This window comes from Brassica napus, chromosome C3, assembly GCF_020379485.1.
Source record: "Brassica napus cultivar Da-Ae chromosome C3, Da-Ae, whole genome shotgun sequence".
In the NCBI taxonomy this organism is placed as follows: Eukaryota; Viridiplantae; Streptophyta; class Magnoliopsida; order Brassicales; family Brassicaceae; genus Brassica; species Brassica napus.
This window is the reverse complement of record NC_063446.1, coordinates 37,456,208-37,579,394: the sequence shown is the minus strand read 5'-3', so window position 1 is coordinate 37,579,394 and position 123,187 is coordinate 37,456,208. Positions and strand designations below refer to the sequence as shown.

The 123,187-nt window shown below is 37.1% G+C and overlaps 25 protein-coding genes across 28 annotated transcripts; 15 read left to right on the top strand and 10 right to left on the bottom strand.

The window, feature by feature from the left end:
- Positions 1-8,585: 8,585 nt before the first annotated feature.
- Positions 8,586-10,890, bottom strand: LOC125583059. The gene is made up of 4 exons (XM_048749604.1): positions 10,162-10,890; positions 9,888-10,020; positions 9,540-9,665; positions 8,586-8,593 (listed from the first exon to the last, which is right to left on the bottom strand). The coding sequence occupies exons 1-4, from the start codon at positions 10,888-10,890 to the stop codon at positions 8,586-8,588; spliced, it is 996 nt and encodes a 331-aa protein (XP_048605561.1).
- A 5,541-nt stretch (positions 10,891-16,431) lies between these two features.
- LOC111203246 (protein FAR1-RELATED SEQUENCE 5-like) lies at positions 16,432-19,093 on the top strand. The gene is made up of 3 exons (XM_022696782.2): positions 16,432-18,807; positions 18,874-18,963; positions 19,043-19,093. Exons 1-3 carry the CDS (start codon positions 16,432-16,434, stop codon positions 19,091-19,093), a joined length of 2,517 nt encoding a protein of 838 aa, XP_022552503.2.
- Positions 19,094-21,822: 2,729 nt separating this feature from the next.
- LOC106360180 lies at positions 21,823-22,353 on the top strand. Its single transcript, XM_013799773.1, has 2 exons — positions 21,823-22,223; positions 22,347-22,353. The coding sequence occupies exons 1-2, from the start codon at positions 21,823-21,825 to the stop codon at positions 22,351-22,353; spliced, it is 408 nt and encodes a 135-aa protein (XP_013655227.1).
- Positions 22,354-22,724: 371 nt separating this feature from the next.
- LOC106444008 lies at positions 22,725-24,280 on the top strand. The gene is made up of 4 exons (XM_013885551.3): positions 22,725-22,936; positions 23,008-23,056; positions 23,138-23,389; positions 23,975-24,280. Exons 1-4 carry the CDS (start codon positions 22,844-22,846, stop codon positions 24,097-24,099), a joined length of 519 nt encoding a protein of 172 aa, XP_013741005.1. The 5' UTR covers positions 22,725-22,843; the 3' UTR covers positions 24,100-24,280.
- A 3,166-nt stretch (positions 24,281-27,446) lies between these two features.
- On the top strand, positions 27,447-29,308 carry LOC106443999 (ruvB-like 2). Its single transcript, XM_013885544.3, has 2 exons — positions 27,447-28,294; positions 28,476-29,308. Exons 1-2 carry the CDS (start codon positions 27,546-27,548, stop codon positions 29,125-29,127), a joined length of 1,401 nt encoding a protein of 466 aa, XP_013740998.1. The 5' UTR covers positions 27,447-27,545; the 3' UTR covers positions 29,128-29,308.
- A 669-nt stretch (positions 29,309-29,977) lies between these two features.
- Positions 29,978-31,297, top strand: LOC106375455. The gene is made up of 3 exons (XM_013815370.3): positions 29,978-30,477; positions 30,580-30,764; positions 31,025-31,297. The coding sequence occupies exons 1-3, from the start codon at positions 30,225-30,227 to the stop codon at positions 31,136-31,138; spliced, it is 552 nt and encodes a 183-aa protein (XP_013670824.1). The 5' UTR covers positions 29,978-30,224; the 3' UTR covers positions 31,139-31,297.
- A 1,271-nt stretch (positions 31,298-32,568) lies between these two features.
- BNAC03G48660D lies at positions 32,569-35,295 on the top strand. Its single transcript, XM_013885535.3, has 10 exons — positions 32,569-32,753; positions 32,925-33,138; positions 33,231-33,388; positions 33,468-33,613; positions 33,703-33,762; positions 33,859-33,951; positions 34,056-34,217; positions 34,306-34,412; positions 34,542-34,690; positions 34,779-35,295. Exons 1-10 carry the CDS (start codon positions 32,648-32,650, stop codon positions 35,039-35,041), a joined length of 1,458 nt encoding a protein of 485 aa, XP_013740989.1. The 5' UTR covers positions 32,569-32,647; the 3' UTR covers positions 35,042-35,295.
- A 435-nt stretch (positions 35,296-35,730) lies between these two features.
- LOC106443980 (protein CYSTEINE-RICH TRANSMEMBRANE MODULE 13) lies at positions 35,731-36,487 on the top strand. Its single transcript, XM_013885525.3, has 3 exons — positions 35,731-35,932; positions 36,028-36,184; positions 36,295-36,487. The coding sequence occupies exons 1-3, from the start codon at positions 35,890-35,892 to the stop codon at positions 36,338-36,340; spliced, it is 246 nt and encodes an 81-aa protein (XP_013740979.1). The 5' UTR covers positions 35,731-35,889; the 3' UTR covers positions 36,341-36,487.
- Positions 36,488-36,520: 33 nt separating this feature from the next.
- Positions 36,521-38,023, bottom strand: LOC106443971 (NADH dehydrogenase [ubiquinone] iron-sulfur protein 4, mitochondrial). Its single transcript, XM_013885515.2, has 5 exons — positions 37,788-38,023; positions 37,610-37,698; positions 37,313-37,442; positions 37,164-37,193; positions 36,521-36,826 (listed from the first exon to the last, which is right to left on the bottom strand). Exons 1-5 carry the CDS (start codon positions 37,932-37,934, stop codon positions 36,770-36,772), a joined length of 453 nt encoding a protein of 150 aa, XP_013740969.1. The 5' UTR covers positions 37,935-38,023; the 3' UTR covers positions 36,521-36,769.
- A 305-nt stretch (positions 38,024-38,328) lies between these two features.
- LOC106443954 (telomere repeat-binding factor 2) lies at positions 38,329-40,852 on the top strand. 2 transcript variants are annotated; one of them, XM_013885497.3, is made up of 6 exons: positions 38,329-38,546; positions 39,098-39,310; positions 39,406-39,632; positions 39,716-39,800; positions 39,875-39,958; positions 40,235-40,852. In XM_013885497.3, exons 2-6 carry the CDS (start codon positions 39,161-39,163, stop codon positions 40,559-40,561), a joined length of 873 nt encoding a protein of 290 aa, XP_013740951.1. In that variant the 5' UTR covers positions 38,329-38,546; positions 39,098-39,160; the 3' UTR covers positions 40,562-40,852. The 2 variants fall into 2 exon arrangements, with proteins under 2 accessions (XP_013740951.1, XP_013740958.1); XM_013885504.3 differs by having other exon boundaries at positions 38,343-38,546; positions 39,101-39,310.
- Positions 40,755-44,036, bottom strand: LOC106443943 (pentatricopeptide repeat-containing protein At5g67570, chloroplastic-like). The gene is made up of 9 exons (XM_013885490.3): positions 43,400-44,036; positions 43,068-43,259; positions 42,902-42,983; positions 42,634-42,825; positions 42,434-42,547; positions 42,265-42,358; positions 42,032-42,189; positions 41,533-41,940; positions 40,755-41,446 (listed from the first exon to the last, which is right to left on the bottom strand). Exons 1-9 carry the CDS (start codon positions 44,002-44,004, stop codon positions 40,865-40,867), a joined length of 2,427 nt encoding a protein of 808 aa, XP_013740944.1. The 5' UTR covers positions 44,005-44,036; the 3' UTR covers positions 40,755-40,864.
- Positions 44,037-44,158: 122 nt separating this feature from the next.
- On the bottom strand, positions 44,159-46,157 carry LOC106443921 (ADP-ribosylation factor-like protein 8b). Its single transcript, XM_013885470.3, has 6 exons — positions 45,727-46,157; positions 45,127-45,208; positions 45,004-45,036; positions 44,794-44,915; positions 44,548-44,709; positions 44,159-44,458 (listed from the first exon to the last, which is right to left on the bottom strand). Exons 1-6 carry the CDS (start codon positions 45,762-45,764, stop codon positions 44,341-44,343), a joined length of 555 nt encoding a protein of 184 aa, XP_013740924.1. The 5' UTR covers positions 45,765-46,157; the 3' UTR covers positions 44,159-44,340.
- An 870-nt stretch (positions 46,158-47,027) lies between these two features.
- On the top strand, positions 47,028-49,083 carry LOC106443815. Of its 2 annotated transcripts, none has more exons than XM_013885383.3 (4): positions 47,028-47,214; positions 47,293-47,338; positions 47,527-48,056; positions 48,119-49,083. In XM_013885383.3, exons 2-4 carry the CDS (start codon positions 47,293-47,295, stop codon positions 48,947-48,949), a joined length of 1,407 nt encoding a protein of 468 aa, XP_013740837.1. In that variant the 5' UTR covers positions 47,028-47,214; the 3' UTR covers positions 48,950-49,083. The 2 variants fall into 2 exon arrangements, with proteins under 2 accessions (XP_013740837.1, XP_013740829.1); XM_013885375.3 differs by having other exon boundaries at positions 47,040-47,214; positions 47,289-47,338.
- A 521-nt stretch (positions 49,084-49,604) lies between these two features.
- On the top strand, positions 49,605-51,631 carry LOC106443858 (polyubiquitin). Its single transcript, XM_013885414.3, has 2 exons — positions 49,605-49,863; positions 50,251-51,631. The coding sequence occupies exon 2, from the start codon at positions 50,251-50,253 to the stop codon at positions 51,394-51,396; it is 1,146 nt and encodes a 381-aa protein (XP_013740868.1). The 5' UTR covers positions 49,605-49,863; the 3' UTR covers positions 51,397-51,631.
- A 1,057-nt stretch (positions 51,632-52,688) lies between these two features.
- On the bottom strand, positions 52,689-55,714 carry LOC106443796 (peptidyl-prolyl cis-trans isomerase CYP65). The gene is made up of 11 exons (XM_013885355.3): positions 55,363-55,714; positions 55,230-55,292; positions 55,048-55,151; positions 54,869-54,960; positions 54,697-54,786; positions 54,520-54,595; positions 54,063-54,421; positions 53,732-53,988; positions 53,345-53,633; positions 53,145-53,258; positions 52,689-53,045 (listed from the first exon to the last, which is right to left on the bottom strand). The coding sequence occupies exons 1-11, from the start codon at positions 55,488-55,490 to the stop codon at positions 52,824-52,826; spliced, it is 1,794 nt and encodes a 597-aa protein (XP_013740809.2). The 5' UTR covers positions 55,491-55,714; the 3' UTR covers positions 52,689-52,823.
- A 106-nt stretch (positions 55,715-55,820) lies between these two features.
- Positions 55,821-57,596, bottom strand: LOC106443880 (adenylyl-sulfate kinase 4, chloroplastic-like). The gene is made up of 6 exons (XM_048750608.1): positions 57,019-57,596; positions 56,815-56,937; positions 56,465-56,733; positions 56,304-56,388; positions 56,142-56,188; positions 55,821-56,052 (listed from the first exon to the last, which is right to left on the bottom strand). Exons 1-6 carry the CDS (start codon positions 57,218-57,220, stop codon positions 55,945-55,947), a joined length of 834 nt encoding a protein of 277 aa, XP_048606565.1. The 5' UTR covers positions 57,221-57,596; the 3' UTR covers positions 55,821-55,944.
- A 238-nt stretch (positions 57,597-57,834) lies between these two features.
- Positions 57,835-59,731, bottom strand: LOC106443910 (mitochondrial outer membrane protein porin 2). Its single transcript, XM_013885460.3, has 6 exons — positions 59,494-59,731; positions 59,266-59,333; positions 58,829-58,939; positions 58,660-58,746; positions 58,364-58,572; positions 57,835-58,290 (listed from the first exon to the last, which is right to left on the bottom strand). Exons 1-6 carry the CDS (start codon positions 59,540-59,542, stop codon positions 57,984-57,986), a joined length of 831 nt encoding a protein of 276 aa, XP_013740914.1. The 5' UTR covers positions 59,543-59,731; the 3' UTR covers positions 57,835-57,983.
- Positions 59,732-59,867: 136 nt separating this feature from the next.
- On the top strand, positions 59,868-60,402 carry LOC106443932 (succinate dehydrogenase assembly factor 4, mitochondrial). The gene has a single exon (XM_013885480.3). The coding sequence runs from the start codon at positions 59,876-59,878 to the stop codon at positions 60,203-60,205; it is 330 nt and encodes a 109-aa protein (XP_013740934.1). The 5' UTR covers positions 59,868-59,875; the 3' UTR covers positions 60,206-60,402.
- A 1,064-nt stretch (positions 60,403-61,466) lies between these two features.
- LOC106443870 (BTB/POZ and TAZ domain-containing protein 4) lies at positions 61,467-63,549 on the top strand. Its single transcript, XM_013885425.3, has 5 exons — positions 61,467-61,723; positions 62,008-62,277; positions 62,383-62,513; positions 62,592-62,898; positions 62,974-63,549. Exons 2-5 carry the CDS (start codon positions 62,032-62,034, stop codon positions 63,430-63,432), a joined length of 1,143 nt encoding a protein of 380 aa, XP_013740879.1. The 5' UTR covers positions 61,467-61,723; positions 62,008-62,031; the 3' UTR covers positions 63,433-63,549.
- Positions 63,550-64,101: 552 nt separating this feature from the next.
- On the bottom strand, positions 64,102-67,983 carry LOC106360161 (formin-like protein 6). The gene is made up of 4 exons (XM_013799754.3): positions 66,365-67,983; positions 66,072-66,271; positions 65,297-65,538; positions 64,102-65,215 (listed from the first exon to the last, which is right to left on the bottom strand). The coding sequence occupies exons 1-4, from the start codon at positions 67,816-67,818 to the stop codon at positions 64,412-64,414; spliced, it is 2,700 nt and encodes an 899-aa protein (XP_013655208.2). The 5' UTR covers positions 67,819-67,983; the 3' UTR covers positions 64,102-64,411.
- A 3,941-nt stretch (positions 67,984-71,924) lies between these two features.
- Positions 71,925-73,460, bottom strand: LOC106360140 (chaperone protein dnaJ 11, chloroplastic-like; the record flags this gene model as incomplete). Its single annotated transcript, XM_022697204.2, has 1 exon — positions 71,925-73,460. A coding segment is annotated over one exon (507 nt), but the record flags the coding sequence as incomplete, so codon positions are not given.
- An 890-nt stretch (positions 73,461-74,350) lies between these two features.
- On the top strand, positions 74,351-75,539 carry LOC106360131 (zinc finger protein AZF1-like). Its single transcript, XM_022697203.2, has one exon. It carries the CDS (start codon positions 74,589-74,591, stop codon positions 75,312-75,314), a length of 726 nt encoding a protein of 241 aa, XP_022552924.2. The 5' UTR covers positions 74,351-74,588; the 3' UTR covers positions 75,315-75,539.
- Positions 75,540-82,088: 6,549 nt separating this feature from the next.
- LOC106375445 lies at positions 82,089-83,046 on the top strand. The gene is made up of 2 exons (XM_048749603.1): positions 82,089-82,903; positions 82,983-83,046. Exons 1-2 carry the CDS (start codon positions 82,089-82,091, stop codon positions 83,044-83,046), a joined length of 879 nt encoding a protein of 292 aa, XP_048605560.1.
- A 17,514-nt stretch (positions 83,047-100,560) lies between these two features.
- On the bottom strand, positions 100,561-108,743 carry LOC106443709 (putative cadmium/zinc-transporting ATPase HMA4). Of its 2 annotated transcripts, none has more exons than XM_022697201.2 (10): positions 108,341-108,743; positions 107,694-107,922; positions 105,793-106,050; positions 104,313-104,410; positions 103,934-104,189; positions 103,715-103,852; positions 103,298-103,625; positions 103,011-103,213; positions 102,739-102,941; positions 100,561-102,658 (listed from the first exon to the last, which is right to left on the bottom strand). In XM_022697201.2, the coding sequence occupies exons 2-10, from the start codon at positions 107,917-107,919 to the stop codon at positions 100,784-100,786; spliced, it is 3,585 nt and encodes a 1,194-aa protein (XP_022552922.2). In that variant the 5' UTR covers positions 107,920-107,922; positions 108,341-108,743; the 3' UTR covers positions 100,561-100,783. The 2 variants fall into 2 exon arrangements, with proteins under 2 accessions (XP_022552922.2, XP_022552921.2); XM_022697200.2 differs by having other exon boundaries at positions 108,293-108,742.
- A 4,242-nt stretch (positions 108,744-112,985) lies between these two features.
- LOC111203391 lies at positions 112,986-113,663 on the top strand. The gene has a single exon (XM_022697202.2). The coding sequence runs from the start codon at positions 112,986-112,988 to the stop codon at positions 113,661-113,663; it is 678 nt and encodes a 225-aa protein (XP_022552923.1).
- Positions 113,664-123,187: the final 9,524 nt, after the last annotated feature.

Sequence of the window (123,187 nt, the reverse complement as noted above, 5' to 3'; positions counted from 1 at the left end):
CTAGACGACTTACATTTCAGTCGTCATAGGTTAGTTTTGCATTTGACTAGATTATTTCAGAAGTTTGACTTTTCTGGACGACTTACATTTCAGTCGTCTAGTGAAAATTAAAATAATAATATTTTTTAAAAAGTAGACGACTTACAGTTAAGTCATCATAGGTTAGTTTTGCAATTGAAAAAAAAAACTTCAAGATTTAATTATATACAGACGAATTCAGTCGTCCACGAGACGACTGAAATGTAAGTCGTCCAGGATTTACGAGGTTTGACCAGAATCTCGGAAAAAAATCCTGGACGACTTACAAGTAAGTCGTCTCGTGGACGACTGAATTATAAGTCGTCTGTGTATAATTAAATTTTGATGTTTTTTTTTTCAATTGCAAAACTAACCTATGACGACTTAACTGTAAGTCGTCTACTTTTTAAAAAATATTGTTATTTTAATTTTCGCCAGACGACTGAAATGTCAGTCGTCTGGGGAAGTCAAACTTCTGAAATTATCCAGTCAAATGCAAAACTAACCTATGACGACTGAAATGTAAGTCGTCTAGGTTCTTTGGAATTTTTTTTGAAACCAAACAAAAACTGACGACTTAACTTTCAGTCATCTCAGGTTACAGATTTCAAAGTCAATTGCAAAAATAACCTCTGCATTGACCAAACGACTTCCAGGTAAGTTGTCTACAGCCAGACAACTTCCCAAGTAAGTTGTCTGACGAACAGATCTGGAAAAAAATTCGATGTCATACCTTAAATTGGTGAGATAAGTTCCTTAGCATACATAAGGCTTCTCCAAGCACACAGAATCACAAACGAAAGTAACCCACCAAGAATCGTTAGCTTCTACGACTCTATGAACCATAAAAAATGTAGAATCAAAATCTTGGGGTTTTTTAGCTCATTGTGGAGAGAAAGTGAGAGATATGTTGTGTTTAGTTCACAAGAATGGAAAAAGAAGAAGGGTAAATCGATTTTGGGAGCATTAAGAGCTTCAAATTGGTTGTTCATGGTGGTTGTGGTATTGATGACAATGGCAATCTTGTAATTACTTGAAGATGATGAGGGTGAGAGAGTAAAAATGTCATTTTCGAAGAAAAAAAGAAAAAAAAAATTGATGGCATTTTCGTAAATTATATGAACTTGGGGTGAATAGGGCAAAACCAATTTTTTTTAAAAAAAGAGGTTAGTTTTGTGTTTGACTTTAAGTTATAGGTCAATTCTGCAAAAAGCCCATAATTATTTCCAGTTTATATTAACTATTTCAAAAGTTTACATTTTCAAAATTCTTATTTTTAAATATCACTTATATTTTACAATTTTTTTTGTTAATTAAATAAATGTTACTGTCATGTTTATCATTGATTTTAAGTATAAATTACTATTAAATAAAATTTTACAATTTTCTCTAGTGAGGAGTTAAAAAAAGAGAAACAAATATTAATTGGTTAAGATTAGAAAATATTTATTTTTTAGAAATCTCTTTTATTTAAGATTTTAGGAAAACAATAAGTTATTTTTACATAATGAAAGTTTTTATTAACACATTTACAATCTAATATTTGAAGTTAATTTTGGTTTATATTTTTTTAACATAAAATTATTAAAAAGTAAAGTTAGTTAATTATAATAAAAATAAGTTTATTTTATAATTAGTTTTTTCTTTTAGATTTTTATACAACTATTTTATTTTTAATAGAAAAAATTATGTTTAGTTATTTATATATTTTGTCTTATACTTACATACACATATTCATCATATTCACATATATTCATGTACGACAACAACATCAAAACTAAAAGTTATGTTAGTATCATAAGATGTAATATGGATAATAAAAAATTGGGTTGTATCAAGAAATTAAAAGAAAATATTCAGGTAATACTTTTCATGTAAATACTATTGTGTTTTGTAAAAATAATATGTGGAAGCTTAAACCTAAATATTGATGAGAAATATTTATAGCTATTTTTTGTCATAATTGTTTAACATACAATTATCTATTAAAAAGGAAAGTTAGTTACTTATGAGAAATAATAGTTCTTTTACAATTCTCTTTTAAATAGGCTTTTAAAAAAGTAATATATTTATTTAAAAGTTAGTTTTTTTCAAAAAAAAAAATAAGAGTACTCTTACAATTCTCATGATTGTTACTAAATTCGTTTTCTTCAATATCGCTAATATTTTTACATTTTTTCTTATTAATTAAATAATTGTTACTATAAGTTTATCAAGGAAAGTATTATTTTTACTTATACTAAAATAATAAGAGTACTATTACCATTCTCATTATTGTAACTAAATTCGTTTTTTTCAATATCACTAATATTTTTTAAATTTTTTCTTGTTAATTATTTATTAAAAAGGAAATTTTCTAGAAACAACTACTATTAAATAAGTTCTGAAATTAATTCTTACTATTAAATAATTTAAAAGATTTGTTTTTATTATCTTAGCATATATATATTTAATCATGAGAGATTTTAACACATGTCGATATATTAAAAGGAAAATCCCTATAATATAATTATTTGCTTCATATTTTAAAAAAGAAAAATTATTATTAAATAATATTTACAGTTACTTTTTACAAATCATTTTTTGTTTATTATCTAATTATATATTTTTTAATTAGAAAATAGTTTAACACATGTCACAATCTTAACTATATAATTTCCACGTGTCCGAATCGTGTTAATAAGATGTGAAATATTTGTACCTATTTTTTGTGATAATTTTTTAACATACAATTATCTATTAAAAAGAAAGTTAGTTAATTATAAGAAAATAATAAGCGCACTTTTACGATTTTCTTTTAATTAGGATTTTAAAAAAGTAATATTATTTATTTTAAAGTTAGTTTTTCTTCATGTTTTTAATTAAATAATTTATAATACTTGTAGGATTTTACAATTCATTTTTGTTTTAATATTTTTTTCTTAAAAGTTAATATTTATCTTTTATAATTCTCTATCTTTAGTATCTTGTAAAACAAACATTATAATAAAAAGAAAATAAAAAAAAATAATAATAATAATAATAATAATAATAATAATAATAAGACTATTACATAATATTTATAATTAAAAAATCGTTTTTATTATTTATGTATATATATATTTTTGACTATGAGATTGTTTAACACATATCACATTTTTAAATATATAACTGACATGTGTCACAATCACGTTAATTAGCAACATTAAAGAACCAAACTTTATATAATAAGATAATAATATTAAGACTATTAATTAGTATTTATAATTAATTTTGAAGAAAAATTGTTTTTATTATTTTAGTATATATATTTTTGATTATGAGATAGTTTAACATGTATCACATTTTTAAATATATAACTAACATGTGCCACAATCATGTCAATTAGCAATTTTGAAGAGCCAAACTCAATATAATCTTTTATAATTATATTTTCATTAAAAAATTTTAAAAAAGAAACTATATTAAATAAATTGTTTTTAAACCTATTTTTTTAGGATTTTGAAGAAAAGAAAATTTCTAAGAACATTACTACTAAATATTTTTTAAAAATTTTTTTACTATTAAATAATTTTTAAAAGTAGTTTTTTTTTCAAAATTCGTTTTTATTATCATATTATATATATTTTTTAATCATTATATATTAAACACATGTCACAATATTAGAAGGAAAATTGTTATCAAATAATATTTTACAATTATCTTTATTAGGATTTAAAAAAAAGAAGAAAAATGACTATTAAATAATATTTATAATTAATTTTTAATAAAATTTGTTTTTGTTAGTATCTTAGTATATATATTTTTAATTATGAGATATATTAACACATCACAATCTTAAAATATATAATTGTCATGTGTCTATAAGATTCAGAATTTAACAAGTAGTGGTTTTTATAAATCTTGAAAGAACTTCTCAGAGAACATACGAGTAGAGATTTTTTCTCAGTTTTTGAATTTTAAAAGTTTTCCAGAATATCTATCCACAGAGTCTCTTCTTCGTTTCACCGTCGATAGTTCTCCGCCTTTACATATCGGCGACTTCTCCAGGTAAATCGCTGGGTTTATCTTCTTCTTTGAAAATGCAGGCAGCATGTATACCTTTAGTACATCCCAAGAGGGTTTTTGTTACTAGAGTTCCTATTCTAACTCCAACCAGGGAGTAGGCTGTCCGGTAAGTAGCATTACTTTGGTCCCGGATACAATAATAAAACTGTACCATCTTTTGATTCATATCTCCTGAAAAGCTTGTTTGTATGTGTTGCAGGATTCACCGTATGATTCAAAAGCTTGCACAGTTTACTGATATAAAATGTGAAGATTATGGATACGAGGCCGGATTCTCGACCCTTTTGATTGGCAGAGAAGTTAGTAAGGGGAAAGAGCAACCCTAGTCGAGTATCCAATCGTGTTCCATGCGGAGGCTCCAACGGATTAATGTCGTTGTTGAGCTTCTTCACTCTCCGCTAGGATTTCTCAATGTAAGTGCTTACTTCTTCCCCAAGTTATGTTGTGTGATGCTAGCTAGTGATGCGAATCTTGATGATAATGATGATCTAATTTGGAAGATAGGTTTTAGTTGGCTTGTACTTGTATTATTGAAATAGCTAGGGACTTTGCTTTTCAAAATTTAATCTAAAACGCTTTTTTTTGTCAACCCTCTGTAACATTATCAATTTTTAAAGTTCAAAAGTTTTCTATATCACTTGTTTACAAAAAGACAAAAAAAAAGAATTCTATATTACTTTATTGATAATGAAAATTTATGTGTAATTTGTGAAAACAAATCAAAAACCTCCAGTCATTGATGGATTGTTGGAGATGTTATGTTTCATTTGTTAACACTTATGATCACTTAATTTTTTTTTTATCAATTTTGTAATAAAACATTTTTTCTTTCATATTTCAGTATTTTCAAATCAACGCTTCCCTTATTTTTACTTGATTTTTCTTTTTTTTTATGATTTTTTTGCGTATGTGTAATTTATGAAAACAAATCGAACATAACTTTCATGTTATTGGATTGATCGTTAGAGATGTTATGTTTCATTTGTTTTTACATTTCTGATCATTTTTATCAATTTCATAATATATGATTTTTCTTTTCGTATTTCAACGTTTTGTTTTTACTTGATTTTTTCTTTGATTTTTTTGGCTTATTCTTTGCATTAATATATGAAAAAAACTTTATAACTATCTTAAGAAAAGATTTTATATTACTTTATGGATTATGAAAATTTATGTGTAATTTGTGGAAACAAATTGAACTTAACATCCTGTCATTGATCGATCGTTAGAGATGTTATGTTTTATTTTATGACACTATGATCAATTAATTTTATTTATCAATTTCATAATAATTAGTTTTTCCATTTGTATTTCGACATTTTCTAAAAATCAACATTTTCTTGTTTTTAATTGATTTCTTTTTTATTCCTTTGTTTATTTTTTCATTATGATTTTAAAAACTTAAAAACTATTTTAGGAAGAGATTTTATATTACTATTGATAATTAACTTATAAACTATTTTAGGAAAATGTTTCATTTGCTTTTTGGCATTTATGATCACTTATTTTTTCTTTGTCAATTTCATTATAAATAGTTTTTCCTTTTGTATTTCAACGTTTTCTAAAAATCAAAGTTTTCTTGTTTTTACTTGATTTCTGTTTTTTATTCTTTTGCTTATTTGTTTTCATTATAATTTTTTTAAACTTGTAACCTATTTAGGAGATATTTTATGTTACTATTGATTGATCCTTGATGATGTTATATTTCACCTGTTTTGATACTTATGATCAGTTAAACTTTTTTTTATCAATTTTGTAATAAACAATTTTCCCTTTGGTATTTCAGCCTTTGTATAACAAATAAACACTTAGATTCTTCTTAGTCCCTTTATTTTCACTTAGCTTGTAACACAAGAGAAAGAATTCAGACAAACGCATGTTTAAGAAAAATACTTTTGGTCCCATTAACAAGTCTGAGACCCATTTTCAGATTTCAAAATCTATTTATATTCTTCATTGTGCAATAAGCCTTTAAGCTCCAGTCAAAATGATTGTCGAATAAATATAATCTCTGTTATTGGATTGTTCGTGTGAATCTTACATTTAGTAAGCATTTCGTCTGAATAATGTAGAACATTGCTTCAAACCTGGATAGCATCCACTTTGGATCACAAGCAGAAGTTTAGCAGCCAAACCAGCTTTAACTTAAAACATTTCCCATAAGCTATTTCGCAGACTGACCAAAGAATCGAAATAGCGTAGGCTGCATTTCTCAGAACCAACTGAGGCACCACTTCAAGCCTTCAATACTAAACATCAAGCTTCTGTTTCTTCCTCTCCTATCTTTGACCAGTCTCATCAATCCAATAAGTTCGACTAGAAACAAGTTCTGCTCTAAATCATTTCTCCTCACACTAACCTTCCAATCAATCTCGCCCATTAGATGTTGGTTTCGATGGAATCATCATTCAACATGTCTACCATCAACTGAACTCTTGCTGGTTGCATCAATTCAGCTTTTGACTTTTGTGAACTTTATTATCGATGGGGGAGTAGGGTGGCGTTCGGGTACCCGCTATTCGGGTTCGGATCGGGTATTTCGGATTTTCGGGTATTTCGGTATAGGGATATAGAATGATACGCCCTAAATCGGGAAGGATCACTTTAGCTGGGTGTTGGATATGATCCGAGAAGGCAAACGGCACTTTTGGAACTGAGATGGATTAAAAGGATCGTCAAGAGATGCGGAATGGCTCTTGATATACCCACGATCTAAGGCTACCCACCTAAGAACGAATGTAGTGTGTTGGCTAACCACCAAACGACACACAAAGATGATTGGCTGACCACCAAATCAACAAGCCGGTTCAAACCGATGAACTAGCTAAGAACTCTCTCTCTCATTCAGAGAAAAGAAGAAACAAAAATATAACTCAAACTTAGACTGATTTTATTATGAGAAGTGTTTACATATTTATACTACTTGAGGAATAGAAAAAGACTTAAGAATGTATTAAAGACAAACTTAGTAAATTGAATCTATATGAGAAATTTAAAGACAATGTATTAAAACTCTTGGATCTCAGATCTGGTCAAAGAGACTCTTCGGCTAACGTCCAGGTTCGTCTGAACCAAGTGGTTCATTCGCGGTAAGGATCAAGATGTGGGCTGGACGATCCATACGGCCCAAATTCGCGAGAACTGAAGGTCTCCTGATTTGTAAATTGCATAACTCCCACATCTGAACTCCGTTTAATCTGATTCTTCTTCGAGGAGCTCCGTAATTGAGTTGAGAACATTCTCCAAGTTATTTCATGCGAAGAGGACTCGTTTGTTGAAAGATATGAGTCAAACAATGAACATATATCATTACTGCTTTCCATGATCAAGCCATGCATGTCTGTTTTGCCCGGTGCGCTACTCAATGGTGCATCATTCCCTCCCTCTTCAAAAAGATTTGTCCTCAAATCTGGAACATTAAAAGGAAAAGAGTTATAAGCAAATGAATCATAATCAGAACATTGCTCACCTTGAGTTTGGTCTGGTTTTTGAATGGAAGAAGAGCTTTCTTGGTCTGCTTGATGACCACAGTTTTGTTCTTCATCTGGCCCTTAATGCATTGACACAAAGCTTCCAAGACCAAAGTCATATGCACCAATATATATCAAGAGCATTCAAAGGACCAGAAAATTCATCCTTATTCAAAACGTTTTCAGAATCCTTTTCAAACTGAGAAATTAATTCAAAACTACTTGGATTCTCTGGTTGTAAAACAGTTAATTGCAAGCAAGATTCATCAGGAACTGATTCAGATTGAGAAGAAAATAAGTTCTTATGTTCACAAGATTTCAAACCTGCCATTGGCTCATGTGTGTAGTCATCGAAAATTGGCAATGGGTCTGAAAATTCTTCCTTTTTTGGCTCGGTTTCAACGTTCTCATTCTCCAAAGTCACCAACGGTTTCTGGTTTTGGCACTTGTTAGCATAATGACCGATCCTATGGCATTTGAAGCACCTGGTAGAATGAGCTTTGCTTGTTGTTGTAGGCACAGGGGGGGGGGGGGGGGGGGGGTAACCCACGAATTGATAAAAATGGTAGAACCAAGGTTTAAACCTGAAAGCAAAGAGAACCGATTTTTATGAGTTGAGTTTTTATGATGCAAACAGAAACAAATATGAAAACGAATGAAATGATGATGATAATGATAATAAAACAAGATAAATAAACAAAGGATAGGATGGAATCAAGCTGCTGGATGTGTATCACTCTCAGCTTGATTAGATGATGAACTGAAGTGCATTTGCGGAGGAAGGTTTGATTGAATCTCTCAATCTGATGGAATGATGGATCGAAGTGATTGACTCTCTCAATCTGTGTACTGAGCTATTTTGATTTTCACAAACAAACTAGACTCACGAAATCAATAAGACAGCAAAGAATCTCTCTTTGAATCCTAAAGACCGTTATTTTATACAAAGAACAACTTTGATAAAACTGAATAAACTTTCTATTAACTTGGTGATTAAGATTGCTCTTTACAATGGACGTCTAGGAGCTTATATAAGGCTAGAAAAAGGTCCTAACGTTCTAAAACAAATAGAAAAGGAAACAAATCAAGCAAAGTAACAAAATCGAAAAACTAGCCGTTGGAGCCTTTTATGGGATTTTGGCTCCAAGTGAGAAACTTGATTCTTCTTGAACCTGGACGGTTTTAATGGATAAGAGAGCTTCCTTGGGACCTTCCTGGGTGCTTGATAGGTTCTGATCTCGTGCCTGATCTGAAGAGAAAAGAGCTGTTGGACATTAATGTCGGTTTGCTCCAAATAAGGCAGGTTTGGGTAAATGAGGATCCTCATGATCCAATGGTTGATGGTGCATGGTATGAACTTGCAGAACTCCTCCTGGGCTCCTAGAATATCTCCTGATTGGTTGAAATGATCTCCTGGTCGCCAATGTCTGGTTTGAAGCTGATTGAACCGGTTAGCTTCCAATTGAGGCAAGTATAGAACTGGATTGACCGGTTTTGGAGATTGGATCATAACTTCATAATTCCGTGGCCATTTCTCCTGATCTTGGGCTTTATGGAAATTTGATAAACTCCTATTGACTCCTATGATGTGCTTTGCTTCAGGCCGCTCCTTACTTGAGCTTAAATCTTCTTCTAAAGTCAGGTACTCGCAGATAGACGGGTTGGAAAACCTCTGACTTGTAAAATTCATAACTTCTTGCTCCGTGAATATTTTGGACTGATTCCAAATGGGATGGACTCCTTCTTGAGTGTAGAGTCAATTAAAATTTGTCTCGTAATTTAAACCCTCCTGGTTTATAAGATACGGCATTTTTAGTGCACATGTGTTCTGCTTGGCGCCTTGGCTGGTTGAGTAGGGCTTTGGGTTGACCTCCGGTTCAGTTGCTGATCTGATGACCACATCATCCCCTCCCTCTTGACAAGATTTCGACCTTGAAACTGTATAATCTGCACCAAGATAGAGCAAGTCAGCTTTCATTCTCTTTTGAGATTCTAAAGCCTTACCTTGGTATTGTTTTGGTTTTGGTTCTTTAAGCAATGTGGACTGCATTGTCTCTTGAACAATCTTCTGGTCCAACACAAGAGTCACGCCTGGTGGTTCTTCTTCTTTAAATTCTTGCTCCTTAAGTCCTGTTACAACACCCTTTGACAAATACAAGTGCATTATACAAGAATTTGGAACCAATATATCAGATTGAATAAAACTATCACTTTTCATAGATAATTCTGTTTTTTCTTCTAGTGATGTTTCTATCAATTCTTTCTTAGTAGGAAAAACTATAGCATAGTGTCCTTTCTTATGACATCTATAACATGTCTGATACTTCAAATCCTCAGAGTTAGAAGACTTACCTTGGCTGGATGGCTCTTCTTTATTTGGGTTTAAAATCTCCTTGTCTCTTGAACTTAAATCACGGACAACTTTTGATCTCAACAAGGATTGGGTGATCATGTCTTTCTGGACCTCATGACCTGTCTTAACATCCTTGGACAAAGACAAGTGACTCATACCAGTGGGAGATTATTTATAAACAAATTTATCAAGTATAGGACTTACCTTGGCCTGCTCTTGAAAAATCGGTTTGTCTGATTTTTCTTTGTGTCTGGCCAACGTGTATTGGCTGACAAGGTTCTTCTTCTCCATGGACTTTAGGACCTCATAAGGTTGGTATTTATCATATAAAACCATGGGCATCTGGCTTGGCCGAATCTGGTCTTGATAGATCAAGCTTCTATGGCCTTGTTGTGGCACAACTTTCTTTGCCTCTTTGGACACACCATTTGAAAATCTCCTTGGGTATTTTCTTCTGGTTTCTTGCGTGGGAAGTGTAGTCACATACTTCCTGATCATAACATCTTTAAGATCTTTCCAGTTGGTGACAACTTCTTCTGGACTTTTACCATGTGTCTTATATACTCTTTTCCACCATGAGTAAGCTTTTCCGGAAAGTTGCTTGATGGCATGAGCTAGCCTCTCCTTCTTTGGCACGCCATAGTATGTAAACCAATCATCCATGGTTCTTTCCCATGTTAGATACTCACTTGACCAACTGCTTCCTGAAAAAGAATAAATATTAACATCATCAGCAGAGTTATAATCATGATAAGAACAATTTGAGTATTCATGAGTATAAGAAGTTTGATGTTTGGTGATCCATGAAGGATCTGGTGGCTTGGGCTCAACATAGCCAGCATCTAGTGCATCTCCAAATCTTCTTTCTCCATGTGGTGGTCTTCTGCCTTGTGGCTTATTTCTTTTTCCCAACTGAGCAATATTATCATGGAGCTCTTGTGTAGCTACTAAGTGTCGGTTCAGTCTGGTCTTCATGATTTGGCCGTGTCTCTCCTCTTCCATTGCTTCCTGAAAACAATCTCAAAGATCAAGTGAAATATTTGGGAAGTTTTTGTCGAACCAAAATAAGATAGATGCAATGATGCAATTTACACTAAACCGAGAATTATGCAAATGTGAACCGATATGAACTAACTATGCAATAAATGATTTTTCTTTTGGTTTTCTGAATGTAAATTCGAAATGAAACTATATGAAATGATAAGAAACACAAATGGAAAGAAAATATGAAAAGCAAACTAACAATGAATTTTTTTTTTTTGAATTTTTCTCTTAAGATGAAACTATTAATCCAACAATATGCAAATGATCTAAACTATGGTTTTAAATATATATTTTTTTTTTCAGATGCAAACACGAAATAAATCAGTATGAGATGCTATGAACAATAAATGGAGAGAAAAATATGGAAACAAACTAACAAGGATATTTTTTTTTCTTAGGATGAAATGCAAAAACAAAACCGGAAATGGAAACTAAAATGTATGCTTGGACCAAAATGATATAAACTAAGCTGACTGATTTTTTTTTAATGAACATAAGAGACTTATGAAACAACTATGGTATGCACGAAATTAAAAAAATGCTATGCCTTTTTATTTTTATTTTTATGCAAGATTCAAACAAGAAACAAATATGGAATGTAGATTTTTTTTTTTTTTGAATGAATGCACAAAATCTAAAAATGGAAAGTGGAGCTGGGGAATGAATGCAAACACAATATGAGATTTGTTTTTTCAAATTTTCGTGAATCAAATGCAAGAAACTTTTTCTCTTTTGTTTTTCGTTTCTTAAGAACAATAACAATGCAAAAACTGTTTTTATGGTTTTTCGGTTTATGATGAAAACAAATGCAAGCAAGTGAAATATGATGCAAGGATAGATATCACCTTAGTCAGGAGCTTGAGCTCTGATACTAAAATGTTGTAGGCACAGGGGGGTAACCCACGAATTGATAAAAATGGTGGAACCAAGGTTTAAACCTGAAAGCAAAGAGAACCGATTTTTATGAGTTTAGAGTTTTTATGATGCAAACAGAAACAAATATGAAAACGAATGAAATGATGATGATAATGATAATAAAACAAGATAAATAAACAAAGGATAGGATGGAATCAAACTGCTGGATGTGTATCACTCTCAGCTTGATTAGATGATGAACTGAAGTGGATTTGCGGAGGAAGGTTTGATTGAATCTCTCAATCTGATGGAATGATGGATCGAAGTGATTGACTCTCTCAATCTGTGTACTGAGCTTGTTTGATTTTCACAAACAAACTAGACTCACGAAATCAATAAGACAGCAAAGAATCTCTCTTTGAATCCTAAAGACCGTTATTTTATACAAAGAACAACTTTGATAAAACTGAATAAACTTTCTATTAACTTGGTGATTAAGGGTGCTCTTTACAATGGACGTCTAAGAGCTTATATAAGGCTAGAAAAAGGTCCTAACGTTCTAAAACAAATAGAAAAGGAAACAAATCAAGCAAAGTAACAAAATCTAAAAACTAGCCGTTGGAGCCTTTTATGGGATTTTGGCTCCAAGTGAGAAACTTGATTCTTCTTGAACCTGGACGGTTTTAATGGATAAGAGAGCTTCCTTGGGACCTTCCTGGGTGCTTGATAGGTTCTGATCTCGTGCCTGATCTGAAGAGAAAAGAGCTGTTGGACATTAATGTCGGTTTGCTCCAAATAAGGCAGGTTTGAGTAAATGAGGATCCTCATGATCCAATGGTTGCTGGTGCATGGTATGAACTTGCAGAACTCCTCATGGACTCCTAGAATATCTCCTGATTGGTTGAAATGATCTTCTGGTCGCCAATGTCTGGTTTGAAGCTGATTGAACCGGTTAGCTTCCAATTGAGGCAAGTGTAGAACTGGATTGACCGGTTTTGGAGATTGGATCATAACTTCATAATTCTGTGGCCATTTCTCCTGATCTTGGTCTTTATGGAAATTTGATAAACTCCTATTGACTCCTATGATGGGATTTGCTTCAGGACGCTCCTTACTTGAGCTTAAATCTTCTTCTAAAGTCGGGTACTCGCAGATGGACGGACTGGAAAACCTCTGACTTGTAAAATTTATAACTTCTTTCTCCTTGAATATTTTGGACTGATTTCAAATGGGCTGGATTCCTTCTTGAGTGTAGAGTCCACTAAAATTTGTCTCGTGATTTAAACCCTCCTGGTTTGTAATATACGGCATTTTTAGTGCACATGTGTTCTGCTTGGCGCCTTGGCTGGTTGAGTAGGGCTTTGGGTTGACCTCCGGTTCAGTTGCTGATCTGATGACCACATCACTTGTAGGTTTCACAACCTTGCTTTTATCATAAGACAACACATTAGTTTTCAAATCACAATTTGAAAAAGAAGAAGAATTACTTTGTTGTTTTGGTGCAGAAGAAGTGTTGGTGTTTCCCTTCTTTTTAAGTTGTCGGACAACATGAACCGCCTTATGCAACATTTTTCCAAGCTGGCATAAGTCTGAAGCTCGTTCCGGTCAAGCACATCACAGTTGCTTCTCTTGGCCTTGGTGAAGGGACGATCACCATTTCTGATCCTCTTCTCATCATCATCGAACATGTTTTGCCTCTTTCTTTTGTTTCTTTGTTTCTGCACAGAATCAAACCCATTAGAAGAAAAATGTTTCTTATCTCTAAAAATCAATTGCTTTTTTTCAAGCACGGTTTTAAAAGGATAATAAACATCTTGTTGTAGTTTTGAAGCCTGATTTGATTTCTTGTGAAGTCCAAACATCCTGCAAACACTTAACAAAAGAGTTAGCAAATAAAAATTCTCACACTCTCAAAGTGTTTAGCTCACGATTTTTAGGTGATCACTCAGAGTTCTTTCCACTGGTTCAAAGGATGATAGACAGTCAAAATTCATCAATCAAAACCCAAAACAAACTTTTGTGGGAAAAGAAAAGAGAAAGAAAGATGAAGAGAATTTTGATATGGATCCGCTTTAACTGTCCTAAGGCTGGGTTTCTCTTCAGCCAGCAGGGTTTCTCTTCCACCACTCCCCCTGGATTTCTCTTCAGAAGTGATTCAAACCAAAACTTTTTTTTTGTTTTTTTTTTATCGATTTTTTTTTTTTTTTTTTTATATAATAAGCGATCACAAGGGAGTAAAAGAACAGTCCGGATCCAAAAAATAAGAAAAGAAAAACGTGGAGAGATGAGAAGATGAAAGAGGAAAGAAAACAAACCAGCCAAAGTGGCTCTGATACCACTTGATACGCCCTAAATCGGGAAGGATCACTTTAGCTGGGTGTTGGATATGATCCGAGAAGGCAAACGGCACTTCTGGAACTGAGATGGATTGAAAGGATCGTCAAGAGATGCGGAATGGCTCTTGATATACCCACGATCTAAGGCTACCCACCTAAGAACGAATGTAGTGTGTTGGCTAACCACCAAACGACACACAAAGATGATTGGCTGACCACCAAATCAACAAGCCGGTTCAAACCGATGAACTAGCTAAGAACTCTCTCTCTCACTCAGAGAAAAGAAGAAACAAAAATATAACTCAAATTTAGACTGAATTTATTATGAGAAGTGTTTACATATTTATACTACTTGAGGAATAGAAAAAGACTTAAGAATGTATTAAAGACAAACTTAGTAAATTGAATCTAGATGAGAAATTTAAAGACAATGTATTAAAACTCTTGGATCTCAGATCTGGTCAAAGAGACTCTTCGGCTAACGTCCAGGTTCGTCTGAACCAAGTGGTTCATTCGCGGTAAGGATCAAGATGTGGGCTGGACGATCCATACGGTCCAAATTCGCGAGAACTGAAGGTCTCCTGATTTGCAAATTTCATAACTCCCACATCTGAACTCCGTTTAATCTGATTCTTCTTCGAGGAGCTCCGTAATTGAGTTGAGAACATTCTCCAAGTGATTTCATGCGAAGAGGACTCGTTTGTTGGAAGATATGAGTCAAAAAATGAACATATATCATTACTGCTTTCCATGATCAAGCCATGCATGTCTGTTTTGCCTGGTGCGCTACTCAAGGGCGCATCATAGAACCCGTTCGTGTATTTTTGTATTTCGGGTCGGGTTCGGATATTTTTAGTTCGGGTTTGGTTATTTCGGATCAGGTTCGGATATTTAGATTTTGAAATAAAAAAATATTTTTTTCATTGTTTTAAGTTTCTTGTATTTAAAAATATAACTTTTACTTAACTGATTTTTTTTTTAATAGATTGAGTGATTAATAGATTTGGAGATAACATTGCAAAAATAAATAAACATTAATTTGGTCATTTTAAAAAAAAAAATTGGAAGTAACTTTTGTTAATACATAAAACAAAAAGCTTGACATGCATTTTAAGTGAGTATCAAATCATTTTATATGTACTTATATGTATATTATATAATTTTAAAGTATGTGTAACATCAATATAAATATTTTAAATAAAATAAAAGATTTAAATTAAAAATATAAGGTTATATATACTATGTTCGGCTATTTTTGGGTATCCATTCGGATTTGAATATTATCCGTTCGGGTTCGGATATCCAATCTCTCCTAAATCAATATCCGTTCGGGGTTTAGGTTTTTTGGGTCGGGTTCTTAGGTTTTTTGGGTCGGGTTCGGATGCAGCTTTTGGTATGGGTATCGGGTAAAGTGCCAAGGCCTAGGGGGAGGAAAGGTTATAATCCGATAAGTATAAAAAGTCTTGATATGTTAGCATAACATTTATTGCTGACATTTCAAGTTGCCTACTTAAAGAAGGACAGAACTTGGGTTCACCCCCTAAGGTGAATCTTATAATTCACCACATTTCTTTACACCAATCAAACTGCCACATAGGATTAATGAAAGAAGGGATTAAATTTAGAAGAAAAAAAGAAATATAGCTATAAAAAAAAGGAACTAATGTTGTTAAGCTAAGCCGCCGTTAGTTTTGATTATAATTTTTCTTCATAATCCATCGGCGTCTTCTTCTTCTTCTTCCCAGAAAATCCTAAAGAATTTTTCACATAACTTACAGTTTGTTTGAGATACGTCATCACTCAATTAACATAATTAATCTCAAGTTTAATTATGGTTTGTTATATATATATCTCTTGATCATATTAGAGAGATTGAGTCAATTAGGTTTTATTGCTTTATTTTGATCGTGACAAAAAATCGATGACTAATGATTATACACCATTAAAGTCACAATTGTTCTGGCTATAACTAATAACTATGAGAAGAAAAGAGTTTTGATGACTAATGATTATTACGTTTAGTGGGGTTCCACTGAATGAATTAAAGTTGTTTATTGGGACATTCTATTGCTTAGCTTGTCATGGGAGACATCTTAAATTATTTTTCATCAATTCCCACATGCCTCTACGCCATCTGTTCATTTATTCATTAGTTAATTTTTCAAATTTTGATGAATTTTTTGTCATGTATAAGAGGACAGAACTAAGGTCAAATCGTGATGTAGGAGCCTTTATGTTTTACTCATAATTGTTCTACGTTATTTAGACTAATTTTTAACTACTGTTTATATTTTTCTATATAGTTGCAATGGAGAGTACTCATTTAAGTGGTAAAGAAATTGTTCCTGCTAATCAAGATAAATCTGGTTTGCAAGTCTCAGGTGAAACTAGTTTGTTAAGTCAGAATTCAGATGAGTTTTTAGCCGAGAAAAAAGATGATACATTCAGTGATGACGATGCTTTAGTCAGCGATGAAGATGCTTCTATCAGTGATTTCAGTGAAGAAGAGGACATAAGCAATAATGAGAATTATCTTCAGATTGAAGATGTTGATGCTTTAGAGGCAAACAATGAAAATCAGAAAAAACATGAGCTCTGTATTGGAATGGATTTCAGCTCTGATGAGTCTGCATATAAAGCTTATAGAAAGTATGGAGGCAATCATGGTTTCGACGTAAGGAGACAGCGGACTGCAAAGAAAAACAACAAGCTAGTAAGGATGGTTTATGTATGCTCAAAAGAGGGGCTTAGACAAGAACCTAAAGTCAAGAAATCATATGCACGACCAACCACAAGGTGTGGTTGTAAAGCTCGCATGTCTTGTTATCTTCAGAGTAACGGAAGATATAAGATTGTGACTTTTGAGCAGAATCATAACCATGATTTAGTGAGGACACCTATGAAGCATTTGCTGAAGAGTAACCGAGCAATTTCTATCTCTCAAAAACAACATGCTGATGATGCTGATATGTCAGGAATTTCAGCAAACGCAACCGTTGAAATGATGAGCAGAGAAGTTGGAGGGCGAGCAAATCTGGGTTTTATGGATAAAGACCTGAAAAACTACATATACCGTAAGCGAATGGCAGCAATGGAAAAGGGAGATGCTGGAGCTGTTTTGGAGTACTTTCAGAAAAAGAAAGAGGATAATTCATCTTTCTTTTACTCAATGCAACTTGATGAGGACGATATGATCACTAATATCTTCTGGGCAGATGATCGTTCAATTAGTGATTACAATCTTTTTGGAGATGTCGTTTGCTTTGACACAACTTACAAGACCAACGAATTTGATAAACCGTTTGCTCCATTTGTTGGCGTTAATCATCACAAGCAGACTATTTTGTTTGGTGCTGCTCTCTTATATGATGAAACCACAGAGTCTTTTGAGTGGCTTTTTCAGACTTTTCTTGGAGCAATGTCTGGAAAACAACCGCAAACAATTCTTACAGACCAATGTGCAGCAATGGCAAATGCAATAGGGAAAGTGTTCTCTGAAACAAAACATAGGTTATGTGTTTGGCATATTTACCAAAATGCTGCAAAGAGGTTGAGTCATGTATTTCACGGACCAGATCAGTTTGCCTCAGACTTTGGAAAATGTGTATATGACCATGAGAATGAAGTAGAGTGGTTATCAGCATGGAGTGAAATGCTTGAAAAGTATGGATTGACAGAGAATAAATGGTTGAAGAATTTGTTTGAGTTAAGAGAAAAATGGGCAAGGGTATATGGTCGCCAAACTTTCACAGCCGATATGATGAGCACACAGCGTAGTGAAAGTATGAATAATATTTTGAAAAAATATTTGAAGCGCGGTCATAACTTGTTGCGCTTCTTTGAACACTATGAGAGAGTGTTAGACGATCGGCGATTTAAAGAATTAACTGCTGACTTTGGCATGATGCATACTTCGCCGGTCTTATCGGCTCCTGTAGAAATGTTACAACATGCAGTGGATGTGTATACACCAGAAGTCTTTACCTTGTTTCAGAAGGAATACACAGCTATTGGTGATTATGTTGCCAAAAGGGTCAATAAGTCTGAGATGGTAAGTGCTGAATACAATGTATCTTTTCGTGGTGTTGGGAGAAATCATTTGGTTAACTATGTTGCTGCAAACGAAAAGATACATTGTAGTTGTATGAAGTTTTCTTTTGTTGGAATCTTATGTCGTCATGCGTTAAAAGTGTTGGCCAAGAAGGATGTTAGAAGAATTCCACCTACCTACATTCTGAATCGATGGAGTAAAGAGGCTAAATCACGAACCATATCTTTTTATCATTCAGTGACACCTAATGATACAGTGAAGCAATCAATCGGAAAGCGATATAGTCATATATGTCGTACTTTTCGGGAGATAGCATCTGTTGCTGCTGAACATATAGAATTAACGTTGTGTGCAGATGAAGCTGCCTTTCAGTTGCTTAACACATTGAAAGAAAAGAAAAAGGAACTTGTGAAAGCTAATAAATGGATGCTTCCTACTTTAGATTCTGAACTTGTGGAAGAAGAAGAAAAAGTTCTAAATGCACGTGGAATAAAAAGAAAAAATCCTCCTGGACGACTAAAGAACCAAAAAGTTGGTCGCCATGGTCGGTATTTAAGTGTGCTTGAAACGAAAAATCGTGGTATATCAAAATCATCCAATAATGGTGGAGCAAAAAAGAAGTTATCGTTTCAGGTATTTGATATTTTTTTTGTCCAATATTCATATAATTTTGGGACTTAATCAATATATATGTTTCAGGACTCAAGTCTTCCTCATGATACCCAGTTATCTGTTTCTGCCACTAGTCCGACCTTATACAATGAGTCTTCTTTTTCACAACTGCTCCAGGTTAATACTTCATTCTTTATACTATATATATTTGAGTTATCTGTCAGTTTTTAAATTGTTTTATGTCTCATTTTTCTAGGGATTTGACAAGAATCATGGGTTTGACAAGAGTCATGGTGGATCAACGTAATATTCTGCTATTTTAAATGTGAAAGGAGACAATAGTTATGTTTTTGTTTTTTGTTGTTCTTAGTTTTGGTGTTTATTCATTATCATAAAGAAAGTACTCTGTTATTTTGATGTCTTAATTAATCATACTCTGCTAGTGTTGTAATTGATGAACGTAGATTGGCTACACAGAACAAATTCGTAAGAGCAATTTTATTAGACTATTTAGTTAGCTAAGCTGTATGAAGAACATGATGGTGAACTCTTCTGGACGTTTATATGAGTCTCCTGGATGTCTTGATGAATTTCCTGGTCGCCAAAGTCTTGTTTGCAATTGATTAAACCAGCGAGCTTCCTTAAATAGAACCCATTCGGATGAACTGTATGTCACCTGACTTGTAAATGGTATATCTCCTAAACCATTAATATTTTTGGTATGAAACCAATTCGCCGTGTGCTCTGGTTAAGTTGAAAATCTATAGCAAGTAGTTTCACGGTCAAATTCCTTATGGTTGCAAAGATATAGCATTTTGATTGCACCTATGTCCTGGTTGGCTTCTTTAGCTTTCCTCAGCTTCATGTTCTTCACTGATTTGTTCCTGGTTCCTTTGATCGCTTCAGCTTTAGTATTTATCATTTTTAAAGCATGATCAGCTGGTGAGTAAGCCTCTGGACGTGGCTCCTCCTTACCTAGACCTTCGTCAACTTTCTGAACAAAGTGCAAGTGCATCATACCAGTGTTTTGATAAGTAGGATTAACCACTTTAAGTTCAGAAATCACATTATCAAGTGTAGGACTTTCTTGCGCAGCAAAGTTGGGTTCTTGTTCCTTTATTTCCATGTTAGTACCTGAAACATTTTCAACCTTTTGGGCACTAGACAAGTGTGTTAAGACAGTCATGGTATTACTAGAAACAGAATTAGACCCAGCTTTAATCAAGTTGATAAGATCATCAAACTTTTTATCTATTCTAGCGAAGGAATTATCCACGCTCAACTACTCTCGGCCAGCCTCTTCATCATATTTGTTTCTTTTGTTTACTCACTCTTAGTCTCTATTTTTGTTCTCACACCCATGCTTCTTCTTCACTCTTCTGTTTCTTGCGGCTCAAGGCTCTTCTTCTTCTTCCTTCTTTGTATTTTCTTCTCTGCTACTCTCCTTTGTAGCTTGTTCTCTGCTACTCTCCTTTGTTCTCTTCTTCTTAGATCCAATTTGTTTGTAGATTTAATCAGAGGTTCAATATAAACAGTAGTTAAAAATTAGTCTAAATAACGTAGAACAATTATGAGTAAAACATAAAGGCTCCTACATCACGATTTGACCTTAGTTCTGTCCTCTTATACATGACAAAAAATTCATCAAAATTTGAAAAATTAACTAATGAATAAATGAACAGATGGCGTAGAGGCATGTGGGAATTGATGAAAAATAAATTAAGATGTCTTCCATGACAAGCTAAGCAATAGAATGTCCCAATAAACAACTTTAATTCATTCAGTGGAACCCCACTAAACGTAATAATCATTAGTCATCAAAACTCTTTTCTTCTCATAGTTATTAGTTATAGCCAGAACAATTGTGACTTTAATGGTGTATAATCATTAGTCATCGATTTTTTGTCACGATCAAAATAAAGCAATAAAACCTAATTGACTCAATCTCTCTAATATGATCAAGAGATATATATAACAAACCATAATTAAACTTGAGATTAATTATGTTAATTGAGTGATGATGTATCTCAAACAAACCTGTAAGTTATGTGAAAAATTCTTTAGGAGTTTCTGGGAAGAAGAAGAAGAAGACGCCGATGGATTATGAAGAAAAATTATAATCAAAACTAACGGCGGCTTAGCTTAACAACATTAGTTCCTTTTTTTTATAGCTATATTTCTTTTTTTCTTCTAAATTTAATCCCTTCTTTCATTAATCCTATGTGGCAGTTTGATTGGTGTAAAGAAATATGGTGAATTATAAGATTCACCTTAGGGGGTGAACCCAAGTTCTGTCCCTTAAAGAATCCGTGCAAAAAATTTGTTTAGACTAACTTAAAGTTGAAGTAATATTTATTTGACAAATTGGTTTGATAATGAAATTTGTATCACTGCTAAATTCAAGTCCACCCTAACCAATCTTATACTTTTAATACTCTTTTTTCTTCGAACGAAGCTTTCGCTACCTTTTAATGAGATAAGCAAAAAAAAATTTTTAATGAGATACGCAATTTGGTGTCATATCTCAATCCATCTTATAAAATAACATCTCTCGATTTTTTATTTACTTATATGATATAACGTGTTTAAGGACATATGGACGAGTACTTGGCAATTGCTATCTAACCATTAATCTCGCCACCACGATTAAGCTTGAATGGATAAATCTCAGCTATGATTTTTTTGTTGTTCTTTACATTTTTAATACTTATTATTAGCTTCAACACTCAACGATTATGTACCTTTAAAATATCAGAAACAAATGGTTGGATTGCAATTGCAGCTTCAGCCTCATTTTGACGTAAGCAAAGTCTGAAACAAAGTAAATTATAATTATACTGTATATAGTTCTTTTAATAAGATAAGTATCAGAAAAACTGTAACATCCAACTAGATACATTTATAATACCCCTTATAATATTTATTTCAGTAATAAAAGGTACATTTATAGCGATCTGCTAGCATTGGACGACATCGTCTCTCTCTTATAAAATCTGTTTTCATCTCAGTCTTCGATCTTTCATTTCACTTAAAATCATGAAAGCTAAAGAGATGAAGAAAGAGAGAGCCTTATCAAGACTAGTGAAATCCCCGGTACGTTTCTTGATCATGGCACGTGACGCCTACATACGTAGCATGACATCATGCTCCGTCGGTTTCATCACCGGTGGTGGTTCTGGTGGATTCGGTTTATCGGCCGGTAACTTTCAAATCTGCGAAGCACCAAGCACCACTCTCCCTCGTAGCTTCATACTTAATACGTCAACGACGACGGGGACACGTGAACGCTGCCGGTTTGTCACACGTGGCGGTGGTGTCGGAGAAAATAGGGCTGCGATGAGACGACCGTTGGATCTCAGGAGAAACTATAGCTGTATGGTGATGGGAAGGATCGATGAAGAGAAGGCTTGTGATGAGTTTGAAGAAGAGGGTTTGCTGTCTGTTTCTGATCGATTTAAAAAAAGAAAGTTGTGTGGTGTTTTTACTATTTGTCAACGATAAAAGACAAAAAAAACTTCCCCTAATAAATTAATGTTTTTCATGTTTCTTGTTAATTTAAGGGATTGATTCTGTGTGCATACAGATTTTCGGATTGTATATAAATTTCAATTTGTAGAATAGAACCTCCTCAACATTTCCGTCAATTCTATATAGCTTGGTATGTTTTATTTCATAGTCTTCACTTATAGGTGAGTTAAATTTACGATATTTTTAGTTACGTTTCAACGAACACTATAGGTACGTATTATCTGCGAGGCAGATGAGATTCATGAGATCATGAAAACGAAGGTCAAACAAAAAAGTTTTTTTTTCCTAGTTGTTAGGAAGTCTTTCACTTTTAACATTTTCTCTCCTTCGCACGACACCAACGTCAACGTACCAAAAAAAAAAGAAGGAAATCTTGTCCCGGGGTGTGTTTAAGCCAAAAATACAAAGTTTCGGGTCAGAAAACGAATAGCACAAAAGTCTAGGGGTTGAAGAAGAAAACATTTGGAAAGTTGCACGTTAAGGATCAGGGACGGAGATTTCACGGCCGAGTGGTGAACAATCGTGGAAGATGCGAGGGCGAGAGGAAAAGCGAAGAAAGTTACACGAAGCTCTTCTTCAAACACTCTATCCTCCTTCATCGCCTTCCTCTTCTCCGTCTCCGGTATTTTCTCTTTTCATATCTCTTCTCTAATCGATAATTGTTTATGCCATTGTTTGAATTTGGGGTTTCAGGTTTTAGGGTTTGATGACGAACCGTTCGATGTAACACTCATAAACCCAGGTACGACTGTTATGTAATTTCAACATGATTTAACGTTGGTAGATCGGGAGTTATATAACAAACCACAGTCGATTTATTCAGAGGATTACTTGAACATTGATTCATCAAATCACGGCGACGACCATGAAAACGGAGACGAGCCAGAGACTAAACCGAGTCGAGCGCAGAGGAAGAGGATCAGAAAGAAGATGCTCAAAGAGGAAGCTGCTCGACGGAGGAAAGTTATCGGACCTCTGCTTCCGACAGAAATGATTGAGACCCGCGAAGACAGCAGCGGTGGAGAAGAGGCGAGTTGCATACAACCCGCTCGACTAAATGCCTCAGAGAAAGAAGGTACGACATTTTTTTGACTTTCGTACATATCTAAGGAGGTCCGATATTGTGATTGGTTTATATATTTACAAACCGTTATTGGTTTATATATTTTGATTGATTTAGAAATCTATATAGTATTTATAAATTCAATTAAAATATGCAAATCCGGAGGTTTTTCTTCGGATTTGAATCTTTGTATTTTTAACTAAAAAATCCAAACAAATCCATTCAAATCCATTATTAAATCAAATATATTAGTAAATCCGTACGATTGAATAACACTTGATTTGATATAGAATTTATGAATCATTAAACCAATAACACATAATTTTAATACATATTTGAAAATCATAGAACCAATAACACTAGATTTAGTTCGGATTTTCAAATTCATTAAAATACAACAACCAATAATCCCTACTTAACTAAATGTCATAATCGTCTTGTATACGAAATTTAGACCCAAGAGTTTGGAAAGTTTTGACTTTATTCTGAATCTACTTAACTCAAGTTGTGGCATTGTTGACCTTTTTGTACAATCATTCAAAGCCGTCTCTGTCGAGTAATAATTACATTACGTATCTGACTCTTTTTATTTTGTAGAGAAAGTGAGCTTTGAGGGCAATGATAAGACGAAAAAAGTCAAGCAGAGGAGAGAGGCAAAGAAACTTGCCAAAGAGAGTTCTAACCCAACTCATATCCAGGATCCAACCTCTGAAACTTCTTGATTAGAGTGAAAAATATAATCGGAATCCTTAGATCTTGATTATTCATAGAACCCCATTAGGGTCTCTTAATCACTTTTTTAATAATAAATATGTGTTTAGAACTTTAGTTTCTTGATTAAGGGTTCTTAAAAAATTTTATAAAAAAAAAAGTATCAAACATACATATTTGAACTTTGATTAATCTACAAGAACACCCACAAGTAGAAAACTTTGGTTAAACCCATGATAAATCAAGTATCATGACTAAAGACATGAACTATAAACTGAAACAGTCTTAAAAACAACAAAACAAACATTCATATGCAACAAGGCGTGGACTAAATAATCTAACTCTCTTGGACCTTATTCTATTAGAATGGAAGGATTATCCAAACTCAAAACAAACTAAGGGAAGAAACTAACCTATAGCGAAGCCTTGGTACTCGATGGTGGAATCATCTGGTTTTGCGTTGGCTCTATTCTCAAAGTCCATGGTGTAAGACATCCCCGAGCAACTTCCTTGCTTGACACCAATCCTCAAGCATAACAGAGAAACTTATAAAAATTACTGCAAAAATGCGTATAGAGACCCAAAAAAAAACTCAAAAGGATTGAGGACTAATGGAAGGTTTGATTACTGAAGGCATTTCCAGAAGTCTGTCTCTTTCCATCTCGTTCATGAAAGAATGCTTAGGCGTTATGGACATCTTGTCCATGACATGATCAACATCATCTTCCTCCTCTTCATTACTCTCCTCATCTCCGTTCACAATGATCTCAGCATCTTCATCACCATCATCTTCGTCGTCATAGGTCGGTCTCACCATCGACCAGTAGATGAAATTCCCGGTGATAAAGCTTCAAGATCAGCCAAGAGCATGAAACCACCATTTAAGACGCATGATCTTGTTTGAGAATGTTTCAGCTTTGTTTCCATCTATTGTCAGGTAGCTTCCGTAGAATTCTTCATACTGAATCACCTGTCCCATTGCAGAAGCATTTGCATTTGCATCTGCAAAAAAAAAAATATAAATGTTAATAATTCACAAACTAATAATAATGTCTTAGATTTTATCAAAAGCTTTGATGTTTACCTTCAAAAACACTACTATTTGATCCATCATCAGAATCAGAGTCAATGTAACTAAAGGAATCATACCAAGCTTCCTCATGTGACATTCCTGTAAATGAAATAAAACTAATCAGAATCAATAGAAATATAATTCAAGATCTTGAAGAGTTTTTTTTGTTTTAAAGATGTTATTACGGTTTCCATCGATTTGGCTGCAGTTCCATTGAAGTTGTGTCATATGGAAGTTAGCATTAGACATCTCACCTCTCTTACACATCATCTTGGCTGCACCTTTTTCAAAATCAAGATGAACAAAATCCCAGACGCTCGCATTGCTCATGCGTTTCATAGGAACATCTGGCATAGAAGCCGAGATGTTCACAAACTAATAATAATGAAGGGAAGAATGCATCAAGCTTCTTAGACCCATGGGAGAGCTCAGACTCAAGTAGCTTATCGAAAATGAAGGAGTCTGAGACGACGAACAAGCCACCAGCTTTAGCTTGTTTAAGGAACTCTGCAACTAGCCATGGAAGGCATTCCTATTCTCAAAAACAAAATCGTTTGCAAAGCTTATTATGCGTTTGATACTTAACAGTTGAGTTTCAGTGGAAAAACAAATGGGATCAGAGTAATATAACTCACCTTTAACGGGTTTAGTTTGTGCATTAAAATTGACTCCAATGGTATAAGCTCAGACCGAAAGCGAGGAACAACTAGGATGGATCTCTTCCGGAAGCAGAGCACATACATGATCGCCTGTGTTCTCACAAAACATGATCTAAGCAAATGATTAGTGTATAATATTGTGTCTGGTAGAGCTTGGGATTGAAAGCAGTATATACCTGGCATCCGGAGTAGAAAATTTGATGTGCTTTAGGGTTAATATCACCATTGCAAGTTCTACAGTAATCCACACACTCATCTACCAGCCTAAAAATTGAATCAATGTTGCAACAGACTTAAGTTTCAATCAGATCATACATTTATGAAGAGAAGGTGAAACTTGCCTTGTAGGTAGCTTGTTGCTGAAGAGGAAAATGTCCATCAGCTTAACCGCAAATTTCACACCACAGTTTTCAGGATCGAGTGAACATGCATAGAACATCAGAAACTGCAGATGAATTGCAAAAAGTGAGTCTAAAACATGAGACATGTCATGTAAGGGCCGTGATTTATAGCTGTGTAGCCTACCTGCGAAACTTTTGTTTTGTGTATATCCATAATGTAGTTCTCAAATGCCTCGAAGAGCTTTTCAAACGCCTAGCCAAAACCATTAAAAACAGATCAGCAATGATAAATTCATGAGCACGTACGTGAAGGAAACCTATAGTTAACCTCAAAGAAGCTCAACATTGATCAAAATATCGATTACTGCTATAATAAAGTTTGAGTCTTTAACAGTTACTTGAGCGAGCGGAGATCAGAGATGCTTCTTGGGAGCTTGAGCTTGCAGGATTCTGCAGCGGCATGGTGATGTAGATGCAGAAGAGACCATAGGAGAAGACGAGGAAGACACCGAGATACACCGCGAGCTCCCATTGGCTGAGAGGGAACCGATCGAGCTTTGATCGCTTTCCAGAGGGAAGATCGTCGTCATCAAAACCATCACCGAATGCAACATCGGAAGTTTCACGGCAAGCTTAATCCATCTGCAATGATTCGATTTTGAGGATTCAGAGAGTGTTAGATTCAGATTTAGAAAGAAATCAATCAGATTATTATTTTTTGTTCTTCAGATTGACGTAGACAATGGCTCTTACAGAGTAATCAACTCCCCTTCGTCTTTTCCGGTAAGTAGAAAACGAAACAAGATATGTTTCTTCTTTCTCTTAATTAACTAAGAGACGTGTCTTAGGTTTATTTCTATTTTTCATTTTTTTTAAAATCTTAAATAGGTTAACAAACCCATTTAAGAGATTGGGATAATCCTATTCTTATCTTTATGTAATTTCATCAAAAACACAAGAGTAATTACGTTTATGCCCTTAACAGAGTTGCTTCAAATTACATTGAATTGGCCATGGCATAGCAATTTCTAAACCCTAAAACCTCGAAAGTTCTTCTTCTTCCTTCGCCGGAATACTGAAAGAACCGGCGAGCAGAGGACCCAGTGCTAAACGCTAATCCAAATTTAGAAATTTCTTTAATAGAGTTAACTCTTAAAAAAATAAACGGATTGTTACGTAAATTCCCCAATAATACAAGGGTACATTACTAAATGAGAAACTCTGCTTTGACAAATTACGTTTCTACCCTTGATAAGGGTTACTTCAAATTACATCGACTGTCCCTTCGCCACTGCATAGCAACTCTTCTAAACCCTAAAACCTCTAATAGCTCTTCTCCCTCCCTCCACCTCAATCGCCGAACGACGATAATCGAGAAAAAAAAAATGGCGGAACTAAAGCTATCTGAGAGCCGCGACCTAACAAGAGTGGAGCGAATCGGCGCGCACTCGCACATCCGAGGCCTGGGACTCGACTCATCCCTCGAGCCACGAGCCGTCTCCGAAGGAATGGTAGGCCAAGTGAAGGCCCGCAAAGCCGCCGGCGTAATCCTCCAGATGATCAAAGAAGGCAAAATCGCCGGCCGGGCCATCCTAATCGCGGGGCAGCCCGGAACTGGCAAAACCGCGATCGCGATGGGAATGGCGAAATCCCTCGGACTGGAGACGCCCTTCGCGATGATCGCGGGGAGCGAGATATTCTCCCTGGAGATGTCGAAGACCGAGGCTTTGACTCAGTCTTTCCGCAAAGCGATCGGTGTGAGGATCAAGGAGGAGACCGAGGTTATCGAAGGAGAGGTCGTTGAGGTTCAGATCGATAGGCCTGCTTCTTCGGGTGTTGCGTCCAAGTCCGGGAAGCTGACTATGAAGACGACGGATATGGAGACTGTGTACGATATGGGGGCGAAGCTGATTGAGTCTTTGAATAAGGAGAAAGTGCAGAGCGGTGATGTGATTGCGCTTGATAAGGCGACTGGGAAGATTAGTAAGCTTGGGAGGTCGTTTTCGAGGTCTAGGGACTATGATGCTATGGGTGCTCAGACTAAGTTTGTGCAGTGCCCTGAAGGGGAGCTGCAGAAGAGGAAAGAGGTTGTGCATTGTGTCACTCTTCATGAGATTGATGTTATCAACAGCAGGTTCAAAAAAGTTTCACACTTTCTTGTATTGTGTGACATTGCTAGTCATTAAATGATTGGGAATTGAGTTGATTTAGGTCACGTTAGTGCAGTGAGCTAGCTAGAACAACCTTTGTAACTATGTATCTGTAAGACATTTTGTTTCTAGTATTGTTAGTTAAGTGACTTTGTTCTTGAGCAGGACGCAAGGGTTTCTAGCCCTATTCACGGGTGATACAGGAGAAATCCGATCAGAAGTTCGTGAACAGATCGACACGAAAGTAGCGGAGTGGAGAGAAGAAGGCAAAGCTGAGATAGTCCCCGGTGTTCTCTTCATCGACGAAGTCCACATGCTCGACATTGAATGCTTCTCATTCCTCAACCGAGCCCTCGAGAACGAAATGTCACCGATCCTCGTCGTGGCGACGAACCGAGGAGTCACGACAATCCGCGGAACTAACCAGAAATCACCTCACGGGATCCCGATCGATCTCCTCGACCGTCTCCTCATCATCTCGACTCAGCCTTACACGGACGAAGACATAAGGAAAATCTTGGAGATACGTTGCCAAGAAGAAGACGTTGAGATGAACGAGGAGGCGAAGCAGCTATTGACTTTGATCGGGCGCGATACTTCTCTGAGGTATGCGATTCATCTGATAACAGCTGCTGCGTTGTCTTGCCAGAAGCGGAAAGGGAAAGTTGTGGAGATTGAGGATGTCAACAGAGTTTATCGATTGTTCTTGGATGCGAGGAGGTCGATGCAGTACCTTGTTGAGTATCAGAGTCAGTATATGTTCAGCGAACCTATCGAAGCTGATGGAGAAGAGGAACAAGACGCTATGCAGAGCTGAAGATTCTATCTTTGTTTGCTCTTTTTATTACGTGTGCTCTGCGGTGTTATCGATCTATGACTCGGTCTCTTTTATGTTTGGTTTCTTTTCAAGTTGTAATGAATGTTTTAACTATGGATCGTTGTAGTAAGACTTGGATATTTGTTTCGTATCCAATAGTATGTAACTTCAAATTACTCTTTTTGAGACTGGCCCGGTAAGATCTTTAACGGGCTTTGAAGTCCAACATTAAAAAAAATTTCTGCACTACTCAGTACAACTTTGACACGCATTCAGAAAATTTAATTAGGAGTGTTGTCTTACCAGACTTCATCGGTTTTTGGTGGCGTGTTTTGGTGTAACGAATTTAATTTCTTGGTCAGTCAATTTCAACTTTTAATTTAGTGATAAATTTACTAATTTCATATCAAAAAACATGTTTTTTCTTTGTAGTACAACCATAAACAAATTAGCTTGTTTTGACATGGTAGTAGACTTTGTGGTTGCAGCATTGCAACAGTTTTGTGTCAAAGATAATTAAATACTTGACACGTTCAAATATTTCTGATTAGTTAACAAATCATCAAATATTCACTCTTGGATTAAAATGTTGAATAGCATTGGTAGAAACTAAAAAATGGATAGTTATTAAATTTACAGTCGGTGTTAGTTTTAAATTAGATACCAAAAAAACACCCTGGTCAACTTAATAATAGAAGAGAATTACGCAATCAATTCACTGGTTGCGATATGCAAGATCCTTACTAACATTAAATCAATTTTCCCATAAAAATATAACAGTAATGTCATTATCAATAGAAATCAAAATATAATAAATAGTTCCACCACCACCTTGTAAGCCCCAACCTCTTTATTTATTCATCGCTTTGCTTAATCTCCGTCGACATCTTACTTTACAAACTCTCTGTTTCTTTTATTCTTCATCCTTTTTTTTCTCGTAATCTTTAAAATATTTTATCAATCTCCAGCGTCCTCTCTTGTCAAACCTGACAAATCAACAGTAGAGAGAATTTATTAAAAGCCCTACTACGTAACGCTCTTTAATCTTTTTATTACTTCAGAAGAACCCAACAAAATAATTATTCTTTCTTTAAAAAATGGGAAACTGTCAAGCGGCTGAGGCAGCGACGGTTTTGATCCATCACCCGGCGGAGAACAAGGTGGAGAGGATTTACTGGTCGGTGACAGCAAGCGACGTCATGAAATCAAACCCTGGTCATTACGTTGCGGTGGTGGTAACGTCACCGACATTGAGGAACGAGAAAGGGTCCCCACTGAAGCAGCTCAAGCTCCTTCGTCCTGACGACACTTTACTCATCGGACATGTCTACCGTCTCGTCAGCTTCGAAGGCATACATAAAATCTATATATCTCTTTTTATTATTATTATTATTATTATTATTTTTAGTTCCTCTGTTATGTTATTAACATTGTTAGTAATTTTGTATGCAGAGGTTTTGAAGGAGTTTGCGACGAAGAAGTGTGTAAAGCTTGGCAAGCTATTGAAAGAAGGAGGAGGACTTGAGCTAAAGAAGAAGACGAAGAAACACAGAAAGAAGACAGATCAGGATCATAATGGTCGGGTCAACCCAAATTCGGTTTTGGATCCGAAAGAAGATGTATCTAATGATGATACGGTAAGTTCGCATTTCCATATGCTCTGACTTTTAACATTTAAGAATTTACAATGACCGGCTTGGTTGTTGTAAAATAATACTCTATAGGTCATGTAGAATATTTTAAATATGTTTTTAAAAATAGTTTTGCAATTCTATTACGGGCCACATGACCATATGCAAATGCACATCTTTCACATGCCTTAAATTTTGGTCTAAGACATGCTAAACTGTGTTTCACTGTATGGATGTTTGATTTAATCACAACGGGTTTTACATAGGTCGCCGGAGATGACAGTGGAAATGGGTTTATGAGACGGAGCTACGGCGGAGGAAGATGTGGCGGTGGGTGGAGACCAGCTTTACACAGCATTCCGGAACTTGGATCCTCGTGAGAGAAGTCTTCAAAAGCGTCGATATTCTTAAAGCACATCCGACAACATTGAAAGTTTATGTAAAGCGATGTTATTATCATAAATGCTTTAAATGAAGATCCAGTCTCAAATTATATTTTCAAGAACTTTAATTGCTCTAACGTTTTAATTATTTGAGCATTTTTAAGGTATTCTCAAACGAGATTTAGAACATTTAGGCCAATACTGCAACAATATTTTACAGATTCAGAATTGCACAACAAATCATTTACTAATTTGTTTCCCTGTTTATACACACGAATTAACTTGCAAAAGATAAATTGCCATCAATTGAACAAAATATTAAACCGACAGCTCGTTGTACTCTTGGATATATAGTTTGACATAATATCATAAAGTTTCGATACATCCAATGATAACCTTCCATACTAGTACGATTTTACGTAATAACATCATGTTTGGTGTTAACCACCGTTCAACTAAACAAACGGTTGGCGTTTAAAGCGGGTTTTTAACAAAGCTGTAAAGCCTATAATTATTGAGTTACTACTCGCATGTTTTATTTTATTCATCTATAACTATAGGAAAAAAAAACAAATGTAAACGTAGTCTCTTTAAAATATGCAAGGCAGCTCATTTGGTCGGCCTCTTTTTGTCAATCAGTCATGAAGTCAATGAGCCAATGACTGATGCGTAAATTACATTAGGTTCAGTAGTTAACTAGACGTAACGTAATTAACGGCTCAAATCATTTTCAGTTACATTATTATTATATCAACCTTAGTATATAGCAGTATCCCTGTTCTAAAAATCGGCGGTAGGCGGGCCGACTGGGCGATACGCGTCACTCTTTCGCCTCGATTTATGCTAAATCAGTTTAAAAAATCGGATATCTGATTTTCTCCGCGTAGACCGCCTAAATGACCGCCTAGCCACCTAGGCGGCCACCTAATATATATATATATATATATATATATATATATATATATATATATATTTTTTAATAATATTTTTATTTATTTATTTGATCTAAAATTTTATAAATATCATTTATATTCATAATTTTGTTGAAAATTAAACTATATTAAGTTTATATATTCTATTCGTATGTTTTATACAATCTTAAACATGAAAATGTATTAATGTTATACACAATTAAAGATTAACATGTTTTATAACATAGTAAACAATCTAAAAATTTCGCCCCGCATAATTTTCGATTAATCTTCGATTTTCTCTTTAGGCGTTAGGTCCAATCCGACCGTCTGAATAGCGCCTAGCGCGTTTCCGAACAGGTACCGGTACTAATTTGTTGATTAACGAAGCAACCTTATTCCAAAGCATCACGCATTGGACGCAAGTCGTACCAAATCAAACCATAGTTTCACTTTGAAGGAATGGGCTCAAGATGGGCTTATAAAGGCCCATTTACTAATTACAATAAATACGATCAGGCTTTATGGTTGATTCAAATCCGCGCCTTTACTAAACCTTATTTTCATCGTCGTTCGTTCGTTCCTCTTGAAATCGATGGGTGGTTATCGTCTTCTCCGAAGCTCCGGCGTCGTCATCGGAATCATCTTGCTACATCTCTTTGCTTTCTCCTCTCTTGTCTCATCTGATGAACTTCTGTTCGGTAAGTTCTTTTCTCTTAATAATGCGATTTGGTCTGTGGAATCGCAGGTTGAAATTGTAGAAATCTAGGGTTTGATGGTTTCTGTGGAAATTGCACAAATCTTGGGTGTACATACAATTGAATGTTTGTAATATGTGTGGGTTGATTTCGCTATAAACTGTGTGTTGACAGTTGTGGGAGAGACTAGGGCGGTTCAAGTGAATCCTAGTTTAGAGGTGAAGGGCTCTCCTGGATTGAAGCCAGAGAGAACCTCTCTATGTCAGAGGATACATATCAATGGACTTCGAAGGTTTAAACACATGGACAAGTACGCACATTCGTTGAAGTTGATACTTAACGCATCAACCGCTGGGAAAGCAAGTAACTTTGATGTTTGCTTCCACAGGTCTGATTGCTTACTTCTGGGTATTGTTAATCACCAGTTTCTGTAAGTTCCTTGGTTGAGATGATAACAATGTATGATTCACTGATTTGTAGGAATTTGTCGCGTGCAATTGGGATGTGCCCTCCAAGTCGGTGGGAGAAAGTCTCTAAGGGTTCATGGGTTCAGACGATGTCGCCCTTTGACCACAAAGTCATTGACGTAAGATCTATTAGCTCAGCAAAGGTCACTTTGGAACTGTCTGCTGTAGAAGGTATAGATCTTTCTCTCTTCTTTTGGTTTAGCAATTGTTTCTACTTTCTTATTTATCAACTATGTTTTCGGCTTTGCAGAGTTTTCCATGTATCGCATAGTGTTCTTGATACTTGGTGCGGTTTTGTTGGCTTCGGCTTCGGTGCTGAGCCAATCGTTAGCGTTTTACTACAGCAGTGCCATGGCTGTTGGTATTATGCTTGTTGTGCTGCTTGTTCTCTTTCAGGTAGCCTTATCTTGCTGTGTTAACTTATTATATATTAAAGAGAGGTATTCACTTCCGAACTCAGCTTTTGTAATCTGATCTGTACACAGGGAATGAAGCTATTACCAACTGGTCGGAGCTCGTTTGCATTGTTCATATACTCAACCCTGGTGGGTGGTGATTTCTAAATGATTTACCTTTTCATTGTGCTTCCCATTTTCTCCAACCTCATTGTTGTACCTAACACACCTTCTTCTTTCGGCCAGCTTGGTTTAGGTGGTTTCCTTCTACGCTACATTCCTGGTTTATTTCAAAGCCTGCTAACTGAGATGGGAATCGATGAAGATATGTACACCCCTGTATGTAAGTTTTGATAGTGTCAATATGTGCTGGTTAAGAATATCCCCTTTCAAACTTGTACTGATGATTTTTTTTGTTTGTTTCCGTGTGATGGTTTTTGCAGGTAGCCATATTTGCCGGGGTGTTTCTATCTTTAGCTGGAGCTTTTTTTGGATTTTGGACTGTGAGGAAACTGGTTCTAACCGAAGATGGCTCCATTGACATGAGCACATCACTCTTTGTTTCTTGGTCTATCCGGATCATTGCTGCTGTTTTGATTCTTCAGGTTATTTTACAGTGTCCATCACAACTATACATTTTCTTTTTAACCAAACCGAAAATCATCCTTTAACAATATGATCTCTTGTTTACAGAGCTCTGTTGATCCTTTGCTTGCTGGAGGAGCGCTGATATCTGTAATTCTGATATCAGCGAGTTTAAAGAAGATCAGCAGATTGAAGTTCATACTACGCTTATATGAGTGAGTCGTGACCAATCTATTTTAACCGTTTTCTTTGACAAACTAGACTCTCTTTTTGTTAGTGTTAGCTTCCGTATCTCTGAAAGTTCACACAGTATTGAATTCTCAAGTTGTGTTCTTTTGGCGCAGGATTCCATTGAATTTACTGATAGGAATCTGGGAGGCAATTCGTTATGCTGAAGTACCAACCATCCCTGGATATCTCCATGACTTCGTGCAAAAGAGTCATGATGCTTCTGAATTTCACAACCGTGTTACTTTTGCTTCTCCATCAGGAGGTTGATTTCTGATCTCTCTTAAATAACATTATCTCAAACGTAAAATGAAACCAATAAATAAGCTTTTTGTTTAACGTTTCTTTTTCAGGCATCAGTGGGATGCGACAATCTCCACCGTCTGAATCAGATACTTTCCCTTCCTCTTTCCATAAAACTCCTGAAAGGAGCAAACTATCAAAAGAAGAGTGGAAGAAGCTCACAGAGGAAAGCACGACAAAGGCGGTTAGAGAATTGGTTTCTTCACCTGGTTTTAGCAGTTGGGCAGCAGCAAATGCGGATAGGATCAATGTGACTCCAAGAAAAGAGTCCGGTAGCACAAACCGGCCACGGAAATGGCTGCGTTGGTCCTGAACCAAGCCGGTTTAAAGTTTTCAAACCGTTTAGAAACAGAGAGAGAACTCTTGTAGAGAGAGCTCTTCTTGTAGGCAAAAGTTGCTTTCTTCTTTTATGACTTTTGTTAGTGTTTTAGCTTTGGTGTGGAAGATGTTGTCACGATTTGTTGTAACGATGCTAATGGGTTCTTTATTTAGGCTGTGTATCATTTTTGTGTGTAGACAATGCAACGAGCATTGTTTCTTTTAATGGGTTCTTCTACTTTTTTACGATGGATGGTGAATCATATATTATGGATATTAATATTATATAATAAGATTATTGATGTCATGGGAATGTGGACTAGCATGTGGGTGGATAAAAGTTTTATCTTTTTCGAATTATAATATCTCATCAACTATTTTTATTCAAACGAGGAGATTCTATTAAATTTGCCTTTCTCCTTATGTTAGGAAAAGAGATGATGATTTAAGTTGAAACATGATCAACCCAAAAATAAGTGATGTTTAATTATTTTAATAGTAGAAGTAAATATTTTTATGTAGCTTTGTACATAGTTTGCTTTTTGAAAAGCATATGATGAATACTGCTGTTTAGTGTTAAAATTAAACAGAATATGAAAGAAATATTTAACGGACCTAAACTTTATGATGCAAGAAACACGTTTTTAGAATATTTTCTCTAGTTTTCTTCTTTTTTGTATCACACTAATCAATTAGAAAAAAGGAAGAACAAAATAAAAAAAATTATTTCTCACCGTCTTAACTTCGCTATAAAGGAAAGAAACAGAGATTGCTTAAAAGGAGAAGAGAAGAGAAAGAACTCAAAACACTAAAAAGAACTCAAAAAGCTAGAAGAACTAAAAGATGTATAATCAAGAACATCCTGTCGGTGCTCCTCCTCCCCAAGGTAATATTCTGTTTTTTAGTTTCTTTGATCTTTGATATTCTGTTTTAGCTTCTTCTCTGCTGGTTTTAATGTGCTTTTGAAATTCCTGTTTAAAGGGTATCCTCCTAAGGACGGTTATCCTCCGGCTGGCTATCCTCCCGCCGGTTATCCACAGCCAGGATATGCTCAGGGATACCCTGCTCAAGGTTATCCTCCACCGCAGTACTCTCAAGCTCCCCAGCAAAAGCAACAAGCTGGTATGCTCGAAGGATGGTATGTTCTTGATCCCATCTTGTTTATTACTACTGTTATTATTATTTTAGTTCTTGATCCAGTAGTGTTAATATGTTGTGCTCTCTGTTTTATTACATATGAAATCACAGTCTGGCTGCGCTCTGCTGTTGCTGTCTCCTGGATGCTTGTTTCTGATCGGAGAATTTATTCAGTTCAACGATTTCTTTTTCTATTACATGCAATGAAAAAGACAAGACTTGTGTTCCGTTGTTTATCTTCTTTCGTTTCGAATTTGTCTTTTGAACGTTTGTATCTTATGGATTATTGACTCGACTATGACCATATCTCGCATTCACTTGCATGACATCGAAACTATTGAGAAGTAGATCAGCATATTTGACCATAAAGATTTGATGAAATACCAAAGAACTGTTTGTCATCATCATCATATTATTGTTATAAGGAATTAAAAAAAAAAAAAAAAGAAGAGAATCCAACCATGGATAATAGTTTAGAAAAAAAGCTCACACATGGTAAATAGCGAATAAAACATGAGAGAGCCTTTCTTTATATCAATCAAGTGGGGGCTTCTCCTTTTGTTCGAGAAATGGAAGAAGAAGGAGATCAGTTCTCTAGTTGAGGTTTGCCTTTCCACTTGAAGTTGTCAGAGTAAGACTTGGCCTGCAGTTATGGTATCATGAGATTAGGTGAAAATCGTCAAACAGAATGAATCAGAGAGACAAAGAGACGATCGTTATCTAAATTATAACTCTATATTGTTTAGACATGTTATGCATTCGCTTGATAAGCCGTATGATGATGATTTAACAAACAAATCACTGTCCGATTCTATGTCTAAGGCAGAACGCCAGAACTGACGAAGCAACACAAGGCCTTAATATCACTAATCGTAGAGACAAGAAAATCCAATCTTTTAAGATCCAAGGGTTACGGAGACTTAAACAGATAGGGAGGGTGTTAGATTGAAGAGATTAAGTGGGATTAGATAGATACTAACCTTCAATAAGGGTGTTTTGGGCGCCTTGACCTGCCATGAGTCAAATCAAAGATGTGCATTTTTAAGTATATACATAGAACGGAATCATTACACAGTTTTAATATAAATGTGAATGAATGTATTGTAACAAAGAAGGAAAGAAACATTACCACAAAGTCCCAGCCATGACGATCAGCAAAGGACTTGGCAGCTAGCTCAGAATCAAAACCAAGAGCGGAGTCACCAACATTGGCATAAGGGTCACCCGTAGAAGTCCACCCCATCAATGGATTCTCCCACCTACACAAAACACATCAAAGGCCAAATAACTAGTGACACCAGAAGCTATTAAAAGTGATTGGACAACACTAATCATAAGACTCATATCGAAGAGGAGATCTAGGTGAATCCACAAATGAGCCAAATACCACTATACACTAAGAGAGATTGGAAAGAAGAAAGGATACTTGAGGGTGGAGACGAAGTTGATCTTCCATTTCCCAAGTTTCCCAGATCCTTGCTGGGTCGCTGTTCTAGCAGGCGAATATATTATCACCTGCAAATATAATCGATTCATACCAAGTCAAAAGACTCATCATCTACCTCAACCCTAATTCCTAAAAATCAATTCACAAAAAAGAATACCTTTCGTGCGAGATGCTCCTCTGGGATTCCGGACACCTTGCCGATCTCGCCACGCTTGCAATCCGACTCCACCACCGCGTCTGTTGAGAAAGTCCGACCCACGCGTGCCGCTATACGAGCAGTCGATTGAGTAGCACGAAGCGCCATCGTCACCTACAAATGTTGAGATCTCGAAACAAATCTCGTAGAGAGGCCAGAAGAAGGGGGAATCGTTAAAAAATTAAGGGGTATTTTTATTTTTAATTTCAGCCCTTACAAGTTTTCTATATTACTCTAATTTTCATCAAGTTATTAATTACACAAGTTTAACCCCACCCCACCTATTATTCTGCAATTCTCTGTGCAAAAATGTCCTAATATATTTTTTCACAAAAAGGTATAAAATATAGCTATATGCTGTAAAATCATAGTATTTGTTTGAAATAGTTTTATATAATATTGGGTTATCTTGTAATATGATATAACTCAGAGGCAAATTGATGAATATTGAGAAATAAGGGGCTACTTTTAAAAAAGGGTGTTGATGTGTAATTTGGATACAAAGGAAAGCTCCATTTTTTTTTTTTTTTCCCTTCATTATCTATGGATGTTGTTGTTCCTTGTGGTTAGTCTCTGGTCTTTGTCTTCTTCGTTTCGTTCGTTTCACCGAAATTTTTAAGAAGATTCACATTTGATCCATGAAACATGTACATGAAGAATTAGCTTTCATCATCAAGTGTCTCCTTAAAAAACTCTCTCTTTTGGTTCTTGTTTGATGAGGTAGGATGCTTCTTCTTCTCCTCAATTATGTTCTCTGTGTTTCCGTTTCCTACGATCGTTGCATTTGGTTTTGATAGATGATCTACCTTTCTATTGGGTGATTTCGCTTATGATGTATGAGATTGTTAGCGTAATTCATGTTAGATTTTCGACGTTGTCTTTGTTGTTTTTGGGTGAAATCACTGGGACAAAACATGGGACTTGATCCTGTTTTGGTCTACTACTCTCGTTGATTTGATTTGTTGAACTGAGAGCATTGGGCTTTATCGCTTTATCTAATATTCTCTGACACTTTTTTTTATTTATATCTGAATGTTTTTTTTTTGCTGGATAAGATTGTTGTGCTTGTTGCTCTAAAAGTTTATTAGAAAAAAATTGGTAAAATTATTCACAAATCTCAAATTTACATTGATCAGATTCCTCTACGGTCTAAGAACTTACAGTAAAAATGTTCAACAAATAGACTTAGACGTTGTCTAGCTCCATAGAATTAATCCTTGTAATTTGTAAGCCATTTCGCAGATTCTAATAGTGTTTTCATCTCTTGACAGAAGAAAATAGAAGAGGAGAATTTCAACTTATTAGAAAAAACTTTAGTTTCTTGAGAAGTGTGGATGGGTGCCCCAAAGCAGAAGTGGACACCGGAAGAAGAAGCTGCCCTTAAAGCTGGAGTTCTTAAACATGGCACTGGCAAGTGGCGTACTATTCTCTCCGATCCTCAGTTTAGTTCTGTTCTCAAGTCTCGCTCAAATGTTGATCTCAAGGTACAACCTTTACACCTCAGAAAACAAGATATTAATGATGGGTTTTCTTTGAGTTTGTGATTGCTTGTTTTGAACTAGTTTTAATATTTCAACAGGACAAGTGGAGAAATATAAGTGTGACTGCGTTATGGGGTTCAAGGAAGAAGGCTAAACTTGCACTTAGAAGGAATTTACCGGCTCCTAAACAGGATGATAACAACAACACTACACCTCTTAGCATTGTCCCTTTGGCTAATGGCCAAGAACGGACAAATCCAACATCGCCTGGAGGTTCTGGTGCTGGATCGCCACAAACTCATGCCTCAAAGAGATCAATTACAAGGTTTAGTTCGTGGATGCACCACATAAAGATTTTAATATTTGTTCGAAGTTTTTAAGATATTGACCTAGTATCTGTTCTTGTAGTTTGGACAGGATTATCTTGGAGGCAATTACTAACTTGAAGGAACCACGCGGTTCTGACCGAACATCCATCTTTATGTATATAGAGGTAACGCCTAGAGCATTGTGAATCTAATGTTTCTTTTTGAGGTTTTGTCGTAAACTTATCTGTAAAAATTTCAGGAGAATTTCAAGACTCCGCCGAATATGAAAAGAAACGTGGCAGTAAGATTAAAGCACTTGTCATCGAATGGACCATTAGTTAAGGTATCACACAACAACAACTTTTGATACAAGATTTCATGATTACAAACACTTCATTGCACTCTCAGCATTTTCAAGTGCTTACTCATGTAGCGGAATGAGGATACTATTGTTTAACAAAAGCTATACAGCTCTAGGCAAATAATACTAAAACTATTTAAAAGCCTTGAAGATAATACTAACAAATTAAGATAACTATCAAAATAAACTAGATAACTAAAATACAAATAACTCATGATTATCCTAAATCTACATTGCATCCTCTTGTTCTTATTTCAGATAAAGCACAAGTACAGGTTTTCTACTAATTTTACTTGCGTTGGAGCAAGACACAAGTCTCCTCAACTCTTGTTGGAAGGAAACAACAAAAAAGACTCACCAAGTCCCGAGGCAGACGGAGAGATGTTTATGATAAAAGGCATGACATCTCTAGACGCTGCAGAAGCTGCTGCAAGAGCAGTTGCGGAAGCAGAGTTTGCAATCACAGAGGCAGAAGAAGCAGCAAAAGAGGCAGAAAGAGCAGAAGCCGAAGCTGAAGCTGCTCAGATATATGCAAAGGCAGCCGTGAAAGCTTTGAAGTTGAGGATCCGTAATCATACTTGGTAAAACATTAAAGCAAGAGAAGGCATCATGGGAAAGTTCTATAACAGAGCAAGCCCCTATATATATAGATATTATTACCAATCAGGCGGTATCTCATCACCTGCAGAGTTTGAAAGTTTTCAATACCTTTCTTTTGTTTTGGTTAGTAGCAGTGTAAATCCGCAGTTTGATCATGTGAATGTTCATAACTCTGAGATTCTGTAAAAACCTGAGACTATCTTTTTCTGTTTGTGGATGATCTACAAGCTGGTTTGAAGGAGATGAATAAGAAAGTAAATTAAGATTTTTGAAAAATTTACAAGCATTTTAACTATCTTTTTCACTACTCTCTTCCCATTCTTTCAGAATGTCATAAACAGAAAGTGTATCAGAATCACTGGATTCATCATCATCGATCTCTAGTTCTTCTAGACCCAACGTCTCAAGTTCAGTCTCTGTAAATTCCCAAGCTTCACCTTTCGTATCAGTCTCCTCTTCCATTGCTGTATCATGAAGAAGCAAACCTTCCTCCGGTTTCTTGCTGAGACTTTGATTTGTCACATCAATGGCTAACAATGGTTGTGTTGAAGAAGACGACCCACATAGAGACTTCAATGACTTTGAGAGGTTTGAGACCGTTGGTTCACTTGCATAATCACAGTCAAGGATGTAATCAGAGAGCTGCTGTAGATTCTCCTGAGTAATCCAGTCTTGATTCTCCTCGAAAAGATCACCCCATTCTTCTTCACTGATCTGGAACGAAGCGAGAGCCATGGTGTTGATCAGTGTGATTGCTCTTTGGTAATCGCCTTTAGCTGCCGCATGACACAACATTTCGGTGAAGAACAATGGGTGAGGGATCTCTCCATCTTCAAGAATTGCATCGAAGGCATGCTCTAGAAGACTCCACTGCATTTACAAACAAAAAATTACATAGATCATGCTTCCATATACACTAATTGAAAAATGTTAACTATGTAATGATGATTCGTTACCTTCCCAGCTCTTGATGCTTCTATAAGCATCGGTACGTGTTTCGTTTGATCAATTTGATACCCGGAAAGAATCATCGTCTGATACACATGCTCGAAGTACTCCCACTGAAGCGATCTAGCTGAAGCTTCGAGCATGAAGCTGTATGTATACTCGTCTGGGACCAGATGAGACTCTTTTTCTCTGACGATCTCTTCAAACAGCTCTTTGGCTTCGATAAACATATCGTTCCTTCCGTACACTCTAAGCATCGTGTTCACGGTTCCTATGTTGGGATCGCATTTATCTTTCATATACTGGAATATAGCCACGCAATCATCAACATGACCACCGTTCAATGAAGCCGCTATGAGTCCTGTGAAGGTAATCTCGAGGGGTTTGCAGTTTTCAAGCCTTTTCATCCTCCCAACCTGCATTATTAAATGCGTTCTGAAGAAGATTAATACCCCAGAGGTTTTCTGATTAGCAGAAAGGGTTATTAAACTATGAGGGAGAACTTGCCTCGAGCATTGCTTCACGCCAGCGTCCGTTGTTGCAGAGACAGCATGCCAGTTCATAGTAAACTGAACCCGTTCCTATGACTCCCTTTTGTTCCATATCTCTAACTGCTTCAACAGCTTCCTCGATTTTGTTTTCTCTCCAGAGAGCTCGTACAAGAACTGAGAATCATATTACCTTATAAACACCAAAAACAAGAACAAAAACCCAAAATTACAGAGAGAACCAGTAGCTACCCTTGTACGTAATTGCTTTTGGAGCTTCGCCACTGCTTTTCATCTTCCTAAAGAATTCGTAAACACGATCATACTTCCCTGACTCCAACATAACCTGTAACAATTACAACGCATCCAACTCAAAACACATCTAGAAGGTTTAGTTTCGGTTGGAAAGCAAAAACATTACCTCCATAGCAAGTCCATAGGTAGCTCCATTAGGCCTCAGACCGTTTTTTCTCAACTCGATAAATACCCATGAAACAGCCTTCCATTGGCGTGATGGAACACAAGCGTTCAAAATCTGGGTAACCGGTTAAAGCCAGGCCGCAATTAGAAAATAGTGATTTTGTTCCATAAAAGTTTCATTATTCGCAAAAGCTCACTTACAGCATTGTACACAACCACGTCAGGTTCAAGCACAGGATCCCAGTTCTTTTGGCGCAAAGTCTTAATAAGCTTAGTTGGTTTCTGCCTCATGCGCTCGATTACTTTGAGCAACTCTTTCAAAAAACCAGCTTGCCCAAGCGTCACGGCAACACTGTGGTATGCCGCCATATCAGGATACAACTGGCGATCACCCTATATTGACTAATGGATGAGAGTTAACCCAACGAAAATTGCTTACTGTAATTAACACAAACCAGAAGTTACTTACGAGCATCAGATTAAATATCTGGAGAGCTTCCTCGTGCCTCCTTGCAAACCCAAGAACAGACAAAAGCTTGGTGTATACAAACCTAGTAAAAGGTTTATAATCTCAGAAACGATGGTCATAAATAATAGTCCATGAAATCAATGAAAGAACATAGGGAACTAATCACCTGCTCCTAAGATGTTTACGCTTCTTATCGGAATAGACCCAATGAACAACAGCTAGAGCTTGTTTCCAGCTCCTTTTGCGTCCTAATCTATCAACAATCTTAAGCATTTGATCTTCATTGAACTGAAGCCCTGACTGATTCATCATCCTCACAAACTTCCAATGCTTCTCAGTTATTTCTCTACTACTCAACCTAATTGCAAATAATCAAACAATTAAACAATAATTTAGTCATGAATCAAAGCTAATCCTAAACTTGTAATATTAGTTTCGTCTCAGCTGTTACTTGGGACACGTGGCCATCGATAATGACCCATGAAATTATCATATTACCTGTCAACGAGAACGCGCACTGCTTCTCCTTCGTTTCGCCACCGTTTCGCAGGATCAAATCCTCCCACGTCGTCGTTTCGAGCCGCCAAATCATACTCTTCCACGTCATCAACGTCGTCCTCGAGAACCCAGCGGAGATCCTGCTCCAGTATCTTCTTCAGCTCTTTCAGATTCTCTTTCCTCAGTTTCCCGCCGCTGACCTCCTCTCTCCGTACATCGCCGACGAGCTCCTTCAGCCTCACCCTCTCGATTCCCTCCCATGGATTCCCAACTATCAAACTCCTTTCGCCGTCTTCTCCCCTCCTATTTCCCGAAACTCTCCTCGTGAATTGCTTGTATTCCCGCCGTAGTGTTTCGAAGTGAGCCTCTTCCTCCATAGTCCGTCTCTGCGCCTCCGTGTACACCGTCTCGGAATTGGACTCGGTTAGGCGCTTGGTTCTCCGGTTGTGCTTTTGAATTTCCTTCTTTCGGAGGGTTTTAAGGATTTTAGGGGTGGGGTCGACATCGTACTTGAGGAGCCTCCGTTTGATTTTCTCCATATCCGGTTCGAATTCCGGCGGCAATCTTGCCGGAGATTGGGAGAATCTCACCACCGATGCGTCCATTGCTTGCGAGGATACTAGCAAGTGAAGCGTATAGTTTAGCTTTATCCTATCTCTATTTTTTTTATTTTAAAAAATCTCCGTTTTTGGTCTGATATTTATTGAAATTTACGAATTACGCCATTATGTTTCAATTCTTTCAAATTCAACCCTGAAGGAAGATGAAATTTGTTGCATAAGAAGAAGAAAACCAATCAAGACTAATATACAGAAGAAAGAAAGACGATAAAAACAAAGACAAAGTCTTGTTTCTCACATGATTTAAAACAAAAGAAATAAAATTGTCTTCTTCCACCATCAAAGGAGCAACACACACAGAAAGACTGAGAAAATATATGTTTAGCTTGCAGACTTGGAGTGCTTTACAAGCCAATCAATCACTTGGTCAATGTTGGTAGAGTTCTTGCATGATATCATGAAGCAACAGACTTCTCTATCTGTGAGAGACTTGAGCCCCCTGTGCAAACAATGGAGAAAAAAAACATCTTCAGAATCGAAGTAAAGAGGCAATGCAATTGTTGTATGTTTGGGTGTGAGGGGACTTACATTTCCTCGGTTAAGTCATCTTTGGACAGAGCACCAGGCTTGTCGATTTTGTTACCGAGGACTAGAAGAGGGATACCACTAAGCGACGTCTTGCTCAACAAATCATGGAGTTCGCTTTTCGAGACACTAAGGTTGTCAGGATCAGCAGCATCGACTACATACCTGGAGTCATAATCAGGAGCAAGAGCCAAAGAGTTTTTAGTCATTTGAAAAACCTCCAAAATAGTGAAAAAGATGGATTCTTACACAATGGCGGAAACAGAACGGCAGTAGCGTTCCCACATGCTGCGGAACCTAGGCTGACCACCGAGATCCCAGAGTTTGATTGTGACACTTCCTTTTGTCACTTTCCTCATGTTGAACCCAACCTGAAAGGAGTAGAACAAACTTCTTTTTACAAAAGCGGAGCAAACGTTTCGTTACTTAAAACATCAATAGGGGAGAAGTGTAACCCACCGTAGGAATCATGTCTTCACTGTATCCACCGGTCTGAACAAAGAGGGAAACCATCCATCAATAGGGATTAAGAAACATAAAGAGCAAGACAGTTTGTACTTTGTAGGGAAAGAGCGTGCTTACAGCAACGACGTTAACAAGTGATGTCTTTCCTGCATTTTGAAGTCCTATCAATGAAAGCTCCATTTCTTGCTTGAAGAAGAGGCTGCAAAATGACATATTGAGTCAACTGTGATGGGAAAAAAGAAGAAGAGATTTTCCCTAAGAAAACAAAAGCAGTTAGTCCACAGGAGTATTTGTACTACATCCTCATTACTCACAAAGCTATTCACTTTTCTCTTCGTGAAGAAATCTTTTATCTACTACTAATTGAACTCCAAGATGGATTCCCAAATGTATTTGTCCATAGTAACTAAACCTAAACTTGATTACCAAAATATAAACGCAGACTTGAAGACCAAATCAAAAGATTAAAAAAAAAAGCTACAGACTTTTTTTCTCTTTTGGTACTCTCTCAACAACGAAATCAATCACATATGAATCAAAATTAATTCCGCTAGAAGCCCTAATTTCGTCCTAGTAATTAATCACAGATTATAATTGAATTCGGCTAAAGAAAGTTGGATTATTTTTTCCTGACATTGAACATAAATACGGAAGAGAAACAGTCCAAATCACAATCCCATGAACAACAATAAAATGGAAATTGAAATAGGAACTAACCTGCGAAGCCAATTGAGAAAAGCATCCCACAAACCCATAGTTAAGATTTAGGATACTCAAAAGTTGTCCGAGAAAGACAAGAGGCGACAGATCGGTCTGGTAGAAATTCTCCTCCACGGGATCTCTATGGTGGGTCAAATGGAAGCTTCTCTCCCTCCTCTCTTTCCTTTTTCAGGCCTTCTTGCGCTCTTGGGCTGCTTATCTCGTCGAAGATTTCTTTTTTTTTTCTCTTAAATTAAAATTGGAATCCACGAGATCTGGACCGTTGAATCTGCGTAGGTCCTTCTGAGTCGTGTGATTAACGGCTCTGATTAGATTAGGGGAAATGAAGGTGTGTGTGACAGAGCGAAAATCATGGCGCTATTTTGTAAATATTAAATTTTGTGTTTCAGCCAATGAGAAGAAAGATTCGATGGGACAAAGAGAAGTTCGGAAGAAGAATAATACTAGAAAGCTCGAGGGTAAGAAAACAAAAGAAATGTGCAGAATCACACCACCACTCGCGGGAAGGAGGCGCGTGTTAACCATGAACTAATGATTAGCTGGTAACCGGCGATTCCAGGCGAAATTGGCGGTGGAGTTGGTGGGATTGGAAGCTGTACTTTTACGCGCCGTTTTTAGGCAATAATGGATGGAGAGCCGTGTTGGCCCAAAAAAAAAAAAAAAGGATGGAGAGCCGTATATAGATGGGCTTTTGTTATGGGCATTAAGCCCAACTAGTGATGGCCCATTTAATGGGTTATAAAAGAATAAGCCACCTCTGGATAGCATAATGAGAAGAACATAGCAGAGGAGATGAAAGAAAACATAGACAAGGCAGGAAAAGATGTAATAGAAACTTCTAAAGAATCGATAACATCGTTAACGGAGGTACAGCACTTGTTGCTTATTCAAAGCTTTTGCTCACCAGTGAAAAATATGAGAATTTTTATGAAGAAATGTAAATATGACATTTGTAATAAGTGCGACTCAACAAGTATCATGTCTACATCCATATATCATTTGGAAACGAGTTGAGTTTTATTTTAGTATAGTTGAAGAAAGGTGGAAAACGAATTTGTCAACCACTCAACTCGAGATCCACATCTCATGTGCATGAATTATATAAAATACTAATATTTAGCTTAGAGTAGATAACAAAGCTATTGAAATTATTATATTGTTAAGTTAAATGGGATTATATCCTTAAATGACACAGTAAATAGAAAAGGAAAAGAATTGCATTAGAGATAAATAGCTTATATACTCATACTGATAAGTGATAACAGAGATTATTTCACTTGTTAATCACTCCCACCACACATATATATATTTAAATTATTTAAATAGGAAGGAGAACAAAAATCTCGGAGAAAAGAAGAAGAGTTGAATCGGAGGAGAAGAGGAGCTGAATCATCACTGTCGTCTTCTTCGTTCGCACGTCGGAATCATCAAAGAAGCTTGATAGATCCTTCTCAACTAAGACTTCACTCTTACCCAACCTTTTTGGTATCTTTCTCAACAATCTTAGCTTTGGATTCCATCTGAGAGAATTATTCAGATCTTTTGTTTTGCTTTCGGAGATAGATGCCGGGAAATTCGGCTTCTCTCGGTCACCTCCGGGGGTTCTCAGGTAAGCTTTCCGACCATTCCGTCCTTTCGAACACTTTTAGTCTCCTTGTGCGTAACTTTGGGATCTGAAATCTAGAACTGAAAAGTCATACTATCTTCCTAGATTTGATTTAAAATATCTTCCATTAAACTCTACAAGGATGAAACAAAAGTCAATTTAGAAACCTAACGTTCTTTGCAATGATGCAGGAGGAGGTTGCAGACATTCACTGCTTACTATAGTATGGACCGTTGTGGGATTCTTACTCGTCACTCATCTCATCTCTCTCTACACCAGAAAAGATAATAACATTGATGATCAACAACACCAACCTCCTTCTCATCACTTACAACTACTAAACCCTTCTGCTCTCCATGAGCTTGTTAGAGTCGAAGAAGAGATCTTGAGATTACCTCCACCTAGGAAGCGCTCTCCTCGTACAGGCAAACGGAGATCTAGGAAACCCATCCCCTTGGCTGAAGAGTTCCTCGACGACAAGTCACCCATCAGACATCTCTTCTTTCCCGACATCAGAACCGCATCCTTTGGTCCAACCAAGGACATGGGCGACGATGCGTTTCATTACTCCCCCGGGAAAATTTGGTTGGACACGGAAGGTAACCCAATTCAAGCTCACGGCGGAGGGATTCTGCACGATGACAAATCTAACATTTACTATTGGTACGGTGAATATAAAGATGGACCAACCTACCATGCTCACAAGAAAGGACCAGCTAGAGTAAGTAGTGCCTATTTGCATTTACTCTTTTGGGTAAAATTAGATTTGAATCTTGTCTTCAGGTTGATATTATAGGGGTAGGTTGTTACTCTTCAAAGGACTTATGGACATGGAAAAACGAAGGCATTGTACTCGGAGCTGAAGACACAAACAAGACTCACGATCTGCATAAATCTAATGTCCTTGAGCGGCCCAAAGTGATCTACAACGACAAGACTGGCAAGTATGTCATGTGGATGCATATCGACGACGCTAACTACACTAAAGCTTCTGTTGGTGTAGCCATCAGCGATAACCCAACAGGTCCGTTTCAGTATCTATACAGCAAACGTCCGCACGGGTTCGATAGTCGAGACATGACTGTCTTCAAAGACGACGACGGTGTTGCTTACCTGTTTTATTCTTCTGAGGTCAACAGTGTGCTTCATATCGGACCCTTGACAGAAGACTACCTAGATGTGACGCCGGTTATGAAGACAGTTATGGTTGGACAGCACAGGGAAGCTCCTGCTCTCTTCAAGCATGAGAGTACTTATTACATGATCACTTCTTGGTGCACTGGCTGGGCGCCTAATGAGGCCCTGGCTCATGCGGCTGAGTCGATAATGGGTCCATGGGAGAAGTTGGGGAACCCCTGCGTCGGTGGTAATAAAGTTTTCCGGTTAACAACCTTCTTTGCGCAGAGCACGTATGTGTTTCCTTTGCCTGGTGTTCCTGGTGCGTTTATCTTCATGGCGGATAGGTGGAATCCTGCTGATCTGCGGGATTCGAGATACGTGTGGTTACCGTTAGTGGTAGGAGGACCGGCTGATCAGCCTCTGGAGTCCAGTTTCGGGTTCCCAATGTGGTCGAGAGTGTCTATATACTGGCACAGTAAATGGCATTTACCTTAGAACAGGCAAACAGACAGCTAAACATTTGTTTTTACCGATCGAGTCTTTGTTGTTGATTTATTTTATAGATTAGGCCATTTTCATACAAACCATTGTGAAGGTTATATAATAATTTCTAAGAAATGTTTTACTCAGATTCAGCTTTTGAACATTTTCAGTGTTGTTCAAACTTTGTCGTCAGTAATGTTAACTCGAGTATGGATCAAAATATTGGGTAAATGGGCCGGGCCAAAACGAGTTCCATTCAATAATTATAATAATATTAAACCAATTTACCGATCCATAAACTGTAGACCCTCTTACCAAGTTGATACAGAAACATTATCCGATGCAAATAATGCAAAATATCCAATTCTACTACAAACACAAAAGCATTACTTTATTTTCCGAAAAATGTAAATTCAGAATTAAAAGCCAACTTGAATTAAAAAAAATAGGAAAGGAACGAAAATAAAGTCGAATTTCCAGAAAAGACGAGATAGGCTTGGACAGAGTGGACCACCCAAGGTTCACAATTATTGATACTTTCAGTTTCAGCTCCACCGTTGATTTAAAGAAAAGAATCGTAAGGCCGTTAGAAATTGTGGTTATCAACGGGTCAGAAAGAAACGGCGTTAAAATATATACGGTTGTTGGCCGGCACACGGCTCATTGGTTTTTTCTTTTTTTTTAAAGCACAAATACTTTTCCATCACCTAAAATGAAGGCAATATACACGTCACCTTACAATACGTGTCCACGTCTTATTGGTTATTGCTTGGCCGCCTTACATCTCTCGTGACCTAGTCGGCTTCATCCCTCTCTATAAATCAAAACTTGGAGACCTCATCTCTTTCACAAATTAGGTCTCGAATTCGATATAATCAAAAAACAATCTTCTCAATCCTCTCTCGCAATCGCAAGTTTCGATCAAGGTGAGTCTCGTGATCTCTTCTACTATTAGTTGTTTCGTTTCGAATCGCCAGTTGTTCGCTGTTTGTTAATTTGATTCGTCGCGTGATCTCTTCTTCGATTCGTCTCGTGTGTTCATCTGCGTTGTTAAGCTTGGATCTGTTGTTTGCTTTGTCGATCTAGAGTCAGCTTCTTGGTAGGATCTGATTAGTGTTTGGCCGATTTGATTATTGATTGTCGTGGATCTCTGTTGTTAATCGTCGATCTGTGATTTTCGTCTAGATTCTGTATCGATTCGTGTAACTGTGATTGCTCTTTGGAATTTTATCTGAATGGATCATTGACGATTCGATTTATATAGTTATTATTTTCGGAATTGATTACTGATCTTAATTGTTTTGAATTTTCAGATGCAGATCTTTGTGAAAACCCTCACCGGAAAGACCATCACCCTTGAGGTTGAAAGCTCTGACACCATCGACAACGTTAAAGCCAAGATTCAGGACAAGGAAGGCATTCCTCCGGATCAGCAGAGGCTCATCTTCGCCGGAAAGCAGCTTGAAGACGGCAGGACTTTGGCCGACTACAACATCCAAAAGGAGTCTACGCTCCACTTGGTCTTGCGTCTACGTGGAGGCATGCAGATTTTCGTCAAGACGTTGACCGGAAAGACTATCACTTTGGAGGTGGAGAGCTCTGACACCATCGACAACGTTAAAGCCAAGATCCAGGATAAGGAGGGAATCCCACCGGATCAGCAGAGGCTCATCTTCGCCGGAAAGCAGTTGGAAGACGGCAGGACCTTGGCTGATTACAATATCCAGAAGGAGTCTACGCTCCACTTGGTCTTGCGTCTACGCGGAGGCATGCAGATCTTCGTCAAGACTTTGACCGGAAAGACTATCACTTTGGAGGTGGAGAGCTCTGACACTATTGATAATGTCAAGGCCAAGATCCAGGATAAGGAGGGAATCCCACCGGACCAGCAGAGGTTGATCTTTGCCGGCAAGCAGTTGGAGGATGGAAGGACTCTAGCTGACTACAACATCCAGAAAGAGTCTACGCTTCACCTGGTCTTACGTCTACGTGGAGGTATGCAGATATTTGTCAAGACCCTTACCGGCAAGACCATCACATTGGAGGTTGAGAGTTCGGACACTATTGATAACGTGAAGGCCAAGATCCAAGACAAGGAAGGCATCCCTCCAGACCAGCAGCGTCTCATCTTCGCTGGCAAACAGCTCGAGGATGGTCGTACTTTGGCGGACTACAACATCCAGAAGGAGTCAACTCTCCACTTGGTGCTCAGGCTTCGTGGTGGGATGCAGATTTTCGTTAAGACATTGACCGGCAAGACGATCACGCTTGAGGTGGAGAGCTCCGACACCATTGACAATGTCAAGGCCAAGATTCAAGACAAGGAAGGCATCCCTCCGGATCAGCAGCGTCTCATCTTTGCTGGAAAGCAGCTCGAGGATGGTCGCACCTTGGCCGATTACAACATCCAGAAGGAGTCTACCCTTCACCTGGTCCTTCGTCTCCGTGGTGGCTTTTAGAACTCTTATCCTGTGTGGTATCAAACGTCAGTGTCTCTGTTTACTATCTGGTGGTTTTCTTTTGATCTTATGGTTTGTGTGTTTTGGGGTCTTGTAAAGCAAGCCCCTGATGAATAAATGATGAACTCTCTTTGCGTCCTCATGTCTCGTTCGTTATAAGCGTCTTATGGTTTGTGTGTTTTGGGGTCTTGTAATTTAAGCCCCTGATGAATAAATGGTGAACTATCTTTGCGTCCTCATGTCTCTTTCTTTATAAGCCAAATTGGATTGCTCGTACATGGTTGTTCTTTATCCTCTTCTCGTTAGTGTGCTTTGTCTTCTTTATATCGTCTTCTCGTTAGTGTCCTATTTATAACTTATCTCCGAAAGCTTACGCCTAGCTTGAACATTTTGATGACGGGTGAAAGTGGTTGACTATGTTTGAGAGGAAGCTTTCATGATACCAAGAAGGATCAACAGGGTTCTTGGTTTAGTGAGTGGAACCATCTTCTCTTTGTTATTGTCCAGTTGTGTGCTTTCGAAATTAGCTTTTACAGCATGAGATGGTTTGATAGTGTTAGTGTCTCGATTTTGTTTCTGAAACAGGTGGTTGATAGTGTTGTAGTTTCTCAACAAGTGGTGGTTGTTACTGGTTTATCTTCCATGTTCACGGATTTGAGCAGAAAATTTTGGTCAGGTGTTAACAAATGCTGCAAAAGCTAAAAGAAAATAATTCCAAATAAAATATTAATGTCAAATGTTGACATTCAAAGTAAGATAATTTAGTAGAGAACGTACGTTTTGCGTGGATCAAATCTACCACCCCAATCGAATTGTCTTGGGATTTAGGGGTGTTTCATTTTTACGTTGGAAATGTTCCCAAATCCTTTAAACAAAAATAATAATTTGTATGCTCGTGTCATCTGATTTGACTCCTTACCTTGACCACAACTCCACTATTTGTTAATTGAATTATTTGGTTAACTTAACTAATCCAATATTTATATATGTATATATTATATTATTATATGATAGACAATCTAGTGTGAGGATTATATAATACTCCTTCTGTTACTAAAAGATGTATGTTCTGGAAAAAAAATTTGTTTCAAAAAAATTTATTTTTTACCTTTTCAATGTATGATTTTATGAAAAATTGTAAGTTTCAAAAAAATTAATGGCATTTATTGAATTTCTATTGGCTAAAAATTATGAAAAATTGTTATTCACAAAAAACAATGTATATTTAATGAGTTTTCTTAATATATGTGAAAAGTCTATAATATACATATTTTAAAATCAGAGGAAGTAATTTTTAAGAAATATTTCACTCCACCTTCAGCTTTTGATCATCAAAGATTCACATACAACAATTCATTTGTGGTTTGGGCTCTATCAAAAGACAAGTGAACAGTTTTACAAAGTTGGTAGAGAGTGTTTTTCTTCACCTACCAGCCAGAGAAATCTTTAAACCCTGTGGAGGCTGAAGCAGAAGTTGTTTTCCTTTTCTTAGACACTCCAGTGGCTGCAATATCAGAGTCTGTGGCACCACTAGTGTCCTTAGTGGCTGCATTACTCTTAGGTTTCAAGTATTTCCCGACGCCACCAGTACCGGCTCCACCTTCTGCTGTACCTGATCCTGGGTTGCTGTACCACGACCCGACCTTCTCCTGATAAATCACAAATGTATATATATATAATCTTATCAGACAGGTTGAAAGCAAAGAGAAAGACGAGAGACTGTATATAGTGGAAGGGGTGATACTAACAATGTCTTTGTCTTCGTTCTTCTCCTTCTCAGCTTTCTCTTTCTCTTCTTCCTCTTCATCAGGTTCTGTGTATGGATTTACAAACACATTTGCCTCAATTATCTTAATCTCCTCCTGCAGATATTCCAAAAACACTTGTCTCAAAAGGCTGAAACTTAGAATGCTGTTATTCAAGTAAAAAGAGTTTACTTGAAACTTACAAGAGGACGGTCGGTTTCATCCACAGGTACACTCTCCATTGCTGCTAGTGTTGACAAACCACCAACAACTCCACCAAACACTGTGTGCTTGTAGTTCAAATGGGTTGCTGATTTGTATAAGATGAAAAACTGAGAACCATTCGTGTGAGGACCACTGTTAGCCATACTAACCACGCCTCTTCCCGAGTGGAGCAGCTTCGAGTTTGGCTCGTCTTTGAATGGCTTCCCCCAAATGGATTCACCTCCTTTTCCTGTGCCAGTTGGATCGCCACCTTGAATCATGAAGTTCCTACCGTAGAATAAGGTACAAAAAGAACACCCTTATGTTAATCAATATTAACACAAGAAAGCATCTCAAAACAAAACAGATCTCCAATATATTATTACCTGATGCTTCTGTGAAAGGCTACTCCATTGTAGTACCCGCGTTCACAAAGGGTGATGAAATTCTCACATGCTCTAGGAGCTATATCGCAGTGGAGCTCAATGTTCAAATCTCCATGTGTTGTGCGAAACTGAACATACCCTTTCTTCTTTGGGTTCTTCTCGACTTTGATTAGTTCAAAATCGTTTTCGGTTACAGGTGTAAACGCAGTGGAAGTGAAAGAACGAGAAGCAGCACCTGAAGAGTAACGGCTCTTCACCTGAACCAAAAAAAAAAAACATTTTAACGACACACAAATCTCAAAACCGAGATTATTGAGTACAAGAAACTAACCATTTTAGTATTTATAGGTGCTCTGTCTCCAGACATATGCATAGCTATTCTTGCAGCTGTTTTATCACTGGACCCAGCTTTAGCTGCAGCAGCACTTCTTCCATGAACCGAAGCGGATGCGGCATCCACAACGCTGTAAGTCTGCTTAGGTTCGTCTGCTTTAGAACTCTCTTTGATTTTCGACCTCGACTCAAGAATGGCAGCAATAGCAGCGGCTCTTTCATTACGTGCCTTGTTTCCACCTCCACCGTGTAAAGCAATCTCCTTGGCCTTGTCAGTTCCAAGATCTGCAAGCATATGCTTGATATCTCCAGAGGCGTTTATGTTATAAGCCGGGTCTGAGTTCATCTTCTTCAATTCTGTTTTCGGAAAAAAAAAACACAAGAGAATAGAGTCATAACCAACTAAATAAAAACATGGATTGGGATAAGATAGAGCTTTGTGCATCAATTCAAACCTTCATCTTCAAGCTTAAGGCCGTTTTTAACGTGATCAAATTCCACAGTTATCTTACTGTCAACTGCATTAGGATTCTACAAAACATAATAAAGAAAAAAGTAAATTTGATGTTACAACATTAAACCATTGCAAAAAGCTTCAAGCAGAGAGATTGAGTGAATAGATTTAGTAGTACTTGAATAGTTATAAGGTCAGCCCTTGTGAATGGTTCCTCTGTTAAAAGCTCCTTCCAATTCTTGGTTTTGATATTCAACTCTTTGATTGCCTAAATATTTACAAATACAACTATAAGAATCACTAATAACACTCTTGAGCAAGTTTCAAGGTAAGAAAAAAGACAAACAAACCTCGTAGCAGAATACGTTTCCGGTGGTCTTAACAGCAACAATATGAGTAAACTCAGTGAAGACTTTGTTGAGAACAGGACAATGAAACTCTCCTACAATAGGAAGGCAACGATTCAGCATTGTAAGAACTATTCTACAGATTAGGATGACAAGAAAGCAACAAAAAAGAAAAAAGAAACCTTCAGAGTTCTTGTGAAAGACGAGAGGAATAAGATCATCTCCTTCCAAAGGCGCTCCTGTAACTGGATGTTTACCGAACTTCCTAATGTAAGGCACTATCGTTCTGCAATTCTCACCCAAAAGACAAAAATTAAATTCAAAATCAAGCAGGTAAGCTTTAAAAGAGTAAGAATCAACTCACGTTAGCTCGAAAACGCTGCCGTCGGTTGTACACACAGGATCCTCGAACGGCAGAAACGTAAGCCTGAGATTTGAATCCAAACTTGCAAACGATCATTTATATAGAGTTGGTGGAAAGCAAGCAATTTACATACGCGCAGCAGTAGAAAGGAAGGCTCTTGAAAGGAGTGCGATTCTCTTTGGATTTAGCGCCTCCCCATTCCGTTGCCCACTCCGTCTTCGTTATGAACATCCGATCCTTGCTGTGCTGCTTCTTCCCCATCTTCTTTCTCTTCGACACGAGCTGATGATAGGTTTAAAGTTCGATTGAAACCCCCTGACGTTCCGATTTGGGATCTGAGACCGACTCCTTTCCTTCCGCCACCGCCTATTGTTTATAGACAAAACAGTCGCCGCCGTAGAGCTCGATTCGGCCCAAATAGCATCTCACCTGGTTCTATTAATGGGCCTGATTTTAATATTTGGGCCGACTAATTTAAGCCCTAAACCATTGATAACCGCTTTTTCACTCGGAGATTTGGCGCCAACTCGCACGTCTCATTTTCTCTCAACATTCATCAATCAATTTGACTATTTGGTCACGTCCGAACGGTTTATAGTACGTCATGGTTTTATTCTCGCATCCAAACAATGATTATACATGAGATTAAGGCTGTTCAGAATATTACAAGAGATGTTTGTACATATCCTTATGTGACTTCGTGGAGCGTGATTCTCTACGACGGCTTGAGGTATCCATTCTGGTCTAAGTAGGTCACAACAATCTCCGCCATTTCCGAAAGAGATGAAGATGAATTCTCGTCTCTGTTGTTTTGTATCACAATCTGCACATCATAGTAGTAGCAGGCCAATGATTCAGAATATATAAAAAAAACAATAATAAAGAGGATATAATATATGATTATATACGAACCTCGCAATCCAAAGGTGGTTCGTAAGGGTCATCTATTCCTGTGAAACCTGTAGAAGAAATAGTTTCGGGAGAAGAAGAAACATTTTATAATTAGCATATGGGTTGGATCATGACGGTGTATGGGTTGGCTAAAGAAGATAAAACAAGTTGGGTTAAGTTTACCTTTGATTTCCCCAGCGCGTGCACGCTTGTATAAGCCCTTTGGGTCTCTAGCTTCACAGACGTGGAGTGGCACATCCATGAACACCTTTACAAGACATCATAGGGTTAAGTTTTCATGTTAATTCTCGATTCACATTTATGAATTTTACAAAAAAAAAAACCTCAATGAAATCTCCTAGTGGTAGCAATGCACGACAAGCAGCTCGTTCCTTTCGGTAAGGAGAGATGAGACTAGCAATACAGATGATTCCAGCATCTGCAAACAATCTGGCCACTTCACCAACTCTTCTAATGTTTTCAGCTCGATCTTCTGCTTTGAAACTAAGATCGCTGTTTAAACCATGTCTAACATTGTCACCATCAAGTATATATGAGAGCTTTCCACGGTTGTACAAAGCTCGGCTAAGAGCACACGCCAGACTACTTTTCCCTGGAAAAGAAAAGATCTGAACAGAATCAAGTAGAAACACCTCAAGCTGCACGCACTTGAAGAGATCAATTACAATCAAACCTGAGCCACTTAAGCCAGTAATCCAAATGACACATCCCTTTTGCTTAATCAGTTCTTGTCTATCGGATTTAGTGATGGGACAAGCATGCCAGACGACGTTTCCGTTGATTTGCTGCGTTTCACCTAGTCAGGTTGATCCATTCAGATGCATTTTGACATCACCAAAGCAAAAAGGCTCGTAAGATATTAAGAGATGGATCATACCTGGCCGCGCAGAAATCGACTCGTCTGTCGCCATGATCCGACGGAAGAAGCTCAGTCTCCGTTGACTTTTCCCGCGAAACTTCAATCCGGCGGGCTCCAAGCTCCGGGAATCAGACAACGATGGTCTCAGATTCCGCGACTCTCCGAACGCCGGAGAAACATAGCACCTTCCGGCACATCTCGCCACCGCCGCAACATCCATGAATCAAAGTAATTCGCACGAAAGAAAGAAAGAAAGAAACAGAGTACGGCAACGAGAGATTCAACGATTCAATTGAACAGGGCTCGACGTTGACAGCGAACCATGTTTAAATCAGTCGGTTATTTTTATTTTACTTTTTAAAATGAAGAAAAATGTGTTGTTTATTTGCTTGTGGGTGCTGAGTGGTAAGCCATGAGTTTTAAAGACGCACTCTCTCTTAGGGGGCCTGATGACATCGTTGGGCGTTGTCTGATTCACCTAATCCTAATCCTAATCCTAATCCATATCCAATAAAGAGATACTCACACCAACTGGGATTTGGCAGGTTTTGTTTTATTAATTAAGAGATGATAAACCTTATCAACTACTGATGATATCATACAAGTATAATTAATGTGTGGATTTATTCATGCTTGTATTATCCTAATTAGCACGGGAGATACAACTAGGCTATTTTGCTTGCTTCCACCTCTAGTTTAAGTAGTTTAATTCACTTTCAAAATCGCAGCGAGCAAATATACCAAGAAAATTGCCGCAGCGACTAAAAAGAAATATCCTAACGAACTTGTCTTGTTTGAATGTGAAAATATACCAAGAAAATTGCTAAGTAAAAATGTCAAAAGAAGAACCATATTAGTAAAAGAATTAACCGTCCATTTCACTGCGGAACTACTTATTCATGTAAAAGCAAAACCAGAGGTTCACAAATGAGAGAATAGAAAAATGGTTCGGAGACTCATCTCATGTTTCTGTGTGTGTTCTCTCAAGGTTTGAGAGCGAGTGAAAGACCAAACCTTGGATGCTTGTCTAACGCCTTAGTGTCTATCTCACTGGAAACAGTCACTAGTGACTTGGGCAAGACCTCGTGCTGAAGTAGAGCACCGAGCGTGCCATGGTTGTTGAGCTTAGCTTTCACCGAAGTCGAGTGATCAATCGCATATAACCCACCAACAGTTATCGTGTTTTCATTGGTCGAGAACTTCCTGTAAACCTCACCAACTGCTGCACTTCTCTTGGATTCGTCGAGGTGGTGAAGGTAAGATGCTTTGATCGAGTCTCCTTTGTCTCCCCTGAGAATAAAAAAAATTCAGACCAGAACCACACAAAGGCGTAGCTACTAATCACTTTTGAGATTCTGCTTACAATATAATGGAAGCGCATGCATCTGGTTTGGTGACGCTGATTCCAGCGTTATACTTGGTGAAAGTTTTGGAGGAAGTGTCGTATCCAGCTTCAGCACCAAATGAGATGACAGGTGTACCTAGAGTGGCTGTTATGTCGATCAATGGGTTCTGCTTCAAAGCTGCAGTAGCGGTAACTGCTGCGTGGTCGTGGAAGTATTGGACCTCGAGCTGTTAATAGAATTCATAAGTTGATGGAGTCAATCTCAAAAACAACTGAAAGGCATACACAAAAAGAGTTCTCTTTTTTCTGTTAACCTTGCCAGAACTGTTGTCAGGGACTTTGAAGGAGACGATGGCTTTGGTTGATGGGAGAATCTCGGTGAATGTGACTGTTGTCAAAATCTGCCAAGCAAAGAACGAAGATATTAGGTGAAACACGGATTACTAAGTAGTGTTTACTGGATGAAATACTGAAACCACTAACAGTAGAATCAGTGTGGATTTTGACATCGAAGACAGCATTCTTGTACTTGTATTGAGTGGTAACATCAGCAGCATGCACGCCTCCTTTCTTGAGAGCAGTAGACGTAAGTGCCTACAACAACAAAGCACACAGATATATCCAATGCTAGATGATTTTCCACACAATCACTAGTCAGAAGAACAACAAAAACAATTGAACAATGAATAAATTCTCCAAAGTCAAAGCTGATGTTCTCACTCATTTATCACAAAAAAAGGGGCAACAAATACTCTTAAATGCAGACGACAGAGAACGTTATCAGTGATAACTTATCACATAAAAAACAGTGATGGGAGAATAAACTCAGAACCATACTCGTTGATAGTCAAGATACCTAACCACGCAATCGAAATTGAAAAAGAAGGAAAATCTGAGAATAGTGTTGATAAGATACGTACCACGCCGGAGGCACTGTAAGTGGAGATACTGAATTTGTGATCGGAGGTGTAGTCTCTCGTCAACAGATCTATACACGAATCGGAAACATCGAAATCATCAACCCAAACCAGAATGAAAATCTAAGAACCCTAACACTACGAATCAAGGAACCAGGACGCAGCATATTCCATAAAATGCACGCAAATAATTGCGCGATTTCAACAGCAATAGGATGATGATGATGTTACCTTTGGCTTTCTTGCCGATATCTGAGAATAGTCCTGGGCCTTTGCTCATGGTTAATCGGAGATTCGATCGGCGAAGATTTGGAGGAGAAGCGGTGAAGAAGATAACAGAAAATACGACTTAATTTTGTAGACGAAATAAATAGCGAATATTGTTTGTTATATAATAACAGCCTGTGATATTCTTTAGTGACAGGTCACTCATAACCGCATAAGAGAATGTGGGACCCAGTTATCGTGTTATTAAATTCATTTTGGGTTTACCTCCGAGTCCATTGGGCTTATGTTATTAAAGTACGGCCCAAATAAAAGATAATCGGAACCCTATACTTAAACTATCTCACAAATGGCCTGCGTCGATATCACTCGACACAAATAACAAACAATGGCGACGAACAAAATCGTCCGTCTGATCGCACCAAGCCGATCCGCCTCCTCTAGATTCCTGGAGCCTGTATCACGCTTTCTAAGCTCCGGCACTCCTCCTCCGCAGCCCCCGCAGTCACCATCACCATCTCCGAATGAGGATCAGGTTGTGAAGCCAGATCAGAAACTTCAAGAGAATCTGCAGATGCCCAAGGAAGAGGAAGATGAAGAAGAAGGAGGAGGTGGAGAGTTTTTCAACAAAGATACCGGTGAGATCGGAGGGCCTAGAGGTCCTGAGCCGACACGGTACGGCGATTGGGAACAACGTGGTCGATGCTCCGACTTCTGATTGACACGTGATGATCCCAAGTAAATCTCGGTCCTCGTTCATCATTTTTATTCACTTTTATAAGTTTTTATGTATTCGCAAATAATGGAGAACATTAAGGAGAAAAATTAAGGACAAGTTGGAACTATGATTTGTCTGGATTCCTTGTGTGCTTATGAAATGTTTAGTTATTTGAATACATAAAGTGACTTTGCTTATGTTGTAAAATTTTGATTTTATTAGCTTGAATCAAGAACTGTGTCAGAAGATAAAAGATGAGAAGAGTACTCTATTATAAAATCACGTACATGTTTGGAAGTAATTTCAAATTTAGGTATATTGGATTATGATGAGTACAGTATAGACCAACAACATGCAGAAACTAATCCTCCTCTCCAAAGCGAACTGTACTGTTTTAAGATTTCGTAGCAAGGAATGATCTCTAGAACGGCTTCTTGGTTTTCGGCTTTATTTGATAGATTGATAGGAACATGTTACTAGTTTACAACCAGACTAATTAAAGAGGTTGGGCAACGATCAATTGAAGTGACCCATAAAAAAAAGATATCACAGGTCTAAGATATCAATACATATCTATGACGCTATCTTCTGGACCACAGACTAAACCCTTAGTTAACATTTTGGAAGCCACTAGAGTAAACTATTAGTTTCAGATTTCGAAAGTGTCTGGATTCAACTGTTAGGATTACTCCCCCCTTCCCCTCTTTACTAATATGTATAGAATTGTTTATAGGGAAATCATATTTTTCATAAACATGAAACTTGGGGGTTCTCAACAATATTATAATAATTTCTCATTAGACCTTAATATTTGCCTAAGCGTCAGATGTTTAAAGGTAAATTAAACAAAAAAAAATCTTGTGGATAAAAATAAAAAGTAAGTCTAAATTTATCTGTAAACGAGAGGGGATGAGAATAGGGATAAAAATCCAAAAATTGAACAGCTAATTATGAGCTGTGAAGCGCCAAACAAGAAAGAAAACAGAGGACAAACTGATCTGTTTTTGTGCGGCTCGTAAATTTTAAATAAGAACTAAAAACATGCAGAGTCGTGTCTGAATTGATAAAGCGGTAATAAAACCAACAAGGAGAGGGGAAAAAAGGGCCCCGTTGAGACAGGCGCGTGGATTCTCAGCCGTCCGTTTCGTAACCGTAGCATCCACGCGCCCCTCGGTGATTTTTTGCGCAGGTGTTGTTTGTTTGGCGGTGATGAACAAGAAAATATCTTTGTAATAATAATTGACGGAAAGAAAAAAAGTGAGCAACAAAAATAAATATCCAATTAATTTATTTTCTTCAAAAGATTTTTTGTCGTGTTCCCTTGTTTCGAGAGTGTGTTTATATAATGAGAAGAGATCTGATCTGTTTTCTGAAGCTTCTCTGTAGAGTTTCTTCTCCTGCTGGTTAGACGAAGGAGGAGACTTGCATATATATTCTCTTAAATTGAGTTAATTTTGATTGAACTTGCTCTAAAGGTTCGGTCAGAATCAAGATTCTAGCTTAGCTCGTTTGAAGGAGGTATGTTCTTGTTTCTTAAACATTTTTCTATTCATCTGTTTTTGAGTTTTCTAGGGTTTGGCCATTGTTTGTTTTTTGCGTATTGTGTGAGGAACATAGGTGTTTCATGGAATCTTGGAAAATGTTTCAAGATATGTTATGATTCTTGATCGTAAATAAAGCTTTGAAAAACATTTGTGAAATGATAATGGATTGATTATTCATAGAATTTTTATTGTGTGAAGTAAAAGCAAAGATCTCTGTATTTAACTTGTAATCAAAAGTTTCAATTGGTTTTGCTTCAGGGAGGGAAAAGATAAAAAGGAGAAATGGTGATGGCTTGTGTTGATCTTCAAAAAGCTGCAGATTCTTCTTCTGTACCGATCCCTCCACCTCTTCCTTCAAAATCTGATGGCCACCAGAAAAGATACCGCAACGATGCAGCTCCAGAGCACACCTGCGTTCCCACAGCCACAAGAGATATGTGGGATCGTCTTTTCAATGACGGATACAAAGCTAATGTTGTCATCTACACTGATAATGGCGGCATCGTCTATGCTCATGCCAATATCATTGTAATGCTCTCTCCTTTGAATCCTATATTGATCCTTGTGTTGTTTGGATCTCTAGGTTAGACTAAAGTCTTTTTTTTTTTTTTTTTTGGGTTTGTAATTTAACAGGGGACTGCTTCAAGTGTGATCAAAGGCATGTTGAAGCAAGCCAAAAAACATGGAAAGTGGTATACAATCTCAATCCGTGGCGTCCCTCATGAGGCTGTCCGAGTTTTCATTCGTTTCCTCTACTCTTCTTGGTACTCTTCTCTATACTATTTACCTCTCTCTTTTAACATTCTCTTAGTTTTTATTAAACCTGACTTTCTTGTTTGTAGCTATAAGAAAGAAGAGATGAATGAGTATATAATGCACTTGCTGCTTCTGTCTCACGCGTACGTGGTTCCTCAGCTGAAACGGGTCTGTGAATGGCATCTAGAACATGGTTTGCTCACCACTGAGAACGTAATTGACGTCTTCCAGCTTGCCCTGCTCTGTGATTTCCCTCGGCTCAGCGTCATATCTCACCGTATGATCATGAAACACTTCAAGGAGCTTTACGCGACAGAAGCATGGACAGCTATGAAGAAAAGCCACCCCTTTCTCGAGAAAGAACTTAGAGACTCTGTCTTCATCGAAGAAAACGTAAGTTAATTAATTTCATTTTGCAACTCTGGCTCGTTACCAATTTTTTCTAAAACGTTGTTAACATATGTGCAGGCTCGGAAAGAGAGGATCAGAAAACGCAATGAAGAGAGGATATACTCGCAGCTATACGAAGCGATGGAAGCGCTTGTTCATATATGCAGAGACGGGTGTAAAACTATAGGACCACACGATAAAGATTTGAAACCGAACCACGCCACGTGTCACTACGAAGCTTGCAAAGGGTTGGAATCGCTGATCAGGCATTTCGCTGGATGCAAGCTTAGGGTTCCGGGAGGTTGCGTGCATTGCAAGAGAATGTGGCAACTCCTCGAGTTGCATTCACGTGTTTGCGCTGATTCTGATCAGTGTCGAGTCCCACTATGCAGAAACTTTAAGGAGAAGATGGAGAAACAGAGCAAGAAGGATGAGGTTAGATGGAAACTTCTGGTGAAGAATGTGTTAGGTTCTAAGAAAATTGGAGCCTCTCCTTTCTTTCTACCCGTGACCAGCTCTTCCTCCACCATGTCTTAATCGTTTTCTTCAGTCCCAAGAAGGGCGAGTTTTAAGCGTTTCTTGTGATCTTCTCCCTGAAAAAAAGTGTAACATAATAAAATGAAATGAAAGAAAAATCACATTTGGTGGTCAAAATCTATAAGTTGGTTGGTTATGAATGTTAGATCCGGTTTATTTATATAGAGCTTGATTACTCGTTTCGGTTTAGTGGTTTTGTTGTTTTTAACTCAGTGTCTTGTTGAGAAAGAAACACGACAAAAATAAAAGCAGGAATCTACCAAAGTTTAATACGACCCTACTTAGTTTTGTTATTTTTTATACTTCCAAAAATGGGAAACTGCAACGAAAAGATCGTGGTGGGAGAAAAAAAGTGACGCACAAGGGGACAAATGCAGTAAGAAAGAGAGACGTGTGGTACAAGCTGTACAGAAGAATCGGTCTCACTCACATCACATGTTCGTATTTCATTAAATAATGTTGGAAACATCCATCGTCTCAAATTCAAATCCGTGCACTCATATTACAACCATACATTTGTATGTACGTACGTTTCGTTTACAAATCTCCTTTTATTATGTACATTCGTATTGGATTCTGATTCCTTTAGAACAAGAAAACAACAAGAAACAAAAGATGTAAACACGATTCTAACCTATCTCATAATTCCTACTTATGTGGTCATACGACTACTAACTTTTTGAATTGGATAAAGATTATAACGTCCAAAATAAACAAAATCTCCACTAATAACCTCAAGATATTAGGATATATTTATACATATATCTATCTATATTTCAACTGCCGACGAAAAAAGAAAAATTAACAAAGAAACTTATTTGTTAACGAAAATTTGATCATTGTAGTGTTTGTTCCTTCATGAACCGGCCCATATTCTCCGAGTTAACCAACTCAATATCTCCTCCGGTTTGAGAAACACCAACTTAATCCCTTGTCTCCGGTGTAAGAAACTGTACAGCCTTTTGTTTTGTGTGTTTCATCACGTAGAAGAGTTGCTGCTGTGTTCATTATCTGAGCTTGTATCTTCTTGTCTTGATTTATACCTATGAAGAACCGGTAACGAAGCTGTTGCTGAAATCCTGAACGATCTCGCTGAAGCCGAACCCATCGCTGACGACATTTCCTGCATCGTCTTAACTTCTTTACAAACGTTATCAAGAACTCCGAGAAAATCTCTCACGACCATGAAGATTCTCAAAGGATGTGCTTCTTCTTTTGCTGCGTCCCCGTGGAAATACTCCGTTACTTCTTTGACCATTGACAGAGCTTTTCTTTCTCCTCCTTTGATCTTTCGAATCTCTTCTTCGGCCTCTTTGAGAAACGTTTTCATCGAATCAAAGAACTTCCCTGGAGTTGTTGTTGTTGTTATCTCTGTCTTTACAAAAGCTCGGAGTTTCTCAAGACCCGTTTCTAGCTTTGTCACATACCCACTCAGCACGTCGGAATCCATTCCGGCTGATTTTTTTACGTTTGCCAGATCTCTACTCAGTCCAGCCACGACTTGTAATCCTTGCTTTCTGAAACCGTCTTTGTTTTCATGGACGATGGTTTCATCTACTGTTGTTGTGGTTGCCTCGGATTTTGTGATTTCTTGGACGACAAAGTGAAGCAATGTGGTTTTGCCGTCAACTCCTTTTATGTCCACGAGTTTTAAAAGAGTATCGAGTTTGAAGGCTTTGGCTTCTCCACGATTAGTGCCAACGTTCATTCTGTTTCCTGTCATCAGAACAGCTTCGAGGAGCTTAAGGAATAGCCTGCTTGCTTTTAGTTCTAAGCTTGCGTCCTACACAAGCAAATAAGGGACTGAGACTATCAAGACAAATTCGTTTGAGAGATTGAATCATTTAGTGAGTGACTAACTAACCTCTAGTGTCTGGAAAGAGTTCCTTAGATACTTGACTTCTGCATCAAAACTGGCTCTATACAACATTGCTTCAACTCGTTTGAATGCAAAAGGGATATCGAGAATGGTTTTAAGGAATCTTTCAGCTGTTCCTAGTTTTGAGACATCGCCAGAGTACTCTCGGAGTTTTATCTCTTCTTCCTTTGTTGGAGCCATCTTCACCAAAGTCTCTAGAAGTTCTGCACCTAAGCTCTCGGGATTACCTATTACCGTGCCACAAATTTTTAATTAAACAACAATAATAGAGACCAAATGCTTTCTTGCATCTCAGAGAACAATGCATAACGAGAAATCAATTTATGTTTTGAGAATCTTAATGAATGTCAAGTATATATACATAATGCTTGCTACTCCTGTAAAATTCAACGGATGACCTTTTTAAAAGAAAATTCATAAGTTGTGCAATCATTAAGAAGCAATATAAAGCAGAGAAAATCATTTCATATGTCATTGTTCTTTGCAATGATTATAACTTGTGGCCTAAGCCTTTTTAGTATTACTTATCCTTTCACCACCAGTACCTCTAATGAGCATCTCTATTACTATTCCTGCTACTAGAAAGATCACCACTAGCCCATCAAGGCATCAAAACTAAGAACAGGTTATGCGTTGAACAGAGGAACCTAAATACAAATAGCTTACTAACTTATAACGATCTAGGTTAAGGCCAAACGTTACTTTGTGCAAAAGGTAACTTTACCGTAAGTAATGAATCAAGTGGGAGACAACAACTTACCATCTAAAAGAGCTTCTGACACCTCCTCACGAGTTACGTTCAGTGCTCTCAAGAGGATTGCAATGTTCTGAGATTTCTTTGGATCAAGTACTCTGTTCTCATTCTCAGCTGGAGGCATCACTGATCTTCTCACAGGTTCCTTTGGAGCTGAACTTGCTGAACTGCAACCAAACAGATGCTCCATCCGATCTTCGTTCACTCTGTTTAATAATACCACAAAGATTCAAATAGTTATCGAAAACGGAAAATTCAAACGTATGTTTCACAACAATGCAGAAGACAGTAATACGCACTGGAATGAGCTTGATTTGAGCTGGTCCCAAACTGTGGCACGATCAGAGCTCGCGCGTACTTTGTCCCAGTGGAGTGGCTTCAACTTTGGCCTGCTTGGATCCGTGTCCCCGTCGGCTGATACACTTTTGGCCTCTTCAACAGCTTTCGATTGAGGACTTGGAGTCTTGAATGCTAGTTTTCTTGATTGATCGTCTGGCTTCGTTGCTTCTGGATTGCTGAGCTTTCGAGGTATCTGGAAATCTCTTGGCCGTATCTGAGGAGGCGGAGGCGGAGGAGGACGAGGAGGAGGGGGAGGAGGTGGAGGTGGAGGTGGCGTATGGAGTGGAGGAGGAGACCTCCGTGGTGACACTAGTGTGCAGAGAGGTGACTTATCCTGCGTAATCGCCTGAAACGCCGCCCTATTCGGCGGAGGAGGAGGCTGAGAGAACTTAGGCTTGTTCTGTGGATAAGGAATCTCTAGTTCATCAGCTTCCAAGCTCCTGAACGGTGGAGGTTGCACTGGCGGCGGTTTCTGCTTTATCGACGGAATGATAACGTGCTTCATCTCCGGCGACCTAGATCCAAACTTCGACTTCGGAGAAGTCCTCTTCGAGTGAGGAACTGATCCAGAGGAATGGCCGTTGCTGTTGGCTGACCGAGGAAACGCCGTGTAGTAACCGTCGTCGCTGCTGATAGCAGATCCGTGCGGCGTGTAAAACGCGGTGTCGCGGCATTCTTCGTCGGAAGACGACGTAGAAGGAGATAAAGCCGAGGGAGAGTTCTCAGACGGTTGCGGCGGTTTAGCTAACGGCGGAAGCGGTTGAAGCTCGGGACTCGGCCGGTATCGATCTGATCTCTTAGCCGAATTTAATTTCCGGTACGGAGAAGTATTAACCGGTCCAATAGACTCGCTGGCCGGTTCGCGGCTCGGTTCAACGGTTCCCATATAGAGAAATGTGGAAGACGTCGGTGGAAGCGGATCTTCCTGGAATCTTCGAGAACCGCCATCGCCTCCTCTGCTAACGAGTTTCTGAGTGTCGCTTGCGTGTTTAACTTTGTGGCGATACAAGAAGAAAGCTAGAGCTGAGAGCATACCGAGCGTGACGACTCCAACGGATATGACGATCGCAAATTTCTTCCCAGGCTTCGCCTGCTGAGTGGTAGCGGTCGGAATCGGTAATCCGCCATTGGCGTCGGAGGAAGCAGGAGGCGGCGGAGGAGGAGGGAACTGAGACTGGTCAGGGGTGGAAGGATTCTCCGGGAAAAATGGCTGATCGGGAGCGTCGGGAGGAGGCGGCGTGGACTGGAAATCCGGAGGAGGAGGAGAAGCATCCGGGAAAAGCGGCTGATGGAGGATTCTTCGATGAATCTCGTTAACTTCACCAACGGAGAAAGAGGATGAAGATAGAGATACAGAGAAGGAGGAGAAGAGAAGCGAGAAGAAGAAGAAGAATCTCGAATGAAGAAAACTCATGGTGAATTTTGATTAACTGTTTTACAATCCTTCTCTCTCTCTAAGTTCATCTTCTTCCTTCTTCCTGCCTTTTCTTTTTGAGGCTTGTATCTTCAATAAGAAAAAGGTTAATGCAACAAAAAGAAAATAAAAAAAGGGAAAGTAAGAGCAGAGGAGAGCAAGCGAAAGTTCGTTTCGTTTCAAGATCTGAGATTTAAGCTGCTGAGTCAGCATTCCGGGATCGTTTAATCTACTTTTACCTCCTTTACTTTTCCGTTAATTAGTACTAGTAGTTAATTATCCGTGATAAAAAAACTGGTCGCATTATTTGTGCGCGGCAAACATGGTAAAAACAAATATATAATTCGATTAAATTAATGGTCAATTTGGAGGTTAAAAGACATTAAAATGAAGAATAGACAGCCTCACATTTCACACCCAGCGTCGGGGATACTGACTACTAATCATAATAAAATTCAACCTTGTAATTAAACTGTGAATGGACTTTCATCGTCATGGTGTGCGTTACATTAGATTTCATTTTTGCAATACGACCCAGAATATTATATTTGGAAGTCCGTGCCACGTGAGATTCAACAACCAGTGAAAGACGAAAATATCCTTATATATCAGTGGTATTTAATATTTATATAACAGAGAATGTGACGGTCCTTCTCCGTCCCACGTAGAAATTTCTGATTCTGCTTCGTTGATACCAAGACGGAGGAAAAAGACACGTACATACCATTCCACCATCAGCTTTTCGGTTTTATTGTATCTTATTAACTAATTAAAAATATTAAATCTACAATTACAATTACAAAGAATTAAAACGTATGTTATAAATCAAACAACAATAACTAAAAGCCAATCCAATGTGGTCCAGTCCATCGTAGATGACACTATGGGCCAACATTTGCAATTTGTATTGCTTGGGAATTTAAAATGGAGTTTCGAGAAATAAAACAAGATTTACTTTAACTCTGCCTACAACTAATTTCACAGACAAATGACATGTTTTTCTTTACGTGAAATGGTTGATACGTATAAGTCAGGTTTATGATGAGTGAGTCTGTATTAAAAACAAAAAAAGTTGTGTTATAAAAAAAGAAGACCCATACAATGTAATCTTGGAATAAAGTGATACAACGCCACAACGGGCTCAACGTTACATCTCTATCTTTTTATCTTTTTCTTTTTTTTTTTTGCTTTTATTCTTTCAATTTTCGTTTCTTTCGTCTTTTTGGGGTAAAAGAAAATAAATTGTTTATAGATCCACCGACTCCTCCTAGACTATTGTTTATGTTTATTTATGGCAATTGACAAGTGTAGAACCAAGGGAAGGGTCAAGCACACGCTCTCTAGCGCTTTGCTTTCTCAACTCTCTTTTTCATTTTAGCACATCTTTCTCATTATCTTTCATTTTTATACCTTTTTCATTCTCATTTGCTGGGGATGCCAATCTCTTTTGCTCTAGTTTACAAGCGCACGTTAGTAACAATACATACGAGAGGCTCAGTCTTAATTATATTGTCTAAAGAGGGATTGTGTAAATTGTATTCTTACCTCTTTTGAGCATACTTCTAACTTTTGGCTGCCTTGTGTGAGAATCGGTTTAATACATAATACATTGTCAATAAGTAGAACTAATATTCCTCTTGGCCAAAAAGGGAAAAACAAATTCCAGAGACAAAAGAAAGGTTTCCTTCTGTCCCACGTAACATAAACTCTACCAAACACTTAAGGCTTAAGATAAATAATTCCTCAACACATTTGTAATCATTTTTCTATCATTATTGCCACTCTTTGATATTTTTTTTCTTATACAGCTTATGTTATACTCCCTTCAGCGTATGTTTTAGTACATTCTTAAGTTAATGAACTACTAAAAAGAGTTTCATGATTTCAATTCTAAACTTTTAGTTTCAAGTTAATATAATTGCAAAGGTTTCACCAATGACTATACACCTAAATCGAGTTTATATATTTTATTTTTAAATTACTTGATGTAGTTAAGAGAGAATAACGTTGTATAAAACCATTAGAAGGATGTAATGAACTAATGATACCGACAGACCCGAGAAGATAGTGGGTCGAATGGGTCAATGCTTGGATTTGAAAGTCGATGTCGTTTTCTTATTTGTTAGCTTTCTTTAATTATCTGGTTAAATATTAATTATTGGTGGTAATCATGATAAAGCTACCAGACAAATCCCTTCATAGTGTTGTTGTCATAATGATTGTGACGGGATCATGCAAAACTTTCAAATCAATTTTAGAATCCCACACCACTTCAGTCAATAATACAAGCCTCACCACAGCCTTTCTAATAAAATAAGTCCAAATGGAATCAAATTGCGAATAATAAGTTATTGTTTAGAAGAAAAAGCTTTCCTCTTTAAAAGAAACAAAGATGACTAAATATTGGATAAAGTGAACCACCAATGGTTGAGTTAGCCCAATGTATCGGGCTGTATTTAAGGGCTTAAATAAAGCCCATTTGTGCCTGAGTCCAATAACAAGTCCACTTTTCTTTGTAAATGGGCTTTGCTTTACGTGAGAAATAAATAAAAACATAACCTTTATCAGAGCCAGGTTTCGATCCTGGGACCTGTGGGTTATGGGCCCACCACGCTTCCGCTGCGCCACTCTGATACTTGTTGATATTGTTTTACATGTTATTTTCATAGTTTCATAAGCCAAACCTTTTGCCTAGTTTGGTTGGTTGTAGTTAGACGTTTCAATTAGGGCCGAAGTCCGTGGTCCGAACCCTCCTAGCCCTAAAAATTACCGGACTTGGGCTTAGTTTTATAAGCCCAAAAAAATCGGGCCTTTCGGGCTAAGTCCATTTGGGCTTTGGGTATTTAGACTCATTTGGATTAGGGCCGGCCTAAAAACCCGAAATTTTATACTTTAGCTTAAATATTATCATTCTTGAATCAAAACCATTATTAGTATTGACATATTATTTTAATATTTTTATCCAAAACTCTAATAAAACACAGATAAAAGTTGTTAATGCACTTTATTGTTTGATCATTACAAGTGTCACATTTTAAATTTTGCGAATGTACATTCTTCTTTTATGTACAACATGTTTTTTTGTTTCCAAATACAAATTATGAAACGTTTGACCATCTTTATCATAAATTTTGTTTGTTTATATATTTAGTTTTAATTTATTTTTGATTATTTAAATCTTATTAAATTTGGTTTGTTTATAATATGTTTTTAAAGCATATGAAAAAGTAAAATATTTTTGATAAAGAAGAAAAGTTTAAACATGCTTCATATTTTAAAACTAAAAAATAAACTGTTTTTTTAAATGAATATTCACTTATATTAAAACGATGGAAGTGACAATGACAAATTATTTTTCGAAAAATCCAAAAAAATCCGAAAAGCCCTATAGCCATTGGACTTTGAATTCTAGGTCCAAAATATTTCCGGGCCGGGCCGAACCGGGCTCAAATATCAACGGGCTTAGCGGGTTCGGGCCGGGCCGGGCCAGCACTAGTTGTAGTTTAATGTAGGTCTCTATTACAAATTGACCACTAATGAAATTTCTATTTTGTATTTGTTAACTTTTGCGAATATTCATAAGACTGTTTCTATGTGCACTGTGTAGGCATTAAATCGCGTAGAAAATTTCCCAATATCTTAAGCTAAACGACAGCTTTTAGGTTCGTTGAAGTGTTTTGGCAATTGAATTGACTAAGTAGACAAAAACTCTTATGAGAACAACGACGACCGACTTCATAATGTAACAACACGAAGACTAAGACCCAGTACTCTACTTCTTTTTATCCTCGTCAACGAAACCCAATTGTTATATTTAAAACATTATTTAAATTTCATTTCCTTTTGTTTCTTTGTTTTTATAACACATCGTTGTATTGGTTTTAAGTTGGTCATTACTCATTACTGACTAGTGGGCAAGTTTCACACATACACACACACACATAATTAGGAATAACTATAAAAATCGTAATATACATATGCACGCAACACTTGAGAAAACCGAGTGCGTCATTTTCATTTGTGAAAAGGACAAAAACTATATTTTTTTTTTCCATCAGGTTTATATTATTAAAAGCAAATGGGTCACGCCCAGATCCAACAGAAGCACCAAAAGCCCAAACATAAACGGACTACAACATACGGCCGAAGCCCCAAACAACTTAGACGGCCCCTCGGCCCAACCTAACAAAACCGGACGATCAAGGCCCATGACAGAAACAAGGAAGCAGAGGAAGAGACACGTGGGATGATCTACACCATTCAGACCGGCATGCGTTTCTCCGCCTCAACTTGCCCTTCATCGACTCCGGAATAAACCGGAAGAGATCGCCGGACCGCTCGTTTCGCCGGAGCTCAGATACCCGCAGAGCCTCCGCCGAAACCACCTATTTTCCTTGCTTTTACATCATGTCGGAGGTCTTTCTCAAATCATCGAGATCTCCCCCGACACAACCAAACTTCCAACCACTAGAGAAATAATCGTTCTACCCGCACTGTCAACACGCGGAAGAGATCAATCGAAAGACGAGATCACCTCCGCCTTTGAACCGCTTAAAACCCTAGACGCGCGCATCGAGAACCACCTAATTGTTGACTTGACCGACTTCACCTCGGCGGAGAGCTTCATCATCAAAACGAGAACTCCTCCGCCCTGACCCAGAACCACCTAGACAGTAACCACTTCTAGCTTCGCACTAAACGAACAATAGTAACCTTGACCCAAAAGCTTCGGGTTTCTCATCGGCAGCGCGGATCTATGAAAGCATCCGCACTCCGTCACCAAACCGGCGAAGGTAAATCTAAGGAAGACTCCCTTCCCGGGAACTTGAACCGTCGTCGGCGGAGCTGAAGGAGCCCCCACCCCCCGGAGAAAAGCCGGCGACGACGGATCTGTGGTAGCCTCCATCTCCCGGAACCACAACTCGAACATGCAATCCGATCTTCTCACGCCACGGCCTCCACGCGAGCGCGTCACCCCTCCAAGCGAGGAAACCACCTTGAATGATGGCTCCAATCCAGAGCTCCGACAAGGCACTAAGGTCAGCTCAGCGACGTCTCTTCCGATTCACTCCCTCTCATGCTCCTCTCTCTCCTCGCCGAATTCCCCAGCCGTCTCCGCTCTTTCCTCCTCCCTCCTACCAGCACTGATCGGTTTCCCAGTTCCGGCCGACGTAACTGCCCATCCCCGAGTTACCGACGGTCAAAGGACGGTTCCGGCGAAGCATCCTCCGATCGTAGACAGATCGTTTCTCGGGATCAGAAAGCGTACAGTAAGCCGCGTGGATCTTCATGAACTCATCAGCCGACGTCGTCCGATCGGTTCCCGCCACGTCTGGATGGCAGATCCTGGCCAGTCTCCGGTACGCCGATTTGATGTCCTGGCTCGTCGCGCCGAGAGGAACCTCCAGAATCTCGTAGAGCGAGGCGGTCGCCGTCGTCAATCGAAGTGGGATCTGGTGCAATCGCGGGGTGTCCTCCGTGCAGGTGTACGAGCAAGAGGCGGAGACGAGAGGAGGCGGGAAACGAGGTGAGCGAGACGGTGGAGATACGGGGGACAAATCCCTAGCTACCGGACAAAAACTATATAAAAAAAAGACTTTAAGAAAGTTGTTTTTCTTTCTAAATAACCAAATAAAGTTTCGGATCGATCAAACAGAGATAATGCGTGAGACGGTGTTGCATCGACCTGTCACCGTCATGTATAGCCTGAGGCTTAAGTCTCGTAACGACTTTAACTATCCGCCGGAATTTTTCACCATTCTTATTATGCCACGTGAGCCACCAGACAGAATTTTAGCCTTCTTTAGCCAATGTAAGAACGCCAGATAAGCAATGGCACAATGCCACCACATATCACTAAACAGAGTGGCAAAAGCCTCATCTTTTTCAATTATAAACTTTTAAATACAACTCCTAAGATATGGCACTCCGTTTAAAGAACAACTGTCTTCCTGATTAAAATTTTAATTATAGTTTTGACATTCCTAATCCTTATGTTTGGGTGGCTACCGCGAAAAGTGTAAGAACCAACTTGAAAGTCGTTATATTTAATTAAAAAAAACATTGAATATTTCCCAACCAATTGGTTAAAACTTGGTCTTCTACGTAATGAGAAACTAAAGGGGTGATGTGTGCATATATATAGTATAGCTGAGAGGATATTTACGAAAATGCAAGTGGACTATATATTTTTTTAAAAAATTTGGGAATCATAGAAAGTAATTATAACAAACCATAGTATTGTTAAAAGTTTCTAGCTTTGAGTCTATATATAATTAGCTTGGTATATAAACTCGAAAGTGTTTACGTAGGCATGTATATTTTTTTTTGAAACAACGTAGGCATATGTTATATAGCTGAATAGTAGTCTTTTGCAAGATATTTTACTATCATTCTTTGAAATTTCTCAAGTTTAGCAATTTCTAAGCTACAAACAATGCATTGACTTGGTAAATGAAAATGATGCTAATATTCCAAAATTAATGACAACATAATACATAAAATAAAGGAGTTTAATGGATTGAAGAAAGCAAGAGCAGCACCACTTGTTCACTCATAGCCCACGTTCCCACTCTCAATCCCAATTCTAAAGATCCCTTTAGGGAATATATTAGTATAAATCAAACCAACTCCCAAAACACACAACACAACACAAACACAAACACAAACACAAGACGTGCTCACAATACATCACACACTTCACTCTTTCCTCTCTTCTTAAATACCTCAAGATCACATCTGAAAATTAGAAGGAAAAAAAACATTTATAAATGGCTCTTGAGACTCTCAATTCTCCGACTTCAGCCACCGCCACCGCTCGGCCTCTTCTCCGGTATCGTGAAGAAATGGAGCCGGATAATCTCGAGCAATGGGCTAAAAGAAAACGCACCAAGCGACAACGTCTTGATCAGAACCATCACAATCAAGAACCCACTCCTTCCGAAGAAGAGTATCTCGCTCTTTGCCTCCTCATGCTCGCTCGTGGAACCGCCGTGCAACCGCCTCTTACTCCGCCTCCGCCGTCACATCGGTCTCGTTCCGATCACCGTGATTTCAAGTGTACGGTCTGTGGAAAGTCGTTTAACTCTTACCAAGCCTTGGGTGGTCACAAGACGAGTCACCGGAAACCGCCGGCGAATAACGTTAACGTTCCGAGCAGCCAAGAGCCATCTAATAACAACAGTCACGGTAACGGTGGTTCCGTTGTTTTTAGCGGTAACGGTACTGCCAGTAACGGTGTTAATCTAAGCGGAAAGATTCACACTTGTTCAATCTGTTTCAAGTCGTTTTCGTCTGGTCAAGCATTAGGTGGACACAAACGGTGTCACTATGACGGTGGTAATAACGGAAACGGTAACGGCAGCGTGGAAGTCATGGGTGGCAGTGACGTCAGCGACGTGGATGACGAAAGATCGTCGGAACAAACCGCGTTCGGCGGCCACCGTGGATTTGACTTAAACTTACCGGCTGATCAGGTCTCGGTGGTTATTGCTTAACGTTGACTCGGTGGATATTAAAAGTCAACTTTCAAGCGGAGAATGGGGTCAGTGGCCGTGAAGCATAACAGTCGTTTCTTACCGGTTGCTTCAGCTTGACTGAGTCTGTAATGAAAATGATTGGAGTGGACTTGCGCAATTATAGTTGCATTATTATTATTATATTTTTAAAAAGAAATGTTTATTTGTTGTTGGATTTGTTTATAGATAGAGGAAACAATTGGGTGTTTCAAAAAAAAAAAAAAAAAAAAAAATGTTTCAAAAAAAAAAAAAAAAAAAAAAAAGAGGAAACAATTGGGATGGAGTAAAGTTCCGAGACACATGTAAGCTTGGTATTGACAAAAAAGGAAAAAAAAAAAAAGAGAGAGAAAAGCAGATCTGGTTTTGGATCCGGCGAACGGCCGGCGCGTGAGCGCCCGTGCCGTCGCCGGAGCCCATTTTCTTTTGGTTAAAAACGCTCCCCGACTTCTTCTTCATCTCCTCTCTCTGTTCGTTTTGTCGGAGTTCTGTCCAGTTTCCAACCGGAGGTGTCAACTCGGGGAGTGATCAGACCTTGCGGTGGCGAGGTGGCTGGAGTAACGGCGAGACTGGGTGAAGGGTGAGGTGGGGAGATGTCGGTTTGTCAGTTTAGGGTTTCCCGGGAGGTGGAGGCTTCTACAGATCCATCGCCGCCAGTCTAGTTTCCGGGAGGCGGAGGCTTCGTTAGCTCCGCTTTCGCCGGCTTCAGTTTCCGGGAGACGGAGGCTTCGTTAGCTCCGCTTTTGCCGGCTTCAGTTTCCGGGGGGTGAAGGCGTTCTTTGCCTTGCGCCGCTGGAGTTTAGTCCCCTAGGGTTGTTAGGGTTGGTTTTTTTTTAATCTTTGGTTTTTGCGGTTTCGGTTTGATCTAGTTGGAGGAGTTCTCGTCGGAAGACAATCGAAGTTATCCGATGTTGAAGGGTTGGTTGTGCCGGCGAAGCTTCCTTCCCAGTTCCGGTGACGAAAGGAGTCGGATGAGATCTCGGGTTACCGATTGAATCTCTCCACTATTGGGAACTCGCGGTTGGAAGCGTTTGCGGCGAAGAGGTTGTGAAGCCAGTGAGTGACGGTTATTCCGATGGATCATTCGGTTGATCACCGGTGATGGCTGGAAGCGGGGGGACGCCGTGAGCGAACGGTGGCGCCGCTTTTATGTTTTCTCTACGGTTTCGTTTGGTGGGCCTTGGGCCTTTGTATTGCTGGGCTAGGCCTTATTAAAATAAAATTAACTATTGACGGAAAAAAAAAAGAGGAAACAATTGGGATATTGAGTTATTTTTATAAAAGAAACTAATAACAATAATACAGAGATGGATAATTGGATCCTACACGTTATTACATAGTGGAACGTTCTGTAATGCTGAAATTCTTATTTATTCTTTGCTAAATTATTTTTGCGCAAGGAGAAATTGAGCAAATATGCCATAATGAGATTTTTTTTTGTCTCTTTTATACTTTTGCATTAATTGGTGGACATAATTACTTTCATAATAACGAAAATAATTATTAAAAATTATATTAAAATCAGAAATATGAAAAGTCAATACAATCATGAGAATATTTTACATGCTTTGATATAAAAAATTCAATTCCAAAATCAATTTGGATATATTGATCTAGATTTGTAATGTATATTATATCTTTTGTACAAAAATAAATTAGACTTTCGAATTTAACCAAATCGTTTTGTTATTTATAACTTACAATATATACGTAGCTTTTTTGTTTCGTAGTAAAAAAATCTAGAAAACGTTTACCTTTTGTTCTATCCTTTATTCTATCATATATCATAGATAAAACTTCTAATTCATCGTCTAGAGAACTTGAAACCCTATGAGATGGGTCCATTTTCATGCTTACAAACCTTGGATTGAATTCTTAGTAAGGATGCATTTTGTTTTCTTTCTCTAGACGGATGCTAAACCCCAAACTAAATATTCATGAGTATTTGTTTGTAAAGATTATGGAAAAAATAACTAGAGCACAATTTTCTTAAAACAAAAATGATGTAATTAGTTTTGAATTAACAAAATCCCCTGTATATTAATCATGGAGCATTACAACATGTTTTCGTAGCCTCGTGTCATCACGAGGATAATTTTAGAATTCTTAAAAAAATAAGTTGGTCCATAAAAACTTATACTATGTTTTTTATTAAACTAACTATCAAATTACTTATTAGTGTACCAAAGAATATTTTTTCTTAAATAAAAGCTGCGGAATTACCTAATATGTTTAACATATATATGACAATTAATGATTATGAATAATACACATTTGATAACAATTTTTGTATCATCTCTTTTTTTTTTAATTTTATATTATTAAAAGAAATTAAACAATCAAATTAAAGATATAATAAAAAAAATTTAAATTTTTCTTATATGTTATATTTTGAATTTTTAAAAACGACTATAAATTACTAAAAGTGGTAAAAGTTCCACATTGAAAATTTTGTGATCAATGGTTTAACTATTTTTTTTGTTCAAGCAAGATACAAATGATCATATATCGTAGGGGTGAGCGTTCAGATACATGTATGGGTTCGTATCGGGTATTTAGGATTTTTGGATATTTCAGTATAAAGGTATAGAACATGTTCGGGTATTTCTACACTTTGGGTCCGGTTCGGGTATTTTGTGTTTGGGTTCATATATTTTGGGTCGGGTTCAGATATCTAAATTTTGAAGAAAAATTAAATAAATTATTCATTGTTTAAGTTTTTTTTGTATTTAAAATATATTTTTAACTTAACTGGTTTACTAATTTTCAAAAGATTAATCTTTTAATAGGTTTTTAGATAAAACTTTAAAAACAGAAAACCACTAATTTAGTTGTTGTTTTGTAATTTTAGATGCAACATTTGTTAATACAAGAAACAAGAGCTTGATATGTATTTTAAGTGAGTAGCAAATGATTTTGTCCATAATTATATGTATATTATCTAATTTTGAGCAATTTGCATCATTAATATAAAATTTTTGAATAAAATGAGAGGTGTAAACTAGAAATATAAGGTTAAGTATACTTATGTTTGGTTATCTTCGGATATCATTCGGGTTTGGATATTACCCGTTCGGGTTCGGATATTACCCGTTTGGGTTTGGATATCCAATCTCTCCGAATTCAATAACCGCTCGGTATTTTGCTACTTCGGATTGGATTCAGATACGGGTTCGGGTCAGATAAAATGTCCAACCCTAATAAATCGTATGAATATAAAGTTTCATTAATAGATATTCATATTATATATATATTAATATTATTTGAAATAAATTATGTACTATATTAAAATATATAAATATGTTAATTTTAAAATTTCCAGTGAAAAATTACTGAGATCTTAATATTTTAATTTTGAAATTTGTATTGAAAAATTTCACATTAAAATTTTTGTGATTAATGGTTTAAATTTTTCTTACAACAAATATACAAATGTTAAAAATAATATGAGTAGGAAGTGTCAATAGTAAATAATTATATTAAAATATACTATATATCTATGTCAATATCAATAAATTTTAATTTATATCATATAGAGTAAATAAAATGATTGTTTTGATTTATTTACCGAAAATGTGATTGTAAATTAACAAAGGGTATTGATTTTAATTTATGTGATTACTCTAATGTATATACTTTTACGTATACAAATGTATTTTTAAAATAGGTGGTTTCTGATATCTTATTTCATCCTGAGAATCTGTGAAACACACTTCTTCAAATCGAAGTGATTTTTAATATTGGAAGCACTATATATATATATATATATTATTTTATTCAGATTAAATAATTTAGTCTTGATTTTTATTCCTAAAAAGTTTTTAATGAAATATCATGACAAGATTCCAATCACCTCCTTTTGAGTTTGTTCGAAAAATGTGAGATTTGATCATTCGTCTAATATTGTTTCTCCATAATATCCTATCTAACTATTATAATTGTAAGAATGAGAGATTTTAACTATTTATTATAAGTTTTCTGATTTATCATTTAATAAATCAAACAGTTCTTAGTTTATATATAATTTACATATACTAGAATGGTAAAGTATTATATATATTTTTATTTGTATACTCTCAAGTAACTAAACCTCAAAGGTCTAGGCTAATAAAATAAGTAATGTATTTTGTTGTTCTAAAATTAGATGATTTTTAGACCTAACTGGTGAATATATACTAGACATGCATTTATATTTCACGTCTGCACTTATATTCAATAATAGCTTGATATTTTAGATATGAACACTAACCTGTTAATATAGTTTGCCGGTGATTTTCTTAAAAATTTTGATTCTTAGATATGTATCTGGAGTGGAACTAATTTTTACAGATGTCTATCTTTTTAAATTGACACTTATGTAATTCACCAAATTCATAGAAGAAGTTAACAAAAGAAACTAAACTCATATCAATGCAACAAAGACGAAAACGAAAGAACAATTTTATAGATGTGAAAAATGAAATCACTTATGGAAAATAAATAGTAAACAAATCGAGAGCTGAAAACCCAATCCCCTTTCGTAATTATTCAATTGATGTTGCCTATTTGGTTTTGGTGATTTGAATAACCCACAATAATTTTTTTGTGTGCATATGAAGTCACAAAATAATTAAAATAATATGTAATACGTTAATTCTTCAACAACGATGATACATTTAAAAGACCAACATTTGTATTCGTCATTTTATAGTCGATAAAGATTGTAGTGTTGCAAAATGTTAAAACCATTTAATTAATAACCATTATTATAAAAATTCACTCCGCGCATGCACGCGGGTTATCACGTAGTAGATTATATTTATGAATATCGAACTACAAGTTTTAAGAAAGGAAACAAGATAAAAAAACTACAAAAGAAAGAACAAAGTTTAAAAGTTTGAGAGAGAGATGTCGAGTGTGTGTGATGGTTTCCGAATATTATCTTTCTCTCGTCTTCGTCCCCCTTTTATACTCTTTCTTGTTATTTCGTCCTATTTCCCTCCTCGATTTACTCACTCAACTCCCGCTAATCTCGGGATCTCCTCATTTCCCTGAGACCGAGTCAATGTTTATGGTCGAACTCTAACTCCAGTTTCTGTCTTTGGCTTATCTGCATGATTCATCTGTCTGAGCCTCGACCTAAATGCTAGATTAGGTCCCAACACACACACACACACACCCCCTAAAAAGAAGATGAGGAAGATGCCTTCATAATAGACAATATTTCGAGCTCTAACAATTACAGAAACAAGACGTGTGAAACAAGCTATCAAACAAACTTTGTAAATATAGGAAAAAAAAAACAAATCATAGATGCAGCTTAGCAGCTATATGGTATAGAACTCTACTATAAATTCAACTCTAATGTACTTGTACTTCAGTTGTTGAGTACAAGTATATTAGAGTTGAAGGTTGAGTATATCATAAAGCCTTTGTTTCATGTTGAAGGTTGAGTTGTGTTTGTTTTGCGACTGTACGAAAAGTTTGTGAAAGTGTTTGTCATCATCTGTGTTTGCTCAAATCCGAAGTATTCATATGAACTTTCGAACCTAATTTTCTTCTGCAAACAAGGTCACCATTGTAAAATCTTCATGGGTTAACTAAGCAGATAATTTTTTTTAAAAAGGATTCTCTGCTAAAAATATAATAATATGAAAATCAAAGAGTGACACAGCACAAGACCTTATAAGAGTTCGGTCTGTAAGCAACGCATTAGACCTTTCAATCTTGCCCAAAATTTCAAATCCAGACAAGCTCTTCTCCAACCTAATCACCGCATACCAAATTCTCTTGCAGCTAACACAGCGACTCCTCATTGGCATTGGAAACTCGTGTGACCGTAGCTCGTCCCATAGAATGATGAGTGTCCCACAATAGTTACGTACCTAATCTAACTGTGGAGTAGCGTATAAGAGGGTTTATATACAGCTCTTCCAAACCCATAACCCTTTTCCAGATTATTTTCTCTGAGTAATACCACATCAACTTATGCAAATCAAAGCTAAACTTCACATCTTCTATAACGCACCAAGGTCCAATCTTATGTCCTGGACCAAAACCACCATGCACCTCTGGGCTTATTACTTTCCACGTTCCTTCTTTGGGATCATAAACATACCTTCTAGTGCCACTTCTAACGTATAGCTTTCGTCCATAAAGATTAGCTTAGCATTATTAGGGCTAGGCAAAGGCGTCCAGGTCTGAGTCTTGAGGTCAAAAATCTCAACCCAGTTCATTGTATCCTCTGTGCCTCCAGTTACAAATATCTTCCCGTCTATAAAAGCAGCCTCGGCGAATTTTTTTGCGACCGTCATATCAGGAGCATCATCACGCCACGTATGGGTTGTTGAAAACTAAATTTGATTTGGATCAAACATCATTGGGTTAATCATGTGTTGATCCAAAACTTAGCCCAAATTCTAGAAAAATCATCCACCTCCTTAAAATAAAAATCTAGATATTCTTATAGAATTATCTAGAAAATTAGGATAAAATAATCTAGATATTATGTTAGAATTATCTAGATTTAGGATTAAAATATTTGAGATATTTTGTATAATGGAGGCTATAAATATTTCCACTCCCCTTTCATTTTGTATCATCAAGAAGTATCCAAGTTTGTAAGAATCATCTAAGTAATAAGAATCATCTTCTAAATTATAAAAACTTTCTTCTTCACAAAGCTTCTTTCTCTTCAAACACTTAAACACTTTCTCCATCTTTATAAAATTTTTCATTCCAACAAAGTGGTATCAGAGCTACAAGTTCCTTTTGAAGATGGCAAACAATGGTGTTCCCTTCCAAGTTCCATTGCTCACTAAGAGCAACTATGCCAATTGGAGTCTTAGGCTGATGGCTATCCTAGGAGCACATGATGTGTGGGAGATAGTCGAGAAAGGCTTCCATGAACCGGAGAATGATGGTGGTCTATCTCAAACTCAAAAGGATGGTTTGAGAGATTCAAGGAAGAGAGACAAGAAGGCTCTCTGTCTAATCTATCAAGGATTAGATGAAGATACATTTGAGAAGATTGCTGGTGCAAGGACGTCCAAAGAAGCATGGGAGAAGCTCCAGACATCTTACAAGGGAGCAAAACAAGTTAAGAAGGTACGTCTTCAAACTCTAAGAGGAGAATTTGAAGCGTTACAAATGAAGGAAGGAGAACTCATCTCAGATTACTTCTCAAGAGTCTTGACGGTTACTAATAACCTAAAAAGAAATGGTGAGAAGTTAGATGAGGTAAGAATCATGGAGAAAGTTCTTAGATCATTGGATTCGAAATTCGAACACATTGTTACCGTGATTGAAGAGACAAAAGACTTGGAGACTATGACAATGGAGAAACTTCTTGGATCACTACAAGCTTATGAAGAAAAGAAGAAGAAGAAAGAAGATATTGTGGAGCAAGTTCTCAAGATGAGAATTGATCACAAGGAAGAAAGTGGCCGAAGCAATCTAAGACGTGGTGGCGGTCATTTCCGAAGACGAGGTTGTGGTGTAAATGGACGAGGTTGGAGACCATATGAAGACAACTTCAACCAAAGAGGAGAGAATTCATCAAGAGGTCGTGGAAGAGGAAACCCAAAATCAAGGTACAATAAATCAAGCATCAAATGCTATAGTTGTGGGAAATTTGGACATTATGCTTCTGAGTGCAAAACTCCAAACAAGAATAGAGTTGAAGAGAAGTCCAACTATGTTGAAGAAAGGAGTAAAGAAGAAGATATGCTATTGATGGCTTACAAGAAAGATGAACCAAATGAGGTTTACAAGTGGTACCTCGATAGTGGTGCAAGCAACCACATGTGTGGAAATAAAAGCATGTTCGTGGAGCTTGATGAATCGGTGAAAACTGATGTGGCTTTAGGAGATGAATCGAAAATGGAGGTGAAAGGTAAAGGAAATATTCTCATCCGCTTGAAGAATGGAGATCATCAATTCATTTCTAACGTTTACTACATTCCAAGCATGAAGACCAACATCTTGAGCCTAGGACAACTCTTAGAGAAAGGTTATGACATTCGACTAAAAGATAATAGCCTTTCTTTAAGAGATAATGCAAATAATCTCATCACAAAGGTGCCAATGTCAAGCAATAGAATGTTTGTCCTAAACATTCAAAATGACATTGCACGATGTCTCAAGATGTGCTACAAGGAGGAATCTTGGCTTTGGCATCTTCGATTTGGGCATCTCAACTTTGGAGGCTTAGAGCTACTTTCCAAGAAAGAAATGGTGAAAGGATTACCTTGCATCAATCATCCAAATCAAGTGTGTGAAGGTTGCTTACTTGGAAAGCAATTCAAGATGAGTTTTCCAAAGGAGTCGGAGACAAGAGCAAGAAAGCCACTAGAACTCATACATACAGATGTATGTGGCCCAATCAAACCAAGTTCACTTGGTAAGAGTAACTACTTCATTCTCTTTATTGATGACTTTTCAAGAAAAACATGGGTTTACTTTTTGAAACAAAAATCAGAAGTGTTTGAAAATTTCAAAAAGTTCAAAGCCCATGTTGAGAAGGAAAGTGGTCTTAAGATCAAGTCCATGAGATCAGATCGAGGAGGAGAATTCATGTCCAAGGAGTTTCTGAAGTATTGTGAAGATAATGGCATTCGAAGACAGTTGACGGTGCCAAGAACCCCTCAACAAAATGGAGTAGCGGAAAGAAAGAATAGGACAATACTTGAGATGGCAAGAAGCATGCTCAAGAGTAAGAAGCTACCAAAGGAGTTGTGGGCAGAAGCAGTTGCTTGTGCGGTTTATATATCAAACCGTTCTCCAACAAAGAGTGTTTTAGAAAAGACACCACAAGAAGCTTGGAGCGGAAGGAAGCCTGGAGTCTCACACCTAAGAGTTTTTGGAAGCATTGCTCACGCTCATGTTCCAGACGAGAAGCGGAGCAAACTAGATGATAAAAGTGAGAAGTACATCTTCATTGGGTATGACGCTAACTCCAAAGGCTACAAGCTCTACAATCCTGAAACAAAGAAGACAATCATTAGTCGGAATGTCATCTTTGATGAAGAAGGAGAATGGGATTGGAGATCAAATAATGAAGACTACAACTTCTTTCCATCCTTTGAAGAAGAGAATGTGGAGCAACCGAGAGAAGAGCCAGCTACACCACCAACTTCACCAACAACAAGTTCTCAAGGAGATGAAAGCTCAAGTGAAAGGACTCCACGTTTTAGAAGTCTACAAGACATCTACGAGGTAACCGAAAATCAAGACAATCTTACTCTATTTTGTCTATTTGCGGATTGCGAGCCTATGAACTTTGAAGAAGCCCAAGAAAAGAAGTCATGGAGAAGTGCAATGGATGAGGAAATCAAGTCGATTCAAAAGAATGATACATGGGAGTTAGCTTCACTTCCAAATAGACACAAAGCAATTGGTGTGAAGTGGGTGTACAAGGCAAAGAAGAACTCTAAAGGAGAAGTTGAAAGGTACAAGGCAAGATTGGTGGCAAAAGGCTATAGTCAAAGAGCCGGGATCGACTATGATGAGGTATTTGCTCCAGTTGCTCGCTTAGAAACGGTTAGACTAATCATTTCATTGGCAGCCCAAAAGAGTTGGAGGATACATCAAATGGATGTCAAATCAGCCTTCTTAAATGGAGACCTTGAGGAAGAAGTCTACATTGAGCAACCACAAGGCTACATAGTTAAAGGAGAAGAAGACAAAGTCTTAAGGCTGAAGAAGGCGCTTTATGGATTAAAGCAAGCACCAAGAGCATGGAACACTCGGATTGATAAGTACTTCAAGGAGAAAGGCTTCATCAAGTGTCCATATGAGCATGCACTTTATATCAAAACTCAAAACAATGATATATTGATTGCATGCTTATATGTTGATGACTTGATATTCACTGGCAACAATCCGATTATGTTTGAAGATTTCAAGATGGAGATGACAAAGGAGTTCGAGATGACCGACATTGGATTGATGTCATACTACCTTGGCATTGAAGTAAAGCAAGAAGAAAATGGAATCTTCATTACTCAAGAAGGATATGCTAAAGAGGTGCTTAAGAAGTTCAAGATGGATGACTCAAATCCAGTTTGCACGCCAATGGAATGTGGAGTCAAGTTATCAAAGGAAGAAGAAGGAGAGAGTGTGGATCCAACACTCTTTAAGAGTTTGGTTGGAAGCTTACGATATCTAACGTGCACAAGGCCCGACATCCTACACGCAGTTGGAGTTGTGAGTCGATACATGGAGCATCCAACAACAACTCATTTCAAGGCAGCCAAGAGGATCCTACGCTATATCAAAGGTACAATCAACTTTGGCTTGTATTACTCTATTTCTGACGATTACAAGCTTGTTGGATATAGCGATAGCGATTGGGGTGGAGACGTAGATGACCGGAAAAGCACAAGTGGCTTCGTATTTTTCATTGGAGAAACCGCTTTCACATGGATGTCAAAGAAGCAACCAATTGTCACTCTTTCTACTTGTGAAGCGGAGTATGTGGCAGCTACTTCATGTGTTTGCCATGCTATTTGGTTACGAAACTTGCTAAAGGAGCTGAAATTACCACAAGAGGAGCCAACGAAAATCTTTGTGGATAACAAGTCGGCAATAGCATTGGCGAAGAATCCAGTCTTCCATGATCGGAGTAAGCACATCGATACTCGTTATCACTACATAAGAGAATGTGTTACCAAGATGGATGTGCAATTGGAGTATGTGAAGACAAATGATCAAGTAGCTGAAATCTTCACCAAGCCACTCAAGCGAGAAGACTTCATCAAGATGAGGAGCTTACTCGGAGTAACCAAATCAAGTTTAAGAGGGGGTGTTGAAAACTAAACTTGATTTGGATCAAACATCATTGGGTTAATCATGTGTTGATCCAAAACTTAGCCCAAATTCTAGAAAAATCATCCACCTCCTTAAAATAAAAATCTAGATATTCTTATAGAATTATCTAGAAAATTAGGATAAAATAATCTAGATATTATGTTAGAATTATCTAGATTTAGGATTAAAATATTTGAGATATTTTGTATAATGGAGGCTATAAATATTTCCACTCCCCTTTCATTTTGTATCATCAAGAAGTATCCAAATTTGTAAGAATCATCTAAGTAATAAGAATCATCTTCTAAATTATAAAAACTTTCTTCTTCACAAAGCTTCTTTCTCTTCAAACACTTAAACACTTTCTCTATCTTTATAAAATTTTTCATTCCAACATGGGTCCGACAGTCAAACACACGAACGGCTGAGGATGGCCGTTTGTTAATGGTTCCGCCAAGTTGGTAGATCTCGAAACCGAGAGCTACAGTGGTTGGTGACTTTGGAGGAGTAGATGAAGAAGGTGGGATCGGTGATAAACTTGATTCATCACCGAGCCACGCCCTCATGTTGATTAGGGTTTGATCAAGAGTGTACCAGCTATTATAAGCGGGTGAACTTTGGAATAGATAGAGGCACGGTTCTATGTTTCCTCTTTGGGAGCGGAGCGTGTAGAGGTGTGGAGAAAAGATGAGAGAGCGGTGTTCTTGGAAAGTAAAGAGAGAGAACGGTAGTGAGATCTGGAGATGCGAGATAAACAGTTTAACAATATATCATCAGGAAGTGATGAAAATGACGTTGGAGGAGGATTCTTCATCTCTCCTTCTCCTTTTCATTTCTGCGGTTGCGGCTGCTGCGTCCATACCATTTACCAACAACTGTAGTTAGTAGTTAGTAGTTTCTAGCTAGGTCTTGTAATATTTCTTAAATTGTATTTGTAAACACAAAAGTCTAAAATATATTCATAATTTTATTGGTGCACAAAAAAAATCATTTGTTTTTGATATAAATATATCATAGAAATTTTAATTTTTTCTCAGTAAGGACAATATTTTTTTTTCAGTTAATTTCCTTTTATGTTTTTTTTTTATTTTGTAAGAAAAAATATATTTGCATGAGTAGAAATCCATGATGTGTGTTTTTTTTTTTTGCCATCTATATTTTATTTTATTAGACGGGCCAAGCCCGAACGCCAAAAAACCATACAGCATGGCCCAACCCCTAAAAGCCTAAACAAACGGGCCAACCCAAAGAAAAAAACACAAACGGCCTCAGGTCCGAAGAACAAAGTCGAACAAACCGACAAAAAAACACGTCAAAGAAAACGCGTGTTGCATTTAACGAAAGGGGAAGACACGTGTCAGCCCGAAACACCAAGGCGAGACACGCGTCACACAACCAGACACCGCCACCGAACGCGACCTAAACGCGAGGTTAACGTCGGCGAAGACGGAAAACAACCGCGAGCTTCGCCGAAACACGCCAGGAACAGAACGACGACACCGAATTCACCCCGGACCTTAACCAGAACCACCGCAATCACCTCCAACGACTGTATTGGAAGATTATTGGGAACAACTTCTTCAATCGTACGCGTTAGAGAGATCAATCGAAACAAGATCGAGATCTCATCCATGCTGAGGTCCACAATCACCACAAACTCGACACATACCTCGATTACTCCCAAGGAAACCCAACTACAACAACCCAATCATCCGATCTCCACCGCAGGCGAATGAAACGGCTCGAGACATAGCGCAACAACACCATAAGAGCTTCATCGCCACAAGGAAAGACAAACCGCCGGATAGTTCCGCCAAAAGGAGCGCGAACAACCAAAAACAAAGCCAAAAAAAAAAAAATCCATGATGTGTTTGGTAGTTTTCTTGTGGTGATAATAATGGTATCATATCTATCATTTGTCTTATTTTTGTATTTTTCCCTTTAAAGCATGATTGGCTTCACGTTTACAGGAACGTTACGGAGTCTCCGGTAAGTGTTAACGCCAATCATGATATTTATTTGTATATGGCACACGTGTGCAGATGAAGAGTAACTGCCATTTTAAGTTACTGAGTGATAACGCTGAACCTTTTTTCTTTTTTTCGATTTTATTAACGGGTCGTGGTCCAACCTAAACCAAACCCTACAGAAACACACAAACAAAGGCCCAACGAACGAACCCAAACATAACGACACTTTGGGCCGGAAGCCCAAAGGAAGAGAAACCCAAAGAGAAAGGCATCCACGCGTCCCACCACGTGGACAAACGCCCGGCGTTCTGAGACACGCGTCAAGGAGAGAGCAGACCACCTTCCACTGGCGATTTGGGAAGAGACTCGACGGAACTCCGCCGTCGAGAAGAGCCATGCCGATGAAGAAACAATTCACGAAGGAACCATATTCACGGTTGATCAAGTTGCACACCGGATCTATGATTTCAAAAGAAGAACGCCTACAATCAAACCCAATACCGTCGATCTTCCTGACAAGAAAACTGTCATCTTTAAAGATTAGAAGAAGCCCGAAGATGAAACGACTCGCGACAACGACGAGGAGAGGAAGCGATGAAATCGAGGCTAAGGAAAGAGAGGCGATTGGGCCGAGAAGAACGGAAAACGTAGATCAACACAACCGGAGTGAAACCCCGGAGAGAAGCCGTCGCCGCTTTCGAGAAAAAACGCGACGGAGAGACAAAAGACGGATAGCTCCGTCGAAGAGAGCGCCAGCCACCGGAGGCAAAAGCCGGCTATACTCGTCGAAGAGACCGCAGTATACCGGAGACAGAGTCACCGAAAAGAAATCGGCGACGGAAATCTAAGCTTCATCTCATCATCTTTCTTGTGAAAGATACAAGAGAGAACGAGGAAGAAAGAGAGAGCTTATTCACTCACTTTTAACCTATTTTCTATCCGTAATAACGCTGAACAACAGAGAGTTTGCTCTATAAGTTATTTAGAAAAAAATAAATAAAAACAAAAGAATTCAAATTTTGTAATCGTTTGTGTTATATATTCTTGTTTCAATTAAAATTCACCAAAAATATTTGGATCTGCTGAGAATATTCTCATATTTTAAATTTTTAATATTTCAATAATGAAACTAACAGAATTTTAAAAGATATTGCTAACAAAATCGTTTATTCTACGCATAAAATCTACTATCCCTAGTAAAAAAAACTCTATAAATACTAACGACAATCATTTGATTTTCACCAAAGCAGCAGAAAAGGTAAGACCAGCCAACCATTGTTGACCGTACATAAATTCAAACCAGTTTCATTATTATCTCTTTTTTTTATGTAGAGATTGTAGGAACTTTATTTTACTACCATAGAACAACTGATATTTGTAAAAAATAATAAGAACATAAATTAAAATTTTAATACCGAAATATAAAAATAAAGAAGAATTGCAGAGTCGAGATAGTTAATCTCTTTCCTTAAATCTTTAAACGCCCCGTAGTGTGACGGTTTCATGGCGCTCAGATTCTCAGGATACAACTGCAGCATTGTTTCTGTTTACCATCACCGAAAAACAGAATCTATCGACCCTATTTCTGTGATGTACTCTCAGACTCAAAAAAAAAAATACTAGCATAACTATTCTGAGTGGGAGAAATGTTTCTTGATAGTATGAATGTGTGTATTTTCTATAATGCTAGCAAGCCCTTTTATAGAAAAATCATGAGAAGCACAAGTTTCATTTTTCAACACAAAAAATGAAACCTCCATGGTGCACTAATGGAGTTTTTAATTCTTGTCAATTATTATGTGAATTTATTCCACATTTTGACCAAGAAACTAAAAAGTAAAATTATTTTTTTGTTTGACCAATTCAAACTAAATAATATACTTTAAAATGGATTTCTGTTTTATATTTTATCAATATAAAATATCAACATATATTTGATTTAAGTTAATGAACATGAAGTCCAACTAACAACTCAAAACCCAAATCCAAGATCAAATATCTAATGTATGTATTTGCTACTTTATACAAGATTCTTAAATCACACACATTAGACCTCCATTTCTCATTCAAATAAAACTTCATTTTTGACATATGAATACCTAATTCATAATGTTCAAAAAATAGTTCCAACAATCCCCCACATGAATAGAAATAACTCTAGACACTAGACGACTCGACAGACTTGACTTCCTAGACAAGACTCGACCTTAGGACTTTTGAGAGTACAAACGAAAAATCCACTGCATGATGAGTTGGTAGCAATTTTTCAGCCTTGAACCAGTCATTGTTAATAGCTATCGGATTTACTCGGCCAGGAGGTGGCCATGATGTCTTGAACCTCCCGGGCTTTGGTGTAAACCTAGACAATAGCTACAACACAGCTTCATTCTCTCACAGAACTAGGTTCTCTATTGTGTTCATTTTGGCCGTGAACAGTCCTGGTAATCATGAGTGAACTTAGAGAATATAGCCTTTCCTTCATTCTCCTAGAAACGGCCTCATTTCACACTCACAAGGTGATTTGCCATTAGCTTTGTTTAGAGGAGTATCATGTACTACTCCATTCATATCTCAAAGCTATGGACACAAATCATTAAAAACAAATGCTTATCCTATAATCCTTACATGTAGCACTGTTTAATCATCATAGGAACTGGGTATAGACCGAAGTCTTACAGTGCTTTGGGCAGATTTAGTTTGACTTAGTTGTCTCCTTGAACCTATTTCTTGGGATCTCCAGTCAGTTAGGTAGAGTTGCCGCCAAACCTCATCTTAATTCACAGGCTACCCATTCCTTTAGATGATATAACAACTTGATCTCATGACACACCTTTGATAAAAAGATCCTAGGTTGTCATCACATTGAACATAATCTCTTGAGATTAGTCGAGATCAATTGTCGAATGATTTTTGTTATCTTTTTTCCAGATACAATTAATCATTATATACAAAACTCAGTGTATGACACTAGCTTTTTTTCTTAATTATATTGTGATAACTATCACTAAGTTCATTTGGTCTTTTGCCAACAACTTTATATGGTAAGCAAAGCTTCCCCCACATTTCTTGAGATAACTCAAAAAACATGCACATTTACATTTAACATCTTTTAAAAGTTTAGAAAGTTAATCTACAACTCCTTTAGATTTAAATGAATAAAAAACATTTTTGAAAATTATTACAATTTTCTTAAAAAATGTATTTCATTTTTAGAAATTCACATTTTTCATACAACTATTTTCATAGTTCTCTCAAGTTGATGTATAAATCTAACTTGTATGTTTTAGATCTTTTCCAAACACATATTTTGATTTTTTTTTTAGCAAATATACATATCATTATAAGATATTATTTTTGCTATCAAAACCCACACAATTTATATGATTATTCTCAACCATATTAACTTTAGAAACTACAATACACGTGTCAGTTTCAGTCACATTGGTCTGAAAATTCTCATTGTTTTTGCATGGTCAATCTTCTTGTAACTTGTATTTAAGCATTGATGAAATATAAATATTTTTGATCAATATCAACAAACATTTTATTTTCTATGGCAAATGATTTATATGTGGCAGACCTCTCCCAAACTTAATTTGGGGCGTCGACTCACAAAATCTATTTCCATCCACATAACTTGATCTCTTAAAGATCAAAATGTTGTTTTATAATTATAAGTATGGTATCACCATACTTGAAACTTGAATTTCTTTTTTTTTTCTCATTGGTCACACATGTATTTAATAACTAAATTAAATTACGCTTAAGGAAAAAATCTGTAACAATGAAACAAAAAAAACGTTAATCTTGATAATTAAATCAGACAAGTCAAAGCATTAACACACACTGTGACTAGTAACGTTTTCTTTTAAACACCTTTATGAGGCAGTAAATTAAAAAAAAAATGTATGCATTTTTCTTCTTACAGAAAACGTTTTAAGAGTTGAAAAAAAATGGAACCCAAATCAGTGCTTTGAACATGTCAAACCAAAATCAAAAATAAAAACCAACAGTTTTTTTTCTATTCTATTAAAAACTACAATAAAATAACTCAACAAACCCTGCATTTGTTTTCCAGTTTGATTGTTAGGACGATGAACACCTGCTCAACAAAAGACACAATTGACTGAAAACTATAATAATAAATAAACGATAATTCTGATGAAAAAATGATTTCCATCATCTTGCATTTCCCGGTTCCAAGAGTGATTTAATTCCTTATTTCATATAACCTGTTCTTAGAAAAAACTTTCAACAAAATATCAGTATTGTTAGTGTAAAAGCATAAACAAGATTTAAATATTTAAAAGTGTAGGAACTTTATTTTACTACCATAGGACAACTGATATTTATAAAGAATAACAAGAACATAAATTAAAATTTCAATACCGAAATATAAAAATAAAGAAGAATTGCAGAGTCGAGATAGTTAATCTCTTTCCTTAAATCTTTAAACGCCCCGTAGTGTGACGGTTTCATGGCGCTCAGATTCCCAGGATACAACTGCAACATTGTTTCTATTTACCATCACCGAAAAACAGAATCTATCGACCATATTTCTGTGATGTACTCTCAGACTCAAAATAAAAAAAAATACTAGCATAACTATTCTGAGTGGGAGAAATGTTTCTTGATAGTATGAATGTGTGTATTTTCTATAATGCTAGCAAGCCCTTTTATAAAAAAATCATGAGAAGCACAAGTTTCATTTTTCAACACAAAAATGAAACCTCCATGGTGCACTAATGGAGTCTTTAATTCTTGTCAATTATTATGTGAATTTATTCCACATTTTGACCAAGAAATTAAAGAATTATTTTTTGTTTGACCAATTCAAACTAAATAATATACTTTAAAATATATTTCTTTTTTATATTTTATCAATATAAAAGATCAACATATATTTAATTTAAGTTAATGAACATGAAGTCCAACTAACAACTCAAAACCCAAATCCAAGATCAAATATCTAATGTATGTATTTGCTACTTTATACAAGATTCTTAAATCACACACATTAGACCTCCATTTCTCATTCAAATAAAACTTCATTTTTGACATATGAATACTTTATTCATAATGTTCAAAAAATAGTTCCAACAGAGATCATATGGCAGATCAAACGCAAGCTCCCCCACAGACGCCAAATGCTGAGGTGATTCTCTTCTTTGTTTTTATCTTTAATATCTTAACGTTCATATAGTTTTTATTTCTCTGCAAAATCTTGTTTATTTTTCGTCACCGTTTGATGTTTTATATTTTTTACCGTATGAGTCCACAACATGATATTGATTAAATCTGATGTGTCTTTTATATTCAGCAAAAAATTGTGTGGACTCCACAACTGAGTCATGGACTATTGCAATTATGCAATGATCAAAATGATAAAGGTCATTGGAAAGGTACGTGCCTTGATGAAATTGGTCGACAAAGCGTCCGGGCCGAATTTCTCAAACATTTTGGCTTGGATCTTTTTTTTTTTTTTTTTTTTTTTTTTTGATAATCCAGGGGTTCTCCATTTACGTGGGTCATTCCCCTAGACCCGGTTAGGCAGCGGTCCACTTCACCCGGGAGGGCTTTACCTGGGCTGGGGACAAGGCCCAACACCCAGTACCGCATTTGGTGACAGAATGGACAGTTCGCCTCCGTCTGGCGTCGAACCCGTGAGCATGACAATTGGTCCATAGAGTCATTTTGGCTCGGATCTTCCATGGAAAATATTCAAACATCGCATGGATCATTTAAAGAAGCAGTATGATGTTTACAAACGCATCACACGAAATGCTACTGGTTTGGGGTTCAATGAATCCGGAGAGATTGACATGACAGCAGATTGGTGAAATGAGCTAATAAAAGTAAGTAATTTTGTTTTAAATATATTTTCATACTTTTAAATATGTAACAAATATATATGCTAAAAATAAATTAATATATATTTTTATTGTAGGGTTGTTCGGAAGCATCCAAGTTGCGAGCACATCCTCTTAAAGATATACCTTTACTTGATCGTCTGTATGCCCGAGTCACTGTTTCGGTTAAGGAAGGATGGCAACCTCATGCTGGACCAAGTAAATTACGCGATGCACCAAACCCATTTACTCAAGTGATCGAATCTGATGAAGAAGTCGAACCAGCTGAACCGATTGGAAAATTGGGACCACGTGGGAAAGGGAAAAGCTGTTGCTTCTCGTAAACAAGTGAATCCAGATAAGTGGGAGCGTCTCACAACTGCTATTGAAAATCAAGGAAAATTTTGGAAAGGCGGCCGATAGACATTTGAATCTCTAAATCCATTTAGTTGTGCAGTGTGTATGCAGGAGCTCTTAAAGATGACCACTCTAAATCATGAGAGTGAGTTGTATTGGACTGCAATTGATTATCTTGCCTCAGACGAAAGTGACTTTCAAATCTTCATGTCGCTGCCAAATGAAGAAGAAAATATTAAGTTTCTAGAAATAAAAACGGGAAGAACTAACTGGGCGGCATGAATTAAAATGGGCTTACTGGCTGAATAGCCATATTTCAGTATGAAATTAGGTGGATAACACTGATTTTGACATAATTAAATGTCAGACTTTTTGATTATATTCTCTCCGGTTCTGCCCTTTCACGTAATAAGTTGGCAGTTACAATTTCTAAAGTAAACGATGTGGTTGTCTTTTGTGGTACATAATTAACGCCTATAATGTAAGAGAATGATGCGACATGAGTGGATAATAATTGTACGCGTTACACAACTTCTGTTAACTTAACAGACAAAGAAATTACCTGAATTACTATTCTATATGGTAAAATAGTATATATCACGAAATAAATTGAATCCTATCAAATAAGAACTAAATCATACATGGAAATGTAGACCTTAATACAATTTAAACTATTCCAAATAAAAGGTCAAGAGCACCTGAAAACTATTTTAAAAAATGAAAGAAGAACCATCCACGTATATCTTACATACATATGCACGAGTGTTCTGTTCCATATCACCTAAGTAGTATAGGATTATAACTCTACTTATAATCCCTAAATACTAAACATATCCCAACCACAATTCCTAGATACTAAACATTATCTCAATCTCACCCAACCCCTAAATACTAAACCCTAAAATCTAATTAGTAAACCCTAAAAACAAATATAAACCATAAACTCAAATATAAACCCAAAACCTAGATAGAATGGAACAAAATAAATAACATAGTACATATTGGTGAAATTATGAAATGTCTATGATTGCATGGAAGAAGTTAACGTCGACCATAACCATACTTCTCCACCTTCTAAATACTAAACCCTAAACTCAAATCACTAAACCCTTACCAAAATATAAACCCTAAACCTAAATATAAATCATAAACCCAAATAGAATGAAATAAAATAAATAACATAGTACCTATTGGTGAGATTATGAAATATATATGATTGCAAGGAAGAAGTTAATGCCGACCCAAAACCATACTCCCTCACTTTCTAAATACTAAACCCTAAACTTAAATCACTAAATCCTAATCCAAAGATAAACCCTAAACCCAAATATCAAAATTTAAAAAGTACATAAAATTGTGTAATATTAAATTATATTATGTAATATTAAAGAAACATCATATGAATACCATTCGACTCAACATCACATTGTATTCTGTTTTATCTGATGCCATAATAAATTCTATACAATTTGCGTTTAATAAACTATTTCTCTTTACAAAATAATATACACATCAATATAAAATATGGAAAGGTCAATACATTCAATATTGTTTGTCATTCACAACAATAAAAAATAAGTGTATCTGTCGACATCGGTGGAGATAGTACATGCAACCGCATCAGAGAAACGAATTTTGTTGTTGATTCACTAGATAGAAGAGAAGAACACACGGGCATAGAATTATGAGAAGGGGGACAATTGCGGTAGAAACAAATACAGTAGTTTTGATTGTATAGATGGAGGTGATCGCCACTGAACAAGTCCTGTCACTCGCCACACGAGTCTTCAAAACTCTATTATTCACCACAATCCTTCACCATCAACGGAGACAATTCCATCAACAATTCCATAAATCACAGAACATCACATATTAAATTATGATTATTAATTATGTGGCGATGTCAACGCACATTATTTTTAAACTGAAAACCATTTCAATAACATATACTATACTATTAACATAATAATTACTATACTATGCGGACAGATATCTGTACTATTCCATTTATATACAACACAGTCACCCACCACAATATAGTTTATATATTATGGAAATAAAAATCTATACTACTTTATTTACTTATATATAGTATATTTTATTTACAAATTCACACAAACAAAGTAATAGAGGTTGACATAGCTATCTTCATCGGGTCTATTCCATGTATATACACAGTCAACTATATTGTCATGCAAATGGAATACAAGCACCATTTTCTTATAAACAGAAAATTACAAATTTCTGGTTTTTTTTACTTTACACTATCAGATTCCGACATACAATGAATGGAAATTCAAAGAATTTAAGAGTAGTAAAACAACTTACATAATAGGCAATGTGATTTTGTTTTACCGCCGTTAAGGTGCCGTCTTACTCACGCCTTTTGTCACCTACCGAGCCTTCGATAATGGTCTTCTTCTCCACAAACTCACCAAGAATGTAATCAGTGGCGTCTTAATCGCTCAAATATGAAGATGAATCTATTGACCTTTCAATATTTTACCATTTGGTTTGTTAGCTATGTGAGAGTAAGTAAATGCCACGTCTTTCTTTTAGAATCACTAGTTATTAATTTTGATTATAATCTTTTTTGCAGGTTTTACCGGTTGAATGAAAGGGTAGGATGACAATATTATAGAAAAGACACACTGCGTATCGTTATATTAGGGAAATTGGCAAATTCATGAATTATGCTTTTTTTTCTTGGTTATACAGACATATTTCCCTTCCATTCTATTTGAGTTTAGGGTTTATATTTGGGTAAGGGTTTAGTGATTAGAGTTTAGGGTTTAGTATTTAAAAGGTGAAGGTGTATGGTTGAGGTCAGCAATAACTTTTTCCATATAATTATAGATATTTTATAATTTCACAAATATGTACTATGTTATTTATTGTGTTCAATTCTATTTGGATTTTGTGCTTATATTTGGAGTTATATTTGGGTTTAGGGTTTGGTGGAATGAGCTAATAAAAGTAAGTAATTTTGTTTAAATATATTTTCATACTTTTAAATATGTAACAAATATATATGCTAAAAATAAATTAATATATATTTTTTATTGTAGGGTTGTCCAGAAGCATCCAAGTTACGAGCACATCCTCTTAAGGATATACTTTTACTTGATCGGCTGTATGCCCGAGTCACTGTTTCGGTTAAGGAAGGATGGCAACCTCGTGCTGGACCAAGTAAATTACGCGATGTACCAAACCCATTTACTCAAAGTGATCGAATCTGATGAAGAAGTCGAACCTGCTGAACCGATTGGAAAATCGGGACCACGTGGAAAGGGAAAAGCTGTTGCTTCTCATAAACAAGTGAATCCAGATAAGTGGGAGCGTCTCACAACTGCTATTGAAGATCAAGGAAAATTTTAGAAATGCGGCCAAGAGACATTTGAATCTCTATATCCATTTAGTTGTGCAGTGTGTATGCAGGAGCTCTTAAAGATGACCACTCTAAATCATGAGAGTGAATTGTATTGGACTGCAATTGATTATCTTGTCTCAGACGAAAGTGGCTGTCAAATCTTCATGTCGCTGCCAAATGAAGAAGAAAGGATTAAGTTTCTAGAAAGAAAACGGGAAGAACTAACTGGACGGCATGAATTAAAATTCATTTTATGATTTTTAGATTTTTTATTGTTTCCTAATAATTGTTACTATTTCATGGTCACTTGTTTTTTTAGGTTATCAAATAATTATGAACTAGTTTCATTTTGTTATGCTTTTTATTTGTGTTTCAAATTTATTTAATGTTTTCTCAATATTTATTTTAATATTTAATTTAGCCTAAATCTTTATTTTGATATTTAAATTAGCTTATATATTTATTTTAATAAAATTGAAAAATACAATTTATTTCTTAATTTTTGTTCACAGCTCAAATTAACAGCTCACAGCTCAAGTTAAGCTTAAGGTACTTTTCCTTTTTAGCTAAGGTTAAGATCTCTTGTATCCTAACCTATAAAATAGCTTCTTATGATTAATAAAGATGGACCTTCCAACAATTAGCCTTTGGCTCTTTCCCTCTTGTTCACGTGTAAACACAGCACAGATAACAAACGGCTCGTGTCAATGATCAAACCAGTTCGTTTATTAATGGCTCCCACTGCCTTCTCAACTGGCAAAGTATTTGTGATGTGGGATCTTTAAAATTGCTTGATCAAGTCTCAGCAGGCACTTTATTTGGATTTCGGTGCTCAAGTCCGACTCTTTTTTACAACTCGTGGCTACACGGGAGATGTCAAAATCTATGCTGGCTATGCAAGTTCCGGGGGAGTTCCTCAGCCATTATTGAGGGGGCTGGAATACTATGTCACTTTCTGTTACAATCCTCCCAATTCGGATCGTGGGTGCAGAAATTGAGTTAAAAAGACAGATCTCAGAGTTAATGGCGCAGAATGACGGAGCTCCCTGCACCTTTGTCTTGGTTTCGTCTAGTGCAAGGTACATGGAGACTTTGGTACAGCTGTCAAACTCTGGATACAATACACTTGTCGTCTACAATCCAAAGAACATCACTGAGGATCACCTGGCTTTTATTTCTAACGGTTACTGTTGCGCCGATGATGAATTTTTCTCTCTTTTTTTTTTTTTTTTTTTTTTTCTCTTTACCTTGAAAACATTCTATATGATTGAAAACGTAACTTTAGACTTGTTGGATAAACCAATTATGCTTATGCAAATAAATTAATAAAGAAATGAAATTGTATGATTTGCTTTTGACTTTGTTAGTTCTTTGAGAATTGAACAGACATAAACTCTAGCCTTTAGCTTTTACGTTATTTTAATGTCTCTAACCAATTATTTAGGCTTGTTGAATAAACCAATTATGCTTATTTTTTTTTTTTTTTTGTAACACAACCAATTATGCTTATGCAAATAAATTATAGTAAAGAAATGGAATTGTATGATGTGCTTTTGACTTTGTTAGTTCGTTGAGAATTGAACAGACATAAACTCTAGCCTCTAGCTTTGAATAAGCAGAAACAAAGCTGACAGCGTTGCTCTTAAAGCCTCACCAATTCCAGAGTTTCCAGACCCAGTTTTGCCTCCCGAGTTCAACTCAACCCGAGCATCGGAGTGCAAGCTTCTCACCACGTCTCTGAACTTCCCATGAAGCCTCGGAATCTTTGGAAATCTCTTCGATCTCAAACTTTCCCACAGCTTTAGACCCATTCAGCAAAATCTTGAGATCACAGCAATACTAATTGCATCTTTATTACCAAACCCATCTCCAGAACCCAACGAGCTAAACGATGTGATATCACCCTTGGTAACCTCACAGCTCAAGGCAGCAACAGAGTCCACAATCTGGGACAGAGCCGTCGCTTTGTGATCTATAACCGAACCTATTTCATATACTTATTTGAATCTCATCTCTTAATATTTTCTCTTTTAACTTTTTGAAACTCATCATTTTCTAAATATGTGTTCTCTTCAAATGTATTATATTTGCGCCAATTGATCATACATATATTGCAGATACGAAAATAAATGAACAAATAGACTGAAATGAACAGCTTTTGTTTAATATTATCTTAGGCTTATACAATATTTTTTATCAGGCACATTATTCTTATTTGGTTCAAGAGCATTTTGGACTCTGGCTTTATCAGATGATAAATGTTGTGTTTTAGATTGATCAAGAAGTCTGGGGTCACAAACTCTTGTTGTAAAAATTATAAAGATGAACAAAGTAATAATATGAGATTTATATAATAATTGATATGTGAAGAATTACAATTTGAAGGAAAGATAAAATATAGTTTAATCTCTAGCAATGAGTATTTTTAAAATGTGTATATTAACACTGTAGATACGTTTCAGGGACATGTCATGTGTTTCTTACCCATGCAAGAAGAGCAATGTTGGTATGGCTTCTCTTTCTCCCTATGTACACACAAGTTCTGTTTGATGAATATATTTGTTTTCTGTAAAGGTTTTAAGACTTGTTATTCTTGAATAGGTGTTGGGAAATGCATCTGCGCTGACAAAGTCTGAGGACTGGGCAGCTTTGATCACTAACGCTAGAGCCAGGAACTGTTTTGTGGAAATAGACTCTCTTCACCATCAGCTTTTATTACAAAACATTATTCTTGGTATTATATGTATTTTATATCTCATCAATCAACGAAGAATCCTATTCTTATATGACATGAATTGCTCTCTCGATCTCTTTCTTCACAACTAATGATTGGGGTAATACACATTTTGATACAGTTTCATCTGCTTTTTGTCTTTGATTTCAAGACACGAAGATAATAAAAGTTCCAACTTGTTTTATCCAACGTTTTCAAATAACCGAGTAACAAAACAAAAAACGAGAAATACTAGAGGCAAACATAAAGGATCATTAACATTGTTCTTGATGAACCACACAATGGCTGGAAACAATTAAACAGCAATGTTTTTTATTTTCTGGACGGCACTAGTGGAATAAGCAAGGTTATTGTGAATGGATGCATCGAGATTCAAAAGGCCATTAAACAGCCCCAACATGGTGATGATGATGGTGGTGATGCCTGTGGGTGCAATATTCCTTGGCATAACTCCTGCAACAGCTTTTACCAATGTGACGCTTCTCTCTTTCCTTACACTTAATAGATCCACAAGCAACGGCCTCTGGAGTCTTCACTTTGCAACAAATCTCTATCTTCTTCTTCTTCACGTGCAACTCAGTAGGACTTGTGCAGCAGCTGCTGCTTTGGCTAAGAACTTTCACTATCTCTCGCTCTTTGCCCACCAAACTAGAAGACCCATCTTCCTTCAAACCACAAACAGACATGCATTGTCCTTGGTTCTTTATCTGCAAGCCCTCCTCAAGATCAAGTTTCTCTTTCACTTCTCCTTCTGTGTTTCCACAACAAGCCAACTTGAGATCACAACTCACACCAGCTTCAATGTCCAGACATGCCTTCTCATGACAGCTTTGTTCAACTTCCTCCTTGTTTCCACAGCATGTGGAGGAGCAATCCGAGCCGTCTGTCTCTTCCTCACATGCCATAGTTATCTCTCCAGTTTGTTTCTCATCACCACCACAACAAACCAACTTGAGATCACCAGCTTCAATTTCTAGACCTGCATTCTCATGGCAGCTTTGTTTCACTGTGGCCTTGTTCTCGCAGCATCCTGAGGAGCAATCCAGACTCTCTGTCTCTTCCTCGGAAGCCAGAGTTATTTCCTCGGTTTGTTTTCTTTCATCACTGCAGCAACCAGACTTGCATTCTCTTTCATTCTTTACCTCAAGATCAGATTGCTCTCCAACTTTTCCTCCTTCTCTCTCTCCACAACAAACCAACTTGGAGTCACCAGTTTCAGTGTCTAGACATGTCTTCTCATGGCAGCTGCTTTGTTTCAATGTTTTCTTGCAGCTTCCTGAGTTGCAGTCCACTTTGTATGCAGTCTCAGCAGCCTTCTCTTTAGTGCCACAGCAGCTTGATTTGCAGGTTTCACCAGCCAGACATTTCTCCAAATCAATTAACTTTTGGCCACCAAGAATCTGCATCTCAACATTTTTCTCCTTCTCCTCACAACAGCTCTTTGCCACTGTCTCCTTCAGCTTCTCTTTCTTCTTATCACAACAGCCTGAACCACCTTTTATTTTCAGGTTTTTGTTGCATGATCTCAATGAAGCCAAATCTCTCTCCAGTATCTTACTTTTCCCACCGCAACAGCTCTCTTTCACAGTCATCTTTACATTATCTTGCTGCTGCTTATCACCACAACAACCAGAATGTCTATGGGCAGAACTGGATTTACTACTTGGTTTCACCTTCTCTTGCTTTTTCTTATCACCACAACATCCTGAGTTGCATTGACCACTCTTTGTTAACAAACCTGCTTCCAAGTCCAGCTCTTCCTCTGCATCCCCTTCAAGTTTCTTACCATTCAACAAAGTACTAGAAGCCCTGTAACACTTTTTGTTCTTGGTTTTGTCCTTATCTCGCAGCAGCAACATACTGTTGAGGATCACCAGCAGACAAGTCCCTACATCGGCCAGGACCGCAGCCCAAATCAAAGGATGACCAGTAAATGCCAAAACCAGTATCCCTACTTTCAAAGTGATTGATATGAACAAGTTTTCGACGACTTTGCGCCGAGATCTTCTGGCTAGCCTTATCGCCTGTGGTATCCTTCTGATATCATTAGACATCAAAATGATATGACCAGTCTGTGTTGCAAGAGCAGAGCCAGAGATCCCCATGGAGATACCAATATCAGCTGTTGCTAAAGCTGGTGCATCATTCACACCGTCTCCTACCATTGCTGTTGGTCCTTCTTTCTTGAACTCTAGTATGATTTTGGATTTGTCTTCTGGTAGAAGTTCTCCATGCACAACGTCCATAGCATTTCCCAACTGTTTTATTATAATAATAAAAAAAACATATCAAGGTTTATAATGATCATGTGTTAAGGGTGTAACCAAACTCTTGTTACCTGTTCTTGAGCATGCATGGCTGCATCTTGATTATCTCCAGTTAGCATTGCGGTTTTGATTCCAAGGTCTTTCAGTTCCTTCATTGCTTGAGCTACACCTGATCTACAAGCATCAGAAAGATTGAAAACTCCAGCTAGTCTTTCACCTACATAGATGTATCCTACAGTCTTTCCTCCTTTGGTATCCACCTCAATCTCTGGAACTGAAAAGAAAAAACCATTCAAAGTCAACAAAACCTCAAAAACATTACATTGAGTTTTTAAGCTTTTACCTGTTGAACACTTAGCTCTTGAACCAATCCTTTTGTTCCCAATGTAGATATCATTCCCATCAATCTTCCCATAGATTCCTTCACCTGGAAAGTTATGGTAATCCTCAACTTCTTCAGTCCTAGGCTCAACATTAACATATTTAGCATAGTCAACTATCGTTGCTGCCATTGGATGGCTTGATTTGCTTTCAACACTTGATACCCTGAAAACATTGTATAACCTCAGTCATAAGTTATCTCTCATCAAACTAGTTTTTTGGTCAGAACACAAGTTTGTTTTCTTGTACCAGTAAAGCAAATTGTGTAGGCTTATATCTCTGGAGAGTGATCTGAACTCAATGACAATGAACTCTCCTCTGGTAATAGTCCCGGTTTTGTCGAATGCAGTGATCTTTATCTTTGAGAGAGTGTCGAGATAATCAGCACTTTTGATTAGAAGCCCTGAAGTAGCCGCTTTTGTAAGCGCGCAGAAAGTAGCAACTGGTGTGGAGAGGATAAGACCACATGGACAAGCACTGACTAACACAACTAGTGCTAAGTGGAACCAATGGTTGAGGTTGTGTAGTTTCATTACAGCCGGGACAACCGCAATGCCACCTGATACTAAGATAATTGCTGAAACAAACATGAAACACAGAGGTCATTAATTACAAGAATCAAGAACTGAAAAAAACAAGTTCTGGTTATGTCTTTTTTTTTCTTACCTGGAGTATAGTACTGAGAACATTTGTCTATTAGTCTTTGAGATTTGGTTTTACTGCTCTGAGCTTCTTCCACGAGCTTAGCCATCTTTGCAACCACGCAATCACTGGCTAAAGAAGTTGTTTTCACACTAACATAGCCTGCAAAAACTCAGTAGAGAGAAAGATCAAAAGAGTGAAAGATACAAAGAGCTTGGAGCCTTTGTAAGAGGGTTAGATTACCATTTAGATTGATGGTTCCAGCCCAAACCGTAGAATCTCTCTGTTTAGGAACAGGATATGCTTCTCCTGTTAAGGTTTTTTCGTCTACTTCACAGTTTCCATCCACCACAATACCATCAATAGGTATGGTTTCTCCGGCTTTTACTGCTACAATGGTGTTAACCTTAACCTCATCTACTTCAACTTCTTCTCCAGTCTCTGCTATTATTGCCTTCTGTGGAGCTAAGCTCATCAGTGACTGCATTACCGCGGTTGCCTGAGATTTCTCAAATTAATAGTCCATTAGAATTTCAACTTCAGATCATGCATAAGAAAATGCAAGATGTTTCAAAGTTGTGTGATTAACATTATAGATGGTATATATTAGTAGTTAACAAACCTTGTAGCTAGCTCTTGTTTCAAGCCATTCGGCTATGGTGAATAAGAACACAACTGCTGCTGCCTCCATGTAATCTTGCATTGCAAGTGTTGCTGCCACTGTTTCATGAAAATGGTCGATCATTTATTAGCGAGTATAGAAGGTTGACTATAAGTCTATTACATTTTCCAAACGAGCAAAAAAATTAAGATTCCATAAAAATATTTTGATTTTTTTTTCTCAAAAAAAAAAATTGATTTTAATTCACAAACTTGGTTATAAGCTTATAACTTTATAGTGTATGACTTTTCTTTGTTGACCGGGTCTCTTAAACCGAAGTTCCAACATAAAAGTAACTTTATAATCAGTCAATGGCTATGTCAAATTAATTTCTTCACTTTTGATGGTCTTTTCCCTCAATTATTTCCTTCTCACGGGTTTAAATTAAAAGTTGCGTTTTTTCCATTTTGAGCTGTAGAAGATAGCCAATCAAAACCCACATGTCTTTGAAATTTCTTAGAAAAATATAAAATGAATAATTAACAGAACAACAATCAACTCAATCCTTTATTGTAGAAAATAAACCAAAAATAATTCATAGTGCTCAAAGACCCCAGACGACTCAAAGAAAATCGATCACTCAACAATTTGTCTCGATATAGTTTAAAAAAAAAATTACAATTCCTAAGCTATGTAAATAAATTAAAAGTTTTAAACCAAATTTTGAAATATAAATATTTTTTGTTTCCCATTTATTTACAAAAAATGAAAATATGCAATTAAATTTGCAAAATATTCTTTTGAAAAACTAAAACACATATCTCTTACAATTTTGTTACATCTAAAAAAGTTTATCGTTAAAAATCTAAATTTTTCATGTAGAAAGACAACGTGTATATATTTTTTGTCAACATGCAAACGTGTATATATCTTATTGAATCATCGAATAAATTCGGATTGTACTTGGTGAACGAAAATGTATTTTGTAAACAGAAATGAGAAAAGCGTAAGTCCTTTCATTTCTGCATCATCTTTCCTACCAACCTTCCAAGTTTATCACATGTTCACTTCACCTATACCCAAATAACATCTTGATATTTTTCTATATCCTATTACTATACAACAAAAATTTTCAAATTGCTACATTTCTAATATAGAAGTTCTATAAAGTAAAGTTAGGCATATATTTGTACATATTTGATTTTTGATATTTCCCATATGTATCATACTAATAAAGTATTAAGGAATTTTTTTCTAAAGGGTTCGTGAAGTGCTGCTAGGTTTGTGGGAAAGCAGTATATACATAAGTTTTTTTAAAGTACCATAAGGGCTAAATGCAGAATGAAAGACTCACAAGTTTTAGGAAAAATATAGGTCTTTTTTATTACTAGAAAATTACAGGTCTATTAATAAGGCAAGGCCTTAGTACTTTTAGCATGCCTAGAATTTGCCAAGTTCTATTCTTAAATAAAGAAACAATAAAAATGAAAAATAGTGTTACCGGTTATAATGACTAGGATGTTGATGTCGACCATCTTCCTTCCTATAGAAGCAACAGCTTTTGCAAGAATCGGATAAATACCAGCGGCGACGGCTGCGACAGCGATCCAACGTAGAGGCGGGTATACAAACTTCAGAAAGGAGAGGAGGAGGAGTATGCCGGAAGCCACCGCGAAAGGGCTTGGCCATTTATTCTTGAAGTTGGTTTTCCCGTCCACTCTAACGTTGGCTTCAAACTTAGCTTGATTCAAGGCCTTAGCTGCACCACAGTTGTTTTGGAACAAAAATCATTAAACAACCAATATGAGAGAAAAATTGTTTAAGAACTTAATAAATTTCGTGAGTGTAACAAATTATTTTTTTGCCTAACATGAAATATTGTTTTCTGTCAAATGAAAATTATAACATTTTACCGATTTGTTTAATAAAATATAGTTACGTAACGGGTATGATCCACTACCAGTAGAATATTATAGTAGTTGGCAAATATCTCCACAGGCTTTTCTAAAAGAAAAAAATTGTGCATGTTTTCGGAAAATCAAATCTGTTATGATGTCAGTTAGATATATTGTTTATACTATACACGTGACATGTGATACGTATAATTGAATTATATGAACGAAATTCACACTTGCTGGTTAATATCACTGAACGTATTTCTTGGAAAAAATGTAAACAGAAAAATCAATAGTTTTCAGTAACGGTTTATTCTTTTTTTGCTTTATTGTTCGATCGACAAAGAAAATTTATGATCTTTTTGCCATTTAGCGCTATTAAAAACATAAGCTTATTCACTTAAGTGCGTACGAATGACATTTTAATACGAGAAAAAGACAAAAATACCACTAAATCAAGTTTATGTTCCCAAACTAGCATTTAAGGTCAAAAGTCACAAAAATAGCATTTAATGTTTTATCAAAAGTCACAAACTTAGGGTTTAGAGTTAAAGGGTGGGGTTTAGGGTTTAGGGTTTAGGGTTTAGGGTTTAGAGTTTAGGGTTTAGGGTTTAGATTTTAGGGTTTAGGGTTTAGGGTTTAGAGTTTAGGGTTTATGGTTTAGGGTTTAGGGTTTAGAGTTTAGGGTTTAGAGTTGAGAAATGAGGTTTTGGGGATAAGATTTCAAATTTTGAAAAATAAAAAAATTAAAATTTTCAAAGGAGAAACTTAGAAATGTGCTATTTTGGTCATTTTAGTTTTTGAGTGCTATTTTTGTGATATAAACTTAGAAATGTGCTATTTTGGAGATTTGTCCTTTTAATATTTTGAATTTTATTTCTTTAGTTTAAAACTTATTTATAAGTTTTTTTTTATAAATTTTTATTTATTTATAAGTTTTGATTATTAAACTTTCTTATTTAGTTAAAATTACTAAAACAATATCTAAAATTTATTAAGAAATTTTGAAAACTGTTATTTAAATATAACTTATACAATTTTGATATGTAATTTAAAATTATTATCTGCCAAGAAAATAAAAAAAAATCGATTAATGAAAGAGGTTTTTGAGGAGAAACCCAAATAATCGGGTTTTTAGTTTATCATCAGAATTGGTAAAAGTTTCCGAAAATCTGAATCGCCTAGTTTTAAGGATAATCAGTTTTCCTAAAATCTTTAATTGAATTGGTAAAAACTTCCATAAAAGATACAAGAAATAATCAAAGGTAAATAATCTTTTATGGTAGAATTGTTGAATTTAATTAGAAGCGACTTGTTGGATCGCATAAAAGATAGTAGTGACCGAAAAGTGGCGCTTGCGTATCAAACCACTCACGCCAAACCAACTTTAGAAACAGAAAGTGAAGTGATTTATTTCGTGTTAAGTGATTACTTTATGCTTTTAAAGATTTTTTGTTATAACAAAAAATAATATAAGAGCAAATAAAATGATTATTTTATGCTTTACCAATTTGGAACGGAGAGATGAGGAGGCTGTCATGGACAACGATCACTGTTCTCGACGGGACGATGACGGAGTATTCCTTAACGCCGTCGAGAGACTTGAGAATATTCTCGATCAGAGGAACTTCCGATGAACAACAGATTCCCAAAACATCGAAGTAACTCTTCTGCCACTTCTTTTTTGTTTTTTTCTCTTCTTCTTTGTTCTTGTCCTCGTTCGGTAACTCCATTTTCTGTTTCAAAAAATTGTTAATGGTTTTAAGAATCTTTAAAATAAACAAAAGGACAAATCACATCGCAAAAAGATTATCTAATGCTTCTTTTCACTCTTTTTGAGGAGGAGAAAAAGAAGAAAGCAAAAACTTTTAGGAAGGATGCATAATTGCATGTAACGTATTGTATTTTTCTTATTAAATCTGTTTACTTCCTAAAAAAAATGTAAAATTAAAACCCAGATCATGCAAAAAAAAATCATCACTCTCTCGTTGTTTAATTCAAATTACGAAAAAAATATCAATTAAGAGGAGGAAGAAGAATCAGATCTGTTAGAGATCACTTGTCATGAACTAGAAATGTGATGAATCAAGAAGATAACGAATATACCGCAGAACAGACTAGAGATGTGATGAATCGAGAAGAGAACGAATATACCGCAGAACAGAGCTAATAGCAAAGAGACGAGGGCGAGAGGAAAGACCGGAACGGTTTCCTGAGATTTGATTTGAGAAGCTCTAGAATGATACTTGCTAATATATATATACGCAGATTTTGGTTTGTTTTCTTTATCAGGTTTTTAAAATTATTGGATATTTCTACTAAAATATAGTCTTTGACAATGATTTTCTCATGAATTTATTTTGCTAACAAACAATAGATCGGTGTGGATAATTAGTTTTGTCTATATGATGTGTAAATGTGTAGTTGTTGGCGTTTTAAAACAACTACAAAAAAATGTTGTAACTTTTTTTAAAACGTTTTAATACGGTATTTTTGAAAATGGTCTAGACAAGCCACTTAGGTACTGCCTAGAAGCTAGACCTTCTAAATCCATAACAATTTTTTTGTGCACAACTAAATCCATAACAATTATTTTATAAATTACCTATATAACTCTAATAACATTATAATAAATCATATGTATTTGTTTAGTTATGAATTATAATAATTAATATATTATTGTACAAAATTTCATGATAATGAGTAATACAAATTTTATTATTTGTAAACTATAATACTTATAAAATAAAAATGAGTAGATAAAAATGTTTTTTCTAATGTTTGAGGTTGCGAATGGTTGCATGTGAATAAATAAAAATAATCTTTTTAAACTTCATTTAAAAATAAAATATTAAAATTCAGATATTGTAAATTCATATATATATATATATATATATTCATTAACCAATATCAAAAATTATATTATAAGAGCTTTAAACCAAAATATTCTCTATACATTTTTAACCGTTGATATATACACCCTTAAATATACCAAAAAATAATTATTTTTAAAATCTAATATTAATTTTCATAATATTTTTTCATTACAATTATAATTTTAATCAGAATTTAAAATAAATAATAAATCTAATATTAGAATTAATTATATTAAATCAAAATTTAGTATTTTAATACAGTAATGAGGATGATTGGTAAGTGCTGTGGCTTTATATTTTTTGTTGTAGAATTTAATCTGTAGATTTATTTGCTGTAACTTTCTTTGCTGTAAATTTCTAAAGCACTAATTTTTTGCTCTGAAAATAAAGCTCTCTACAGTCATATTTTGATTTTGCAGAGATTTTTTTTGCTGTGAATTTTTTAAGGAAAGCAAAGCTCGATTGGTTGACATATATAGCTGTAGACTAAATTTTGGCTGTCCAGAGCATCTACAACATTTCATACCCAAATCCGTAATCACTGCATTAAAGTGGTCATGCCCTAATACTAATATACTAGGTTAAGATACGAGTCATGCCCTAATACTGATATGCTAGGTTAAGATTCGCGCCATACGTGGAATGAGATTATGTATACAAATGATTTTTACATATTAAATTTATTTTATGTTCAGTTACGTATTATGTACATAATTAAATTAGAGTACGAACATACATCAAAACTAGTTGATGTCCCGCACCTTGTGCGGATTAATATATCTATATACCTAACAATTTTTAATTCTAATATTTATTTTTATAAAATAATAATAACTAAATTAGATACAAAATTTAAATTCTAATAAATTATAAAACTTCAATATTCATATTGGTAATCAATGTACTAAATTATGTTTTATTGGATCAAAATCTTTTCTATAATAATAATTAAATTAGGAAATTTGTATTTGAAATTAAATACATGTAGTATTTGGACTGAAAAAAAATCATGTGGTACTGGAAAGGATTATAAAAATCACAACTATAAAACATTAATAAAATAACAATAGTCTAGGAGTGTTCAATCTGAACCATTTAAAACTGAACCAAACCGAAATAGGGAAAACGGTCTTGATTTGGTAGTACCGAGTAAACTGAATAGATGCTATTTTTAAGAAACCGCAGTATATGGATATGGTTGAGTATATTAAGCGATCAAACCGAATAAACCAAAGAAACTGGTTAATTCAAATATATTAAAATACTTATATATAAAATTTGTATTTCATCAATATTTCCTATAAAAATCTAAGAAATGGCTATAATATTAGTCATTAAAATCATAAATTAACATAAGATAAAAGTAATGATTATATTATCAGTAGATATTGTTAATATCAATTGTTAATATCTTTTATTAATTAAATGTCCTAAATATCATGATAGATTTTAAAATAAAATTTTAAATAATAATATTAATTAAACTAATGATTTATTCTAAAATTATTGAAAAATGACAAGTAAGCAAATTAACTAAAATCATGAAAAAATGAGAAGTACGCAAAATTTTAAATAATAATATTAATTAAACTAATGATTTATCTTAAAATCATGAAAAAAATGACAAGTAAGCAAATTAACTAAAATCATGAAAAAGATGACAATTAAGCAAATTCACTTGTCAAATAATAGTGTAGATAATATCTTTTGTTTATTGATAAAATATTTTTCGGTAAGTAAATAAAAAAATCATTTTATTTATTTTATGTGGTATATAATTAATTTTCAATGATATTGAGATAGATATATAGTATATTTTAATATAAATATTTGTATATTTGCTATAACAAAAAATTTAAACCATTAATCATAAAATTTTCAATGTGAGATTTTAATTTTATCAATGCAAATTTCAAAATTAAAATATTAATGTCGCAATACGTTTTCAATGCAAATTTTGAAATTAACATATTTGTGTATTTTGATATGATATATAGTATTATTTTGAATGATATTAAAATATACATATATATATGATATATGATATGAATATCTATTAAATAAGACTTCATATTCATACGATTTTATAATTATTGGTTTCTTGTTATAACAAATAAAGATTAAACCATTGATCACAAAATTTTCAATGTGGGATTTTAAACACTTTTGTAATTTCTAGCCGTTTTTAAAATATAATTTTTTATTACATGATTAATGTGATTATTTAATTTTGTTTAAATAATATAAAATTAAAAAAAGGAGAGATGATGCAAAAATTGTTATCAAATCTTCATTATTCATAATAATTAATTGTCATAAAGATGTTAATCATATAAGGTATATACGTAGCTTTTATTTAAGAAAAGAATGAAGAATATTCTTTTGTACACAACTAATCAATTTGATAGTTAGTAATAGAAAGTATAATATATGTTTAGATGTACCGACCTATTTTTGTAAGGATTTTTAAAATTATCTTAATGATGATACGTGGCTACAAAAAAATGTTAGAATGCATCTCAATTAATATATAAGGGATAATTCTTTTAGGGTAGTTATTAGACCTGAACTTTATAGTTTGTTTTCTAAAATAACCAATAAAATTCAGAATTGTTATAAATCCAATGGTGAATGTCCATAACCAAGACCGGCCCAATACATAGAAGATAGAGAGATGGCCGAAACCCTAGAGAGAGGAGAGAGGGAGAGCCGACTTCAGGAGAAAGAGAGGCGTCACAAGACTAGGAGAAAAGGAAACTCTATTTTCTTTTCCTTATAAATTTATGTTTTAGTAGTTTTCCTAAAACCCTAAGGCGTTTCCTGTCCGTCTCAGACCTCGACGATCAGCTCAAGTCCTTGGCATTCCCTGCTCGTGTCCTGACGTCCTCAGCCAGCTCGTGTTCGTGATCAACCAGCTCGCACCAGATGACAATCAGCTTCAACTCGCAGACGAGTGCAACCGGCGAACGTTCCCGAACGATCAGCGATCAGACAGCATCCGTCTTGCATCCGAGGTCCATCCGTTCTCCCTAGGTGGTCCGGCTCAACCCTACAAAGACTAAGGTATACCGTTAATCTGAGAACGTTATGATCAAACCCTAAAACCCTAATCCATTATTATGGAATTCTATGATCTTGATCAAACCCTAAAATCGGTATAACCTAAAAACAACAATCTCATAACTAGCAATTGAATCGATTCCAACTAGAACATGTTTGATTGTTTATTTGTTTCTAATCTGAAGTTATCAAACCCTAATATTGGAATCGAAACCCTAAACCCTAGAAACTTGAATTCGATTTTAATGGTTCTTGTTTTGATTGTTTGATTGATGATATGAGGTTATAGGATTGATAGATTGATTGTATAATCTGAATCTTGAATTTGAATCCTAAAGGCCTTGAAACCTTGATCACATATTGCTAAAATCAACTCCTAGCATTGTTTAAATCAAAACCCTAATTTCATAAATAAGAAATCGAAGTGGCTAAGGTTGTTTGCATAAGTTATGAAACTGAATTTGAATTGCATTCGTCTTGTTTCTAAATATCGACCAGCATATAGATTTTACAAACTTGAATTGTTTGCATCACAAAATTGTATGGTCGTGTGGCCTGATCTATTTGTTACTATGTTTGATCCGCACCATGGTCGATTAGATTGATTGAAACATGATTGTAATAAGACTTGATTGTGGCCGATTTTATTTGATTGACTTGCGGCCACATGATCACATTGTGAAACCCTAAATTTCAAATGACAATGTGATTCAGATGTCGAAAATCTCAAACCTAGACTATGCTGCCCTTAATCTCTCCGGAGACAACTATTTGCAATGGGCACTTGACACAAAGATTAAAGGTCAAAGGAACTAGGTGATACTATCATCAAGGGTAACAATGAGACTGATAAGAATCGGTACATGGCTATAAGTATTATACACCACCATCTCATTGAGGGTCTAAAAGATCAGTACCTCACCATGGAGAATCCACTAGACCTTTGGACCGCTTTACAGCGTAGATATGATCACCAGAAAACGGTGCTATTACCAAAGGCTAGACATGAGTGGAAGAATCTCATATTCATGGACTATAAGTCTGTGGATGAATCAGTATTGTTTAAGATAGTCTCAATGATGAGATTATGTGGTGAGGAAGTAACCGAGAAAGAGTTGCTTGATAAAACATTCTCCACGTTCCATTCGACGAACATGTTGCTGCAACAGCAGTATAGAGAGAGAGGCTTCGCCTCATACACTAATCTGATCTCGTGCCTGCTCCTGGCCGAGGCTAATAATGAACTCCTGATGAAAAACAGTGAGATGAGACCAATCGGAACATCAGCATTACCAGAAGCCAATGAGGCTGAAAAGAAAGATCCCAAAGAATGCAACCACGTTCATGATAATAAGAAGTCACACGGCAAAGTCCATAGTAGATTCAAGGGACGTGGCCGTGACAGCTATGGTCGGCAAGGAAACCACAATAACCGTGGTCGTGGTTCCAGCCGTGGCCGAGGCAATTATGGCTGTGGTCGAGGTGGCATATCCAAACCGTCTTACTCGACCAAATTAGCTTGTCACAGATGCGGGATGTAAAACCATTGGGCAAAGAATTATAGAACCCCTAAACATATATGTGAGCTCTATCAAGAGAGCCTTAAGAACAAGAACCCGGAAGCCCATATGGTTCATGATACCGGGTATGATGCTGATGATGATTCCGACCTTGAAAGGGACGACCTCTTGGATTTTGAGACTTCTGATTGTCTCAAAGACTAAAATCGACATCTTGTCTTATTTTTTTATGAATTGCTTTGATTTCATTGTTATTATATCTTGCCTTAGTTTGTTTGATAATGTGAATGATTTTATTGATACAAAGAATTGCCTGAAGGGCATTATAGTACGGGTATAGTAGCCTAGTAAGAAACTATGGCCAGGGCATTGCCTTAAAAGGCATTCTATACACCCAATAATATGTGACCCATTGTGTTATGATAATATGGTTTCTAAATAGAAACAATGGGCAAACAAAAGGAAACAAGTTCCTTCAAATTTTGAAAGAAAAATCGCCTAAGACCTTATAAGAAAGTGGTCAAGACTATACATGTGTACTTTACTGGTCAAAACTATGCCACAGATCAATATGAATAAGAGGCAAGAGCCGTGGTGACTATACTCATATATATCCCACGAAATTTTATACACTATATGGCAAAGACCGGATTAGCCTTCTTGGTCCACAACTGATGAAAAGGTTGAAATTTGAAAGGCACAAAGAGTTATTCCCATTAGAACCCACGTTGTGAAACATGTACACAAAGGAAAACTCATTAAGGCTTTATTATCCTAAGCACCACTAAATTATAGTATGTTCATGAGGGGGAGAGAGGATAAAAAACCCTAAATCCATGATCACACTACAAATTCGTGAAACATGGTATAGAACCATGATATAAACGGCTTGGCCGTGTTGTGCAGGCTTGGCCGCACAATCCATTACCTATAAAGGTTCGGACATCCATCCTAGAGCTTAGGGACATTATGGATTTACATGTATAAAAAGTTCAACTACATCAGGCCATATAAGTGAGCATAGATATTCTCATCTCAGATTGAATACGAGTCATAAACCAGACATACACCATCTTAAGAGATTTTGAATAAACCACTACATACATATGTGTGCCGTCTAAGATGGAATCTTAGAAAATGATTGGGAATATATGTTGGATAAGAGTATGACTTTCTCTACGAATTCAAAGAGACCGTGAGCCAAAAACATGGGTGATCAAATAGTGGCCAGGTACGGATTGCATGACAAAATGGATCCGGCTATCCAACATTATGAAGAGAAATTTATAAGCTGGTATAAAGAGCAAAGAAAGAATGATAAGAATGAATGGTATCAACCATCATGGTCTTGGCAAGATCCTCGGATTAGAACTGTAGACGTCCAAAGAAAAGGTTATAAAATGCTAGCTAATCGAGATGCCAGACACTGACCCGAAAAGAACAGAATGACCAAGTCATAACCAGCTTAACACCAAACGAAATCTGATGTCCTTGAAAGAGACACAGTCAAGTTGCTATAGAGTCTATACAAGATAGACCAAGTGTTCCATAAGATAAGGAACCTCGGAAAAGAAAGAATGGTGCATAGAATGACAATCCAAGGTTATAAGGAAACCATACTAGACATTGAGAAAAGGCTGCGCAGCTACACATCTAAGGTACCAAACCATGTAGCTTGGGACGCCAAGCTACTAGATAACAAAGGTCCTGGATAATATGATCTCAAATCTATTAGATCATGTTTGGAACATAATGGAACCACATACATATATAAGTGTCGAAACACACATTAAAGATATTTGTATAGAAATACATAAAGAGAATAGCACTTGAGTTTAAAGATATAAGCGAGGATCATGTGCCCACGAAAGAGTACTCATAAAGATTAAAGAAAAGATAAACGTGGGGTTTAAAGTATCTATAGAAGAGATTGGCGTATTGGCCATAGAAACGCCATCTGATAAAACTAGTGAAATAGATGGATCTTGTGAGATAAAGAAACCGTGAGAAAAGGCACATGATCACGAGGTCTAGAGTGTTCATGTTTCCTAATAACAGCATTAGATCATAGCTTGTTACACAAGGTACTCACAGAGATCAAAGGAACATATTATAAGGAGATGAACTCCTATGTGGTGGTTGCTGCTACAGATTTCGAAATTGACAATGGCCTGGTCATAAGAAAGAAATTAGATACAATGATGTAGTAGCATATGGATCACTGGATAAAATTGAAAAAACAGCTTTGTTCCTAAGCTGATTCATGGACTGAAACAAAAGCAGCTGCATATAGTATGTAAAAGAAAGTGATCACGCATGATCTTGGAGTTGTATTAAAGACAATCCAATAACAGTCCATATACATATGAGAATTTGAAATCCCTTGTGTTTATACTAAACCTAAAAGAGGTTAGTAGACTGATACAGAACGTATCTGTAGGCGTCCGGTCCTTCAGCCAGAGACGTCCAGCCCTTAAGCTAAAAGGCATCCGGCTTTTAGATAAAGGCGTCCGGCCCCTTCTGCTAAAGGCGTCCCGCTCTTATCCTTTGATCACGGGCTAGTAGAAAAGATCAACCATCAGGTTGCAATCCGACAATCAAATCCCTTAAGGATCCGGCATAGCAGAATAGTTTTCTGCTGTTGTATGACCAACTCCCACAAAGATTTGTCGTGAGGACAAAGAGGAGATGTTTAATCTATCCTTTCCTGTCGGATATAAAGTATAATAGTCCATAAGCTCGTGAAAGCCGAGATTCATGACCTAATAATATATACTTAGCGTGTGATATGATCCACAACAACTAAGGTCATGAGACGCCATCATTAAGATAGGAATGCAAAGAATAATGAATATGGCATTACCTAAGGCAAAGAAATCGATGTCCACATCCATGAGAGTGTTCGGCCGCAGAGCCATAATAAGAGATTATAAACTCACAGCAATGATCATTGATCTTGAACACTCATGAGACAAGTAGTGGACACGTATGGACGAGGTCTATTGATGTTAGGAGTTTTCAAGGCTCCTAAGACAAATGTTGTAGTATAGTGATTGTCGAACCAGTTCTGAAGGATATCAAAGCACTGAGAATGCAAGTACTCACTTAATCTAAGTGCAACCAATGATTTAGATGGGTTTTAAGCTATGACTAAAACTAGAAAGCAATAACAGAATGATACTTCTTGACTAAGGGAAAAGAGAACTCATGGGCATAGGGATTAGACCTTGGGTGATCAAGTATCGAACTAAGGATGGCAAATGATCAATCAAACTATCAACCTTAAGCCTAGACACAATTCTAAGCAAGCTCTATGTCTAGATGAATGCTCATTTGCTAACATATCTCAAACATCAAATGTCTTTGGTTGAATAATATGAAAGCAATCATTACGAACAAGTCTATTAGCTATCTTAGCATCTTTAACAACAAATGTCTTTGGCAAAGTATACTAAAAGCCTAGGAGAGTTGTCTCAGGCATTTCATCAAACACCTTTTGGGTGGGAAATGCCTATTGATCAACTTTTGAGTGGCCAACTCAGAAGATGCATTATGAATACTCTACTAACAAGGAACAAGAATGATCTACACTAAAACATCCTAGAACTAACCTAATCACCCTTGATCTCCCTAACCCATGAATTCAAAAGGTGATTACTCACTAATCTCCATGATTCCTCTTAAACCCATATTGGATTTCAGATTAATCATGTAGAGAAATAGATAAGAAATCAACAAGAACACAAGAACATAACAATCAAAATCCAAGAGATGAACTTCTCAAGAGAGTTTTTGTGTATTTCTCAATAGATCCAAAGATAATCTCCCTGGTGGCTACAAAAGATGTTTAAAACATAGGTTTTAGAAATGTAAAACGTCCAAAATAAATTGCAAAAAGGTCCTTGAGAAGTCATGATTTTCGGCAGCAAAATAACGCGGAGCGACTTGCAGGTGTCGCTCCGGAAGGTCGCTCCAGGGCCGATTTTTGGTGTCTCCGGGCGAGAGGTCCCGAACGACTTTGGTGTGTCGCTCCAACGGGTCGCTTTGGATCGGGAGCGACCTTGATAGGTCGCTCTGAGAGGTCGCTCCAGGGTCATCTAAGACTGTTCGGAGTGACGAGAACGCGAGCGACTTCATGGCGTCGCTTTAGGAGGTCGCTCCGAGAGGTGTGTGAGATGCGAGCGACCTCGGCGCGTCGCTCTGGGCAAGTCGCTTCACGGGGTGAGTATGGCGAGCGACTTCACGGGGTCGCTCCAGCTAGGTCGCTCTGAGAGGTGCTTTGGAGCGACCTCATGACGTCGCTGCGGAACCTCGCTCCCCTGCTCTGCTCGTCCAATGATCACATATATCACCTCCTTTGAGCTCCAAATGCATCCAAATAGCCCCAAGAACTCCATGTGGCACTCCAACACCTGATAGAGACTCATGTATGCAAAATGTAACCTAAACATGACTAAATCCTAGTCTATATGATCAAAATGCACATGGATGAATGGATAAGATAATGGAAATATGCAATATATCAACTCCCCCAAACTTGTTCTTTTACTTGTCCACAAGTGAACTTTCTAGAACTCATAGGGAGAGAGGTTTGAAGGTGGGAGCTCATAGCCAAAAGAAACACAACTAGTACTCGATTCAACATCTAATCCAGCATGAGCACACTCTCTTATTACACTCTAGCTTCTCTAGGCCTATCTCAACTCTTTTTGCCCTTACACTCATCATCAAGCATCCACACATTCAAATCAACCAACTCTCACATTCATTAAGCACAAAACATCAGGTGAATTCTTGCAAATGGTCAGTTGGTCCAAGTCATTTGGTTGGGTGAGGGAAGGCTTTTATTCAAGTGATTCAAGAGGTTTGAAACATAAAATCTTTAAGGTGGTTTACTCTCGAAACAAGTAGCCTTGACATTGCACATAATGTTGGACCCGAATATGACCCTCAGGTGAGGTACCGATAAGCGTGAGCTAGCATGTGGGTTGCGATAAGCCCATCATAACAAAGGAAGCTGAAAGCCGAGCTGACGACTGGACCTGGGAGACATCATAGCAGAGGTCACGACAGAAAGTGAGCTAACACCTTAAGAGACTCGGTCAAGAGGAGCCTAAAGCGAGTTCCGTAATTGAAGCCGAATATCTCGGAGAACAGTTGAAGGGTTGCCAACGAAACCTAGACTATATAAAGACGGAGAAGATAAAAGACAAGCCATCTTTTTTCCATATATCAACTTTTGTACTAGATTAAAAGCATTACGTATTCTTTAGTAATCATCTCAAGATACATTCCTTTGTATTCATCATCTTTCAACTCATCAATAAAATCATATTCATTCTTCAAGTTTATTTACGGGATTCAGCCCACGATTCTCATTCATCTCTCTTGACCTAACCTAAATCTAAGAAGTGAAACCTTGTCTCTCACAATTGGCGCCGTCTGTGGGGACAAATAATCGAATCCCTTTCTCTAAAGCTTAAAGGATGAATCCATTAGACGGAACGAATCCATCTAACCCCGATCAATCGAACCAGAGCAATAGCTCACCGAATCGCACTGCTCCGGGGGCAAATAACCCGAGAGCCTCCGGAGGGACCAACTCTGGGTCCTCAGCCCTCAATAACCCATCGCATCAATCCGCTCCGAACCAAACGGAAGATCAGCTTTCTGAGATCCGTCGGATGATGCTCCAGTTAGTGGACAAAGCTCAAGAGACCGAGCGAACGGTGCAACAGTTAGCCGAACGGCAGCAACAGTTCGAAGAGATAACCAGATCTCAATCCGCAACGACCCAACCGTCCGTCCACCAGGGAAGAGGAGTCACTTTCCATGAACGGTTAGCTGACCCTTCCTTCCCTAGAGAGCGCCTGAACTTCTCCCCTGATAGCCCAGGTGCAGAAGGGCAGGAACCTGCTTTCCAAACGCCTCGCGCTAGGACAGCTCCTGCGTTTACCCCTCCTATCACCAGCACCATGGGGAGCAATGTAGCTACAACTAGCTCCATGCCTGATCGAAACACCGGTGGGAGCACCCGTTTGCCTCCACCGCCACCTCCTTCCGGGTCTGGAGCAGGAACCAACATACCGTCCGGGGCCAGAACATCAGCTTCAGTGTTTCAAGCTAGGGTTTCAACCCCAAGCACAGACGAATACCAAAGGACGGATGCTGATCCTGCAGCTCTCCGCACTAACCTCGCTCGGAGCCTAAGGACCAATGAGCGACCTATTTCGCCAGCTAGCTGGGAAGACGACCGAGCTCGGTCTCACCAGGAACCTGCTCGCCGAGTATCTGATAATGACCCAAATGTCCTTCCCTTCGAGGGACCTGACGCAATTCGCAGGTACATGGAGCGAACCCACGCAGCTCTCCAGAAATTGGGAGCTCAAGTTCACAAGGTAACGAGCTCAGCTCCCGAAATCGAGAGCTTAATTGAGGAGACTCGTGGAACTCCGTTCACCGATAGAATTGCCAACTCTTACATAAGAGATACTCGAAAAATTAAGATTCCTGAATACGATGGGAACGCAGACCCAAAGGCCTATTTAAGAGCCTTCCGATTAGCTATCGTTAAAGCTCACTTCACAAAGGAAGAGTGTGATGCAGGATATTGCAGAACATTTGCCGAAAACCTGATCGGAACAGCTCTCGAATGGTTCTCCAGCCTCGAGCCGAACTCTATAGACAGTTTCGATCAATTGGCTAACGCCTTTATGAAGCAATATTCAACTCACATCCTGAAACAAGCGTCTGAGGCTGACCTCTGGAAGATCAGACAAGGACTGGGAGACTCACTGCGAGTCTACATCGAAAAGTTCAGAGCAGTAAGAACTAAACTCTCGAATCCCAACGATCAGGTAGCCATTGAGGCTCTTAGGAGAGGTCTCTGGTATAAATCAGGTTTCTTCTCGGAGCTAACGCTAAATCCCCCTCCAACTATCGACGACGCCCTCCATAAGGCCTCTAGATACATTACCTTGGAGGAGGAAATGGCAGCATTAGATAAGCTCCACAGAAAACCCCAGAGTCACCCGAAAGGCGAAGCCTCCGATGGAAAGGGACCTCACAAAAGAGGTAGCTCCCGAAATAATCAGACCCAGGGAGAACATTCTTACGTAGTCGAGGAAGACAAGGAAGAAAAACCTGTCGCCGCGACAGCTAAAGCCCCCTGGTCCAAAGGTTATGACGAGAGCAAACATTGCTCTTACCACGATCGAAAGGGACATTCAACCGAAGAATGTTGGGACCTCCAACGACAACTGGCTGCTAAATTCGCAGCCGGAGAAATAAAAGATGTGGACCTCAAAAAGCCACAACCTTATCAGAAGAGAGGTCCCAGAGATAGCTCTCCAAAACGCGAGAGGTCACCTGAAAAAGAAACAGACTCACCACCCCCAGCTCCCAAAAAGAGAGTCGATATGATCCTTGGAAAGTTTCCACAAGGAAAAAGCCTACAAATCGAGGCCCTCTTGAGTAAACCACCTCCCCAATCGAGCCCTGGCTCAAGGATCGATTACATCCTTGGAGGGTCCGATGTGTGTCAAGACTCCGTTAACTCTATTAAAAGTCACGTACGGAAAGCTGTGTCAAACACTCAGTCCAAACCGACCAAGCCTGAGTCTAACACTAAGATCTCTTTCTGGGAGAGTGAGACATTAGACCTCGATAGACCTCATGACGATGCCCTTGTCATAACATTAAATATAGCAGGGTACGAGGTACCTAAGCTCATGATCGACACCGGAAGCTCCGTCGATCTTATTTTCTACAACGCACTAAAGGGAATGGAAATAGACGACTACGAAATTGTCGACCAGAAATCCAACCTCGTAGGTTTCTCAGGTGAAACAGCCACCTCATTGGGAACAATTAAGCTCCCAATTATAGCTGGCGGAGTCATGAAAATGACCAACTTCATAGTTGTCGACAAACCATCCCCTTTCCACGCAATCCTCGGAAGGCCTTGGATTCATAAGATGAAAGCAGTAGCTTCAACTTATCACCAATGCGTGAAATTTCCAACAACCAACGGAATAGCTACCATACACGGTAGCCAAAAGATTTCAAGGATCTGTTACCTGGGAGGATTCGAGATCATAAAAGAATCCCCCCAATAGCAATTACAGATCCAGGAGAGTCGCGAAATGCAACGAAATATCCGAGGTCCCCCTAAGAACCTCACCGAAAAAGTTAGCATCGACGACTCAAATCCTGAGAAACAGGTGAGCATCGGATCCGAGCTACCTCTCGAAACCAAAAAGGAGCTCGTCGAATTCCTAAAACAGAATATCAAAACCTTTGCATGGACCACCAGCGACATGAAAGGCATAGATGCAAATGTCACCACTCATAAGCTCAATGTAGACCCTACTTTTAAACCGATCAAACAGAAACGTCGTAAGCTAGGTCTAGAAAAAGCCCAAGCTGTCAACGACGAGGTCGATCGACTAACAAAGGCCGGGTCCATCCGAGAGGTACAATACCCCGATTGGCTAGCTAACCCAGTGGTAGTAAAAAAGAAGAATGGGAAATGGAGAATCTGTGTAGACTTCACCGATTTAAACAAAGCCTGTCCTAAGGACAGCTTCCCGTTACCTCATATCGATCGTTTGGTCGAAGCAACGGCTGGACACCAGCTCTTGTCCTTTATGGATGCCTTTTCAGGATATAACCAGATTATGATGGATCCTGAGGATCAAGAGAAAACCGCATTCATAACTGAACGAGGAACCTATTGTTACAAGGTCATGCCGTTTGGTTTGAAAAACGCGGGAGCTACCTATCAAAGGTTAGTAAATAAAATGTTCGCTGGACAACTCGGAAAAACCATGGAAGTCTACATCGACGACATGTTAGTCAAATCCTCAAAGGGGGAGGACCACATCTCCCATCTAAGAGAATGTTTCGAAATCCTCAACAAATACGACATGAAGCTAAACCCAGCTAAGTGTACCTTCGGAGTACCTTCCGGCGAATTCCTAGGTTACCTCGTAACCGAAAGAGGCATCGAAGCCAACCCGAAACAAATAGCGACATTCCTGGAAATGCCATCACCTAAAACGACCAGAGAGGTACAAAGATTGACCGGACGGATCGCAGCACTAAATCGATTCATCTCCAGGTCCACCGATAAATGCCTTCCATTCTATAAACTTCTGAAAAATAATAAGAAGTTCTTATGGGATGAAAAGTGCGAAGAAGCCTTCAAACAGCTGAAGGCTTACCTCTCGGAACCTCCGATACTATCCAAACCTGTAGTAGGAGAACCACTGTACCTGTACCTCGCCGTGTCGGCAGCTGCAGTCAGCGGAGTGCTAGTACGAGAGGAACAAAACGAACAGAGACCTGTCTATTATACTAGCAAAAGCTTAATAGACGCCGAGACGAGATATCCCACCATGGAAAAACTAGCCCTAGCAGTCGTGACAGCTGCCAGGAAGCTGCGACCTTATTTCCAATCGCACTCGATCATCGTAATGACCTCACAACCATTACGGACGATTCTGCATAGCCCTAGCCAATCCGGACGATTAGCCAAATGGGCT

Bases quoted from the DNA above. Each gene is read 5' to 3' on its own strand.
- LOC125583059 (XM_048749604.1), bottom strand. From the start codon at position 10,890: ATGGAAGAGGAGAGACACGGCCAAATCATGAAGACCAGACTGAACCGA. The intron at 10,021-10,161 runs GTCAGCCAATAC...TCTTTGTCCAAG, and splicing joins CCATGGAGAAGAAGAACCTT to GATGTTAAGACAGGTCATGA. The intron at 9,666-9,887 runs GTAAGTCTTCTA...GTGTTGTAACAG, and splicing joins AGAAGAGCCATCCAGCCAAG to GACTTAAGGAGCAAGAATTT.
- LOC111203246 (XM_022696782.2), top strand. From the start codon at position 16,432: ATGGAGAGTACTCATTTAAGTGGTAAAGAAATTGTTCCTGCTAATCAA. The intron at 18,808-18,873 runs GTATTTGATATT...TATATGTTTCAG, and splicing joins AAAAGAAGTTATCGTTTCAG to GACTCAAGTCTTCCTCATGA. The intron at 18,964-19,042 runs GTTAATACTTCA...TCATTTTTCTAG, and splicing joins CTTTTTCACAACTGCTCCAG to GGATTTGACAAGAATCATGG.
- LOC106360180 (XM_013799773.1), top strand. From the start codon at position 21,823: ATGAAAGCTAAAGAGATGAAGAAAGAGAGAGCCTTATCAAGACTAGTG.
- LOC106444008 (XM_013885551.3), top strand. From the start codon at position 22,844: ATGCGAGGGCGAGAGGAAAAGCGAAGAAAGTTACACGAAGCTCTTCTT. The intron at 22,937-23,007 runs GTATTTTCTCTT...TTGGGGTTTCAG, and splicing joins CTTCCTCTTCTCCGTCTCCG to GTTTTAGGGTTTGATGACGA. The intron at 23,390-23,974 runs GTACGACATTTT...TTTATTTTGTAG, and splicing joins AAATGCCTCAGAGAAAGAAG to AGAAAGTGAGCTTTGAGGGC.
- LOC106443999 (XM_013885544.3), top strand. From the start codon at position 27,546: ATGGCGGAACTAAAGCTATCTGAGAGCCGCGACCTAACAAGAGTGGAG. The intron at 28,295-28,475 runs GTTCAAAAAAGT...GTTCTTGAGCAG, and splicing joins ATTGATGTTATCAACAGCAG to GACGCAAGGGTTTCTAGCCC.
- LOC106375455 (XM_013815370.3), top strand. From the start codon at position 30,225: ATGGGAAACTGTCAAGCGGCTGAGGCAGCGACGGTTTTGATCCATCAC. The intron at 30,478-30,579 runs GCATACATAAAA...TTTTGTATGCAG, and splicing joins CCGTCTCGTCAGCTTCGAAG to AGGTTTTGAAGGAGTTTGCG. The intron at 30,765-31,024 runs GTAAGTTCGCAT...GGTTTTACATAG, and splicing joins ATGTATCTAATGATGATACG to GTCGCCGGAGATGACAGTGG.
- BNAC03G48660D (XM_013885535.3), top strand. From the start codon at position 32,648: ATGGGTGGTTATCGTCTTCTCCGAAGCTCCGGCGTCGTCATCGGAATC. The intron at 33,614-33,702 runs GTAGCCTTATCT...ATCTGTACACAG, and splicing joins TGCTGCTTGTTCTCTTTCAG to GGAATGAAGCTATTACCAAC. The intron at 34,691-34,778 runs GTTGATTTCTGA...TTTCTTTTTCAG, and splicing joins TTTTGCTTCTCCATCAGGAG to GCATCAGTGGGATGCGACAA.
- LOC106443980 (XM_013885525.3), top strand. From the start codon at position 35,890: ATGTATAATCAAGAACATCCTGTCGGTGCTCCTCCTCCCCAAG. The intron at 35,933-36,027 runs GTAATATTCTGT...TCCTGTTTAAAG, and splicing joins CGGTGCTCCTCCTCCCCAAG to GGTATCCTCCTAAGGACGGT. The intron at 36,185-36,294 runs GTATGTTCTTGA...ATGAAATCACAG, and splicing joins GCTGGTATGCTCGAAGGATG to TCTGGCTGCGCTCTGCTGTT.
- LOC106443971 (XM_013885515.2), bottom strand. From the start codon at position 37,934: ATGGCGCTTCGTGCTACTCAATCGACTGCTCGTATAGCGGCACGCGTG. The intron at 37,699-37,787 runs GTATTCTTTTTT...TTATATTTGCAG, and splicing joins AGGAGCATCTCGCACGAAAG to GTGATAATATATTCGCCTGC. The intron at 37,194-37,312 runs GTAATGTTTCTT...GACTCATGGCAG, and splicing joins GTCATGGCTGGGACTTTGTG to GTCAAGGCGCCCAAAACACC.
- LOC106443954 (XM_013885497.3), top strand. From the start codon at position 39,161: ATGGGTGCCCCAAAGCAGAAGTGGACACCGGAAGAAGAAGCTGCCCTT. The intron at 39,311-39,405 runs GTACAACCTTTA...ATATTTCAACAG, and splicing joins GCTCAAATGTTGATCTCAAG to GACAAGTGGAGAAATATAAG. The intron at 39,959-40,234 runs GTATCACACAAC...TTCTTATTTCAG, and splicing joins CGAATGGACCATTAGTTAAG to ATAAAGCACAAGTACAGGTT.
- LOC106443943 (XM_013885490.3), bottom strand. From the start codon at position 44,004: ATGGACGCATCGGTGGTGAGATTCTCCCAATCTCCGGCAAGATTGCCG. The intron at 43,260-43,399 runs GTAATATGATAA...ATTTGCAATTAG, and splicing joins GTGCGCGTTCTCGTTGACAG to GTTGAGTAGTAGAGAAATAA. The intron at 42,548-42,633 runs GTAAGTGAGCTT...CCGGTTACCCAG, and splicing joins ACGTGGTTGTGTACAATGCT to ATTTTGAACGCTTGTGTTCC.
- LOC106443921 (XM_013885470.3), bottom strand. From the start codon at position 45,764: ATGGGTTTGTGGGATGCTTTTCTCAATTGGCTTCGCAG. The intron at 44,916-45,003 runs GTGGGTTACACT...TACTCCTTTCAG, and splicing joins GTGAAGACATGATTCCTACG to GTTGGGTTCAACATGAGGAA. The intron at 44,710-44,793 runs GTAAGAATCCAT...TTATGACTCCAG, and splicing joins CGTTCTGTTTCCGCCATTGT to GTATGTAGTCGATGCTGCTG.
- LOC106443815 (XM_013885383.3), top strand. From the start codon at position 47,293: ATGCCGGGAAATTCGGCTTCTCTCGGTCACCTCCGGGGGTTCTCAG. The intron at 47,339-47,526 runs GTAAGCTTTCCG...GCAATGATGCAG, and splicing joins TCACCTCCGGGGGTTCTCAG to GAGGAGGTTGCAGACATTCA. The intron at 48,057-48,118 runs GTAAGTAGTGCC...TCTTGTCTTCAG, and splicing joins ACAAGAAAGGACCAGCTAGA to GTTGATATTATAGGGGTAGG.
- LOC106443858 (XM_013885414.3), top strand. From the start codon at position 50,251: ATGCAGATCTTTGTGAAAACCCTCACCGGAAAGACCATCACCCTTGAG.
- LOC106443796 (XM_013885355.3), bottom strand. From the start codon at position 55,490: ATGGGGAAGAAGCAGCACAGCAAGGATCGGATGTTCATAACGAAGACG. The intron at 53,634-53,731 runs GTAATAATATAT...ATTCTACGGTAG, and splicing joins GCCTTTCACAGAAGCATCAG to GAACTTCATGATTCAAGGTG. The intron at 53,259-53,344 runs GTAAGTTTCAAG...GAATATCTGCAG, and splicing joins ATGAAACCGACCGTCCTCTT to GAGGAGATTAAGATAATTGA.
- LOC106443880 (XM_048750608.1), bottom strand. From the start codon at position 57,220: ATGGATGTTGCGGCGGTGGCGAGATGTGCCGGAAGGTGCTATGTTTCT. The intron at 56,189-56,303 runs GTAAACTTAACC...TTTCTTCTACAG, and splicing joins ACGCGCTGGGGAAATCAAAG to GTTTCACAGGAATAGATGAC. The intron at 56,053-56,141 runs GTTCGTATATAA...TATGATGTGCAG, and splicing joins AACCACCTTTGGATTGCGAG to ATTGTGATACAAAACAACAG.
- LOC106443910 (XM_013885460.3), bottom strand. From the start codon at position 59,542: ATGAGCAAAGGCCCAGGACTATTCTCAGATATCGGCAAGAAAGCCAAA. The intron at 58,747-58,828 runs GTTAGTGGTTTC...TTTGCTTGGCAG, and splicing joins AAATCCACACTGATTCTACT to ATTTTGACAACAGTCACATT. The intron at 58,291-58,363 runs GTAAGCAGAATC...TTTTATTCTCAG, and splicing joins GCATGCGCTTCCATTATATT to GGGAGACAAAGGAGACTCGA.
- LOC106443932 (XM_013885480.3), top strand. From the start codon at position 59,876: ATGGCGACGAACAAAATCGTCCGTCTGATCGCACCAAGCCGATCCGCC.
- LOC106443870 (XM_013885425.3), top strand. From the start codon at position 62,032: ATGGTGATGGCTTGTGTTGATCTTCAAAAAGCTGCAGATTCTTCTTCT. The intron at 62,278-62,382 runs GTAATGCTCTCT...GTAATTTAACAG, and splicing joins ATGCTCATGCCAATATCATT to GGGACTGCTTCAAGTGTGAT. The intron at 62,899-62,973 runs GTAAGTTAATTA...ACATATGTGCAG, and splicing joins CTGTCTTCATCGAAGAAAAC to GCTCGGAAAGAGAGGATCAG.
- LOC106360161 (XM_013799754.3), bottom strand. From the start codon at position 67,818: ATGAGTTTTCTTCATTCGAGATTCTTCTTCTTCTTCTCGCTTCTCTTC. The intron at 66,272-66,364 runs GTGCGTATTACT...ATTATTAAACAG, and splicing joins CTCAAATCAAGCTCATTCCA to AGTGAACGAAGATCGGATGG. The intron at 65,539-66,071 runs GTAAGTTGTTGT...GCACGGTAATAG, and splicing joins GTCAGAAGCTCTTTTAGATG to GTAATCCCGAGAGCTTAGGT.
- LOC106360131 (XM_022697203.2), top strand. From the start codon at position 74,589: ATGGCTCTTGAGACTCTCAATTCTCCGACTTCAGCCACCGCCACCGCT.
- LOC106375445 (XM_048749603.1), top strand. From the start codon at position 82,089: ATGGCAAACAATGGTGTTCCCTTCCAAGTTCCATTGCTCACTAAGAGC. The intron at 82,904-82,982 runs GTACAATAAATC...ACTCCAAACAAG, and splicing joins AGAGGAAACCCAAAATCAAG to AATAGAGTTGAAGAGAAGTC.
- LOC106443709 (XM_022697201.2), bottom strand. From the start codon at position 107,919: ATGGAGTTACCGAACGAGGACAAGAACAAAGAAGAAGAGAAAAAAACA. The intron at 106,051-107,693 runs GTAAAGCATAAA...ACTGTGGTGCAG, and splicing joins CATCTCTCCGTTCCAAATTG to CTAAGGCCTTGAATCAAGCT. The intron at 102,659-102,738 runs GTAACAAGAGTT...ATAATAAAACAG, and splicing joins CCATGCATGCTCAAGAACAG to TTGGGAAATGCTATGGACGT.
- LOC111203391 (XM_022697202.2), top strand. From the start codon at position 112,986: ATGGCTATAAGTATTATACACCACCATCTCATTGAGGGTCTAAAAGAT.